We start from the raw sequence: 133,260 nt of genomic DNA, 5'->3' as shown, positions 1-133,260 counted from the left end.
AATTCTTTTGGATCCCTTGGCGGGGCGTTACATCTGGTATCAAAGCCCAAGTTTCTACATTGGGAGCTCTGGGTATATTGGAACGCCACTAGTGTTAACTAGTTGAATAAAAATGCAAACCTTAAACTAAAACTTGAAACTAGTTGAACTGAAACAGTATATAAACTATTAGTTACCTATTTTATTCATACTTCAACACTCAAAACTTCAAAACTGAAATTATACTTAAACTGAAATTATAGGTAAACTGAAAACTGAAAATATCTTGTTTGCAAAACATGTGTCTTTTATCTATGTATTTCAGTAGTATGTTTCATGGTTATTTTAGCATCTTGTGTCTTGGATATTATTGTACGATGGTATCTGGGATGAGATCTTCCGTTAGGGGCCGTAGCCTTGGCCGTGGCAGAGGCCGTGGACGAGGCAGAGATGTTAGTGTTCATGAGTCTATCCACGAGAGCCCCATTCAGGAAGAGAATAGGGAAGAGCATGTCAGTGAGCATCAGGAAGAGAACCACGAAGAGGGACATGTCGACTCTGAGGAGGTTGATCTGAGGCAAATGATGCGAACCCTTATTGATCGCTTACCTCCTGTTCTTGAGCAGGATAGAGCACACCAGGTTGGACATGAGCATAGACACAGATCTAGGAGTCCTCAGAGGGATCGACATAGATTCATAGTATCTTCTCAGATGAAGGATCTTCAGAGGTCCAAGATCAAGCCCTTTAATGGGCAAGGTTCTGGGTATGTAGCTGAGCAGTGGCTTATTGCCCTTGACAGGATTTTTGCTATGCAGGACTTTGACAGTAATGTCAAAGCGAGGTTTGCCATTACCAATCTAGAGTTATTTGGAGCCACCTGGTGGACTATTGAGGAGAAGAAGTTGGGCATTGACATGGGTAGTGTCACTTGGGAGATTTTCCTGGAGAGTTTTCATGAGCGATTCCTACCAGAGGAATGGAAGCAGCATAGAGCAGATGAGTTCCATAACCTGAGACAGTTCACTATGACCGTTGTAGAGTATGAGCGCAAGTTCTATGAGCTCATGCTTTTTTCGGGATTTAGTGACAACCCAGCACAGTTGGCACAACATTTCATCCGAGGCTTGAACAACCGTTTTATTGGGGGTGTTAAGGTATTTGAGCCTAAGACCCTCAAGGATGCGGTACATCGAGCTATCCTGGTAGAGCAGAGTGTCAACTTTGGGCAAGGAGGATTTGTGGGAGCGCCTACTATAGCAGGATCTAAGGGCAACCACAATTCCGGTGGAATTAGGAAGCCTCCCTTCCATAGGAGGAATCAGTATTCTCAGCAGCAACCTCAGCAGCATAAGGGATTTTACCCTCAGGCACAGAGTGGTGGTGGTGGATCCAACTCTAGGATCAATCGCAATGCTCAATGTAATAGACAGAATCAACAATCTCGGCCTGCACAGAGCAACCAGTCTTTTGCTAGCAGGGGTAGCCACCAGCGGTCGAATGCACCACCTATAGGGAGAGGATCTGGTAGAGGCACGGGATTTTATTCGTGTGGATAGATTGGTCATATTGCAGCATACTGCCCACAACGAGCATCTCAGTATTCAGGGCCCAGGCCAGCAGCATCTGAGCCTACAGTCGGAAATGCAGGTGGTTCTCATAGAGTATTTGCAGCGGTGGATCACCGTCAGGCAGACCATCAGGGGACAGTAGTTGAGACTACAAGAGCTATCCGAGGTACACCTCTCTCTGTATTATTTGATTCAGGTGCTACAGATTCTTTCATTTCTCCATCTCTAGTTGATAAGTGTAATTTGGAGTCGGTTAAGCAAGATCATGGTTGGCAAGTGGAACTAGCCTCAGGCGCTAAAGTTTCCACAGATTCTGTAGTTCATGAGTGTGGACTTAGCATAGGAGGGTTTGAGACTTTAGTCGATTTTCGAGTTATTCCTCTTGGCTCCTACGATGTGGTCTTAGGTATGGATTGGCTTGGCTCTCATAGGGCTAGTATTGACTGCAGGAAGAAGACCATTATGTGTCAGGATGACCAAGGGAAGGATGTTGAGATTGTGGGGATACCGAGGCCTATATCCCTACGGATGATCTCTGCTATGCAACTAAAGCGAAGCTTTCGTAAGGGATGTCAGGTATTTGCCGTTATGGTAAATGAGCTAGATGAGGAAGAATCTACGAGGAAGACCCTAGATCACCCTATTTTACAGGAGTATGCTGATCTCTTTCCGAGTGAGATTCCAGGCATGCCTCCGAAGAGAGACATTAATTTTAGCATCGAGCTCACTCTAGGAGCGGAACCTATCTCTAGAGCTCCTTACCGTATGACCACTCAAGAGCTAAGTGAGTTGCGTTTGCAGTTAGAGGAACTTTTGGCCAAGGGTAGTATTCGACCTAGTGTATCACCATGGGGAGCTCTAGTGCTCTTTGTGAAGAAGAAGGATGGTTCTTTGCGCCTTTGCATTGATTACAGACAGCTGAATAAGGTGACAATAAAGAACAGGTACCCTTTACCAAGGATTGATGATTTATTTGATCAGATCAAGGGGGCTACAGTGTTCTCTAAGATTGATCTTAAGTCAGGATACCATCAACTTCGCATCAAGGAGGCTGATATTCATAAGACCGCCTTTCAAACTCGCTACGGGCATTATGAGTTCACAGTGGTACCCTTTGGGCTGACGAACGCTCCATCAGTTTTCATGTGCTTAATGAATGGGGTGTTCCGTTCCTATCTTGATAGATTTGTTCTTGTGTTCCTCGATGATATTCTAATATATTCTAGGTCCCAAAAGGAACATGAGGAACATTTGAGTTTAGTTTTGCGGTGCTTGAGAGATAATCAACTGTATGCCAATGCGACAAAGTGTGATTTCTTTCAATCAGAGATACAGTATTTGGGACATGTTATTTCAGGCGAAGGTATCTCTGTAGACCCTGCAAAGATCCAGGCAATAGTAGATTGGCCTGCACCCACTACTGTGTCAGAGATTCGTAGTTTCATGGGTCTAGCTGGGTATTATCGCAGATTTGTTCAAAACTTCTCCAGAATAGCACACCCTATTACCTCCCTTTAGAGGAAAGGAAAGAAGTTTCTTTGGACAGAAAAGTGTGTAGAAGCATTTCAGAAACTCAAAGAGCTTCTGACCAGTGCACCGATCTTAGCAGTACCTGATCCAGAAGGTGATTTCATGGTGTGTACAGATGCTTCCCTTGAGGGTATTGGAGCAGTTCTAATGCAGAATGGTCGAGTGATTGCATATGAGTCACGCAAACTCAAGGATCATGAGTTGAATTATCCTACACATGACCTTGAGTTAGCAGCAGTAGTTCATGCCTTAGTGAGATGGAGACATTTCTTGTTGGGACACAGATTTGAACTACATAGCGATCATCGTAGTCTTCAGTACATATTCACGCAGCCTAATCTGAATGCTAGGCAAAGGCGTTGGATGGAGTTTTTGTGCGAGTATGACTTTGAGGTTAAGTATATCCAAGGGAAGGAGAATGTTGTAGCTGATGCTTTGAGTCGCAGGAAACATGTGATATCATCTATGACTCTTAGTGTCGATTTGAGGTGTCAGATACTTCAGGCACTCCCCACTGATTTGTGGTATCTAGAGGTGTGCAGTGAGATCAATTCAGGGAGACCCTTGGAGGGTAAGTTTTCAGGCTATGTCCTAGAGTCAGATGGCCTTTTGAGACATTCAGGAAGGATCTATGTGTCGCTACTGGATGAGTTTCGCATATTGATCCTATCAGAGGCCCATCGTGCACCTTACTCGGCACATCCAGGTGTCAAGAAGATGCATGCAGATTTGCGACGTTTATTCTATTGGTCCGGGATGAAGCGTGACATTGCTGATTTTATGGCTAGATGTCTTGAGTGTCAGAGAGTCAAGGCAGAACACCAGCATCTGGCTGGACTTTTGCAACCGAATCTCGTTCCTTCATGGAAGTGAGACATCATCTCTATGGATTTCATAGTAGGATTACCTATGACTCTTCGTCGCCATGATGCTATCATGGTCACCGTTGACCGGTTGACCAAGGTGGCACATTTTGCACCAATCAGGTCTTCCTACACTGTAGCTTCAGTAGCTAATGTCTTCATGCGTGACATTGTGAGACTACATGGTATTCCCCGAAAGATCATTTCTGATAGGGATCATGTTTTCACTTTCGCATTTTGGACATCACTACAGCATGATCTTGGAGTGTAGCTGAATTTCAGTTCAGCATATCACCCAGAGACAGATGGGCAGATGGAGAGAGTGAATCAGGTTCTTGAAGATATGTTAAGGATGTACGTGATGGATAGGCAGACTCATTGGGAGGACTATCTCTATCTAGTGGAGTTTGCTTACAACAATGGGTATCACAGTTCTATTGGCATGGTACCTTTCCAAGCCTTATATGGACGCCCTTGTCGTACACCTTTGAGTTGGGATAGCCTTGAGGATCGCATCCTGTTGGGCCCAGAGATGCTTCGTGACATGGAGCAACAGGTGGTGCGTATCCGAGAGCACTTGACAACGGCACAGGATAGGCAGAAGAAGTATGTTGATGCGCATAGGTCAGATAAGCAGTTTGCTGTGGGAGAGAAGGTTTTCTTGAGAGTGCGTCTGCAGAAGAGTTCGATCCGTTATGGAAAGGGCTCAAAGCTAGCACCTCGCTTTGTGGGACCATTCGATATTCTTGAGAGGATTGGTCCAGTTGCCTATCGTCTTGTTTTACCGCCCAGCCTTGCTCACATTCACGATGTTTTCCATGTTTCAGTACTTAGATAGTATATTCCTGATGTTGTACATATTCTTGATTGGAATGCATTGCAGGTAGAGGACGGGCAGCTGACTTTGGAGCCAATACGTATTCTGGAGCAGCGGGAGTTGACCCTCAGGGGTCAAACCATAGAGCAGGTAAGGGTCCAATGGGACCCTACTGATGACTCTTCAGCTACATGGGAGGATGCATCTAGATTACGAGATTTATATCCCTATTTGTTTATAGGCTTCCAGGAGTAAGCCTAAGTCTAGGGGGGGTGGATGTAGTGCCTGCCTCTAGTTTACATTTTCGAGCTACATTTATGATATGATTGCCAAACTCTTTTAGGCCAATTTATGTTTGATGATTAGTATTATTATTTTAGATATTATCAAATGATGTTTACACTCAGTTTATTATATGATGAGATTACTTGGTACTCTATCTTTCATGCATGTATGATGATTATTCAATGGTTTTAGTTATCGATGATAATTAGTTAGATGGTTTATTATTCCATGTGCTTCTTATGGATACTTACCCCATACTGCATGTGTATGGTGTGCGTGCTGTTTTATTTATGTATGGTGTTTCTGATATGGTTAAGGAAGGGAGTCGTAGTCACCTGCTAGTCAGGATCTACACGATGCACCACTTCCTGCCATTGTCTGTTTAGCTTAGAATATTGTGTTTGTACATGCGTGGATTTTATGCAGGTTGCAGGTACCGAGTATCGACTTCAGGATGAGCGTACCCTATCGCACTGTCTCAATATTAAGGGAGGGGAGATAAACTCTTAAATCCAAATCCTAAACCCTTTAGCCAATTGTCCTAATTGATAATTAGGACAAGTATCTGAGTTAAGTACCCTCCAAATACATCAAATGATGTAATTTCGTGATTATAACCCTTTTGTTTGATTTGGTATGTATTTTTCTATGATGGATGGTTAGATTTCATGATAGATGTTTTATCATTATGGATGTATGGATGTATCATGTATGGTGAATAGTTTCATATATTTTTACTGTACTTTGTATCATGGATTTAAGGATGTCGTATCTTGATCTTTACATATGTATATTCTTTTAAGCCTTTCATACCCTGTGACTTGTACAGTGTATGATTGAGCATTCCGAATTAATTTGCCGAGAGGCATTCGGAACAAATGTATATTATGGACATGGGACTTTCTGATTATTCTTTCATATGTATGTGATAGTTGTTAGACTTAGATTTAATTAAATTTAAATGTGACTCAACGTCTTGGGATCTTTAAGAAATGTAACTTGCAATGTATGTTTGTCGATGATTACATGTTATTGCTTCCGCTACTATGTGTTTGATGTGTATGTCATACTTTCTTACTTAAAAAAAAAAAAAATGTTTAGCAAACTTAGAGAAACTTTAGGTTAATTCTTTTGGATCCCTTGGCGGGGCGTTACATAAATATGTATATACATGTATATATATGTATATATGTATATACATGTATATATATGTATATATGTATATACATGTATATATACATATATATGTATATATGTATATATACATACATATATATATATATATACATATATACATATATATACATATATATATGTATATATATATGTATATGTATATGTATATATGTATATATGTATATATATATGTATATATGTATATATATATATATATACATACATATATATGTATGTATATATATATATATATACATACATATATATGTATGTATATATATATATATATACATATATACATATATATATACATATATATATACATATATATATATATATACATATATATATATATATATATATACATATATATATGTATATATATATATATATATGTATATATATATATATATATGTATATATATATGTATATATATATATATATATATATATATATAGTTAATTTTAATATTTAACCAACTTTCTAATTACATTTATAATTTTGGGCATTAAAAAATTAAGACACAAACCTTAACTATGATTATATTTATTGAATAATCTATTTTAGAATTTTCTTTTTATGCAAATTAGTATAGCATAATTGAATGGTGTGTAATCTGTAAATTTTTTTTTTTCAAAGTCATAATGTTGTTTAAGAATTTATTCACTAAAGTGGCATTGTCTCTTACTATAAGAATTGACAAAGTAGTGGTGATAGTGGATGTTGTTAAGTTTCAGGATTTGCACCATTTACTAAACTAGAAATGTTCAGTAACCCTTCCTTAACATGGGAGTCGTTTCACTATGTGAGATTGGATAATGAAATGAAACCTCTGGATTCTAGGCCGACTCCTATTGGATCTTTCAGTGATGATCTCTAAAACTCAATGAAATACTTGAGGGAAAAGGGGAAGAAATTACCAAAATCAACCTAAAACCTAAAGTTTAAACTAAGGAGGTGATACACCAAAAATGGTTATGAAAACATAACCCATGTGTAACAGAGAGGATTCTATAGCTTTATGAAATATACATAAAGCACAACTTCCTGTAAAGGCTTGCACAATTGATTTATAATAAGGTTTCCATACTGAAACTACAAAAAGGAGGATAAACTAATACCTCACTTTGACTAATTTCACCTAAAAACACATATCATAACCTACAAACAAACTTACTGTTCTACACAAAGGTGTTGGAATGAGACAGAAAGACAAGGAATAATGAAACATTCACAAGTTAATCTATCAAATCATTTAAAAATGCACACAGAATTTGCAGAAAGGAAAAGGCCTAACTGATAACTTCACAAAGCATGATCACGCTGCTATTTTTTATTAGGTAAAATAGGTTTTACAGGGATCCTGAAACCCAAAGTTTTACAGCAAAAAGAGCGAGATGAAACAGACTAAACAAACAAAAAACTACCTCAAAAGGTCGAAGACAAAAGAAGGCCCGAAGCAAAAGTACAAAGGCTAGAGACAGAAAAGAAAAGCCAAGTGAACAAGCTAGTGGTCGTCCATGTCCATGGCCTGCAGGGTTTCTGCAGCATCATTGTCCTTCTGACTGGCCACACCCTCCTGAATCCTAGTAGGAGTGTTCATCTAGTTCCCCTGATTCACTTGGTCATTGGCCTCTTTCTGAAATTCATCCCGATTGAATCCTTGCTCTGTGTTATACTCTACATCCCTTTCAAGGCTAGTTGTAGTCAGATAGTCCCCCAGATTGACAATATTCTCATTCAAGGTATGAAGGGTGTCCACTATCTATTTGGTGATTATCTGGTGGACAGAATCTAGCCTTTGGACCTCTTGCTTAAGCTGGGTGAGTCTGTCATCCTGATGGTCTCTGGAGACCTGGCCTCTGTCTTTCTCTTAGCTACCCACCTGGTCCTTACTTCCTCTAGCTTCCTGGTCCTTGTCAGTATCTTGGTTGTTGGGTTGGTTGCTCCTATCCTTCAGAGCCTCAATTTCCTGAAAAATCCACTTGATGAAACAACAGTTGTCAATCAGACTGTTCTTTGCATTGTTCAGGAAATTGAAGCCAGTTTCTTGCACATTGTCAGAAATAACCAAAAGAGCCAGGTCAATGAGCTTGTCGTAGTGGGTACTTCTGTCAAGGTCTTCTAGCACCTAGATTTTAGTAGGTTCTCTAACAATACCCAAACTGACCTTGTCGCCATAGAAGTTCCTCCAGGCCCTTCTCTTGTTCTTTCTTATTACCTCCCCCCTTTTTCAACCATGATTTCAATAATCTCCTCCAGGGGCAAAATGGGAACTTCCTGAGGCGAATTGGGCAGGGTGGGGTTGGAGGGCACATCAACAAGGTCACTGGGATGTTCCTGGGGCAGGGCCTGGTTCACTTTTCTTTTCTTGGGGTTAACCTTGGGGTCCATAGGGGTCACCACCTCCTCGTCATTTTCTCTCTCCTTATCTTCTTCCATCTCACTTTCCTTCCCTGTCTCCAAGTCCTCCTCCTCAGACTCTGTATCAAACTCCACATCATCATCACTAGCCTCTTTCACCTCCTTAGGATGAGGAGAGGGGGGGATAGGGGGAAGACATATGGGGCTCTTCCTGCTAGGGATGCGGGGATCACGAGTAACAGGGATAGCTTTGCTAGGGGTGTCAATTTTCTCTGATTTCACTACAAGCTCATCCCCAGAATCAGAACTAGCAGTGTCCTCCGAGGCACTACCCAAATTCCCAATGGTTTTACCTCTAGTTTGGGTTTTCAAGAACTCATAAATCAGAAGCAGGAGACCCTCATGGAGGGCGAGATTTTTGACAGGGCATTTCTTGAACCCCTCTATATTCTTGGCCATGGAGGTGAAAATGTAAAAAGGAAAAAAAATTTCACTTTGTGTCTAAAATGATTTAACAGAACAAAATGATGAGTCCTGATTCTATCAAACTTGGGGTCAAGAGTGACATATTCAATGATAATCCTAAGAACATACCTCCAGAACTTTTTGATGGAATCAATGTCATAGTAGGTGTCAATCTTGACCAATTTTCTTTTCTCCTTATCATCCTTGACAAAGTCATTGACAGTGTTGGCGGACATCTTCTTGTCCCTATAGAAGTTCAAGTCGTCCTGAGAAAAGCAAGTCACCTCCACAATAAGACCCTCAGTGATTTGGTGGGAAATACCATCAATTTTGACCCTACCATTTTGCCAGGAATCAACCATAGCTTTATTAACCCCCGCATCAAATCCATGAAGCTTCTCTATGAATTTGGTTATACCTCCCTTCTGGAGCTTTCTCTAGACCTTCCTCTTCTCTTTCCATCTCTCCGCTTCGCCCCATGGCTCTCTTCTAATCCTTTCTCCCACCATTGCAATTTTCGGCTCAACTAACCCTAAACCACTAGCAGTATTGTCGAGTTTAGAGTAGCATAAGGTGCTAAGAGCGAAAATAATTTTGCGCATGTTTATGGGTTTATTTTTGGCTTCCTTCTGCTCATGTCTTTCGTACACGTGATTATGGAGCGGAGGGGGTTTCGCATAAATCCAAATAATTCCCTTTTTGAAGTACAATTTTGCAAATCCTATCATCATTAAAAAGACGTTATGTTGGTGCCGTGGATTTGCTCCTTTTGGATTAGCTCAGTCGCCGCCATCGAAAAATCATTGTTGCTTCCCCACATCATCATCGAGTTGCTAGCAACCACTTCGTTGGCAAACCAGTCAATGACCGTGTTTGCTTTACGATAAACGTGGTTGACGTGGTAGTTTTTTAATTTCCTTAAGTCCAATTTTAGGTCCTCAATAATGCTTTCAATGGTCCAGGAGGGTTTAGTGACTCCTAAAATGCAATTTATTATATTTAAGGAGTCACCTTCAAGCCACAACTGCTCAATCCCTGAGGCCAGGGCCAACTTAACAGTGAACCTAGCAGCATTGGCTTTAGCTAGATGATTGGTTTGGTGGCCAATAGGGGAAGAGATAGCAGAAATGCCACCTCCTGAACTGTTTCTTATGATACCTCCGCATCTAGCTAGATCTGGATTCCCCTTGGCTACCCCATCGAAATTGGCTTTATGCCAGTTCTCAAGGGGAAAAGACAAAATAACCTCTTGTCTTCTTTTGATCCTATCTTCTTTCCTGGCTTTACTGTGCCCTCCAACCTTTATGTATCCTTCTCTGGTTATGGCATAGTTCTCTGTCATAAGGCTTTCGATTTTCTCAGCTATTATAACCTCAGGGGCTTATCTGTCTCTAAATATCCTGTTGTTGCGCTCCTTCCAGATTCCCCAGCAGAAGTGTGGGAAGATCCAAGAGCTCAATAACTAAGAATTCAAACCTTGGTGGTGGCTTCTCCACTGACTAAAGAAATCCTGGATGCAAGCTGGAGGGCACCAGTTGAAGTCCAGGTTAGTAGTCAGATGGCTCCACACCTTGGAGGAGAAGGGGCAGTGGATGAACATATGATTAACCATTTCCAGGCATCTTCTATTAGGTAAGATTTGGCCTCTCTTGGCTAAATTATCCTCGGTGAGGATTTTATCTTGTAGGAGGAGCCAGAAGAAAATGTTTATCTTAGGCATAAGCCCAAGGATCCAAGCTTTGGCCCAAATAGGTTTCTCCTCTTTACTCACAAGGGATAGATAGCTGGTGGCCACAAAGTAAAGGCCCCCTGAAGAATCTCCCCAAACTAAAGAGTCGCCATTCTGGTTGTTGAAGATGGCATTCAGAGAGGACATTAAAGGCTTGAGGTCCTGCGAAAGTTTAGCTTGATTGTGCCATTCATTACCATTTATGTAGTTCCTTACCATCAAACCGTATCTGCCAATACACTTATCAGCCCACCTACCAAATATGGGGTGATTAATGAGGGGTTCCTGACACAGCCAGCTATCCTGCCAAAAAAGGATTTTGTCTCTCATTCCAACTTTCCATTTAGCCTTGGATTTAGCAAGGGGGAGGGCCTTCAAGATCCCATTCCAAATATGGGATCTTGTCGGCAACTCAGCCCCTTGAAATATGGAGTTAAGAGACAATCTACCCAAATATTTCTCAGCCAAAATATCCCTCCAAACACCTGTGCTTTGGAAGATGCACCAAGAATGTTTAGCTAAAAGGGATTGATTGAGGTGAGAAATTTTTCTAATAGCAAGACCTCCCTAGCTTTTGGGCTGGCAGACTAGGTCCCAAGCAATCAGGTGGTATCTCTTGTGGTCATCAGTCCCTGTCCAGAGAAACTCCCTCTGAATCCTCTCCATTATTTTCACAAACTTAATCAGAATCCTAAAAAGATTGAGGGCATAGGTAGGGAGGTTCTGGAGAATAGAGTTAACCATAGAGCATTTGCCAACTTGACTGAGGATGGCCCCTTTCCAACCTGCAAGTTTCCTATTGAAATTGTTTATAATGCTGATCCAAAAGGAATCCAGAGGTTTCGTTCCAAGAGGTAGCCCAAGATAAGTCGCTGGCAGGGACCCAATGCCACATCCCAAGATGCAAGCGATTTTCCTCTGCCTCTCCAAAGGGGTATTGAGGAAGAAAATTGAACTCTTATCCAAATTGATAGCCTGTCCTGAGCCCCTGGAGTAGGAGTTCAGAATGCTTTTGAAAGTCCTGGCCTCCCAGACAGAGGCTTCACCCCCCAAGATAGTTTCATCCACAATTGCTAGTGGGTGAAAGTAGAGGGTCCCGAAAAAGGCCTTAGATCTTTCAAACTCCTATCCCGGATCTTCTTCTGGATGATTCTGCCTAGGCATTCCGCCAAGATGACAAAAAGGACAGGAGATATGGGGTCACCCTGCCTTAAACCCCTTGAGAGGGAGAAGACATGAGCTGAGAGATGAGCTTGCATACCTGAGCATCGAGACCAAAGGCCCGAAGGACAGCAAAGAGGAAATTCCAGTTGACGTTGTCGTAAGCTTTAGACAAGTCCAGTTTGAGAAGGAAACCTTCCTTATTGCTTGCCTCAAGAGAGTGGATGACTTCGTGAACCAAAACGATGGAATCAAGGATCTGCCTGCCAGGGACAAAGCCAATTTACAGGGGTGAGATGATCAAGGGAAAATGCTAAGGAGTCTGGAAGTGAGAACCTTGGAAACGATCTTGTAGAATGAATTATAGAGGCTAATGGGCCTAAATTTGTCCAAAGAGTCAGCTCCCAGAATCTTGGGGATGAGGACATGATCACACTGTTGTTACTTGTATTATATTTCCAAAAATGAATTACAGACTCTGCAAAATAAAGTCCAGGACTCAAAAAATAGTCACAAAACCTCTATGCATAAAATCAGAACCCCCATAAAATGAGCCTTCAACTCATACTTATGCACTTTCATCCAATTGCATGTTTTATGAGGTTCGATCATAGGCTCATGACACTCACAAATGACTTTTACCTATTTCAGCATTTCATTTCATTGTCACTGCTAATTTTCTTTTATGATGAAATGCACCGACAGATAGAATATATGTAGTTGTAGAGATAGGTGGTCATTGCTTAGATCCTTTAGGATCTAACACCAATTTTTTTTCCCTCTTTTTGTAGTTGCTGGAGAGCATGGAGCTTGAAGTTGGACAAGTGCACCAGGGAAAGAGTCCATAACCAGTCAAAACAACATGCACTGACTGGTTATCTCTGTTCCTATTTCTTTCATGCATATGTTTCTCTATTTATGCATTTCGTTATGAAAGCAACTTAGCTAGTTATACTCATGGCTTGTGTGAGATCTTCTCTATTCAGCATATTAATTCATTTCATACTTTGTAAAAATGAAAATTGTACATATCAGTTGATGATCTATACAATGACATTGTATCTCTTTTGCTCATGATTTCATATATAATTTGCAAAAATGATGGAATATAAATGAATAGAAAATGTACGCTTTCCTTTTGCAATGTTACTTGAAGTAAAATTCAGCATGTGTAAAATTTTGGTAACATTTTTTTGGCGACTTTTACTGTTTGTCTGCCTGCTTGACACTTGACCAGTTGTTGTTATTCATCGGGCATAGAGTCTGATTATGCATTCCTAGCACCTAGACCCGACACAAGGCGACTTCTAAAGTTGTTGGTTCAGTTTTGAATGCATGCACGTGAGTTTAGTAAGACCTGAAACTCTTGTTAAATTAATGAATATGCAGGGTCAGAACTCAAGTATCAACTTTAGGAGTCAAAACCATCATAGTCGACCATTTGGTTTGTGTATGGGTGAATGTATGAGTTTGAACGAATGCATGTATGTAGCGTACACATGGGTATGCAGATATGTATGGCTGGCAGCCAGACATTTTATTTGCAGTGATATGTATGTGTGTATGTGTGCGTATGTTGGATATGTGTATGCATTTTAGCACACATATTTATGCATGCATGAATGAAATGAGCGGATATGACAATTCAACAACACAAACCAACAACTTAACCAATCTAAACTACAAAACAAAATGGGAAGCTAACCTAGAACAGAAACAAAACAAAACTAAATGCAGACGCACTTATTGAAAACAAGGGAAACTAACCTAGTATGTACAAAGTAGGACTGAAACTCATACCTCAAAGCATGGTTTGAGGTGGATCCTGTTCACAGGGATCAGCAAGACGTCTCCTTCCATGGTAGCCAGTTGGTAAGCATTATGCTGTTTACATTCAGCAATCTAAAATGGCCCAGCTGACATATGATCAAACTTACTGGGCTGGTCGGGCCTGCTCTTGAGAATATCCCACTTTAGTACCATGTCACCAACATGGAATTCTCGAGCTCGAGCTCTTTTCTCAAAGCTCCTCTTTATCTACATTTGCTGATACTCCATGGTTTCCATGGCCTTTTTCCTAGTTTCTTCTAGCTCCATCAATTGGGTACACCACACTAGCATAGGGTCACCTTCCTCAAATAGAACTAGCTGTGTAGCAAGATCAAGCGCTGGTAATTCTGTCTCAATTAACAACCTGGCCTCTTTCCCATATACAAGCCTATAAGGCAAATTCCCAATAACTTGCTTTGGAGTAATCCTGTCAACTCATAAGGTAGCTTTCAATTTTGAATGCCAATCTCTCTGATTCTCTTACAAATTGCGCTTGATGATTCTTATAAGGTTCTTGTTGGAAGACTCTTCTAACCCATTAGCTTGTGGGTAATAATTAGAGCTCGTGCTAAGATATATTCCATGATTAAAGGCCCAATTAGTGACTTTCATTCCAATGAAAGCAAGTGCATTATCAGAGATAATGGAATCTGGTACTCCAAATCTGTTCACAATGTCATCATAAAAACTTAGGATTGTTGTTTCATTTGCGTCTTTTAATGCTATTGCCTCAGTCTAACGTGTGAAATAATCAGTGGCTGTAATGATCCACTTGTGACCCACACTTGATGGAGGGCTAATGGTCCCTATAAAATCAACACCCCATTTTTGAAAGGGTTGTTCTGTCTTAATTGGTTGCAAAGGCAAAGCTAGCAGCCTCTCTTTTCCTGCAGACATGGCACACTTAGTGCATTTTCTGATGTGTACATGACAGTCTTTAAACAAATCAAGCCAATAATAGCCGGCCCGAAGAATCTTATAGGCTATTGTTCTAGGAGAAAAATGTCCTCCTGAATGCCCATCATGAAATTCATGCAATACTTGAGCAACCTAATCTGAATCTATGCATTTTAAAAGGACTCCATTGTAGTCTTTTCAGTATAAAATGTCATTTATTAGCACAAAAGGGGCTAATTGCAAGCGATAATATCTTCACTTTGCTCAATCTAAGGTGGCTGGACATTGACTGGTTTTCAAAAAATGTATCATATCCTGTAACCAGCTTGTTGTTCCATCATTGTTTCCAGCAACACCGATCAGTAAAATAACATTTCCTTGCTCCTCAAGCTCTAAAATATCCTTATTTTGTGATTTGCTCGCACAATCCCTTTCCTCTAACTAGCTTGGTTATATGGATATCTACATCATACTCCATGACGCGTGTGATCCAACCAGTGTGCTTCTCATTTAAATCCTTACTCAGGAGGAACTCCTTGACACTTGGATGCATTACACGTAAAATGACCTTGTTATGTGTCAACAAGTGCCTAAAATTTTTAAGGCTTTTTACAACAGCAAGGACATGTTTCTTAATGAAACTGTACCTTTGCTCATACTCTTCTAGTCCTTTGCTAAAGAATTTGATTGGCTGTTCCAATCCCTCTGCATTTTTCTGTACTAGCATGGCTGAAATCACATCATAACCACCATATGCATAAAGAATGAAATCCTTACCAAAATTAGGATTGATTAGAACGGGTACTGCTGCTAATGCATCTTTAATGGCCTGAAAATTCTCTTTAGCTTCCTTTGTCCATGCAAAAACTACATTCTTTTTAAGCATGGTTGTTAATGGCTTGAGAAGAGCTGCGATGTCAAGCAGAAATCTCCATACAAAATTAATGCGGCCAAATGAAACTTTGAAGGCCTTTCTTGTGTTGTGGTAGAGGTAGCTCCAGAATTGTTGCAACTCATTTAGGGTCTACCGTGATGCCTGACTTAGATACAATGTATCCAAGCAATTTCCCCTCATGCACAGAAAATATACTCTTTTGGGGTTTAATGAGATGCCAAACTTTCTACAGCGCTCAAAAATCTGTCTTAGGTGATCAATATGATCTGTTGTTTTCTATGAATAAACAGTGACATCATCTAAATAATTTTGTAAATCAGTTTTTGGATTGGATTGTGTGACGATTTTTACCATCAACATTTCGAATCACACTACGTGATCCATCATTAGGATGAGAGAGCAAGAGATGTCAAACAAAATAATTTGACTTATTTTGTTTGACATCTCTTGCTCTCTCATCCTGATGATGGATCACGTAGTGTGATTCGAAACGTTGATGGTAAAAATCGTCACACAATCCAATCCAGAAACTGATTTACAAAACTATGATGGATTGTGGAAATTTGATCACATTAATCATCTAAATAAACCAAGATGAACCTATACATTAGATTACAAAAAGCCATTTCCATGGCTTTCTGAAAGGTTGCTCCAGCATTGGACAATCCAAATGGCATTCTTTTGTATGCCATTGTTCCCCACTTTGTTGTAAATGTTGTTTTGAATTGATCTTCTTCCTTTACCAGGATTTGATTATAACTTGAATAGACATCTAGCAAAGAGAACCTTTCAACCCCTGACACACATTGTAATATATGTTCCATGGATGGAAGCGGGTGTCTATCCTTCAACGAGACTGAATTTAAGTCTCTAAAATCCACACATAGCTGTAATTCTCCATTCTTCTTCCTTACCGGGACCAAGTTAGCAACCCAACTTATGTGTTTGATCAGAAAAATTATCTTACTCTCAATCAACCTGAACACTTCCTTTTGCATCAAAGGTTCCAGTTTAGGATTGATTGGCCTTTGCTTTTGCTGAACTGGCTTAGCCGCTGGTTCTAGCTCTATTGTATGTTGTGCAAGTCCTAGATTGAATCCTTTTAAACCACTGTATTGCCAAGCGAAGACATCATTGAATTCTTGGAACAAATGAAGAAAAGCTTCTTTTTCTTTAGCTAAATTTACTTTTCCAAATTTTAGGCATTTACCCAGAGCAATATCCAAATCTGCATACTGGTTTTCTTTGACCAACAAGGTGGCCTTTCCTGGTCTAAGTTGATCATCAGAATTAAAGACACTTTCTAGTGTTACTAAACCCTTTGGAAACTTGTTGTTTTTCAACTATATCACCTGATCACCATATTGGTCCTTATATCTTTGCTAGTTAGAATTGGCAAAAACTTCTTCCTCCAGCACAAATTGCAGAATTTGTTCATCGCTATAAAAAACTTGCCAACTAACATCATTATCAGGAACCGAAGGCCTGGTAATGATTTGATATAATGCTAATCAGTATGTGCGGACACACTGTTAACAATATCATATTGAGCTCCTATAACTACCAGTCTATAAACATGTTGGTTTTCTTTTCTAGGAACAACCAGTATATTAAATGCATCAAAAATTTCAAGTAAATCTCAAAGATGATGTCTATAAGACTTTAAAATGTCATTTTTTGCAGCATTCAGACATCTGATTTGATTTACGACCAATTCACTATCACCATACACCCTCAAGCACTTAATACCACGTTTTCTTGCCCACTCTAATCCCTGAATTAACCCTTCGCACTCTATTGTATTATTGGTACAAGAAAAATTGAATCTGAAAGCGGCATAGTACCTATCATCATCGGGTGAAACTAACATGACGCCTCCACCAACACCTTGTCTACCCTTCGAACCATCAAAAAACATGCTCCATAGCTGATCTTGGGACTCTCACAATTGATTTACGAGTTTGACCAGATTGGGAATAACTTCATTTTGCTCATGTATAATATAGGTCCCTAAGTTAGCACTCGTCATATGATAAAACTAGTTTTCATAAGTTTGACTTGATGCCCATTCATCAAGAAGAATATCTGGGACATTGTCTAGCTGGGTTCGATTTTTAGTAGTTGTATGATATTCTGCTTTGTCAAATGCAAATAGCTTTGCATTGACAGAACTGGGAACATAAGTCTCTATGTGGTTTTTTGCAAGTAACTTAGATTTAATCGTTACTTTTGTGCCATATCTAGTCCTAAAAAGCATGTGGGACCAATCAGATGACAAATAACCACCAATCTTTGCTGTGAAATCCCTAGACAAACAGATGGCAAAGTACGGAGGTAAATTTATAACATAAATATCCTATTGAATGGCAAAATTAGGATAGGAATGAAGGGTGACACTTGCATCTCTAATCACGCCTATAGTACCTACAGATGTCTCATCAAGTTGAACAACACCTCTTTCAATGGGTTGGTATTTTAGTCCTAACTGGTCAGCTATCTTTTTTGGCATGATTGAGCTTGTAGCTCCACTATCTACCATACTGTTATGGACTAGTTTATCACCAATGATCAAGGAAACATAGAAAGGAGGCAGTTTTATTACCTTATTTGGCTCCTTGGCAATTTTATCGCTATCCTCCTCCTTTTCATCAGCACCGGTTAACAACACTCTTGTCGGTTCATCCATCACCCTTGCAGGATTTGCTTCATCCAAGAGAGCCTTTTGTAGAATATCCACCTGACCAGGAATAGCCAAAGTTTCCCACATTGACATAGACATGTTCATCTTCTTCATATTCTCCACGATATTAAATGGCGCAACAAAGTGTGATTTCTGATGTGCTTTAACAGCACCATGCTCCGCTGGCTTGTGAATGGTTTCCTTGGTGACAAGGACGTGAGTGTCTCCCACCATGTTTGTAGCACTTGATGATGGCTCAACTGTATTTGGTGGTTTATCCTTATTTGTTGTTTGCTCTGCTTCAAGGGCTCTTTTCTTAGCTTGGGTATTTGCTGATACTCGTGAGTCATTATTGACTGCACAAAACTCATCTTTCTGCCAGTTGAGGAAAGCGATTTCAGGTGTAGGTGCATCATGTTGCTGTTCAGATGCATCATTAGTGACATTTTTTTGTCCCACGACTGTATTTTGCACCATTAATGCCTGATTTATAACTCCATTTGTGCATGTGGCCTAATTATGTGGTTCACTATAGGGGTAACACCACTCAAAATCTGCTACAAGGTTGTTTTGCATGGGGACTATGTCTCTTACTAGATTTGCAACATTAAGAGGGATTGGGTTATAAGGTCGGAAAGGCCTTTGATTGATATTCTGCCTATAACACATTGTGTTAGCTTGAAACATTTATCTATTTCCTTGGGCCTGACCTTGATTTTGCTGTTGGTAAGGCAGGTTTACAACTGGATTCTGTTGTTGGTAAGGTGGCCTAGGCTGGAACTGCTGCATTTTAAGATTAACTAGCTCATTACTAAAATTTTGCATCATATTTTCAATCTTGAGCTGACTGTTTTTTATCTCCTACAGCTCTTGTGAAGGGCCTGCAATACCTGAAGGGCCTACCACAGTAATTTCGTGGCTGGGAACAACAGGTAACTGGTTAAATGGTGGAATTGTCAATGGTACATTTGGGTGAATGTCTGGAAAAATGGGCATTGGAGGCCTAGGGGCTATTTTACCAGCCTGGATAAGACTATTTTAAGCTCTAATGGCGATATCATAAGCTTGAGGCAGCAAAACACCTCCCATAGATTGAATCATTACTGAGATATCGCTATTTAAGCTTCTCAAATAATAAAGAAAAGCATGATTAGCTGAAGGCCTTACCGTAATGGGTATTCTAGTCCAAGTCCTTTGAAACTAGTTGTTAAAATCCATCATTTGTTCTTGTGGTGCCCACTTTATGGTTGTGAGTTGTTCTACTAGCGACAAGAAGTCAGACTTATCCTCAAAATGTCTTGTTAGAGTGTCACCCAAAGCATCGCATGAGCCTATGGAACCAACAATTAGACTTCTGAACCACTGTAGTGCTTTCCCTTTTAAAGATGCTGCCAGTAATTTAGTAGCAACATCTTCCTCTGTAACATGATGTACGTTGCATAAAGTAGCAACATTCCTTATGTGCTCATAAGCTGTAGTCTAGTTTTCTCTAGTAAAATCTGGCAAACTCTTCAATGCAACAAGTGGTATGTCATGATGTTGAGCAAAGTTCAAGGCACTCCCTTGATTAAAAGGCACAAAAGCATATGCCCTTGCCATTGGTGAAAGTTGATGTACAGGCTGCTGCACTGGTTGTTGTTGTATAGGTTGCTATTGTACAAGAACACTCTGCTGAAAGCTCGTATTTGTTGTATTAACCAGTATAAAACCAGTGCTCGCTGAATTTTTAGCTGAGTCAGCAGGTATGTCAAATGATTCAGCCCTTACTGATGGACTTGTTGAATGTCTGACTTTCCTTTGATGTGTTCTGATATACACACGAAGACCAGGGGTTGATAGTTGCCTTCTTGATGCTGGCTTCATTCTAGCAATACTCCTTCCATGTCTTTTAGGAGTTTCTAGCTGCAGATATTCAAAAGAATCAGAAATCCATGTTTGTATCTTTCTCATAAATTCATCATCCCTTGCGGGCTGGTTGAAAAATGACTTTCAGCTATACTAGCACAGTTGAAAAAAATGTGTTTGTGTCCCACCGGGCATGCCAAAACTGTTAAGTTTCAGGATTTGCATCTTTTACTAAACTGGAAATGTTCAGTAACCCTTACTTAACATGTGGGTCATTTCGCTATGTGAGACTAGATAATGAAATGAAACCTCTGAATTCTAGGCCGGCTCCTATTGGATCTTTCAGTGATGATCTCTAAAACTCAATGAAATACTTGAGGGAAAAGGGGAAGAAATTACCAAAATCAAACCTAAAATCTAAAGTTTAAACTAAGGAGGCGATACTCCAAAAATGGTTATGAAAACGTAACCCACATGTAACAAAGAGGATTCTATAGCTCTATGAAATATACATAAAGCACAACTTCCTGTAAAAGCTTGCACAATTGATTTATAATAAAGTTTCCATATTGAAACTACAAAAAGGAGGATAAACTAATACCTCACTTTGACTAATTTCACCTAAAAACACATATCATAACCTACAAACAAACTTACTGTTCTACACAAAGGTGTTGGAATGAGACAGTAGACAAGGAATAATGAAACATTCACAAGTTAATCTATCAAATCATTTAAAAATGCACACAAAATTTGCAGATAGGAAAAGGCCTAACTGATAACTTCACAAAGCGTGATCACACTACTGTTACCTGTATTATATTTCCAAAAATAAATTACAGACTCTGCAGAATAAAGTCCAGGACTCAGAAAATAGTCACAAAACCTCTATGCATAAAATCAGAACCCCCATAAAATGAACCTTCAACTCGTACTTATGCACTTTCATCCAACTGCATGTTTTATGAGGTTCAAGCATAGGCTCGTGACACTCACAAATGACTTTTATCTATTTCAGCATTTCATTTCACTGTCACTGCTAATTTTCTTTTATGATGAAATGCATCAACAAATAGAATATATGTAGTTGTAGAGATAGGCAGTCCTTGCTTAGATCCTTTAGGATCTAACATCAGTTTTTTTCCCTCTTTTTGCAACTGCTGGAGAGTGTGGAGCTTGAAGTTGGACAAGTGTGCTAGGGAAAGAGTCCATAACCAGTCAAAGCAACAAACAATGACTGGTTATCTCTGTTCCTATTTCTTTCATGCATATGTTTCCTCTGTTTATGCATTTCCTTATGAAAGCAACTTAGCTAGTTATACTCACGGCTTGTGTGAGATCTTCTCTATTCAACATATTAATTCATTTCATACTTTGTAAAAATGAAAATTATACATATCAGTTGATGATCTATACAATGAACATTGTATCTCTTTTGCTCATGATTTCATATATAATTTGCAAAAATGATGGAATATAAATGAATAGAAAATGTACATTTTCCTTTTGCAATGTTACTTTCTATGATGTTACTTTAAGTAAAATTCAGCATGTGTAAAATTTTGGTAACAGATGCAGCAAGACATAAGGTCTAATAAAAAAAGCAAATATGGAGGACAATGATATTAAGGTGAAAGCTAATGGAACTGCCATAATTTTCTTTTCAATGATTTCAATCACCATCCTCTCCATTTTAAAATCAATTCATCTATTATGTTTAACTATCTCTATGTGTTTAAAATCATCATCAAAATAATGTCATTGAAACTTATGAACTATACTCGATTGGTTACAATCTTAGTGTTGATTTTAGTGGTAGTAAGAACTGCAAACTTGATTAGTTAAAGCTTCTATTTTGTTTTCATATATATGGTAAGAATATATAATGTGTCAAATAAAAGGATAGATGTTATTAAAGAACTTAAAGTGCAAATACAATTTTTCTATTGAATATTTATGATTATCTACAGTTGTCAAGCATAGCTTATTCTTGACACTTTTTTTTTAGCATGCATTTAGTAGTAGCAGCTAGATTTCATATTTAATTTAAATGTAGCATTTTGGCAAGTTTTCCCTAACCTAATTTTGTTTATTGAGATATTTATAATACGTTTGGTGCTCAAATCATATATAGGAATACATGAGAATGAAAAAAGAAAAAGTTTACAAGATAAAATATTTATCTAAATAACATATGTATCTTAAATATTCAATTACAAAAAATAAAAAATCAATCACATATTCTAATTCTTTTGTTTACTTAATTTAATTATGTATTGGCTATTTTTACTTTTTAATTAACCTTAAAATTGTCTATTTAACAGTTGCAATCTTAATTACTTTCATGTCCATCTAGAATAAATTTATAAGTTTAAAGATATTTTTGTTGGAAGTATAATAAAATACTTAAATAAATATAAAATAGTGGAAATTACTTACTTTTACAAGTTGACGCTTTAAACAATTAGAGTGTTAACTTTGTTTACTTTTGTGTAAATGTTTGTTTTTTATATTGTCATAATAATATAAATATGTATTGAATATAAAGTTATTAATTGTAGAAAACGTGGAGTAGAAAAAATATTGTGTTAAATCAATGAACATTGAAAATGGAGTCTAGAACTCATATTTCATCCATATAATGCTCTACCCAGAGATCCTTGGAACACAAGGATAAAGCATGCACTAAATAACTTTTTTCTTAAGATAAATTACTTAACAAAAACACAAAGTAACCAAGTGCAAGAATGAAACATCTCATTTGGATAGTAGAATAGGTAACACAACTAAACTCACATGTTCATTCACACAAGTGGAAGTCTTAAAAACACTTCCAAAGATCTCCATGCACTAAACCATAACTTAAAATCCAAAGATCACATGAATCATGAGAATATACCAAGAAGATGTTCTTTTTAAACCCAAAGTAAAATTTTGTAGCATGGTTAAACATACAAGCCCATTTCTAACTAAACATATCATGAACAAGAATTACAACCAGAGACCTTTAAACGGTCATGCACAAGACAAAGGCTTAAGGGTACAACCACTCATCTATTGGGCCCCAAGCTGAAAGACAAATGTTGAATCCTGAATTTGGCTTTAGTCTAAATTCCTGAAGCCCTGAGATTTTCTAGAATCTTCATCTTGACTCTTAGAGGTCTAGAACCTATGTCAAATGAATTGTTGCATATATATAAAAATATATCGCAAGTATAAGAAAAAATAAGGAAGAAGAAGAAGAAGGAAGAAGAGAATGCCACCTCATAATATATTTTATATATAAGAAGCAAGAACCCCCAAAAGGGTGCCCAAATCACATGAAGAAGTTGTGTGATGCTTCACACAACTACCACGCGATACTTCTCATTACTATGGTGGGATACTTCACCATTATCATATGATATTTCATAAAATTATGATGCGATACTTCACTAGTATTGTACAATACTTCCAATAACTAAGGGTGATACTATACCTGTATCATACGAGATGTTGTCCTAGTTTCTCCCATGAATAACACCAAGGTTAAAAGGCTTAACTAGGATGCAAATAAGGTTAGAACCTCCACACCGGAGAGTATTGGAACTATAACTTGAGGAACGAACACTCAAGAGCATAAAAAACACTAAGAAGATCTAGATAACTCACATAATCAACATGCTACACTAAACCATGATAAATGACATTATAATGAACTAAAACAACATCCACACAAAATACACGAACATAAGCATCATGATCTCAAGAAGGAAAGTACAAGCATAAGATGAAAACAAATCAAATTAGTCGTGTTCCTTTCCTCCCTGCCATAATGACATCATGAGACCTTAATGGCCCTAACTATACCCCCGAGCATGAATCTCAAATTTCCAAAATGATAATTGGAGTTGTCTTATAAGACCGTTCTTACCAATAAACCATCAATTAACATCATAAGAACAAGTACAACCAACATGGTAATCTACCAATATTATCACTAATCGAAAGCAGTGGTAAGAAACATCATCTAGTAATACGATACCCCATCAGAATAAAGGAATGCATCAAGTGACATACTAAACATCATCTAAGCATGATATCAATGCATCCAAGATAACACATAAATCAAAAGGAAATATACTCCAGATACACTAAAGTACCAAGTGAATATCTAGCATTGGCCTTAGATTGAAAGTAAACCATCTTTGTACACTAGTCCTTAGTAGTGGTTTAGGTAGCTATGCCTCCCAACCACGTGGTACCCATAGGACCACACTAGTTGTGCTCGTGGAGATAATGACTTGATCGTAATCACATAAGACAATCACTCATGACTAACACACACACACACATGATACCAACCTCTATATGATCATGAAGACAATGCAATACATCAGGTCACTTAGATCCACTATAAGATAACAATGTAGGGACTCTAGTGGAGTGTAGGTCACTTGGGATCAGAAAAGCCCAAGCTAAATGTGTTGCAGAATCATCTCCCTCGAGAGGCTAGTTAACCGTGCCCTTGCAACAACTTCTGCAAATCGTACAAACACCACACACCCTCACATCGACACATTAGAGAAAGTTCAGGTGCACCCTTATCTTAATTAAGTCTTATTACCCATTAGTTAATTTGGTTATCACTTATTTAAACCTCTTTACGATACCTTGTTGGCCCTTGTTTGGGGTATCGAGAGAAGCCACTCCACATGTCTACCCTACATACCCATACTCATCACCCATTAGTTAATTTGGTTATCACTTATTTAAACCTATTTATGATACCTTGTCGGCCCTAGTCTGGGGTATTGAGAGAAGCCCCTCCACATATCTACCCTACATACCCATTCTGATCACACAATGAGTACCCAAAGGCAATGGAAGTTCCCAACCCAACCCTCAAATGAACAAATCCTCAATCGACCTATATTCGAGAGTTCAGGTATTGCAAGATCTTGTTATATACACACGCATGTGCTCATGTGTGGCCACAACCAACTTCACGAATGTAAGTACATAAAACCAATGCAAAGGTTGGATATGAGAAATGCAACAAATGAAATAAGAATAACAATCACACTCAATCGACTTATATCTAGGAGTACGGATTCAATACAAATCTCAACAAACAATAAATCACCAAGCATCATGAACTCACTCAACCAACCTAAATCTAAGAGTGCAGATTCTACACAAATCTCAATGTCCATGGGATAAAAGCATAACATACAAGGAAACCTACTAATATATATGACAATTTCCCAATATATTCATAAAGATTCTAATTATTATTGTTATATTTTACATGAAATTTCAACGTCGACCTAAATATAGGAATTGGGTAGCCGAAAAGATAGCTTTCCCGGCGAAAAGCCATAAGAGTCCTACGTGCTGAATGGATTGCCTTCCCCTTCAATAAATAAAGAAAAAAACACTGAAAATGGAAATGCAAGAGAAATCCCTCTTCTGTGAGCAGCCAACATGACGTGTCAGGATTGAATTTCGGACAAAGTGTTATATCAATTAATAATTAATTAAGCGGAGATACCACAAGCTACCAGGATTCATGTTTTAAATGTTGAAATACGTAGCGCCACGCAAAACATGCTAGGAATAGTAAATCTCAATATCTCTGGAAAGCGCGCAGAAGCTTGAAGGTTTTTGCTCAGATCTATTTAGTGGTATTTCTGGTTTCGTAGTACTTCATCTCAGGAGCAGCTTTAATAGGTGAGAATGTTGACCTTTTTCTTGTGTAATTTTTGCATGTTGGTCAAAAATTATCTGTCATAGGCTGTTAATTTGCGTAATCTAGTCTTGAATTTGTTATCTAGGGTTTCAATAAATTTGATAGGGAAGTGCGGAATCTTAATGTCCTTACAGGCGGAATAAATTTAATGGGTATTGCTATTCTTTTCTCTTTTCAAAGCATCAATTTTTGGAAAATTTGAGTATTACAGGCAGTGAAATATATTACTGTATAGTGCAGAATTATATGCTAGGAGCTGATATTATTTTTTATAAATCTTTGAAATTATTTTTTCGTTTTCTAAGAGGGAATTTATTTTATGGTATTGTGAATTGGGAGGATCTCGTGGTAAATCAGTAGTTTTTTATTAGCGAAGTTCAAGAAAAGTACTGCATTCAATTATGGGCGCTGCAAAGCTCAACTGACGAGGGTACGCCCAAGTCTTGGGCGAACTTAAGGAATAGATCCTTCTCAGTCGTTCCATCTAAGATAAGGCATGCTTTCCACCTTGGCTAATTGAGGCAATTTAATTAACAGATAGCCAGGATTATTCAAAATACAAGCGAAGACTTGGGAATCCCTTACGTGTAAGCAAACAAGTACACCAAACAAGTACACCGATATTGTAATAATGAGCCCTGCAACGCTATCTCCCACAATCCTACAGCAGACAATGAACAATTGTCATCCAGTTTATTATGTGAGAAGCATGCGTGATAGAGTCCAAAGGGGACATTATATTAGCCTACAGAAGGAACTTTCCTCAATCTCAAACTGCATAGCAACCTAGCCCATTGCGTGCTTCTATATGAGATTCATATAGTTGAGAAGTTAGGTCCACTTTTTTCACTTGATAATTTCCTCTTCATTAACTTCATCCACAGAGAAAGTTGCATGTCTACAATCCCTTTAGCTGCTACATTTGTTGAGGGTGATGCTACAAATCATGTCGAGAGCTGATGCAGTCATGTTCAGATGATCCAGTGAAGAGTTATCCAGTCATACAGCTAATTAAGTTAAATTAAATACACAACCCAGCTTAGTGGAACAACTAAATACAATATGTTCTTTATTCATTCTCAGTCACAGAATTACAAAATCCACCACCATGATTTGTTTGTGGAAAAAATACAGAAACCATGATTTTTTGTTGAAAAATAAATCAGAAAAACTACCGCCATGGTTTTTAGGACAAAATCATGCAAAACTCTCATACTGGAGAAAACAGGTCAGAACCGTGGTAAATAAAACTACCCATCATAGAAACCTTCAGGCAGCAAAACATCTGACTTCGCATGGTAGAATACCCCAATAAATGATCAAACTTTGTCATGTGGTAAAACAAGAAAACACTTTGCATGGAAAACAGTACATTCAGGCAACATGCAACTGACAAGAAACACATGCAAGCAACATGCAACTCACAAAGTTTGCAACTTTTGCTAAAACCAAGAAATCCGTGAGCAAAACCCACAACCAAGTTTGTAATTTTCAGAAAAATGTAATGTCCCTTATCAGGATCTTTCATAATTTAATTGAAATTATTCAATTGAGCTTTTGCAGGTCCAATTTGATACATCTTATTTTCTCTTCTATGTGTTTTTGGGTGATTAATACTCTTAGTATACCTTGATTTGTGAAAAGATGTGTCTTTTCATTATATTATTTTTTAATATTAATTTATTATTATGTTGTTTTTTTTTTTTGATTGGTAAGAGGCTGAAGCCAAGATCAATTATTACGTGTTGTTATTAATTATTATTATTATTTATTAATTTGCGAGTAGATTTGAACCCAAGACCTCTTCGATAAGAGGCTCACAATTTACCTTTGTCTTGTAGGCTCTTGCCTATTGTTACTTATTAATATTAATATTAATACAATTCACTTTATATTATGATTATTAATGTTTTCTCATTTTATGTAATAATATTAAATTTTCATTTAATATTAATAAACTATGCTATACTGATTAATATTATATTATTATTTATCTATATTTTAATTTCATTTTGACTGGATATCAGAGTCCTCCCTTCTCAATTTTTTTTGTCCTCAAGCAACATCATAAATTTCCTTGTAGAGCCAATATACAAAGCATATAATTGGATGTATGAAAACATGAAGCATACACAGAGGAAATATGTAGTGCATGAAAACATGAAGTAGACACGATGCAGACATATAATACATGCATTCTTGATTAATGCCTTACAATTTGCAATAAACTAGGGTTAAGAAAAAGATTTACAAAATTTACTTCTTCAATAGAATCTTGCAACCACAATTAACCATTAGTATAGGTGTATATATAAGTTTCAAATAAAATGTCAGTCATGATAAATTACTCTATAACGCCCTGCTCGGGATCCCAGAAGAAATAAACCTAATATGATGTATGGATTATACATTATCTCTCCTGCATGGTGGGAGTGGGAGCTTGATTAGGTGACCACGCGGTCAGGAGGTAGTGACTTCTTATCATTGGGTTCCCCCCACAAATTGACAGTTATCAGATGTTCATGGATACAATTGTACCTTTATCATTCTTGTTGTTGTCTTAGGGACTTCTATTCATTTGATGTATCTACGTATCATGTATCTTGTATTTTGAGATTCTACTAGATGTATTGTATATTGATTTACTTGTATTTATTATTGCATACCCTGCGACATGTGTAGTGGATGATGTTATTTGAATGTACTTTATCATATTAGTTGGCTTTTATGTATGTGTATATCAGATTATGTACGTGTTTATTCATTTTATGATTATAGACATTGTAATTGAGACTTAAACTTATTAATAAACCTTTCTTAAATGTGACTCAACGTGAAGAGACCCTTCAGGAATGAAATCTGTATTGTAATTGCATTTGTGTAAATTTTGTGTTTTTGTATATTGCTTCCGCATTTTTACTTTGATGTTGCTTAAACTTAAAAAAAAAGGTTCAGAATACTTTGTAACATATTAGGTTTATTTCTTTTGGGTCCCCGAGCGGGGCGTTACATACTCCAACTTGATCCCATACTATGCCCAAGAGTGGAACTTTGGCCCCCTTGGCCTTAGTGGCGGTGTTTACGCATTCACACGAGGTGGCCTACTTAGCGGGATGCTTGTTTTGTTTTGCTCTTATTATCATTCTTAGTCAAGAAGAACACTTAGGATGTAAACAAATTGCTTAGGCACCAAACTCGATGGTCTCCCTCAAAGTTTTTGTGGATCCAAGCTCTTAAGCTCATCTTGGACATGTCCTCAAGGCATTCTTGGGGACGCTGATCCTTACCCATCTCGGAATAACTTGTTGGCTCGATTTAAATTAGACTCTCCTTGAATACACGCTGTTCTCTCTCCCGAGGTTACCCTTATAGGCAAGTTGGCAATAAACTATACATGAATTGAAAATTCCATGCTATTTTCGTAATGACTCTGGTCTAGAAGGAATGCTAAGATGCAATAGGTCGTGTTTATGTTAATTAAACTTATGATCAGACTGTAATAGCAATGGTTATTTGTAGATTTAGGGAATACTAATCTATATTTATCTTGCAGGTGATAATCAAAACAAAATGGATATGAATTAAATCAATACTGAAATTTTTGAGTTAAGTCTGAAAGCAATTCAATCACTGGGCCTGATGTCCCAATCTGAAGAGATAGAATCATTTATCAATTTCGATGTCTTTCCTCTTACAATCAGTTAATATAAATATGGTACTCAAAGGGGTTTAATCACAAACATACATGACAGTTCGGTGAAGAGTCTCTTTGAAGAGACACGATGTCTAAACTTAACTAATTCAAATGATCCGATTATGATTGAGTGTGATCATACATCAAGTGAACTGGTAAGCTCTATGATTGTCGAGCATGGTAATGTGCAAGAAGATAATCATTTAGCCCCCCTGATCTGATGAGTAAATAGGATCATTTGCTGAATCCATATAAATGCATCCAAGATCGAAATTTATCAAGAATTGGCAACCTGATTTTAAGAGAAAGATAATAAAATATTAATACTTGGTTCGAACAGATTAATTTCAAGGAAAAATCTCAAAGAGTTTTATAAGAGTAGGTCATATCAATGTGTATGTGTGTGAATGTATATCCGTTTGCATGGTGAATTGATATACATGCACACACATACACATATATTTTGCTAATTGATATTTCTTTGAGTTTTGACCGACACTATAGTTTCTCAGCACTCCCGCTTAGCTAGGGAAGATAACAAGGTGTGAATATGTCTAGATATCACCTAATACGTGATATCAAGCACTATACAAAATATCAAGTCAGCATGATATTTGTATAGCTTAGTTAGGTATGTGCACTAACATCACATCGCATGATGTCTACCATAACTTGTCATGGCATGTCCATTGACATTACGTCACATAATGTCCACCACAATTATCTCATTAAGACCATATTGATCTACAACATATATCAAGTCAGCATGATATTGATCAATTAGTCCAAGAGATATTAACTACCAAGACATTTCCATGAATATCAAGACATCATAATATTCGTCATGATAGTGAACATTGTAAAGTTGTCACCTTACAATGTTGAATACAAGTGTATATTATCAGAAAGATCGTCACCTTTTAGTAATGTACATAGGGGGGCCATAAAGTCATGGAGTCACTCACATGACATCAAAAGTTTGCATGAAGCCAGCCCATATTCTCTCACATGGTGTTTCATTGCGTCACATACATGACATCCACCTTGACCCATATTAGAGGGTGCAATAAGGATTGTCGCCTCAAGCTTCTTTCTCACAGAGAAGAGTGTATTGCAAGAGCTGATACCTCAACTTTCTCTCATAGAAGAAGCCATTAAGGTATATCTCAAGAAATCACTGATGTTCTTCCTCAGAAAGGACTTCATTTTCCACAACTCGAAGCTTGTCTCAAAGAAGTGCACAAACTTCACTTTGGCTTGATGAGAATATCGTCGTCCGTTTTTCAGTCTTAATGAATAGTATTCCAGGTGTTCATCTATGGTTTATGCATTCACATTCCCTTAAAGGCCTTTCACTTCATATCATGAATCATAGTCCTTTGACTGCTACCCATTTCTTGATCACACAAGAATCTATCTCTTCAAGGTCTACTCCTTCTGGACCAATGTCCTTGAAGTCAGGTCCTCTAGCTGCTCCCTCTGAAGCAAAATGTCAACGATCCTGTGATGTCAATTGAAGTAGATCCTTTAGTTACTCAATCTGTCACAGAAGCTTACTCTACTTACATGATCTCAATCATCGGAGATTATTGATCCAAGAATGCAATTACTGTTCCTTTTAATAAGGGTAAAATACCTTGTGAAAATTACACCTCCATCTCTTGATTCTGACCTTATATAAAAAATGCATCAGATAAATTTGATCTCTTTCTGGATGCCTTCAGAAGTAATTCATTCCACAACAAGCTACTGCTTGTAGTCCTTCAAATAACTTGCAACTTCACCTTTGACGTGATGTTCTCATAGTATCCATGGTGAACAGTTCTACGCAGTTTGTCCTGTGCATTCATTGTGGAGTCAACTGAGATCTACCCACTGTAGATTCATCGTGCCTGACATGCTTCTACAGCACTTCAATGTGGAAGGTTATCCACGGTGTTCAGCCTCTTCCAAACTCCAACATAGAGTCATCGCTTATTATTCGGAAGTTTTATTTGAGGCACAAACAACACAGGTTGTGATCTCCAACATAACATTGCAATGCAGACCTCTAAATACAATCAATGTTCATTCCCAAATATTGAATGTGCTTCAACTCTTGTGATGGCTTATAAGGTATCTCTGCAGATATAAATATATAGGTCTACTACCATGCGAGCATAACCAGCTATTTCATCTATGAGATTTAAGGTTTCTTCCAGCATCGTTTTGTACTACAGCTCGCTGTGTCAAGGTTTGAAATTTATGACTGCAACACTATATTGCACTGCTATGAGGTTCGAGCATAGTGATTCTAACTTGGCTTTAAAGCACTCTTGTGTGAGCTCAACATGATCCGTAGAAATAGTTGTTTGTAGAGGAGTCTTCTTTGCAATGTCAACAATGTTTGCAATACTCTTTTGTTGTTGTTTGTGCCTCTATCAAATCTGGCAATTCATGTTGACTTAACTGGTGGCAGTTTTTCAGTCATTACTTCTCATTGATGTCATTTCTTATGCATTCCTTATTATCGGATTTGACAAGACTTTTAATCATCATGGAGATATCAATAATAAGTCAACCTCTTCGAGCAGATAATATTCATGATGGAATGTATTGCCAATGACAGGCATGGAATGATCAAACTTGCCAGACCATACCCAAATAGAGTCTTTTACGAAAAATCATTTAAACATCAGGGATCTGCTTAGCCTATCATCAAACTGAGTTAGCAAGAGATGAACTCCCCGTCATGCAAAAGTGGCAAGCATTGATATGCGTACCAGTGATGGGATTCAACTCAACCTCACAATCAAATGTATGGACACAACAACTTTATGTTTAGTATGGATCTTATGATCTAAGCAACAATAAAGATTGCAAATACCCAATTTTAAGATAATCTGATTACAACTATAGTCTTCTGAGTAAGAGAGCCTTCAAGTATGAGCTCCCCAAACTGCCAGTACAAATATCGTTATTTCCTTCATCCTTTGTGACGAGGTTCCGTATAACAGCATCATCATCTTCATCCTCCATGTCCATGCTTTGCACTTCATGCCCACCACAATAACCTCACTGGCAAGCTGTCTATTTCATCAACCCATTTTGACAAATAAAGACAGCTTTTATTTAAGCAGTGGTACCCAAAAGCTTTCAAAGCTAATGGATGTAATGTCAGAGCAAAATATCCACTTTCATCTATTAGAAATATTTGCACATTTTAAGGAAAGATGCCTCTCCTCTGCCTTCAACGTCATTTTCAGCAGGATGTTGGGGCCTCTTTGACCTTTTCAGTCCCAGGGATGCGAGTGCATGACTCTGAGTTAAACTTCAAATTCTGTAATAGAATATCTTTACTGGGAGTGATCAAAAGATGCAGCTCCTTGCTGACAAGAAATTATATGTTTTCCAGTCATGCCAATCAAGGATACAGTTGTTGGCACTTTTGTGCAGACTAAACAATAGTCACTGTAAGAAAGACCACTATTTCTTCTCCCAAGTAATAGTCAGTAGAGGAGTCCGAAGAAAATAACACAGTACGATAGGAACAGTTATATGACCATTCATGAAAGCCCGATCTCTGCAATCTGATGACCATTCACAAAAGCCCAATCTCTGCAATCTTCAATGTATATTATAACGTCTGTACTGTGAATATCTCTGCAATATATTTTATAATCTGGAATCTTAATATATCTTCTACAATATAGGATATATAATCTGTGGTCTCAATTTTTATCCTCTCTGGCTCATTTGAGTTCTCCATAGTTATATCAGATGAAATGTTAGCATACAATAGCCTGATATCTCAAATTTAATTTGGATCTTTTACCAAGGCTCTGATACCATGTTTATGTTAATTAAACTAATGATCAGACTGTAATGGCAATGGTTATTTGCAGATTTAGGGAATACTAATCTATATTTATCTTGTAGGTGATAATCAGAACAGAATGGATATAAATCAAATCAATACTGAAATCTGTGAGTTAAGTCTGAATGCAATTCGATCACTGGTCTTGATGTCCTGATTTGAAGAGATAGAATCATTTATCAATTTCAATGTCTTTCCTCGTACAATCGGTCAATATATATATATATATATATATATATATATATATATATATATATATATAATACTCAAGGGGCTTAATCAAGAACAGCCATGACAGTTCAGTGAAGTTTCTCATTGAAAGACACGATGTCTAAACTTAACTAATTCAAATGACCCGATTATGATCATACATTAAGTGAACTTGTAAGCCCTATGATTATCTAGCATGTTAATGTGCAATAAGATAATCATTTAACCCCCCGCCCCTGATCTGATGAGCAAATTGGATCATTTGCTTGATCCATATAAATGCATCCAAGATCAAAATAATCAGGAATTGGCAACCTGATTTTAAGAGAAAGATAATCAGATATTCATACTTGGTTCTATCAGATTAATTTCAAGGAAAAATCTCAAAGAGTTTCATAATAGAGTAGATCATATCAATATGTATGTGTGTGAATGTATATCAGTTCACATGGTGAACTGATATACATGCACACACATACACATATATTCTGCTAATTGATATTTCTTAGAATTCTGACTGATGCTATCGTTTCTCAATTGGCTGCTTTGACACCAAACTAAACGGTCTCCCTCAAGGTTTCTTTATACATACACATATATTCTGCCAGTGAATGATGAATGTGATGCCTCAAGGTTTCTTTATATATATATATATATATTTCATTTCTTTTCCTTGCCAGTGAATGATGAATGTGATGCCTCAAGGTTTCTTTATATATATATATTTCATTTCTTTTCCTTGCCAGTGAATGATGAATGCGATGTATATGTAACTGTCGTCTCAGACAAATCTCTATATCTTATATATATTTATAACTTAGCTGAGATTTGAGTTGATTAATTTCGTTCACATCTTCTCTTTTCACTGATGATGAGTAAGGAAGCATAATGTTTGTGCTGCTCTTTGATTGGGCTGTATATATGTCTATTTGTTGACTGTACGTGTTTGTAGACGCTGATTGGATACTCCCCTCAAGCACAAATGAAGTATGTATATTACCAACTTCTTGTTCATTCCATAGCTATAATAATGAGTCATGATGATTGTTCTCTTGTTATTAAATAGTTTGCACTTCATCATAGCATACTCAACAATGAGATAATTGTTCTTCTTTCTAGATTGTCACCAATGTCTTAGCACTGCTCTGACATGAATAATGTTACAATGTTGTAATTTTCAATTTTCATTATGGAGTCGCTTTTTACTAGGCCTGGTACAAAATTAGTTACTCGGTGTTACTGGGTAAGTTAAAACACAGTCAATGCTACCTGTAATCTGAGTCTGAATTTTTAGCAGAACTCTTACTCTTGACATTTTAAATAGGCACCATCATGTGGTTTAGAGGATAACTACTGAGTGGATTGGTCAGCTTTCATGAATTGATATTATTCAATATCGGGTGCTTGATATCAATATTTATCTTGTAATGTTGCCCCAATGAAGTCTAGAATCTCATTATAGCATATATATGTTGCAGCATATAATATATTTTGCTAACTGTCTGATCCTAACTGTCTGTAATGTTCCTCGATAACTTATGGACAAATTTTGACCAATTTCCTATACTTCAATGAAAGATCCCAAAAGGATCCTTTCACTAAACTTCTGTAAATTTTAATTAAAATAATAGATTTTCCTGTGCTTTCCTTGTGGTCTTAGAGAATTAGACAGAAGTTGTAGAAAGATTATTATTTTTTTTCTGTATTTTTCAGATAAGTAAAACAATGATTAAAAACAGCAGAAAATAATATAATATTCAGTCAACCAGAATAGCCACAAATCGTACCAAGTAAGATATGTAATCAGTATGCCAGCAAATGTGTTTACGAACAAAGAATGATGATGCCAGCTGCAAGAATGGACCAGCCACGCACCAAAAGGGCAGAGATGGCTGACGTAATCCAACCAACAAACCACGTGCCAGTTGAAAGGCAGCTGTACAGCTGCTATAGTCACACCAAGGTAGCAAGAAGATCCCAATGTGCCAAACAAGACCCCCAATGTGCAATGCACAAGCACCCTTAACGCTGAACTTAACAATCTTTGTCAACTGCTGAAACAATACTGTAGAATGCTGCTGAAACCACCTATTGGGATTTGCGTCCCACTAGCCAGACTCTAGGGTTTGCGTCCCAGACCTCTAGAATCACTCCTCAGAGCAAAATCGCAAATACCAAGAATGAAGATGTAAAAGAGAATGAAATAATGAGCCAACATCTCCTTTTATCTCCCTCTCTAAGCCAATTGAACCTCAAAGGGAGAATATGCCTTTCCCTTTATTATAAAATGACATCTTCTCAATTAAAAGGTCTTTATGTATAGGAAAACACTCCTTTCATCAAATAACGTAACTCTAGGTGCCCGAAGGTCTCCGAATGATGAAAATGAGTTATAATAATTCAAGACCTTTCCAACGAGCTCTAACACATAAGTCTACTTGACTAGATGAAGCCAAAATCCCCTTATTACTCCAATTACCTATCTAAATAGCTTTATTTTAATTTATTTAAACTCAAACTTTGGAAATATTAAAAATATTTCCTTTTATTCAACTGGAAAGCCAAAACAACCAAATTATCAATGAACGGGTTTGTCACCTGCTTGTGACTGATGCTGGGCAATTTGGGCCAACTGGCAGTCCCATCCCTAAGAACTAGGGATGCTCCAAGAAGCTAGGGAATATACCCTGTCACCCTGAAACTGAAACCGTATACTAGTCCCGAGGAGCCTCAAATCTGATCATTGCCACAACCTCCCAAATTTTAGGAAAACCCCTAAAATTAAGGAATTGCCTCGACCGGCTCTCAAACTAACTGTAGAACCAACTCTGGTCACTGAGTATCCAGTATGAGTCTCTATCCACCATTGCTATCCTACAAGACTTTAATAATAGGCCAACTTTCATGATTTTGCTAGTCAAACTAGAGAGGGGACATGACATTCAATACAATTTACGAAAATAATAAACAGTATTCGTAGACCAAACAAAGGTGTGCTTGGCGTTAGAAAGCTTCAATAAAGATGACAATTGATTTTGATCAATTTGCTACCAATGATGTATAGAGGTTGATGTTTTCCATTACACAATCAAGCCTTTTCAAGGACTTCAAATGTTTTAAGGTCATGTGGAAATTGCTCACAAAATTTGTTCAGCTAAGTAATAGAATTCTTCAGTGTAGGGCAAAAATGCTAGCCAAAATCTCCATTAGTAGTTCTATTACCAATACAACAGCAAGAGCAGGGGCAATAATTTCCCTTGGCGCACGCCAATCAAGTATGAAGTAAGACTGGGAAAACATCTTCATTTGAATTTGTTGAGCTTTCTATTACCGTGCAAGTTGAGTCCAATGTGATCAAAGTCCCGCAATTTCCTATTCCGCTAGAGCTATTAGAGTGCCCCCAGAATCTTTAAGACGACAAGAGTCAAAATTGATTGTAGGGCCATTACATAGCTTGATGGTTTTACCAAGTGTTATCATACGTTAAAGATAATTCATGTGAATCGTCCTAACTCCATTCGTGTTACCAATTTTAGCACTCATATACTTGTCATCTATTCATTTAAAAATACTATCAAAGTTTACGATGCCCATTGCTCATTATTATCACTTGCTATCATCCTGATGTAGTGATATGTATAATATTATTTGATACCTATTTGTGAGGTTTGATTTCTTAGTGATTGTCAGTTTCTTATTTGAAAATTTGTAAATATCTCCCAGTTGCTGATGTTTTCTCTAGTGAATCCTCTCCGTGCCTATTTCTTCCTTTGTGCTAGGCCTACTATTACATTCCTTTCTATGTCTTCTTCTATCAACTGGTTTCCTTCCGGATAATGGCTAACTGTAGAGTAGACTCTTGATTCCATGCTCTTCTTATTTCTCACCATTTATCCTTAGTTGTTCTGTGCCTAATGTGGATTCATATATATATTTATATCGAGTCTCAATTCTGTTTAGTAAAATTTCATTTCTGAATACTTCTTATTATTGCTTTCAGGTTGGCACGATCATGCTTTGATACCAATTTGTAAGGTCCCTTATTGGGACCTTTCATAATTTAATTGAAATTATTCAATTGAGCTTTTGCAGATCCAATTTGATGTATCTAATTTTCTCTTCTATATGTTTTTGGGTGATTGCTATTCTTAATATACCTTGATTTGTAAGAAGATGTATCTTTTCATTATATTATTTGTTAATATTAATTTATTATTATGTTGTTATTTATTAATAATTTTATTAATATTAATATTAATACATTTCACTTTATGATATGATTATCAGTGTTTTATCATTTTATATAATAATATTAAGTTCTCATTTAATATTAATATATTTTGCAATACTAATCAATATTATATTATTATTATTTTATTTATTTATTATTTATCTATATTTTATTTTTATTTTTATGGGGATATCACAAAAAAACGTGCAATCCGCCAATGAATTTGCAAAATCATTTTCTCATAAAAAATGATTAATATTTTATAGAATAAATTATAGGACAAAAAGTGCTACATATATTTTTTGATGAATAGTCCCTTCTCTATTAATAAAATATTAAAGTTACATATTTACGAAAAATGGTTGGGGGATACAAGATCATCTCGCGAGAGTTCAAACCACAAAGCTGGAAACATTAACAACTATTCATAAAAAAAAATAAGAACAACCCTCAGGCGGCTAAAGCAGTGCCAGCCGAGGGAGGTGTATCCTGCTGATCATGAAACCCCCAAGCATCAGCGGGGTTGGAGGGTGGCTCAAGAGGAACCCACCTGTCATCAACAACAACAGTTTGTTCTTTTTCCTCTCCCTCCGCCCTGGACGGTGAAATTGCCAGGTCCAGGTAGGGGAATGACCATTTGGGGTCAGGAGCAAGCGCAGGGGCAGGCCAACCAGGAACAATAGGAGCAACAGGAGGAGCATTCGGCGACCATCCTGAGCCATTTCACAGAGAGGTAGAGCAGCGAGTGGCTTGGGAATGCGACGTTTGGGAGCATTGGGCCGAGGAGCTATGCCCCTGGCACCGACCATGAGGTGAAGTTTGATCCGTCGAAGCGGAATCCAATGACATCGGGGCAACCGTCCACGACGCATCCTTAATGATTGAGAAGCTCTTGTAGGTGGGCCACCTCGAGAGCCACATTGTTGGCTTGTACTTTAATCTGTAGCATTACATTATTACATTTGCAAGCCTTAGTATACATAGCAACATTTATATCTAGAAAATTGCATGTAAAAAGCACAACATTTCCATCTTTCTAAAGGGTGAAAAGAATTTCCATCCTGAAAGCATACCAAATCTTGGAGAATTTAAACGGGATTTTGGTAGAGACCTCAAGCAAAACCATATGCCAAGAAAATGGTTCTGTCCTAAAAGGCATGAAAAAATCATGTATCTGGAATCAATACTGTTGAGCTCTGCGACAACCAAAGATGTGCAAGAAAGTCTCAGGTTGCCCACAAAAAGGACAACGTGGGTCAAGAATACCCAAATGCTTGAGCCGAGGACCCAGAGGCAAACCCTAGAAGAGATCACACCAAGCAAAGTGTGCAATCTTCGGCTCTAATGGCTTTTTAGATACTGTTAAACTTGTATCTCCAATTTTATTGTGTGAACTGGAGGTGCTATCGCCGATTGAGAGGCTCAGCCATAGGCAAATGAGGCACCAACCACAGGTATCCCATTTTTGGTTTTTAATTGACAAGAGTACATGGATACCACTTCTAGTCCTTCCACCAAGGTTTGGTGGGTTGAATTTGTTGACTTGGTGAACACCTCCTTCAGGGTTCGCGACATGGCTTAACCGCCTCTCATGGATCTGGGTAAGTCTGGTGTTTGTGACGTTCATTGATAGCTCGAGCTTTTGGCGCAACAACAAACATACCAACAATTGGTATTAGAGCCTTGGGTCATGAGTTCGAATCTCGAGAGGTCTCCTTCATTCCGTCGGTGTGAAACCCTCAGTTGGTGTTGAGTGAAGATTGTTGACTTGGTGGTCAACATCTCCTTCGGGGTTCGCGACATGGCTTAACCGCCTCTTGTGGATCTGGGTAACTCTGGTGTTTGTGACGTTTGTTGATAGCTCGAGCTTTTGGCGCAATGACAAACATACCGATAGAATGCCTAGCTTGTGAAGCAAGTGAGGAGGTAGAGCGGAGATCAAGATGTCAAAAGTCTGTTGATATGGGGATATTGGGCCTATATATCCTCCCAAGACCATTCACAGAGACTTTGGAAAATAGATCTTTGGGTGTCTTGGTGCTGCGTTTGAAAAAACACAGTGCATTGGTACCTTCAATCTTGGCAAATGGCACACCTTAAGTTGAAAACAAGGGTGACCACCACAAATTGTGTTGATTCATGGAAATCCCATATCTCAAAAAATTACCAACCCATCAAAGCCATGGCTTAACAGCCTCCCATGCTCTCTAAATGCTCTTAAACACAAAAGAGCTTGGATTTGCATAGGTTTTGAGGTGATGAGAAGGGTTTGAAACTCCGATCTCCTTCTATGCTGGATTGTTGATTGGAAAGCCAGAGGAGATGCAGAGCCTGAGAAGAATCTTCCAAGCCTCATCCTGAGAATGAGCTCTAATAACCCACTTGGCACACAAGGCAATACCTTGCTTGCGAGTGGAAATAAGGCCAAGGCCACCAGATTCCTTGGGCAAGCAACAATACTCCCAAGCGACTCTGTGAAAGCCATGATGCTCATAATCCGAAACCCAGAGGAAATCTGTGAGAAGCTTCTCCAGTTTGGAATAAGGGGCTTTATATGGAGCCCAATAGGAGGAATAATACACATGGGTAGCAACCAAGACCTTGGAGCAAATTTGGAATTTACCAACCAAACAGAGGCTTGGTAATCCAATAGTCCAACTTTATCGAGATTTTGTCAAGCACGACATTCCAAAGGTCCATTGTAGAAGCTTGAAAAGCAAAGGGGATACCCAAAAAATGAAAGATTGCACCATGTTGGATCCATTTCCACTAGTATTAAGCGAGCTAAGGTGGAGCAGGAAGGAAAGACTGTTTATAGCAGAGTGTTTTGTGCCACTAGATGGCTGACTCGGAAGCCAAACAAAAAATATCCAGGCATTGGAGCGCATTGGAGAAATTGTCCTCGTCCTCAATGAGGGTGAGGAAGGAATCATTAGCAAAGTTTCCATTAACAAGTTGAGTGGAGGACTCAAGAAGAGAAATACCTCGAACACGACTACAAGAGATGGAGTGGGCTAGAAGGTAACCAAACCCTTCAGCGGCTAGGATGTACAAAGCAGGAGCCAGAGGACAACCCTAGTGAATGGATCTGTAAAGGCTGAAGGCCTCAAATTGTTTGCCATTAATGGTGATGCAAGTAGAAGCATCACCAAAAAGCATCTCCACGAACTGAAGAAAGACAGGTTCAAATTCTAAAGCTTTTAACATAGCAAGAATGAAGAGCCATTCAATGCAATTGTAACTTAGGCAAAATCAATTTTGAGAAAGAGAGCTTGTTGCTTAGTCCTACGGGCCCATTTGATGGCTTCCCATACAACAATTATGTTGTCCAGGATATAGTGAGATTTGATAAAGCATGTCTGTTCTAGAGGGATAACTAGGGGTAAGAGATGCTAGATTTTAAGCACTAGGGCTTTGGCTATGATCTTATAGGAGACATTGAACAAAGTGATAGGCCTCCAATTGCAAATATTCTTGGGATCGCTAGCCTTAGGTATGAACTTGATATTGCTTTTGTTGATAAGGTTACCTAAAGATTTAGAGTGAAAAGCTTCCAGGTAGACCTTGTGAAGATTAGGCCCAATGGAATCCCAATGGCATTGTAAAATTCATAGGGGAAACTATCGCACCTAGGAGCTTTGTCATCCGCCATGGAAAAGATAGCCTCCTGAGGTCACTGAGAGTGAGCAATTGCTCACAAAAAGCATGCTGCTTAACCGCAAGGCGGTGAGGAATTATAGCAATGCATTCCTTCAAAGCCTGAACTCGCTCCGATGATTGATCCTAGGTGGTGAACACCTTTTCATGATGGCGAACAAAGGCTTGATGAATGTCAGGAAGGGTAGAAAGAATCTGCTACCCTAAATTTTTTAAATCCCAACCGAAGTATGCCGAGCTCTGAGAGCTTGAAAGAATTCCTTCGAGGTTTGGTTGCCAACCTCAAGCCAGTGGAGATAGGCTTTGATCTGGGCCTCCCTGGTGGCATAATTGTCAGCAACTTACTTTTGATGGCGGAGATTTGCAAGCAAAAGTTGCAGGTTTGGATCAAATGGATTCAAGGCCAGAGCCTTCGAAGCCGCACATAGAGCTTTGGTGTTGGTGTCATAGGACTGCCTGCGGTACAGTGCAAGTTGCCTACCGTAGATCAGAAAAAGTCTTGCCGTACGGGTGATGGCATCATTCCACCATTGAATCCACCCAAAATGGGCGTGGGGCTGAAGCTCTAAATTCCAAACACGCAATATGTGAGCAATATTGGATTCATGACTCAGCAATGATGTGTTGAGAAAAAAATGAGTTTTGGAAGGACGCCTCTGAGCTCTTTGCTAGGTGACAGTAAAGAGAATGGGGAAATGATCTGACAAGGTCACATCCGGCAGAGGAATGACAAGCAATTCTCTTTCTTCAAAAAAAGAGAAAAAAGATTGTGCAGATATCATTGCACGATCAAGTCTTTTAAAAACCATATCAGAGCCAACTTTGAAATTAGAGCAAGTACGCACCAATTCCCGCCAAAATGATGACGATGGGCATTAGGATAAAAAAGGCCTAATTTATTTCGCATGTAGTAGCAAGCTTCTCTCTCTCTGCAGTTGTCCACCAGAATGGTAGAATATCTTCTTTATCAGAGGTCAACTCAATCATATTAAGTACCCACAAACGACCCAAGTGGCAGGTGCCAAAGAATCCACCATCCACCGCCACAATTGGGATCGCTCAACATCATTGGGAGTATAAACATTAACTATCCCAAAAGAATGATTATGGAAGGATAACAAAGTCCACACAATCCTATGCATGAGGTCAAAACAATGAGAAATAATAGAAGATAAATGAGGTGAAAGGAGAGTGACTACACCACCTTAACCAGCTTCATGCTGGGAAGAAAAAACTGCGCTGCAACATTGAGCAAAAGTTGTGAAATCTTAACTTCCTATAGACAAAGGATGTCCAGGATACCAAGTCGATGTCTAGTATCTCGCACATAATATTTGTGAGGGAGGTCTGTGAGATCCCGCACATTTCATGAGAGAAAATTCATAGAAACAATTCCTGCATGTCATCCTTGTCCCCAAGAGAGGAGAAACTGCTATGCAAAAACGAACCAGAGGTGAAAGTAGGAGAAGAGTCTCCACCAGAGATGATTCTTCTCTTCTTTGAACCGCCTCAGGGTTTTCTCCACGACCATCTGGTCTATGAGAGAGTCACAAGGGTTGAGACCCAAGTGGGACCACCATAGACACTGCCTGGGGTGTGCGGACCCACACGAGTCGAGAAGCACTTGCAAATGAAGCCATCCCTTGGTGGACAGGGTTTGAAACGGGTGGCGAAACCACCAGTGTGATTGGTGCCGCAACAGAAGTAATAGGAACAATCTCCAGCGAAGGCTGAGCAGAGGAGGACACTTGTTGCAGTGTGATTGGTGCTGCAATAGAAGTAACAAGAACAATCTCCAGCGAAGGCTAGGCAGAGGAGGACCCTTGTTGTTTGGACGACAAGGAAGTCTTACCCTTGCGCACTACAGTTGTCCATTCATCTTTCTTGGCATTTTCAAAAGGCTTGACATGGGTCTCTTTGATATGAGCTGGTTTGCAAGGCATGGCCAAAGGGCAGTTCTTGATCTTGTGTTCAGTTGATTGACACCGATAACAAGTGTTCGGCCGGTTCAAATATAGCATCTTCTAAGTGAAGGTGTGTGCCCGACCTGAATGCCAATGGTTTCTTTGAGTTATCGGGAGAGGTCCACTTCAACACAAACCCTCCTTTGAGGACATGCATCGAAGAACTTCTCTGGTTCCATGCAAATCGCTTTGCTGAGGGTTTGAGCAATAGCGTGGATAAACTTCCAGCAAGGTAAGGGATACCTGGAATCTTGACCCACACAGGGACTTTTAGTTTCTTGTCATCTGAGATAGAGAAATCTTGAGACCATCGCTGGAAAACCAGCAGTGAAGACCTAACTATTAAGTAACATGGGTCTTTTCTACAAATGTAATAATATGGCCATTGTAATTGATATGTTCCAAATGCAGATCCCAATCTCTTATAAATATAAGATTAGGAGACCTGTCTCATGAAGAGAGATGTCTCTATGATTAATCATTATTAGTAAATATATATTAACAATATAAATCACAATATAACATATGTATTATATATAATATATATGTATAATATATTATATATATAATATAATATATATTTATAATATTGTATATATATATATATATATATATATATATATATATATATATATATATCAACATTGTATCTTACGATTAAATCAATCCGACTATAGCTCTAATTTTAACACTCCCTCTTATCTAGGGAGGATTTGTTATGGAACATAATATGCTCTTAAGCATATGGAGATATATCATCCAAATGTGATATTTCTGGAATGGCATATTTACAAATATTAACATAAATGTAATGTCCCCATTTTAGCAGTTGACCAAGTGTGTGTGCGTTAGCCTTGTTCTACATGGTCCCGAGGGCTAACGAAGGGTTTAATGGGATCGTGGAGTGTTTTGGCCTAGTCATTTCCAGTTTGGGCCAAAACGAAGTTGATTTACTCAGTTTCAAGCATACTTACTATTTTTAGTAAGTCGGCAGGACACAGTGCAGGTCAATTTTGGTGATTGGATTCGATACTCCTCGGTGAGAGCTTTCCGATGAGCTATCACTCGCATTATTCGGAGTCTGATTGCTAATACATTTTAATGCCTGAAGTTTTATTAAAGTAACGTCTAATTTAATTGTAAAATATTAAAGTGTTACTTTAATATTTATTTTATGGTGATGTGTACCCAAGGGAGACATAAGGGGTATTTTAATATATGTTTTATATTACACATCTTTATCCCACATTGCCCATATGAGTTGAACGGACCCGTGGGAATAGAATAAAAGGAAGCATTTGTAGCTTCATTAGACAGGTTGAATATGAGAAGAAATTGGTGTGTGAGTTTTAGCTTTGTTCTTGGCATTTGAGGACGTCTATCCTCTCTTGTAACATTCTAGACGTCATTCCCTTGGGGTTTGGCCTTTGGAATTCTTTCTTATTGGCTTCATTATCAGGCAGTTTAGTTGCATTTCCGGCTACAGGCAGATTTGATATTTTGCTCATATCTTCTTCACTACTTGTTCGACGCTTATGCCGCTTGGAGGGAATGGTATTATGAAGATAGTGGACTGATTGGAGGACAAAGTATTGTAGCAGCAAGTTCGTAAGCATGGGCTGGAGTATTATGACAATATTGCTGAAGTAATTAGCGAGTTGATAAATCTGCCATGTATTTGGTTTTATGAATTCTGAAAATAACATTTTATTAGCAGCAGTTCATTTCCACTTTGCATATTGTTGTAGTTTCTTTCTTGTTTATGTTGTATGATACCAATTCCATGCACGAAACACAACAAACAAATAAACGTTTGATTTCCAGAGTTATAAGGGGTTTTAAGAAGTTGAATGCAAACTGTTTGACATAATTCCTTTCAGCAATTTGGTTTAGTTTTTGGGACATTCAGGGGTGCCCATTACAGTGGTATCAGAGCTATAAGTCCTGCCATCCTGTGGAGGTCTTATAGGGAATTTGGAACAGCCGGATAGAGGGAAAAAGTAAGTAAAAAACACAGGCTAAGCATTTATGTTTGAGCATGCGACAGGGGTCTTATAATTTCCGCGATACCAGAGCAAGACAAAATAGGATTTCAGACTTGCAAAGCAAACAGTCTAGTACATCCGTGCAGGGGGACATTGAATTCAACCATACAGACACAGAGGAGATATTCTGTGATCAGGACAATAATATGGGTGATCGAGATGACAGGAATACAGGATTAGGCGGAGGCAGAAATGCTGGTCCAGATCAAGGGGAGGTACTGTTCCGACAGTTACTGGATACATTAGAGCAGGGGCAGCGTATGCAGCAGGAGCAGAATAGGCGAATGGACATGATGTTGCAGCTCATGGCTAGACAGATGGGTGTCAATATTAATCCAGATGATGCCAACAATAGAAACAATAACAACGAGAGAAACAATAACAACGGGGGAAACAATAACCATGAAGGCCAAGGCAACAACAATGGTCCTGAGAATAACATTAATGGTAATAATGGACACGGCAACAATGGGAATGAGGCTGATAACTTTAGACACGTTGCACGCCCAGCACGGACTACGAGCTCAAGACCTCTTCTACCCACATTTCCACCCAGAGATCCGGTTCAACCAGTAAACGAACCGCAGATTACCGAGTTACAGGATCAGTTCAGGAGGGACTGGGAGGCTAGTGGACCAGAGTTTCAGGCGGATATTTCTCTTAGAGATTATATGGACTTGAGGATGAGACACATGACTAAAGCAGGAGGGAGGAATCAAAACTTTGAGCTGAGGAAGAAAGTTGGAAAACTTTCTTTACCTTATTATGATGCTTCAGGGAAGATGACTGCACGAGCTTGGGTGCAGAAGGTAGATACATACTTGCAGCTAAATCCTATGCCTGAGGAGGAGGCTATCAAGTATGCGGCTATGCACTTGGATGGCGTTGCACATGAATGGTGGCATCATGGCATGGTGACTTTGGGGCATAATCAGATTACATCCTATGAGGAATTCACCGAAACATTGATTGGGAGATTTGACACTAAGGATCCCGAGTTACATTTCAAGGAGCTAGCACAGTTAAAACAGTCAGGTTCTGTGGATGCTTACATTGCCGAGTTTCAGCGCTTGTCTGTACTTGTTACTGATATCTCTCCTAGGAGATTGGTGGTGTTATTTTGTGATGGTCTTGCTGATCCATTACGAGGTTGGGTGAAGGGACATGATCCACTCACGTTAGCTGAAGCAACTAAAAAGGCACGAGATTTAGCCCCTTCGGTATACAAAGGAAAAAACCATTCAACAGATTCTTCCTACCGCAAGGACAAAGACAAGAAATCATTTCAGAAAGAGTATAGCAAACCCAAAGAAGGATCAAAAGGACTAGACAATGAAACCTTGAATGAACTTCGAAAGAAGAAGCTGTGCTTCCATTGTAGAGAGCCTTGGGACTTATCTCATAAATGTTCTCTCAAGGCTAAGGCAAATCAAATGGAGTATTTTTCAGCAGAAGAGTCAGAGTTAGAAGGGGAGGATCAGCACTCCGATTCAGATGAGGGTAACACTATAGAGGAGAGCAATATTCCAAAGGATGATAGATCGTTGGCACGCTTGACAGGGGCCCAAAAGGCAATCACATTTAAGGTCAGGGGTACTATCCAGGGGCAGAAAGTGATATCTCTTATTGACACTGGGGCTACACATAACTTCATAGATGCACAGTTGGTAGCCAGGAGAGGGTTACAGACAGAGGAGCATGATGGGTTTAGAGTCATGGTGGCTAACGGTGATAAGTTATTATGCACTCGGAAGATATCTAATCTTCGCATCAGGTTTGGAGATGGCTACGAGTTGGAGGATGAGTTCTATGTTGTGGACATGGGAGATTATGATGTCATCCTCGGCATGACATGGATGGCTTCACTAGTTGAGTTCACACTCAATCTAGCGAAATTGGAGATGAGATTCCAGCATGAGGGCAGAACTGTGGTACTTAGAGGGCTTTCAGATGGAGGTTGCAGAGTAGTGTCCTTGAGGAGAATGCAGAGACTTTTTCGTCATGATGACATAGAGTGGGCGGCAGAGTGCCACATTATGCCAACTTCACCAGAGCCACAAGAAAAGAGTCATCCACTAGATGTCCAGAAGATACTTGATAGACACGCTAAAGTATTTAGCGATATTCCTCATGGGGTTCCTCCTGACAGAGGGATGGAACATGTTATTGAGCTCGAGGAGGGAGCCAATCCAGTTATGATTACTCCCTATCGTCATCCTAAGAAACACAAGGATGAGATAGAGAAGGCGATTAAGGATTTGTTGGAGATGGGGCATATCAGGCCCAGTAAGAGCCCTTTTGCTTCAGCAGTAGTATTGGTAAAGAAGAAGGATGGGACGATGCGCATGTGCATCGATTACAGGGCACTGAATAAGAAAACAATTAAAAACAGGTATCCCATTCCTAGGATTGATGAGCTGATTGATGAGTTGCATGGGGCATGCTTCTTCACCAAAATTGATTTGCGATCCGGATACCATCAGATCAGGATGAGAGCAAAGGACATTGAGAAAACAGCCTTCCGATGTCACTATGGCCACTTTGAGTTCATGGTTATGCCATTTGGTCTAACCAATGCACCTGCTACATTTCAAAGTAGTATGAACCAGGTATTCAGGAAGCAGCTGAGGAGATTTGTCTTGATCTTCTTTGATGATATCTTGGTCTTCAGTAAGACCTGGGAGGAGCACTTACATCATCTAGAGGAGGTGTTATCTATTCTGGAGAGAGAGTCATTGTATGCCAAGGAATCTAAATGTGAGTTTGGCATGATTGAGCTCCTTTACTTGGGGCATATCATTAGTGCAGATGGCGTTCGGGTTGATCCCGAAAAGATTAGAGCTATTGTAGAATGGCCTACTCCCACAAACCTTACACAGCTTAAGGGATTCTTTGGTTTATGTGGTTTTTATAGGAGGTTTGTTAAGGGATTCTCACAGATTGCTACACCCTTGACAGATCTTACCAGGAAAGGAGCCTTCGTGTGGACAGGGGCAGCACAGAGGTGTTTTGAGCATTTCAAGCAGGTAATGTCTTCATGTCCAGTTCTAGCTCTACCGGATTTCACGAAGCCTTTTGAGCTTCATTGTGATGCATCAGGTGATGGGATTGGAACAGTATTGATGCAGAAGAAGCATCCCATTGCATTCGAGAGTAGGAAGCTCCGAGGAGTTGAGAAAAGTTATTCTGTCTATGACCGGGAGATGTTGGCCATAATGCATGCATTGGCCAAATTTCGATCATATTTGGTAGGTGGACGTTTTGTGATCAAGACTGATCACAACAGTATTAAATACTTAATGAGCCAGCGTGATCTTAATGATCGGCAACAAAAATGGGTGACTAAATTGCAGGCTTATGACTTTGACATAGAGTTTGTCAAAGGTAAGAAAAATGTGGTGGCTGATGCCTTATCTTGGAGACCTCACTTATGTGCTCTGGCAGAGATTTCAGGAGATTGGAGAGATCGGATTATAGAAGAGTATGTCGGAGATGCTTGGGCTTCTGGATTGATTTCAGGTACCATACAGGATGATCGCTATGAGGTGATAGATGGATTGATCAGAGTTCAGGACAGGGTTTATTTGATTCCGTCATCACATTTGAGAGAGGCGATACTAAAGGCATTTCATGATGCACCCACAGCTGGACATCCGGGGGTCTTCAAGACCTACAGGCAGATTCGAGAGCGGTTTTCATGGAAAGGGCTCAAGGATGATGTTCAGAGGTATGTCAGGGAGTGTGTGGTTTGTCAACAGAATAAGGGAGAACACACATTTCCTGCAGGTTTATTACAGCCCTTGCCCATTCCTGATAGGAAATGGGAAAGTATTTCGATGGACTTCATCACTGGTTTACCACGAGTGCAGGGAAGGGATTGCATCTATGTGGTGGTGGACCGCTTGACGAAGTTTGCTCACTTCATTGCTATTCCATCCACTTACACAGCAGCACAGGTGGCAGATCTTTTCTTTAAAGAGATATTCAGGTTACATGGGTTGCCCAGATTCATTGTCAGCGACCGGGATAGTAAGTTTGTGAGTGTTTTTTGGCAAGAGTTGTTTAGGTTGTGTGGTACAGATCTTACACCTAGCACTAGTTATCATCTGCAAACAGATGGGCAAACAGAGATTGTGAATAAATGGGTGGAAGGATATTTGAGAAACTATGTAACTACACAACAAAAGGCTTGGATCAGATGGTTGCATATGGGAGAGTATTGTTATAACACCATTTATCATATGTCCATCAAGATGACTCCTTTCATGGCACTCTATGGTTATGAAGCACCTAGCTTCATGGATTTAGTTTTGGGGGACAGTAGAGTGCCCAAAGCCAAAAACTTATTGCAGGATAGTCAGGACATCCTGAAAGTGCTCAAAGAGAATATACAACAGGCCCAGAGTCAACAGAAATTGTATGCTGATCAGCACCGAATAGAGCGCAGTTTCGAGGTAGGGGATATGGTTTACTTGAGGCTACAACCATATAGACAGTCATCGCTCAAGAAGAGCGGAGCTGAAAAGTTGAAACCTAGATTTTATGGTCCCTACAGGGTGATTCGCAAAGTGGGCAAAGTCGCCTATGAGCTTGAGCTTCCAGAGGGCAATCGAGTGCACAATGTGTTTCATGTGTCTAGGCTTAAGAAAGCCATTGGTCAGAGTGTAGTGCCTTCTGCAGTTTTACCCCCTTTGGATGAGGAGGGGAAGCTTGTGTTAGTACCTGAGGCTATTCTGGATACCAGAGAGAGGAAGCTTAGAAATAGGATAGTGAAGGAGTATTTGGTCAGATGGAAAGATCTGCCGGAGGAAGATTCTACATGGGAGAGTGAGCAGGTTATTCAGCAGGCTGGACTAAGATTGCTTGAGGACAAGCAATTTCAAGGGGGGCGGACTGTAATGTCCCCATTTTAGCAGTTGACCAAGTGTGTGTGCGTTAGCCTTGTTCTACATGGTCTCGAGGGCTAACGAAGGGTTTAATGGGATCTTGGAGTGTTTTGGCCTAGTCATTTCCAGTTTGGGCCAAAACGAAGTTGATTTACTCAGTTTCAAGCATACTTACTATTTTTAGTAAGTCGGCAGGACATAGTGCAGGTCAATTTTGGTGATTGGATTCGATACTCCTCGGTGAGAGCTTTCCGATGAGCTATCACTCGCATTATTCGGAGTCTGATTGCTAATACATTTTAATGCCTGAAGTTTTATTAAAGTAACGTCTAATTTAATTGTAAACTATTAAAGTGTTACTTTAATATTTATTTTATGGTGATGTGTACCCAAGGGAGACATAAGGGGTATTTTAATATATGTTTTATATTACACATCTTTATCCCACATTGCCCATATGAGTTGAACGGACCCGTGGGAATAGAATAAAAGGAAGCATTTGTAGCTTCATTAGACAGGTTGAATATGAGAAGAAATTGGTGTGTGAGTTGCAGCTTTGTTCTTGGCATTTGAGGACGTCTATCCTCTCTTGTAACATTCTAGACGTCATTCCCTTGGGGTTTGGCCTTTGGAATTCTTTCTTATTGGCTTCATTATCAGACAGTTTAGTTGCATTTTCGGCTACAAGCAGATTTGATATTTTGCTCATATCTTCTTCACTACTTGTCCGACGCTTATGCCGCTTGGAGGGAATGGTATTATGAAGATAGTGGACTGATTGGAGGACAAAGTATTGTAGCAGCAAGTTCGTAAGCATGGGCTGGAGTATTATGACAATATTGCTGAAGTAATTAGCGAGTTGATAAATCTGCCATGTATTTGGTTTTATGAATTCTGAAAATAACATTTTATTAGCAGCAGTTCATTTCCACTTTGCATATTGTTGTAGTTTCTTTCTTGTTTATGTTGTATGATACCAATTCCATGCACGAAACACAACAAACAAATAAACGTTTGATTTCCAGAGTTATAAGGGGTTTTAAGAAGTTGAATGCAAACTGTTTGACATAATTCCTTTCAGCAATTTGGTTTAGTTTTTGGGACATTCAGGGGTGCCCATTACAATAAATCCATCAACACACACACATGTATATATATTAACATATATTACATATGGAATTTTCTTTAATTCTCTATGAGGTTATATTTCTCAACGCTCCCTCTTTAGCAAAGAGAGAATTAAAGCAATTATAATACAAGATTTGAACACCACCTTAAGTGTGGTCAATGATAGATTTAAGTTATGGTGTTCGACAAGATTCGACCCAAAGAACCATAACAAATTGATTTTCATGGTGTCTGGCAAAATCCAGCTCGAAGAACTATGATGAGTTGATTATCAAGGTGTCTGGCAAAATCCGGCCCAAGGAACCATGATAACACTTGCTCCAACACGTTTTGGTGTTAGGAGATAGATCAACTATTGATAAAGTCGTCACCTTACAATAGTTACCTTCTGGTTGATATGTTCGTTATCATGACCTCCAACACTTTGGGACAACAACTTAATGAAGTTTGTCATTATAACAGGTCTACCATTTATAAGATCGTTACCTTACAATGGTTACCTTCTGTTTATATATGTTAATGAAAGATTATTACCTTTCATTACATATCATATGTGAAATAGTAACCCCCATGAACCAAGTCAGAGGGTGGTACAAAGGCTTTCACCTCAATTCTATCTTGTAGAGAATAATACATTACAATAAATTTTACTTAGAACTTCCCCTCATAGAGAAGATATCATTTACAAAGGGTTGCACCTCAAAATTCTTCCTCTAAACATCAATCCTGGGAAGTCAGGTCCTCTAGTTACTTCTTCAGAAACTCTCTTCGCGCAAGGATGCCTGTCGAACTCACTCTGGATCTGATATCAATCTTTTGATTTTCTAGTGACAAGTCATTACTTTCTCATGATGTATGCAGGGATAGGTCCATCAAAATCATGCAGTCATACACAATGTATTTCTAGATTCCCTCTAAGTATTAATCTTCTAAGCTCCCGCATTGCCTTAGAAGAAGTGTCATACTCCCTCTTAATGTAGAAGAATCTTATAATCTAAATCATCAAAGATTTTTCAAGGGCCTCACTTTATCCATCTTGATCATTAGGGTCTTTGGAGCTGCTGTCATGAGATTGAGTCTGCATGATATTTGGTAGCATATGTGAAGTACCAACCTTTTTTTCCTGTAAGAATATCCTCAAACACAAAGTTAAAGATCAAGGCAAATAGCCCTTATAGTATGTATAGAATTGCAAATTGAAATAAGAGAGAGATTAAAAAGAGTAGATAAATGTAAAATATAAGAATACTTATCTGTACATGAAGAGTCAGAAATTTTCTTCTTAGAATATTTTAGAATGGAACTATCTTGCCTCTAAATAAGGTTCAAGTGGGAATGGAACATTGACTATTATCCCTCCATAATGTAAAATTTCCACTCATTCTTTTATATATATATATTTTAAATTTATTTTTTTATTTTTTATTTTTTTGAAAATGACAGCTCCTCTCTAAGTTCCAACTTGCTCTTTTCATCCATTGAAGGTCCAAACATTCATTTAGTTTAACAGTAGAAGCGAACTTGTCCTTCCATTTTTCTCAAACTCTTCCACAATACGCCAATATCTTGATTGAGTATGATTGTGCCTCATGTATGAATCTTTATTGGAGCGCTGATACCTCATCTAGTTTGTGGGTAGATCAATATAGTACTGTTGACATACGTTGGGAACACTTGTGTTACATTCGTTACCTTAGAGTTATGTGGTAGGCAAGGGTAGGCAGGGTAGGCAATTTCATATTGCTTCCACATATCCAAAGTTCTACTTCAAAGTCTCGCCATCTTATGATTCTAATATGTTGATCATGAGAGCTAATTAATGATATGATTCATCATTCACGAAGGGTATGTGACAATTATGAGTAGAAATTATTAAAATTTTAGACAAAATATATCTCCCCATTTTATGGCCTGCTTTTACAGATTTTGTATGATGATCATTCCCTCTCTCTATTATTTCCCAATGACATGTTTCTGCAAGTAGATTTTACTGAGTAGAATATATTTGTCATTGCCATCTTATAGGGACGTTTTTCTATCGAGCCCCATTCTGTATATGGGTAGGCATTTTAATTCCAAAATTTAGCAGTGACATAATAGTTGATGTGAATACTTATCTATGATATCATGCACTTAATATCTTCTCTACAAATCATCCATATCTCTGCAATTAAACCTTTACAGATATCCCTCTTAGTTGTTCTTGTACATTGCTCAGCTGTAGCGATTTACTTTGATACAATCATGCTTTCTCCTGAAGTTAAAATCAGTATTAACAATCTCAACATCTTGATGAATTCTTCATAGCCGTCCGCTTAATATCTTATATATAGTGCTGACTGGATCTTTAGGTCCATGCTTTGTGCGTTGATGTCTCCAGGATACTTCTCGTCCCGTTTGTATTTCTTCTGATTGGGAACATGGGTTTGACTGATGAATAAGATGAGCAGCCAATATCTCTTTTTCTTCCCATTTGAATATTTTTGCCTGCTTTATTGGATAATTGTGAATTCGATAATCATTATCAATGGCTAATTTGTCAAAAATTCTTTCATTATTTGTCTATGAACATTTTGTCAAACCTTTATTATCGTAACTGATATTTGTGTTTTGGTTTGCTAACTTTGTATGTCTCCCTTTCTGACAAAGACGCTTCCTTTATCCTCTCCCATAATCCTGTTCTCGTCAGTCAAATTTGATTGTTGTCTCAGACTTAGCACTTCATTGTTGGAATAAAACTATTGCTTTGAATTACCCACAGCAATACATTATTTTAACAAGAGGATGTTATATCTCAGATTATGAATGTGAGCTTCCTTATATATAGTATATCTTATTTTGGCATCATCACACGATAATATGCATTGTAGAGGTCACCAATATTGGTATCTTTTAATATATATTTCATTCGATGATAATCCGCATTACTTTGTCATTATTTGGTTCCATGTATCTTGCCAAATACTATTGGGTCTTTGAATGTATTTGTTTGTCCTTTGTCGGTTGTTCATGATTGAGGATAAATATATTTGATTAATGTAAAGAGATAACTATTGTTCAAAGGACTAAATATGTGTAAGGAGCAGAATACGAAGGAGATGACCAACGGCGGGTGGAAGATCTTTGTCATATACTATGGTTGGGAATATCAAACCATAAACAAGATATTTCAATTATTTCAGAACTTGCCTTCAATCAAATCACAAAATATACTTTATCGTTTGTGAATAAAGTAGTTTGGGGGAGTTCATGAGAACCTAGCAGAGAATGCATTGAATATTTTCACCTTACCATGCTGTAATCATTGTGTTATTGGGTGGATGCATAAACAACGGGTTTGATACAGTGCAATTGTTTGCAAAACTTTGCGTACTGAATTTGTGTAAACAGGCAGCCTAAATGCTTTATAGTCCCTAAATCCTTTCACCGTCGTTATTGCATGCATTCTGCAATTACTAATGCTTGTCTATTGCTAACCAATTCACAACTAGTATTGATGATTATTCATCTTAAATTGTCGCCATATTATATTTGCTGCAGTCCATGTGTTTGATGGTTTATTATAAAGATTATATAGGCATGATATCTTCTGAGCCACACCTTATATATCTCGGAAAGAATTTCATTCAGTAGTTGTCAGTATTTTCAATTTGTATGTTCAGATCATGATGAATAATACCTCAAAGCAAATGTTTCTGCATTTTAGCTGCTACCATGATCCTTACATACTCTAGTCACCATAGTAATGACAAGTATGGCTTAATCTATTCCTCAAGCATATGAGTTGATTAATGTGGCTTAGAATTGTTGTAGTTGGTCCTTCAATCACTAAAGTCACATTGTATGTTGATAATAAACCAATTGAATGATGGGATTTCTCACGGTAATCATGTGCAGTATGAACTGAATTTGTATCTGAATTATAGATTTCACTCGACTAAGGACTAAGGAAGGAGTATGTTGATTAGATTTCTTTGTTGATACATATGTAACTATACATCTTTTCTCTTTTCCTCACTACTGATTGCTTCTTCTCAGTTAAAACTCTTTCGATATTCAATATAATAATAAGTTGTATTCCCCTTATATCGTTCTATTTCCTTGCTCACTTTATTTTCTTCTTGATTATGATGAAATCTTTTTACATTTGCAACTGGGCTCTGATACCATGCTAAGTAACATGGATCTTTTCTACAAATGTAATAATATGGCCATTGTAATTGATATGTTCCAAATGCAGATCCCAATCTCTTATGAATATAAGAGTAGGAGACATGTCTCATGAAGAGACATGTCTCATGAAGAGACATGTCTCTATAATTAATTATTATTAATTAATAAATATTTATAATATTATATATATGTAGTATAATTATAATATTATATATATGAGATATATATATCAACAGTGTATCTTACGAATAAATCAATTTGACTATAGCTATAATCTTAACACTAACTGACTATGGCTTGCGGTTGAAGACCGCGTCGGCTTGGGAAGGTTAGCAAACGAAAATAAAAAAGCCCTTAGTAAGGCTTTGAATGCTCTTGAGTCGAACTACATGAGGAGTCCAGTTCTTGGCAATCCATTCTTTGAGCATGCTTTCAGGAGGAGACCGACCCACAAAGTAACCTATCAAGGTATGCTTCTCTAGCCAACTACATGCATCATCAAACTCTTGAATGTTAAGAACAATATTAGGGGAGGGCTTACCTTGTGAAACACTTTCAGAACAAATTTTTGTGGCTGTTTGTTCAGAGGAGGCACCATGAGCATCCGTTGCAGCAACTCTAGCACCTGTATCAACTATTGGGCTAAAGTTGGCTGGAGCTATAATAAAATCCCCTAATGCTCCCGCAATTAATGCGATATGATAGGTGCAAAACTAGAGATGAATTCAGAAAAAAAAAAAGCCGTACTGCATGCAAAACCCTAGCAGAAAGATTTTGCATTCTTCGAGCTACATATTTTTCTTTTTATAAGTTTGCCAAATCTTAAAGGAGCTCATCAACTCGTTCCAATACTATGTTACGATGTTTCATTGTTCATAATTGCATGATCACAAATGGAGACATTGTCTCCTAATGTAGAGAATAACTAAGAAGAAATAAAAACTTTTTAAAAGGGTAACATGAAGCTTCTATCTTATCTAAAAACTAACTAATAAACTAAATATGCCAAAATAATGATAGAGAACAATAAAGAAAAGAAGAACAAAAATAGGCACATAAAGATACTATTAGAGTTAAATTTCTTTATTTTTGTTTCTCTCTTTAGTAGATTTACTTCTATATCTAATGCTGACTCCTCTCCTATGCTTCCATATTCTCTCTCTGTTCAATATTGACAATTACTCTCTTTCTCTCACCAGAATGTTTCTATTTCTCTTTTGTTCATTATAGAAACATTCTTCTGTATACTTTTATATATAGATCATTTACGATCTCTATTTAATAACACATTCATTATTCTACCATAATATGGTATCAAAGCTATTTTTTTCAAAAAATGATAATTTCATTATTGAAATTTTATGAGTTTTTGCAAAATAGGTTTTGAAAATCTTTAATTTCTTCATGAAGTTTTAGACTCAAGATTTTCAACATCCTTTGCTTCGGTGTGTTCAAAAATTTGTTTGTAGGGGTATTTTCTAAAATTCGTCAAGGGTTTCTATATATTTTTTCTCTTGCTCTCTCTCCCGCATTTCATGCGTCATCTGTCTTTCCCCTATTTGCGTGACCAATTTCCTATGAAATTTGATTGGCTTTTTAGCTTTTTTGGGCCTGCATTTAACGCTTTTTTTGTGAGCTTATTTTTCTACAATTTTGTGGCCTTCTTTTTAGCATTTTCAACCTGTCTTTTTCTGAACATCTTTTGCAAAGGGTGACGTCTACGGTGTTTTATACTCCCTGTTTTTGATATTCGTTCAACAATTTGGGTTTTCCACCATTTTTTATAGACAAATCTACCATATTTTTTTGATTTTTTAAAAATGACTAGGGTTTCCTTTGAAACTCTATTCTTCCTTGCTAATTTCAAATTTCTTTTCCATTACTTGGTGGGTTTTTGCAAATTTCATCTAGGTCAATCTCCGTTTTTTGTGGGTGCATCATTTTCTGTGCCTCAATTTTTGAGCCAGTGGATTCATAATATAATTTCAGATTCTCTTGGATTTTTTTGCTCTCTTCTGGGTGCCTTTTCATTTTTTCTAGGTCTTCTGTCAATCTACCTCAAAGTTCGTGCCTTTTCAGGTATTTGCTTTTTTTTGTATAAAAAATGTGTCATGGCATCTCTCACCAATTTTCTCTTGAAAGACAGTCAACAATTCAGTAAAAAATGTGTCATGTCATCTTTCACCATTCTATACTTGTATATATATATCATTTATGATCTCTATTTAATAACACATTGATTATTTTACCATTATAGATACAACAGGTTTGTCCTCGGAAAATCCTCCCACTTGAAAAAAAAACCCTGCCACACCCGAAAAATATCGCTTTTATCAATACTAGAAGTTCAAGAACAATGCTTTCAATTTGATGTTGTACATCACACAAGGCAATCCTATATATATATATATATATATATATATATATATATATATATATATATAGAAAGAGAGAGAGAGAGAGAGAGAGAGAGAGAGAGAGAGAGAGAGAGACCCTTCATATATCACAATTGAAGGTCTCTTCAATTTCCAAATTCAAGACTTCATATTTCCAAATGCATGACTCTTTGTATGACACATGCCTTTATCATGTTATATATCTCAAATATTATCATAAATATCTTCTTCAGCCATTGACATAATACAAAGGAATTTATTTCTATTATAGATAAATATCTCTATTGCAGCTACAATTTTCAACACTCCCTTTTAGCAAGAGAGATATATTTAGTATGGTAGGCACACATAGCTGCAACCAAAGATGTCAATAATAAATTCTCATGAAATTGTAATCTCAACATAACATTATTCATAAGAGCATAAACCTAAAGTTATGGAGTCACACACGATTTCTACCATGCCTACGCGGAGAGAGTGGTACACCATACCTACTCACAAATGGTTAAACAAGGGCTTTCACCTCAATCTTATCACAGAAGTTGGTCCACCATACCTATTCGCAAAGGGTGGAACGAGGGCTTTCACTACAGACTTCTCCTAGAGAAGAATGCATTTCCGCCATGTCTACTCGCAGAGGGTAGATCCACCATACATACTCGTAGAGGGTGGAACAAGGGATTTCATTGTGAACTTCTCTTGCAGAGAAGAACTCATTAACAAGGAATTTCACCTCAAACTTCTCCTTCACAAAGAAAGAATCATTAAGAAAGGATTTCACCTCGAACTTCTTCTTTATAGAGAAGAACTCATTAACAACATCTATAAGAATGGCTGAGATTCTCTCAACAGACATGCCCTCTCAACTGGGACAACTTTGATCATCACAATAAGATAGCTGATTCCATTTTGACTAAACATGGAGCTTTAGCAGTTACACTGCCACATAAGTTTGCAAAGAATTAGATCTCTCCCTCTATCATGTCACCTCCCTCTAAAGCTGAAAAGCCTCCCTTTGAATATCATTTCTTGTATCTGATCTTCCTCTTTTAATGAAGATATGCAACATCAATTCGGTCCAAGACTGCAAGTAGCGTCCCCATACAATCTTCCTGACTTTGTACATAATCTCTCATCATCCCATTGATCTATCTTGCAACCAAGAGAGATTAATAATAATTCCTATCATAAAGAGATATATAGAGATCAATGCAAGTCATTGCTAAAGCTCCATGTGTTAGAAATAGGCAATACTAAGATGCGGGGGGGTGTGTGAATCAATATTCTACAAAGTTTTGTTACCAACTGGATATTATTTATTATTTTGAACCATACAGAAGAAAGTAAACAAGTAATGCTGAACAGTAAAAGTAACCATGTACAAAGAGAACTCATAATACCATATTTTTTAAACTAGGGAAACCCTGGCCAAGGGAAAACCCCAATTGGGATGAAACCCACTAGATGATGTACTAATATAAATGTTCCTTGTTAGACGATGGACCCTGTTAGGAGTCTATAAACGCATTTAGTACATGTGAGTCCTTGTTAGGAGACTTTGAATCCCTGTTATGAGATTCCAACCTTGTTAGGAGTTGATAGTACAAATGTATGCAAGAAGAGCTCATTGCCCAAACATGCACTTTTAATTACAAGAACTCATTGCCCAAACAAGTAATCGAACTTTAAGTTCGTCAAATACAAAAGTATAGATGCTGTCACTTCTTTTTGGCTAATATCTGACCTCAGCTCGATCTCGGATCACAAAAACAGGTTCTCAAAAACTTTGCATATATCGCTTTACAAGAAGTTCGCATATCACTTTCAATACAAAAATGCACATAAAAAAATACACTTAATCTCGCAAGATGTCCTTTGCATAAATACCATGCCTTTTCATAAACTGCTGCTAGGTCGGCTAAGACCAAAATAAACTTTTCCAACTTAGAGTAAACATCTAGGATGTTGGCTCCAATTGGTCAAGTAATTGTTTTGAAAACAAAATAATTTCTTTGCCTTTCATTCCGCTGTTCTGTACAGAGATATACTGATAGATCTTACATATCTATCTTCCGTATTGTTCGTACTGATTTCCGAGGTTATAGAAGTCATCATGAACTTGTATACTATCTCAATCAAACTTCGCTAGTCATAATATGACGTCAGAAACATTTTACATATAAAACAATACACTGCTGTAAACCATTTTCATACTTAGACAATTTTTTGAGTACCAAAAGTTAAGTATCTTTATTTCTGAGGTTTTCTACAACATGTACATCATGTGTTTCCATTAATGACAACAATTATATCACTACCATTAGCCAATTGTCAACAATCTACCCCTTTGGCATTGATGGTAACAAAGTAAGGAAAATTTGCTAAGTAACAAAAACTTTATTGAAACTTACAATACCTATCATCTATTACATATACTTCATATTACATATTCTCCCCCTTCGATATGATTACTACATACATAACTTACTACAATTATCTTTACAACTTTCTTCTACAACTTCTCCCCCGTTGACATCAATGACAAAGGTTAGAATGTCCAAAAACTGTCAAAAAGTGGTCTGTTTGATGTCAAAAACTTTCAAAACTGTCAAAAATTTCTGTCTTGCTGCCTCAAGCTGATATGATCTTCATACAATCATCAAAATTTGCTTTCAGGCTGTCCATACCTTTCTCCCATGTGTCCTTTGCTGCTCTGGCAGAAGTGAGCATTGCACATAAGGCATATGATGCAATCTCAACTGCATTAAGGTCGGAGTATGTAAAATTTGAATAGAAATCCTTTGCCTTGACACATTCATCCAATTTTCTCTCAATAACTGATGTCTTCAGAGCAATAGACCCTCTGAATTTTGATAGTCTTCTCAAAACTTGCTCCTTTTTAAGTTGCAGTTTCTTGATGTCTGTGTGAACACCAACAACTTGTCCTTCAAACTCATCAATTGTGCAAGAGGGTTGTTGTATCTGACTAGTTAGAGCTTCCAACTCACTTAGCTTCCCTTGAATCTTATTGTCTAGCTTTTTAGTCAACTTATGAGATAAAGTACATTTGATGTACAATACCTTGCCAACTTGTTGACACCTTCAGAGTTCCTTGATACAAGTATCAAGACTCAGCAAATCATTCCAAACGTTTTGACAAATGGTGCTAAAAAGATTAGCATCATGTGAAATTTGAGCCTTAGACTCAACAACATTCAACAAATTTGTAAACTCATCATCAAATGATTTTACAACTGCTTGGGCTCTCTGCTTGGGGTTTGCTTCTGTATATTTGGCTGTGAGGGTGCTGTGCAATCTGTCAGTCACCTCCATTAATGCTTGTTGTAGACTCTTTACTTTCTTGTTTTTCTCAATCAATTTTGTTAAAGATGAGATCAAGTCAGATTGATCATCATCATCACCTGTAAGGTTTGCAAGAGATATTGGAGTGGATGAGCTAGATGGTTTAGTCTCATCTTCCTTAAATTTTTTCTCTGCTGCTTAACTTAATTTTCTCTCTTTTGCTTCCCTCTCCTCTTTTTCTTTCCTTTCTTGTTCTTTCTTTTCTTCTTTTTCCTTCCTTTCCTGTTCTTTCTTTTGTTCTTCTAGCTTCTTTTTTTCTTCTCTCTTCATTTCTTCTTTCTGCTTCTTCTCTTCCTCGAGCAATTTTAGTTTGGCTTCTTCTATCTTTTTCTATTCCTTTTCTATCTGTCTTTTCTCTTCATCAATCAGTCTCAGTTGATCCTGAATATCTTTGGAATTGGTCTCAGGCTGATCAGAAAGAGGGTTTTCATCAATGTTAATTGTGACACTGGTTTGATCAATTTGCATAGTATCACCACTTATTGATACTTCCGAAGTTTTCTCTATAGGGGTAGGTGCTGCCTCGACCTCAATCATCATTTTATTGATAGCTGCAACAGTTTCACCTTTTATTAAATTCTTGTCACCACCCATAAAAAGAATTGACATCATTTTGTTTCATAGACAGGGTGCCAATTTACTCATCAACTTCTTTATTTCTTCCTCATCTTCAGTCTTGCACATAGTTCTTATCATTGATTTCCGAAGTTCCATATCTTCTTCGCGGATTGCTACCTTCTTAGCTATAAGTCTGCCATAGACTTTCTGATTTACAAATCCTTTACTTTATTTGAATTTTAAATTTTTAATAATCATATATCTCAGAATAGAGATATCAATCTGCTCTTTCTCCATGTCATTATATAAATCATAAAACTTATTCATCTGTACAAAGTTTCCTTCATTAACAATGGCTATGTTGATCTTTTCTATTTTTGATTTTCGTGGTTGCCTTGTTTTACCTGCTGGCTGCTTGGAAACAACAACTTTCTTTGGCTTTTTATCTTCTTGTTCCTCTTCTTACTCTTCATCAATGGAATCCTTAATTGTCAACAATGTCTTCTTTCTCTTTTTTGGTTCAGTAGCTTGCTGCTTAACTCTTTGATTGCCTTTTGGATCCACTTGGTTGCTCAGCTAATACAACAACATATGAAATGCTTTGTTTTGTCGGAGTTTCTGCAATAGATACACCAGACATCACAGCTTGTTCTCCAATTTGTTTCAGTTCAGAGATTGATTGCCTTACTGCGTGTGACTCACTTTTTGTCATAAGTTCCAACTCTGTAAGATGCTTGATCTATTTCAGATTTCAACATTAAATCAATGTAACCAATAGCTACATCATTACTTAACTCATAACCTAAGGGCTCAAGAAATGTTTCCCTTGGTTCTACAACTTCAATATAAGTTTGATCTGTATTAACCATAAAACATATATCATTCTTAAATTTGTCAACAATTGCAGGTGCAATTCTGAATCTTTGTTTCATCTCATTCTGAAATGTCCTCATGATCAGATTACCACTATCCAAGATTTTCTCTACAGGCTGCCTTTTGCATACCTCAGTTATCTTATCCATAGTGCATCTTTCATTGTTCATGATCTCAGTAACTGATAGAAATGGAAATCTTTTAAGTACATGAAAGAAAATATGATTAATTATTGACTGAAATCTAAATACACCATTCTTAGTCCTTTTGATCCTCTCCAAATTCTCAAGAAGTTGTACTCTCAAAATTCCACTCAAATTCACTTGTTCCTTCTCAATGCAGATCTTGTAAGCTGCATAGATAAAGCCTGCTGACAGCTCATCAATTTTTAGAACTTGCACAAATGAAATGTGCAATGATTTTGCTCAAGAATCTTACATCATGTTGTCTAATGGTGCTGATCACCGTAGCCTTGCCATTATAACCTACTTTAGTGTTAAGTTCATCTTTCTTCTTGACTAGTTTCTCACCAATGTGAACAGTGCCTTGCAATTTGAATTTCTGACTGGTTCCAAGAATACCAACGGTTAAAGATTGTTATCTTTTCAAATCCTCTTCATCAATCATTCTCCCCCATTGATATACCTTAATGTGCTCTGTATCAAACTATTTTTCATGTCATATCTCTCCCCCATTGACATTAATGTCAAAGGTTTCAGCAACCATCTATCATTGCATCCTGTCAATCTCTACAACAACTTTCTCTGACTTGCTCAAGTGTCCAAAGACACTGTTCAAAACATCTATCAAGAGTCTTAGATGACTCTGCTCATCACAGATACTCCCCATACAGGAAGCATCAACATTCAGTCCAGACAAACAATAGTGCTCTATACCTCTGGATTGATGCACTCTTGCATCATCTACTCTGATGTAGGTAGGGGCATAACCTTTAACATACCTCTTAAATACTCAAAAGTCTCTCTAGGAAGAGGCTTAGTAAAAATATCTGCAATCTGCTCTTTGATGCTTACATACTCCAATCTAATTTCCTTTTCTGCAACTTTTTCTCTCAACATGTGATACTTAATAGAAATGTGTTTAGTCTTAGAATGCAACACTGGATTCTTAACATATTCATTGTGCTGGTGTTGTCACAATGTATGACAACAGGTTCACTGAATTCTATCCTTATATCCTTCAGCTTTCGTTTCATCGAAACAACTTGATTACAATTGTTTGTTGCTGCAACATATCCTGCCTCTGCTGTACTCTGCGAGATACAATCCTGCTTCTTGCTTAACCACAATCCTACTTCTTGCTTAACCAAGAAACTAATCTTCCTCCAAGAAAGAATGCTCCACCACTGGTGCTCGTTCTGTCATCCATACTGCCTGCTTGCCCAAATTAACATCAATATAAGCATATAAAGTGAAATCATTAGATCTGTCATACCATAACTTGAACTCTGGTGTTCCTTTCAGATAGCTAAGTATCCTTTTGACTGCAGCATAATGTGCTTCTCTGGGGTCAGCTTGAAATCTTGCAACAATTCCAACTACATTTGCTATATCTGGCCTTGTGTGAGTCAGATTTTGCAATCCTTCAATCATAGATCTGCACTTCTTCTGCTCAACAATAGGTCTCTCATCCTTTGTAGATAACTTATGTCCAGTTATCATAGGTGTTCCAATTGGTGTGCCTGTCTTCTCAATGTTGTAGCAAGACAATTCCTAACATACTTATCTCTTTGTAGTTTGGATGGACAAAATCTGAAAACTACTCCTAGGCTTAATCAATTGTTAACTCTTAATAATCAATAGAAGTATGCCATTATCCTAACCTTGAATGTTTTTTGCCTCTGCATTTCCATAAAAGGATTCCAAGTATTCTAGTCCTTAAACAATTTCGCCTTCTTATGTTCTTCATTGTTAGTGGTAACTACCTTCAACGTTTACATTGTTTTGATCAATTTCCATTCTCTTACCGGATATACACCTAATTACTTTCCCAACCACAACATCACGCTCCACGACATAATTCTTTAGAGCAACAACTTTCTTAGGCCAAGCTGTGGTGCCTTGGGCAGCCAGATCAGATTCTAAAAGGGCGTTTTCGATGCCATAAAAAATGGGCTCAAAGTACTTCTCTTCCATAGGGACGTTAGAGTTTTCTCATTGAATGCTCCATCCTTGCTGGCTATAAAATCTTTTGCTTCAATTTTCCCATGGTGAACATTTAGAATCATTCTTCAATAGTAAGAACACGCTCATGGTCCCATCAGATTTGTTTAGAATCACATTCTCCTCTAGGACAGGAATATTTACAGGAAATGACTCTCCTTTAAAGCTTGATTCTTTATTGTAGAATTGTTGAAAACAAATATCTTTCCGTAGCTCTATAAAATGTCCAATGCACCTCACAACAGAGCTCAATCCAAGGGTTTTTCTGTAGTTGATCGATAGTATTGCAGAAAGATCAAAGAAATCTCTTCTGTACATGCAATCCGATGCGAATTAGAACAAGAATATGATTATGCGTCTGATATGGAATATTTCCATTCAAATTTATTAAGGCTTAGTCTTATCGATGACATTGTAAGCAAAGCTTCATTCTTTTGTAGAAACTGTAGAATTATGAGAACCCTTGGTTGTAATCTTTCAGTTGTAGCATATACAATCAATAACCAAAATTAGAAACTTCCCTAGCATGAAATAACAGTCAAATACAAAAAAAATACATGAACCACTACAAAAGATATAATAAAAATGACATTCATGAATAACCAACATGATAAAAAAACGACCATTCCCCTAGCAATGATTAAAGTTTTGATGACTTGTTGTTAATCAAGAAATAAATTGGTGGAAGAAGAGACACAATAGATGCTTAGGTGAACATATAAAAATGATAAATCATCTCTCAACTTCCACAAGACAAAATGAAATAACCATGAACAAATGAAGTACTCAACCACAAACCAATAAAGAACTCGAACAAAAAAGAACACAAATAGAATAATAAGAAGCCATCATAAATTGAGTATCTCAAACATAAATAAGAAATACTGAGAAGAAAGATAGATGCCATAGATGGATAAAACAAAGAGAAGCTTATCTAGTAGAAGATCCTTTTAGAAGTACACCACATTATAGGTAACTTGTCTGAATTAGGATCAACAATAAAACAAATATAGGTAAACTGATTTCTCTTGCTGCTACAACATATCGTGAACAAAGATAACGCAATCTGCATTGTTTAGAAATAATGATAGACAACAATAAAGAACAACAATAGGCACATAAAGACCCAACACATTTATCCTTGGAAAACCCTCCAACTTGAGGGAAAAACTTGGTCACACCAAAAAAAAATCTCTTTTATTAATAATCGAAGTTCAAGAACAATGCTTTCAATTTGATGTTGTGCACCTTCACACAAGGCAATCATGTGTGTGTGTTTATATATATATATATATATATAAAATTGAAAGACCCTTCATATCACAACCAAAGGTCTCTTCAATTTCCAAATACAAGACTTTATATTTCCAAATGCATAGTTCTTCCTATGACACGTCTTTTTCCTATAATATTATCTCAAATATTATCATAAATATCTTCTCCAGCTGTTGATACAATATTAACGTATTATCTCTATTAGAGATAAAGATCTCTATTGCAGCTACAATCTTCAACAAATATAACATTAAATACTTTATTATTGATTAGCAATATGTCTTCCCTCAATTTTTGCAATGTTCTCCCCTAGTCTTATGGAAAATTAAAATATCATCTAGGTAAGCAATTGCAAGCTTGGCCATAAATTTCTTTAGGACATCATTTATCAATCTCATATATTTACTCAGTGTCGTAGTTGATCCAAAGGCCATAAGCGGCCATTTATAAAATTCCTTGAGCTATAGGATGGTATAATTGTTTGCCCTTTGCACACCTCTTGTTATTGGTGCCTTCTCTTAGGATCCCCCTTGGTTCATTTAGAGTGGGATTGCATCATCTTTGGGTTGAGACCAACCACCAGTTGGATGTGACAAAATTTGTCAGCTTTATACCCTTAGCGAGGTGGATTCGGAAGAGCACTTTATGTTCAGTGCTCTAATTACTATGAGATTATGGGTAGTGTCTATTGTCTTTTCGGAGAGGCTCGGTCCCTCTCCACCTTCTTCAGATTTATGAACCATAGATGCATTGTAGTCTATTTACAGGAGGCCATTTGACTTTGGGATCACTCTCTTCAATGTCCCTTGTGCCCCTTGTCTGATCAACTCATTACCTCCTTTGGGATGGCTCGTGGCACCAAAAGACATCTGGCCTCTCTTTGTCAGTCTAGGTCTATGAGACCCTGCAAAAATAAGCCCTTCCCAGTCAAGTGTGTAATTTTTAGAGGTAATGGCATCGACATCACCCCACTACTATTACGGCTTATCCTTTGGTCTTGGGGTTCTTTGTTTCCTTGTACCCTAGTTTTGTTTGGGTGGCTTGGAGTTTTCATCTCGCCCCTTCCACCGGGCCTTTGAAGCTCTTGTTTTTCTCTTTTTTGTGTTGCTCTTTGTTCTTTGGTCCCTGTTTGGTATTCCTACTGTGGGCTTACGCCTTGTTGTACTCCTTAGGCCCATCGATCTGTTTATGGTCATTTGTGGAATATTAATAAATTCATTTTATTTTATTTGTCTTAACTGCAACTTTCCCTTTCCTAATTTTGATCTAATGATAGCCACATTTTAAATTAAATTTCGGGAAATATTTTGCTCCACTTAAACAATCCACTGTGTCATCCATCCTTGGTAATGGGAATCAGTAGTTTATAATGATCTTGTTTATTGCTCTAGAATCTCTACACATCCTCTACTCATTATACTCCACGGGTCCTACTATTGAGAGTACCACACATGGGCTTAAATTCTATGATTACCCCTTTTTGCAACAACTCTTGCATTTGCTAGTTCAACTCCTCATTTCTTATTGGTCTCATATTATGTGTTACCTTGATTGGCAAACTTGCCCTTGGGATAAGATCCTTGTGGTGTTTGATACTCCTTACCAGTAGTAATCCACTTGGCATGTTATTTGATCTGGTGTCCCTATACTCTTATAACAGTTTTGAAACTTAATTTTGCAGTAGATCCCTTGTATTCCTGGTGGTAATTGTTTTGCTTGTGGTGACACATACCTTAGTAGTCAATGAAAAAGACGTGTTTTCATGCCACAAACTTCCGAAGAATTTTTTCCACCAAACAAATTTTGGTGCTACTGCAGACTTTTATAACTTTTGGTGGAATCAATCTATGTCTCTTACGATTCATTGTAAGGTTGCAGTTATTCTCTTTTCAATCATTTGTATCCAAGGTTACTGGGAGATGTGGGTACATGGAGACTTTGAAGACAGTTACTGTGTTCCAGTACGACAAGTATTAAAAATAAGAGATGTGCATACTTGGAAATAGCAATTTTTATTATTATATTTTAATAATTAAAGGAAAATCAATAATATCCGACCTTTTTCACAGTTTATCAATTATGAAACAACATACAACAGCGCTCATCAATATGTGAAAATCTGCAATTCTGAAATGTCATGTTTCTCCTAACCACTGAAAATCTGCAGTTCTGAAGTTATTTCACGTGCATGATAAAGAGAATAGTGAAACACTTGAACAAAATTAGTTAAAAATATAATGATATGTTTTGGACAGCAGACACAACTACATATTAAGTGTATTCTATATTTTAAATTGAGTGACAATCTCATGTGATGCACATGTAACTATAAATATAAATTTAAATACAATAACATATTATCTTAATTTAAAAAAAATGAAATTAAGACAATCAATTAAGAATAAATAACTTTTATATAATTAATTCAAGACAGATCTCTATTATTATTTTCTTTTAAATACAAAAAATTTATACTTATTTAATATGATATCGAGAAGTATTGATGGTGCTCTGCTATTTAGCTTACTAAGTGAAAATGATGTTTGGTAGCAAATGTTATACTTCAAAGGAACCCAAAAATTTGTCTATTGGCAATTGGATTTTTCAAAGGCATTTTTATTTTTATTTTTATAAAAGCAAATCAAATGATGATGTTATGAGAGTAAAATAAATCCAAGTTGTATTATATATTAAGAACATTAAGAGCAAGAAGTGACAATTACAAAACGTGTAGAGTTGAGAAGGGTTGAAAGAAATTGAGAAGCCTTGAAAAGTTGAAGCACAAACTTGCCAAGAATGACATAAGATGTGCAACTGCACCCAAATTGCACATCAACCATGTTGTCAATGATGTTAAATTTACTGCAGGAGAACTCAGAAGTCATTGGGAGACATAGGCCCCTACACCCTGTGCACCAAGTGTGGCCCTGTCTCAGAAGCTGGAGATGCAACCTAGTTTGAGGGATGCATCCTAGGGGATTCTCATATCTTAGATCTAACATCAAAACTGTAATGTTGGAATGAAATTAGAACATAACATCCAAAAAAAGTTTCAACACATAACACAAATGATTTGGTTACCCAGAAACACTTCAATGTGAATGTAAAACTGGGGTGGGGATGAAACTCGCAAATCTTCACTGTTGCAACAATAAAGTTAACCTGTTAGGGTTACAATGTTGGTCATAATAGATGATCTACCCGGTGAAGGGTTTGCTTTGTTAAAAGCTTAAAGATTGTTAGGTCCAATGAGCATCACCCCTGTGAGCATCACCTAGATCCAATGAGTGCTAAGTGTTCCATTTATTCTCATGAGAGATGGATGCATGTTGAATCACTACTCATGAAACATTGGTCAATGAGTTTGACTCAAAAATCACACAGTTAAATCTTGATAGCAATATCACAATTTGACTTGTTGTGGAAATTATCTCCTACTTATCAATTGATGAGCTTAAGGGTCTTTCTAATGAATGGTTCATAAGGCACAACACTCGGTGAAGGTTTTGCAAATGGGATTGCAAGCTTTATTGTGCTTCACCCCTGTGAGCATCACCTAGATCCAATGAGTGCTAAGTGTTCCATTTATTCTCATGAGAGATGGATTCATGTTGAATCACTACTCATGAAACATGGGTCAATGAGTTTGACTCAAAAATCACACAGTTAAATCTTGATAGCAATATCACAATTTGACTTGCTGTGGAAATTATCTCCTACTTATCAGGTCTTACCTTGTTAAAGGATTTTACACTTACAATCAAGTAAGGACTTTGTTAGGAGATTCTAAATAGATCTGTTAGGATCACTCTAATAAGATATTTGCCTCGACTTATTTTGTTAAAACTGATTTAGTACCTAGCCCTTAGTTTGCTCTGAAAGCTGATTTTGGATCTCCTCTGTTCAATGTCTCAATTTGATCTCTTAATCTGATATCTCTGTTCCGGTCCTTCACTACTTAGATCGCTCTGTTTGATCTTCTTTCAGACTTAGCCTTTCTTGCTCTATTCTATCCTTGTTTGCTCCTTCACTTGCACATTCGCCTATTCATTTCTGATCGCTTGTTCTCCATTCTTTCACACACTACGTATCCTAGGGTTAGAACCCTCGTTAAATAGATAATATTCAAAAGTTCTGGATCATAATCAATGGTTCACAATTCATCTCTTTTGTTGTTTCCCTTCTGGTTTTCTGATTGGTTGATCTGCTTTCCTTGGGATCAATACCTTCTGTAAAGACGCACAAACTCCATCTTAACTGTCTCTACAATCATTAAATGTTGTGTAGAAGTCGGCCAAAAACGATTTACATAGGTGTCTGTGCGATTACAAACTTATGTGACAAAACTGGTTTGCACGACATTTGAATGTTCTGACGCTCGGTCATAACTAACATTCATGCTGGCACTTGGCTTATACACACGGTCTATTCTATTCACTTGGCAAAAACTGTCTTACAATTTACTTGGTCTCAACTGTGTAAGCTCGGCTTATATATGCGCTCGGTCTCAACTGGGGGTGCTAGGCAATCTCTGATTTGTTCGGCAAAATAAACAAGTCCTTATGTACTCGACCTTTACTAGATGACTTGGTGGTAGTGATGACCGTCCAACCTTGCCTAGTAAATGACTAAGTGTTTGGACACTAATAGGCAACTTAGGTGTGGAGATCAATAACAACAAATACATGCATTAATATAATATCACTCAAACTTAATCATGGCATGTACATATCTTGAATTTGATCCAGCATAGATCTCTCAGCTTTGCCTTAATTTCTTTTTTTAACCAAGTGGTCCTTTATGGCTTAGGACTTATAACCTTATCAGTTTTAGCTATCAACCATCTCTTTAGACACTAAGTTATATGTATTGCCAGTATTCATGGCAACTTTACAACATTTACCTCTTGATAGGCATATTGTTCTAAACAAATTTGTCTTTATGTTATTATTCATAGTCATGTTTTGTTAGTTTTCTTCTTGTATCAAGCAGTTCACATCTTTCCCGTTTATCCCTAGAGCTATAAGATCCATCATGATTTTCAAGTTTACCTCTTGATTTTTACATTGTTCTAAACAAATTCATTCTTTGTATTGGTTTTTCTTCATAATTGTGTTCAATTGGGGCTCTCCTTTTAGCAATCGATTCTTCTCTTTCCAGTTTATCCCTAGAGCTATAAGATTCTTTACTCTCCTCATCAACATATGCAACTGTTGGTCTCACATTTGGCTTCTTTCTAGGACTTATTTGACCTTGGTGAAAAACATCTGTTTTCATTCCTCAAACCTTCTAAGATATTTTTTTTTCCAGCAAACTGTGACATGCCAAACTATCTCATAATATCAATCACAAATTACAACATGGATTGATAAAATAAAACTTAAGCTTTTCATTTCATTGTAAACTGAAATAGAATTGAGTTTTCTTTCACATGAACATGGTTTTCACCCAATAACAGATTTACCAATGTTGACATGAATATGAATAACAACCAAACAACAGATTTAACTATTTTCACATGAGCTCGAATGATAACCAAATAACAGATTTACCTTTGGTATCACTAAGTGTAGTCATAACTGGGGTCCAATGAACGATTATCCAACTGCGTAACTCATTGAATAAATATGCAGCCCAACTTAGTGGTTCAATTAAACAAGAAGAGTTTTTTTAATTCATTCATAGTCAGAATATATTTACAATTTGTCACAATGGGCTTCCAACATGTTGGCTTAGGGCTGTTTGATTACAAAGTTGCATGGACATGAATGCAAATACAAATTCGGATACGGCTATGGCCATTTTATAAGACCCCCAATATGGATACGGTTAGATACAACATTATTAAAACCATATATACATGTATTTAAACAATTTTATAAGTTATTAGAGAATGTTTTCATTAATTTAAAAACTATATAGACACATAATTGCTACATGGTAATTATAAGTTGATTAAACAGTTTACAAAATGCAAAAATAGTAGAGTTGCATTGGAGGATAACCTCCAAAAATGGGTAGTTGGAATAGAAAAACATATCATTTGTCTTTCCTATTTGGTGTAGTTTTTGTTTAAAACAATTTTTTTTTTTTTTTGCATGGATGAAGTTTTTCCAAATTAAATTTAGGAAGATTTACATCAAATAAAAAGAAAAACCAAATTGCATAGCATCTGGCATGGTTGGGGAATCAAAAGTTTTTTTTTGCTTTCAATATTCGATGTCTATCCAGGGCCCAGGCTGTATTGGATACATATCTGTTTTGAATACGGGGATATGCATGCCAGAGGCCAAACCAATATCTAGGTATTCTTATTACAAATGAGCAGTTACAAAAGCTCAAAATATATTGCAATAAAATGCCACGCAAAGCTATCTTTAAATCTTCATTGACTTCCATTGATCTTCTAGAGTATTTATATTATTATATATCAAAATCTAAACATGAAAGTGATCTTAGTCAACCACAGTTATGCACAAAGCTTAATGCCTTGTGAAATGTGTAATTGATCAAATGTGCAATAAATCTATATGAATTAATGTGGTGATGAAGGATCTTGATACGGTTCATGTTGTAAGATCTCTTGGGCTCTATGTACTTGGCAATGTTTTATGTTTTCCTTTGTTGCTGCAAGCCAATACAGAGAATTCAGTGTTAATTGGTCATGGCTTCTTGTAGGTTAGGCACCTAATTATCTATATTTGGTGATCCAAATTTCATGTGGACTGAATGCAACATTCTAGGATTAGTGTAGAGTGAGCTGAGATGTTTATTGGTGGTGAAATGTGGTATGCTATTCAGTGACTGGAAATAATTGAAATACCAAATGAAAGGCTTGCAAACAAATAAACAAGGTAATTTTGTTTTGGGTGATGCAAGATTACTCTTACTCCTTGGGATGCTTCTGCATTAGGAGCCATATTACGTGGAGGAAATTCTAATCACCATTTCTATTATTAGAGTAATGACGAATAAAACCACAATGCACTAAATGAAACATCAAAGTATAAGCACTAATGCACTGTACCCAATCTCTGATAGCCACTAGGTGATCAAGCAGCCACAAGAGGTTGCAAGAAGTCATTTGTATAATAATGTATAAATGTCATTAGAGATGAATATTCAAGATGAATGAATGCTTAATAAAATGACCTATGAGCATTTAATTTCACTAATAGCTATAAGCTTGTGTAAATGTCATTGGAGATAAATATTCAAGATGGTCCATGGGGTTTTAAATTTCATTTCTTCTTCTACCCAAGGTGATATGCTCAAGCAGTAAATGCTAATTAACGTGAAAATCAATTGGGCTAAGTTCTTAATATCAAGGAGGGATTTGTAAAAAATAATAACTTGCCACATAGGGACTAGAGTGTCAAAGATAGATGCTTATGTGGTCAGAAAAAGGAAGAGTTGCTTCCTGGACAATTGTCATTCGTTTATAACCAACATCTCTGATTTGTCCTTAGCAAAAATGGTGAGATATTAGAGTCCTCAAATTTTGTTTGACTCAAGTAAGATTCCCCGTTGCTCAGTGCATTGGCAGGCTTTGGCGTTAATATCGCAACGAGACTTGACTTGAAGCAAATTCAACGTTGTTGTCATCCTCGTTCTTGCTGAGTTCCAGCACTGCGAACTCTTTTCTAGAAAATTCCTGAGATCTTGCTTTAGTTGGTGAGGCATTAGAATTCATCTTACAATTTCTTTCTTTGTATACACATACAGGGATGAATAATCATATAAATTAATCAACAGAGAACATAAGAAAAACAATTGGTGCAGACTAGTAGAACAAAATCAATATATGAATGAAAGCAGAACTGTGGAACACATGAATGACAGTAATAACAAGGTCAGCCGTTTCATCTCCCAAGGCTACCACACTATATGCATCGAAAGACCAAAATAACATCATCTGACAAAACTGAATCACACACTTCTCCTTGTATTTTCACATGTTGATAAAGAGAGAGAATATTAACTTTCGAAGAAAAGATGAACTGATGAGGTACGATGGGCGTTACAAAGGCACAACAACGAATATCGTAAAGGTCCAAAATGGTAATTGGTAAAAAAAGCTGGAATCATCATCAGCAATCAATGCTACATACGACTGTAAAAATGACTAGGAGTCAATTAAAAAAAAATTTGATGCCAAGAGAAAAGCTACAAATATGAAATTAGCCCGACACCTCGATAAATGAATTTCATAGGAACAATGATTCTATAATGTCCCCATTTTAGCAGTTGACCAAGTGTGTGTGCGTTAGCCTTGTTCTACATGGTCCCGAGGGCTAATGAAGGGTTTAATGGGATCTTGGAGTGTTTTGGCCTAGTCATTTCCAGTTTGGGCCAAAACGAAGTTGATTTACTCAGTTTCAGGCATACTTACTATCTTTAGTAAGTCGGCAGGACACAGTGCATGTCAATTTTGGTGATTGGATTCGATACTCCTCGGTGAGAGCTTTCCGATGAGCTATCACTCGCATTATTCGGAGTCCGATTGCTAATACATTTTAATGCCTGAAGTTTTATTAAAGTAACGTCTAATTTAATTGTAAAATATTAAAGTGTTACTTTAATATTTATTTTATGGTGATGTGTACCCAAGGGAGACATAAGGGGTATTTTAATATATGTTTTATATTACACATCTTTTATCCCACATTGCCCATATGAGTTGAGCGGACCCGTGGGAATAGAATAAAAGGAAGCATTTGTGGCTTCATTAGACAGGTTGAATATGAGAAGAAATTGGTGTGTGAGTTGCAGCTTTGTTCTTGGCATTTGAGGACGTCTATCCTCTCTTGTAACATTCTAGACGTCATTCCCTTGGGGTTTGGCCTTTGGAATTCTTTCTTATTGGCTTCATTATCAGGCAGTTTAGTTGCATTTCCGGCTACAGGCAGATTTGATATTTTGCTCATATCTTCTTCACTACTTGTCCGACGCTTATGCCGCTTGGAGGGAATGGTATTATGAAGGTAGTGGACTGATTGGAGGACAAAGTATTGTAGCAGCAAGTTCGTAAGCATGGGCTGGAGTATTATGACAATATTGCTGAAGTAATTAGTGAGTTGATAAATCTGCCATGTATTTGGTTTTATGAATTCTGAAAATAACATTTTATTAACAGCAGTTCATTTCCACTTTGCATATTATTGTAGTTTCTTTCTTGTTTATGTTGTATGATACCAATTCCATGCACGAAACACAACAAACAAATAAACGTTTGATTTCCGGAGTTATAAGGGGTTTTTGAATGCAAACTGTTTGACATAATTCCTTTCAACAATTTGGTTTAGTTTTTTGGGACATCCAGGGGTGCCCATTACAGATTCCATGACAGCCATTTAATAACCATAACACATGCTGAACCAGTAGAAATAGAAAGAAGAAGAAACTCCTGATCAAATGCAAAATTCTTATACAGTGAGTATAGAAGCAGAATGACTGGACCATAATATACACTCTAAAAATAAAGACCTTCCTTAATTGCTCTTACCCAACCCAGCTCTGATACTAGTTTAAGATTTGCCTAGAAATAATAATAAACAATAGTAAACAAAAGTGGAATAAAAAAGACACAACAACTTGCCCTGAGAACTCCCTAAAATTTGAAGAGAAAAACCCAGCCATCCTAGAAAAATATCTCTTTTATTAATATAATAAATGTTAAAGTACAATGCTTTCCACTTGATATAGTCTATTATCGCACAAAGAAATCTCATATATATACTGAATTGAGAGACTTTTCATATTACAATTGAAGGTCTTCTCAATTTCCAGAAGCAAGTCTCTTCATATTTCCAAATACATGACTCTTTGCATGACAAATATCTCTTCATATAATAAAATGTTAAATATTTAGAGTGTGACACCTAGCACATGTTGAATGCCACATAGTGCTCAATTGATTATAGAAATATCATCATAAATATCTTCTCTAGCTGTTGATGCAATACAAAGCTATTATCTCAATTTCAACATCTAGCAATATTAGAGATAAAGATCCCTATCACAGATACAACTGTCAACAGAAATTGCAAACAAAAATGCGAAAATTCTTAGGAAAATAAACTCACAACCCTATAGAAATCTCCGCCAAATTCTACTAGACACCTAGAATCCGCAAATAGACAAAAAATGAGTTGATAAACCCTCGCCGTAAACTCAAAATGAACATCAACCATTTGTTTCATAAAAAAAACTGTCAAAAATTTCTGGAAGAAATTCCAAGTAGGAAGCCATGATTTGAAAAAAAAAAAATTTGCCAAACCTTTAAAAACCATGATCTGCTCTGATACTATGCTATTGTAAATCAATATATACAATAGAACTCTATCTATAAGAGATTACAAGAGGATGTTTCTAAATGAAACACTCATTTATAGAATGCAAAAAAGGAAACTTTCTAAGTCAACTAAGATGGTCATTATGGAACGTCACAGTATTATTTTAATACTTATTGCAGTTAAAGGATTTGAGTTCACATCAGTCTCTTGTAACTGTTCACAGTTGCTATTTGGCCATTTGGTCATCTTAAAATACAAAGTAAAATATAATATTATTGATATCACAAAACCTGTAATTTGCTATTACTAAGACCTTTTTCATATTGATCACCACCCTCAAATTTACACAATGCAAATATATGATATCCTTGTCAAAATAAAATCCATGTGTATATAGATGACTAATAAATAAATAAAATAATAACAACATTATAGTTATAAATTATAATATTAATAATATTACTATAATCATTGCCTAATATATTAATATTAAATATGAGACTTAAAATTAAATGATAAAATATAATAATCAGATTAATAATCTAAATATATAAAGTAAATATATTATGCATTAAAGTAACAATTTTAATAGTAATATATTTGATACAATCTATATTATTAATATAATATATGTTATTAATATAATTATATTATCAACATAATATAATTATTACAATACAGTTATTATTTATGTAAAGACATGACTCTTAGAATGAAAGAGTATATATATACAATAAAGTACTTTGACAAATCATCATTCAAATATGAAGAAACATAAATCTTGGGTCTGTAAAAGCCTGAATGGTAAAATCTATAATAAATAATTTGATGTCCTGGCAGGGGACATTACGCAATACTAGACCATGCAACCAATTGTTGATATTGATATAGTCCATTTGTAGCTCAAATAAATAGTTTAAATTGAAAAGGAATTTGGAAGCAACTCTCATGTTTCTCATAATGTGATTGAGCACTTTTTGACAAGCATTTCCCTTTTTTCACTAAAAGATGAACATTATAAAAATAAATTCGAAAAATTACATATTTCAACTCTGCAGGTTTCCATCAGTAAAAGATTAAGAACATTATAAAAGTGAATTCCAAAAATTACATATTTCAACTTTTTATGTTTCCACACAGTTATCGTTATCATCATGAATATCCGAAGTTGAGAAAATGTAAGATCGTAATGTCCCCTGCTGGGGGTTACTTAAATATTTCTCTTAAGTCATTTGCAGACTTATTCCATATATATTCTCTATATGTCGATATGTGAATGATGATCTCTCAATGTTAAAACTTTCTATATATAGTTTTGTTATTAAAAGTCATGTCTTTTCACAAATATTATATTATATTAATAATCTAATTATATTTATTATACATATTATATTAATAACATAATATATATAATATTAATAATAATATAAATTATATTTCTTATTAATATATATTATTATTAATATTATTTTAATACTGTTGCATAATATATTTAGTTCTCATTTAATATTAATATTTTATGCAATGAATATAACAAATTTAACACTATTAATATATTATCATTATTTTATAAATTATTTATATAGATTTATTTTTATAGGGATATCACAGTCCTTTCCGCTCAGATTTTGCTTGTCCTCAAGCAAAAATGACTTTTTGTAGAATTGTCATACAATGCAAGAAAGTTTCTAGTACACATGAAAACACAAAGCATATATGAAGTAGACATATGGTGCATGAAAACACGAAGCACTCATGAAAACACAAAGAAGACACATGAATGCATGAAAACATGAAGAAGACACATGAATGCATGAAAACACGAAGAAGACACGATATAGACACATAATACATGCATTCTTGATTAACACCATACGGTTCACTAGAGTCGAGAAGATGATTCACAAAATTTACTTCTTCGATAGAATCCTGCAACCAAAAGTGATCATTAGTACATGTGTATATATATGATTCAAAGAAAATGTGAGCCAAGATAATTTATTCCAAGCCAAATTTCATACTTCCACATGAGGTGGCTTGCTTAGAGGGATGTTTTGTTTTGTTTTGCACTTATTATCATTCTTTAATCAAGAAGAACACTTAGGATGTAAACAAATTGCGTAGGCACCAAACTCAACAGCCTTCCACAAGGTTCTATGGATCCAAGCCCACAATCCCCTCTTGGAATGACCTCAAGGCAACTTCATCCCATCTTGGTCAAGCCTCAAGGAAACTATAGGGATGCTGATCCTACCCATCTCGGAATAATCGAACGATTGGTTGGACTAGCCTGAATACACCTTTGTTATGCTATTCTGAATTTCTGATTATAACTCTGGTCTAGAAGGAATGCTAAGATGCAATAGGTTTCTTTGATACCAAGCTCAACAGTCTTTCTCAAGGTTTCTGTGGATCCAAGTCCATGATCCCATCTTGGAATGACCTCAAGGCAACAATAGGGACGCTGATCCTTACCTATCTTGGAATAACCTGTTGGCTGGAATTACACAGCCCTTTCCTGTATTGCATCCCTATTCTTTTCTTCTAGCTTGGATTTTACAATGGGACTGGGTATGAATATTATATAAATGAATTAACTCTAATCGTTATAATAGATATTATACTTACCTCAGAGCTGCACAAGTCTTGTTTAATTAACATAATATCTTTTCTTGGGTGTTGGCGTTATAGATATATCAATATCTGATTTTATCTTGTGTAGGTGACTGAATTTACTTATTTATACTTTGATAGCTCTGTATGCTGTTGTCAGTTATCAGTTGTATAAGCCGCTTGTACCACTGCATTTATAAATCTCTGTTTACATTTCAATGTTGAGAAAGCTCCTCCAAGATTCTATGAATGATAGAGTAATCATCGTAATATAGGGGTGTAAGTGATTGAGACAAAAATGCTATTGCCTTCTCTTAATCACAAGGAATATGGATTTGCTAATATAGTCGACCTGGAATGATGAGGTCCCAATATATTTAATGTTGTTAAATGTACGTAGGAATGATTCCAGAAATAATTGTACATAGTAGTGCTGAGTTGGAGCCTCCCCTCTTGTATGTTCTCACCTGTATAACTTCTGAATAAACTATTTCCTCTAATTCATTTGTTGGTTTGCAATATCAATGCTTAAAAATGTAGAATGTAATATCGTTATGCTGAATAAAATCCTTCTGTGTTACACACAGATTATTTTATGGTAATACTACTCCAGTAATATTGTTCAACTTCTGTAGTATTCTCCAGAAAATAGCAGCTTCTCGCTGCAAAACTCACGTTAAAATATAAATTGGCTCGATAACATTGTACTTAATATACTTCTTCCATAATAATGCTCTGCCACTTTTGTATTCAAAAGCCAAAATAAATAGTCTTCGCAATCAATGGCCAGCAAACACAATTATTTAGCTTTTGAAAGGGTATCACTGTTTTTCTGCACTCTGTAATAGTTAGCTTTAACTGGCACCAATTATTCATCTCTCTAATAGCAGAGTTGACAAGTACCTGATAAACCGTTTATTATGATGGCTTGAGTAATTTCATCAATGCTAATAGTCAATTGTAGATACTATGATACTCCAATTCTTACCCCAATACCTGGTGCTCCTTTTGGCATAAGAACTGAGCTATCAAACTATTTTGCTAGATAACAGTGATTCCAGAATTGGTTGTGATTGTTTAGATCTCAGTCAATGTTGAGACGATGCTCTCTTAAGTATATAGAGCTCAACCATTTATCAGTTACGGGTGTTCAAATATTTGTTGAATCTCCACATAACTTATCATAGCTGTTCTGCTTCATGCGTTACCATGATGAACATACTGCTATGAGTTTCCTGTTCACGGTAGACATGATCCTGACTCCGCTATATTTTATTCAAGGCAAATCTGAATGAGAAAATTTAACTTCAATATTTGGTAGCTCTGTAGTGTCGATCATGAACCATAGACTTCAATTTAACGCTGTCCACCCCTATCAATTAATTATCCAAAACTGTCAGTGCTCTGTGTTGTGTGCGATCAAGTGCATCTTGTCTACCAAAAAATACCAAACTATGAAATGCTTCTCTAGTAGCCCCTTTTGTTTTCTCGAGAAATCTCATACACACATTGCTCTGAGCTTCCAATGCCCCCATTTAATGAATTCAGCAATATCGAGTACACAACATTTCTCCGCAGGGCATATAATAATCTTGACATGAATATAATAAAGCTTCCAATATACAGTCATATAGTGCTACAACTAAGTTGCCCGATAAACATCAATGATAAATATTTAAATTCAATATTCATACTTCACCTTTAATTCTGAGTGCAATATTCAAATATAAAATTTCAGTCAAAAAACCATAATAAATTGTTTAGTTAGATTTCTGAATTAATCCAGTTCCATACAATTTTTACAAATTTTTCTATTGATGAAACATTATCAAACTTGCAGATTGTGAACATCACAGGCTGGCAGGTTCGATGCTCTGATACCATTTGTAATGTCCCTTGCTGGGACTTACTTAAATATTTCTCTCTTAAGTCATTTGCAGACTTATTCCATATATATTCTCTTTTTCTCCATTTGTGAATGATGATCTCTCAATGTTAAAGCTTTCTATATATAGTTTTTATTATTAAGAGTCATGTCTTTTCACAAATATTATATTATATTAACAATTTAATTATATCAATTATAGTTATTATACATATTATATTAATAACATAAGATATACTATATTAATAATAATATAAATTATATTTCTTATTAATATATATTACTATTAATATTAATAATATTATTTTAATACTATTGCATAATATATTTACTTTATATATTATAATATATTATAAATAAGAATATTTAGTTCTCATTTTTAATATTAATATTTTATGCAATGAATATAGCAAATTAACATTATTAATAAATCATTATTATTTTATGTATTAATTATATGGATTTATTTTGATAGGGATATCACAAAGATGGCTTGCAAAAATGAGAAAACACTATGCTGCTACTGTGGTAGGATAATTGTAAAACATAGGAATGCAATTGAGCTAATGCCAACTGCCCATTTCATCAAAATAAATATTTAGAAATCTCAACTAAGATGTCCGTCACCCTTAGAATTTTGTCTAATTAATTCTGTAAAATTAGGATAAAAGTAGGTGTCTTAGTGAAGTTGTAATATTGTACCCAATGTCAAATATAATCTCAGCTGTTTGTTAAAATATTTTGCAACTTTGTCTTTCCCAATTCTCTGTGTTCAAGAAAAGCCTTGTTGGAGTATGAGTTGAAGACTCCACACCATATATGAGTCGAATAATATCATCACTGGCTCCAGAAATCCTTCTATTGCCTGCCTGACCAGGATCTGATGTTTTTGTTCCATTGAAACACAATTCAATCTCTATCATTTTAGGGGTCATCCAATTGGTGGAGTATGAACCTTATCACGGCTAACGTCTTTGTTAGGGGGTTTATTTTAATTCTTGAACATTACCATGGCCAACCTCTTTGTTAGGGGCTTTATTTTAATTTTATTTAACTGAGATAGCTATACATGTCAAGTTTCTTATTGGTCTGTGATGTGTACAATTATTTTGATATATTTACTACCATTAGTAATTTGTTCAGCAGTTTTGGAATGCTTTGTTTGGAAACTTTTAGTCATGTCTTTATGACTTCACTGTCAACTTTACTGTTTCATGTGTTATCATGTGCAATCCTATTTGTGATGGTTTCAACATTCACATTTGTTCCGAAACATGTTTTGAAAAATAATCATACGTAACTTTCTTTTTTCAGGAAACTCAAATCAATAACATTGATTTTTGATATCTAAACACTAAAACGGATTGATAGCATACTGATTCAACTTTTATATGGAGTTCACTTGATGGGAAATCTTTATATTGATTGGTTCCTAAAGCACACACTAAGTTTCTTCTCCACGAAGTATGTTTGCTATATCTTATGTCGAAGTTGTGACTTTTTGGCTTAACAACTTACTGTTGCATCATATTTGATTTTTCATTATGGTTTCTTACAACAGTTTTGCAAGCCAAAATTCGTCAAGTTGATGTTGCACTGGAGTTTTATTCCGAATGGGTAATAAGGATTCGAGGGATTTAAATTCTAAGCCTGCAAATCCAGGACCATCAGAGCCTGGAATTGACACTCTGAATATAGGTCCTCATCATAAGCGGCCACAGAATTTCCTGTATATAACAGATCAGTACAGAACCCTTGATCAGGTATTGTGATTCAATTATACTGTCATGCTGTAGCCATTAGATGATATGTTGTTATAATTTCAGAAATAAGCATTATGGATAATGCAATAGTGAGTAATGACATGTTTCAAGTTTTTGGTTGTAACATAGATGGAAATAAATAGTCATATGAGAATTTCCAGATTAAAATGTCGGTTTTTGGGAGTGTGAAGTAAAAGATCATTTTGTATGCAAAAACAGTAACTATAACTACTGAAACTAAAAGTTTATTTTAAAATAATAGATGACAAAGCAGTGTTAATACATCCAGCATTATGAGCAGCAAGATTGGTGTTAGGCCTACTTTCTGGTTCAAAATGGATTATCAGCAGCAAGATGGGTTAGGCCCACTGTTTCACTTGAAATGGATTACGACCAGAAAGATTTGAGATTAGGTCCACTTTCTGGCTTGAGATGGATTACAAGAAGAAAGATGGGGTTAGCCCCACTTCTTGGCTCGAATCAGATTATGAGCAGAAGGTTGGGGTTAAGCCCATTTTTGGCTTGAAATGGATTACATGCAACTAAGTTTGGAGCTAGACTCACTTTCTAGCTTGAAATAGATTATGAGCAGCAAGATTGGGGTTAGGCCCACTTTCTGGCTCAGAATAAGATCTAACGATATGAATATTTGTGTATACTCTGTCTACTTATATTCATGTGTATACCTTGTTTTTTTATTTGTAGGCTTTGTGACTGCATGTATACTACATATTGTAATGTGCATATTTGTTCCAAGTATGAGAATAACTAGTAGATTTTTTAAGGTCATAGATGCGTGCCATGCTTCTAATCCTCTTCTCAATATATTGGTAGTTTGCCCTTGTTAGCTTGTGATTGCTTGAGGAGGAGCAGTCTTAGACAAGGCGGACTGAAATGTGCACTTGTTCAAATAAGATTCGTTAATAAATAATAATAAATTAAAATATAAAAGAATGAAAATAAAAGTTAAAACAATTAAGTTTAGTTAAGTTTAATTAATGGTTTAAAGGCATGAAATGGAATGTTGTGATGTCCTCAAACATGCAATATATTAGGGAGAGGAGAGAACTACATTTGGGAGGAGAGACATGGAGGAAGGAAGAAAGAAGGGAACAAAAGAAACCATAAAAGCGTTGATGGAAGAAGAAAGGAATGGTGAGAAGCAAGAAGAGAGGAATATGAAGAAGCTAAGGACGCGACTTTTTTAAAGGGGCAGCACTGATGAAGTATTGTGATCCCTTAAAAGGGTGGTAATTATAAAGAGGTGTGACTCTCCCTCACATTGGAGGAGGAGATTCAAAGGAGTTCAATTCGGGGAATAATATATTGTTCTCAAAGGTAGCAATGAAAAGTGGTGACTCAATCCTTAACGAAAGGTGGTGATCCTTCCACCAATAAAGGAGGATTCATTCCAAGCATTGAAGCGGACTTATCAATCGTCAATCACCCATACCTCAAGGCAACCTATCAAGGGAGATCAAACCATTAAGCAATAACATTGTTCCAAGAGAGCAGTGCCAGCAACCAAAGAGAGAAAGTCAGCAGACTTGATATTTACAAGTAGCTTAGGCAAGATCTAGTGAAATCACAAAAATGGGGACTTTACATGGCCACCTTTTACCAAAAGATGTGGATCAGCAATATATTGTTTCAGCAGCCCTATAAGCATCTGGTTAGCTGTGATTTTCTTTCAGCATATATTAACTTCAATCCACCCATAAAATGTGATGGAGCCTTATCAATTCAATAACTGGCTGCCTGTTGTCAGAAATTCTTTTCCCAAAGACATGCAGCAATCTGAAAAGAAAACAATGGGGATCCCCATTTGCAGCCTTATACTAGCCATTGCCTTTCAAGAAATGCACCAGAGGTTTCTAAAGGCTGTGGACCCCACACGATTACCAATTCTTATGATCGTTCCTTTTTATCAGTAGCTATTTTGGAGTCAGCCATTTGTATATTAATATTTCTCAAGTAAGTCTTTGGCTAGAAACAAGCAAAGAAAAAGAGGGTTTGGATCTATATATAAATAATATAAAGAAGACTACCATAAGATGGTATGGCCTACTATGGCTTGCAAAATAAATTACTTATTCCTGGGCTTTAGCCAAATAAAAAGTTGCCTTCATCAATGCAATAAAATATTCTAAAATCGCAAAGCTCTTTAACAACCAAATCTAAAATAACCGAACAAGAATCAACTTATGCAGAAGTTTTTCAATCCTCAATTTGCTTCTGAAACAATCTTTCAGCACAAATGCATTTTTTTTGATGGAATTGCCTGTGTTGGATGAGAGGGTTTTCACCCCTTAATCCAATCTGGAAACCAAGACAGTTCTTCCCAAATCCAATCTGGAAACTTAAAGAGTGTTTTTGTTCTCTGGCCAAAAGGTGATCTTTAGGTGCCCAATCTTCAAGAAAGAGGTTTCTGGCAACAAACAATGAAAGATTTTCCTCAAGCGTAGCTCCTTATATAAGCATTTATATATTATTAATTATAGTCCTCCTTGAGAAGCATCTATAAATGTAATGATTTGCAGATTCTTATAACAAGATCTGAGAATAAGATCAAAGTTAGGTGAGACTCAAAGTCAACCCTGATTCAAACTTATATTCAGGTCTGGATATGCTGAATATTAATCTGACTGTAATTCTGAATTAATTGCAAACTGGAGTGTTGAAATTATTGTAAGGAACCCGATTAGTAAAGTATGCTTGTAGACCAGACTGTAGATTGCTGTGTGTTCTACAAATGGTATTCAATACCTGTCTTTATATCCTCATTAGAGATTATGTCTCTTAAGGGACATAACCCTTGACATACACCTATTAGTTTAATATCTCTAAGTCAGCAACTAGGAATTAGTCACAATTCTTAACTAAAGTTTAGTTAACTGTCAAACTAACCAATCTCATCCTGATCGCCGGCACCTGTAGAGAGATTATAAATAATACAAATGTCATTCATTAGAGGATATAAGACAAGAAGAATAAGGCACGATTTGTACCTATCGACCTGTAGGTTATTTAGGTTATTTTCTTAACACTCCCTCTTAACCTGATAATCCTACAAAGAGATTATATTGAGCAACATCAATACATATGTTAGGCAAGAATTAATACTCTATATCTATCTATCTATTCTTAATACATAGTATCATAAAACACGACACAAGGTCATTTTACTAAACCTGTAATATGACAAATCATTGCTACTAGTGATAAGACACACGTTGTGACTTATAGAAACTGGTATTTCTAAATCATAGCTAGATCCTAAATTTAAGATCTACTAGAATACAAGATAAAATTGAAGAATTTTTAGAATTCTTTCTTTAGGGCCCGTTTGGTTGCTAGAATACAACCGGAATAGGAATAGGAAATTAGAATATGATTTGTATTCTTTGTTTGGTGCGTGGAATAGGAATAGGGAATAGGAATACGTATTCTCATTTTAGCCCCAAAATGAGCTTTTGTCCATTCCAACAAATACCTGTAATTGGAATTGCTATTCTTGCATTCATTTTCGCTTTCTCAAATTTGATTAAATTTTCAAATCCGCTTTGACCTGGGGTGAGCGTGGGAACTTTGTTTTCAATATTTTCAAATATTTCAGCGATTTTCCAATGGCGCCGATTGCATCTTCAAAATATTTTCAAACGGCACCGGTTGCAAGTTAACCGTATTCCAATTTAAGCTTGCATAACCAAACAAGGGATAAACAAGATTGGATTGCATTTTTCCATTTCTATTCTTCATTTTCCATTCTCATTCAAATTTTCTATTCTAATTCTCAATTCCTACGCTTGCAACCAAACGGGCCCTTATCCAATTTGTGACCCATGAACATGTCAATGCCACAAGACGATCTAAAATTCACCTGGATCTTACAGTAAAATCTACTGTTAGGACATTAACTAAGAGATCGTCACCTCTAAAATAATGATTACATATGGTGGAGCCCATAACAGTCAATAGCCTAACAAAATAAAACTTATCATTTTATTAATAATCAAATAGTACAAAAATGAATTACAACTCAACCATACCAAGTCTCTTTCTGAAATGTTCTATCTTTACTCTAGATAGAGGTTTGGTGAGTATATCTGCTGTCTGATCTACAGTACAAATGTATTCCAATTTCATAGAATTCCTGTCTACCATATCTCTTACATAATGGTAAGGAATTTCAATATGCTTTGATCTATCATGGAAAATTGGATTCACTGAGAGTTTGATGGAACTTTGATTATCACAATGAATGATCGTAGGATTCATGGCTTGCCCAAATAATCCCACAAGCATCTTCCTCGACCATACTGCTTCTCGAGAGGGCATTGCTGCAGCAATGTATTTAGCTTTTGTGGAGCTCTGAGCTATTGAAGACTGTTTTCTGGATATCCATGAAATCATAGCTGATCCTAAACTGAAACAACATCTTGAAGTACTTTTCCTGTCTTTAACACTTCCACCCCAATCTGAATCAGTGAATCCATGCAAATCTAAAGCAACTCTCTCATACTTGAGTCCATAATTAAGAGTACCTTGTAGGTATCTCATAATGTGTTTAACAACAACTAGGTGAATCTCCTTAGGTTCACACATAAACTAACTTAAAGCATGAACCGCATAGCAAATATCATGTTTTGTATTTACTAGATACATTAGAGACCCAATTATCTACCTGTAGAGAGTAGAATCTATTGGAGGTAATTCTGTAGCTGCTTCTTTAAGTTTATGCAAATTGGTCTCCAAGGGAGAGGACATGGACTTGTAGTTCCACATTCCAAATTTCTTCAAGATATCTGAAGTGTACTTCCTTTGATTCAGTATGATACTATCAGCATTCTGTTGCACTTCCAATCCTATGAAGTAATGGAGAAGATCCAAGTCTTTCATCTCGAATTCTCTGATAAGATCTTTCTTGCACTGATCTATAAGATGATCATCACCTGTGATTAATAAATCATCAACATACAATATCAATATTACCATACCATCTTTATCTTTTTTATAATACAAGTTTGGATCGGCTTCATTCTTAGAGAATCCTAAGCTAGTGAGATATTTATCAATCCTTTCATACTAGGCTCTGGGACCCTGTTTAAGCCCATAAAGAGCTTTCTTGAGTCGACAAAGAAAGACATTTGGATTATGGGTTTCAAATCCTTCTAGTTGCTCTATATAGACTTATTCTGAAATCTTTCCATTGAGAAATGCTGTCTTTACATCCATCTGATGTACCTTCCATCCCTTAGATGCTACAATTGATAAGATAGCTCTCATGGTAGTATATTTGGCGACAGGAGCAAAGGTTTCTTCATAATCAATTCCTTCTTTCTGAGAAAAACCTCTGGCTACAAATCTGGCTTTATATCTCTCAATACTTCCATCAGCAGCATGCTTTATTTTCAATATCCATTTTGAAGAAACAATGGATTTTCCTTTTGGCCTTGGAACTATTTCCCAAACATCATTTTTCATAATTGATTGATATTCTTCTGTCATAGCTTCTTTCCAGGTGGGATGTTTAATAGCATCGGAAGGATTGGTTGGCTTTGTTTTGGAAAAATTAATAATATTTGCTGTATAACCAGAGAATTTTTTAGGTCTTTTACTTTCTCTGACTGATCTTGAAGGTGCAGCAAAATCTTGAGTTGCTTCAACTGTTTTTATGGTCCAAAGTGGCCTTTTTTTTGAACTTTCTTCAAGGTTTACTTCATCTTCGACCTCTTCTAAGTTCTCCCTCTGAGATTCAAACTCACTTATGCTTTCAGAATTAGATAAAGGAGAGGGTTGATGAGAATTTATTGTCTTTTTAAATGCAAGATGTTCCTCAAAGACTACATCCCTGCTAAGTTCAATAGTTTTCTGTCCAAGTATGAAAATTCTATATGCTTTAGAAGTTTCACTATACCCTACAAAGATACCCTTCCTTCTAGATGGTTCCAATTTGGTTCTCTTTTCTTTTGGCACATGAATGTATATAGGACATCCAAATATTCTGAGATGACTTATATTAGGTTTTATTTTAGTAATACTTCTTCAAGTTATTTTCTTAACAATAAATTCTTTCTTTTTAAGCTTTAATTTAATATGTCAATTAGTCGCCTTGTCCTAGCAATTCTTTTTGACATCATTTTAAGCCTTTTTTAAGTACATGTACAATTACTTTTAGGTATTTAATATTTTAAAATAGAACATAAATTACCCTTTAATAGAATCAAAGTCACCTTTTGGGCAAGTTAAGTTTAATTTTAAATTGTTTCTTTTGCTCATAAAGGGGACATTATAGAAGCATAAACAATATTAGCTACTGAATAACTAAGTCATAGCTCCGTATTTTCTTAATATTCTTATCAAAATGATACGAATAGCTTAAGACAGCTTTTGGAGACATTGACCCACAGAAGCTATTCGACAGCTATACGTTTAAATCCATTTTAAATACAAATTACCTACATTCAAAAGATTCCATTTTAAGCATAACTTGGAGAACATTATAAAATAAAGCAAGGAATGAACAATGATACTCTTAATAGTACTTTAATCAGTGCTACTATACCAATCAACTCTCAATATAAACTTATAATTTGAATTCCAACAGAAAACCAATTTATTTGATGTATTCCTTAAAATTCTATTCATAACATATCTACTGCGCAAAAGTAGAAATAGTACAAGAATTTATTCCAGTTCTCCATCTAGTTGATATCTCAGTTACCGATGCGTAGCATCCTGCCCCGGAGGTGGAGGTGGATGTGTTCTGGTGCGGAAGCATAGCAGGATGCCCTGTGAATGCGCACATGAAGCGCATCCAGGGCATCCAGATGCGCTGCAGTGCTCAGTTGAGCTTCTGGAATGCATCCGGATGCCCTGGATGCCTGCCTTCCTGTGTGCATCCACAGGGCATTCGAAGGCTGTATGGAAAAGGTCCAGTTTGACATTTTCTTGACCAAAAACCAAAATTAAAGCACATTAAAACATGTGTAATATATCAAATTTTAACATTTTTGACTGCGTAATTGTGATGATTTTTTGATTTGCATTGGAATCGTGAACATAGACATATATGACATGGCTTATTAGTTATTTCAAGTTGAATACTTGTGAACTACTAAATATCTTGACTAATGATGAAGTATACTGTCAAATGATTTAATTTTGTGTATCTCTGACATTTCATATATATATATAAACGCATCCAAAATGACCCTCCCTCGGCCAATTTTGTTTTTTGTGCATCAGCACACCTAACTCTTGCATCCACATCCGCTTCTGAAACCGCATCTGAATCGGCAACTTAGGTTGATAGTCCTATGTATCTATTTCATTATGTAGTTACGTAGACAATAAACAAGATATTGGTATGTGACTTCTGGTCTTTATGTCACGATGATAACATAGTATTTATCCTTAAAGAAATAATATTAGTTTGTTGTGATATTTATTCCCTTCAACAAGTTTTTATGAAACCACATGAACATTTTGTATTAGACGATTCTTACCAATGGGTTCTTGACCTAGCTCAAAGTCCTTTACTAGGCACAAGATAACAAGCGAGTGATTGGCAGACTTGACATGGACAAGAAAACCTGAAAAATCTTTTATAACCAGTGCTGTAGCTAGTTTCCAGTTAGCCATTTCTTATTGCATACTGTGAACTTAATAATAGTGATGTTGAGTCAGAGTAGCACGAATCAGTATATTGCTGATAGAATGAATAACAGAAGTACACCTTAAATTGGATAATTTGTCCGGTGGAAGTGATTACAATGCTGGTATGGAGAATCTGGACATAAAACTTAGAATTGAAATGATGTAAAATGCAAATTATAGCAGACAGCTGATCATGTATTGAAAATATGTATAATTGAAGATGAAAGTACTTATGTATGGCCTGTGGATGTTATGCAGCAATGATGGATCTGCCTCTGTACCTCTGTAGTGACTGTAAATGATGTCTAACCCTCTAAAACCCAGCACAATTCCCCCAGATGGGATTTCTCAGCAGAACATTGGTATAATTGAGGGCTGAGGCCAATAAGCAGAATAGTTGCCCAAAATTGATGTGATCTACAGTAATTTGTCCAATACTGGCTGCCCTTATGTTGGAATGATCGAATCAGCAATCAGTGATCAGAAATGGGGCTGAAACAGGCATTTATGATTCTACATTGAGTGGAATAGCTACCAGAATTGTACAGAAGCCTTCTGCAAGTATGGTGCCCCAAAGTAGTTGCAAATCCTGCAGTAAAGCTGGTGCCGCCCAAAATGGTACCCATATGACTTTTGATTTTTTTTCATGGAAGGTGTCAATTTTTCTTGGATGAACGTGTTGACCCCTCCTTTAATGGTTCTTAGAAATCAGTTCCAACACTTTGAAAATGGTGACTGATGATTTGTTTTCAAATATCAATTTACCAAAACTTCAAAGTATGCATGAAAACTTTATGTTGGCACTGCATGCAATTCCTGCACGGAATTGCCAATATTAGTAGTTGAGGTTCGAACACTTTGAAAATGGTGACTGATGATTTGTTTTCAAATATCAATTTACCAAAACTTCAAAGTATGCATGAAAACTTTATGTTGGCACTGCACACAATTCTTGCACGGAATTGCCAACATTAGTAGTTGAGGGTTTTTGTCATCATCTCCAAAAATAGGAATCCAAGAGGGTTTTTTGTAGCAAGCATCAAAACATAGCCATAGGATTTTTTCCTTGGATGCAAATTGAGCACAAAATTCCAAAGTGAAAATGCCAAAATGCATTTGTGATGATGAAATGAAGGTAGGTGCCTCGTTGTTGTACCTTTGCAAATTGGCCCCTTGGATTTTAATCTTTCCAAATATTTAAGGATACTTTTTATTTTAATATCAATGTTCAAAAATACCTTTTATTCTAAGACTAATTATAATAATATCATTAATGTGACAAATGGATTTTCATATCTAAATCAAAGACGGTTTAAACTAAAAACTCCTACCATTTACAAATAGATAACTAAATCCTTTTCACATGACATTAACTGCTTCTAACAATTAACGGAAAATAACTGTTATCATATTCAATTGAAATAACTAGATCAATGATTATCATATTCAATTGAAATAACTAGATCAATGATTAACATGATCAGCTGAAATAAACAGATTAACGACTAAGTATCATAATTGTATTCATGATCAATTGATTAACAAATAACAAAAGATAACTGTAATCATATTCAATTGAAGTAACTAGATCAACGTTTAACTATTCATAACTGTAATCATGTTCAACTGAAATAACTAGACTAACTACCTATTTCACATGATCATGAAAGAATAATTCATGAAATCCAATGGTTGTGAACAAGTTTAAAATTAGGTCAAAAATTTGGGATGTAATATACCCTCCCCTTAGATTTTTCATCGTCCCCGATGATCATCACAACAAAACTTAAACAATACTTAATTAGTTTAATTTAAGAAAAGAAAAGAAATGTTCAGTTTCCAACCCTAGAGAAAAGAGGAGGGTATTTTTGGAAAATTTCATGATAATCCTCCCAAGTGGCATTATCCTCTTCATACTGATCCTACTGGACCTTACATCGTGTCACCTCCCGATTTCGTAAGTGTAGCTTACACACCTCGAGTATTCTGAGTGGTCATATTTCTACCACCCTTGGTTCTCGCACCTGTAATAGTTTCCAATCAATTATATGATCATGATGGGTAATGTATTTTTTAAGATATGACACATGGAAGACATCATGCATCTTGGCAAGGGCTTGTGGTAAAACAGTTTTGTAAGCTACTGGGTTCACAACGTCCAATATTTCAAAGGGTCCCACATACCTTGGGACTAACTTGGCATTCTTACCAAATTTGATAGTACTCTTTTGAGGTTTTACCCTTAATAGTACCTTTTCTCCCACTGAGAATTCTCTAGGTGTTCTTTTTGTATTTGCATAACTTTTTTGCCTATCATTAGCTTCCTTCAATCTTTGACAAATCTAGATTATTTGTTCTTCCATTCCAACAATGATTCTATCCTCTAAGTGATTCCAACTGATAGGAGTTCTATATTTGCGGCCATATAGAGCCTCCAGGGGAGCCATTTTAATGGTGGATTGATAGGAATTGTTATATGCAAACTCCACCAAAGGTAAATATGTTTCCCATTGGTATTGCTGATCCATACAGTATACTCTCAAAAGATCTTTTAATACCTGGATTACTCTTTCTGTTTGACCATCTGTCTCAGGATGATAAGTTGAATTGATGTTTAGTTTAGTACCCAATGCTGAAAATAATGTTTGCCAAAATCTAGAAAGTTGTCCTAGCATCCCTGTCTGAAATAATTTTCTCTAGAATTCCATGTAATCTGAAAATTTCTTTTATAAATTTATGAGCAATTTCTAGTGCTCCATTAGTTAGATTCCCTGGTATAAAAGAGCAACTTTTTTCAATCTATCAACTACTACTAGAATGGTATTGTATTGATTCCGTGTCATAGGTAACCCTTGTACACAGTGCATGGAAATTATCTGCCATTTCCACTTTGGTACCTCATTAGGGTGCAAAAGGCCTGCTGGGTATTGATGTTTGGCTTTACTCACTGGCATTCTAAACAACTTGCGACAAATTTTGTTATCTCCTTTTTCATTCCTTTCCAAAAATATAGAGGTTTTATATCAGACAACATTTTGGTTACCTCGGGGTGTCCTGAATATGGAACTGAATGAGATTCTTCTAGAATCATTTTTCGGAGTTCAGGGTTGTTGGGTATATAGATCCTGTTATAATATCTTAGCAATCCATCCTCTTCTAAACTAAATTTCGAATATTTAGAATCCTGTGGGTCCTTGATAAGAGCTAGACTGATTTTTGCATAAAACTCATCATGTTCTAGGTGTTGTAAAATCTGGGCCTTTAATTTGAAGTTTATAGTAGCCATTGCAAAAATGTGTCTTCTCCTACTGAGGGCATCTGCCACTTTGTTTTCCTTGCCTTTAATATAACTTATGTCGAATTCATAGTCTGCTAAAAATTCCAACCATCTTCTTTGTCTAGCATTTAGATTTTGGTTGGGTGAAGATATATTTTAGACTGTGATAATCGGATCAAAGTTCAAAAGGTTTTCCAATCAAATAATGTCTCCACATCTAAAGAGCATGCACAATAGCTGCTAATTCTAGATCATGAGGTGCATAATTCTGTTCGTCATTTTTCAATTTCCTAGATTCATATGCAATTACCTGATCATCGTGCATTAGCACACCTGCTAAACCTTCTCCTGATCATCTGTTATAACTACGAATTGCTTTTGTGGATCAGGTACCTTTAATATGGGTGCTGTAGTTAGCTTTTTTTTCAAATATTCAAAGGCTGATTGACATTTTTCTGTCTAGACAAATTTCTTTCCTTTTCTCTGAAGTGATGTGATTGGATATGCTATCTTAGAGAATTTCCTGACAAATTTTCTATAAAATCTTGCTAATCCCATAAAACTTCTAACTTGTGACACATTTTTAGGTATAGGCCATTCCTTTATTGCTTTAATTTTGGACGGATCTATGGCTATGCCTTGAGCCGATATAATGTGTCCTAAATACTGAATTTCCTTTTGATAGAAAGCGCATTTAGACAATTTTCCATATGATTTATGTTCTCTTAACCTTTGCAAAATTGTTTCCAAATGTTCTTGATGTTCTTCTTTGTTCTTTAAATAGATTAGAATGCCATCTATAAAGACCAACACAAACTTATCTAGGCAATTTTGAAATATGCTATTCATTAAGTTCATAAAAGCCGCTGGGGCATTAGTTAGCCCGAATGGCAGCATTGTAAATTTATAATGTCCATACCTAGTTCTGAATGCAGTTTTGTGAATATCTTCATCCTTGATACAAAGCTGGTGATATCCTCACCTCAAATCAATTTTTGAAAACACTATCGCGCCCTTCATTTGATTAAAAAAGATCATCTATTCTAGGAAGTGGATACTTGTTCTTGATGGTAACCTTATTGAGCATTTTGTAATTTATGCATAATCTCATGGTTCCGTCCTTCTTCCTGACAAACAACCTTGGGGTTCCCCATGGTGAAACACTGGGCCGGATCAGTTTCTTGTCTAACATGTCTTGTATCTGCAACTCCAATTCTGTGGTAGTCATTCGCTATGGTGCCGGAGAAATGGGTTTTGCTCCTGGTATCAAATCTATGGTGAAATCAAAGGCTTGGGAAGGTGGTAGACCGGGGAGTTCTTCAAGAAACACATTTTGATAATTCTTTAGATAGGGGTATTATTCTTCGAAAGATTCCTTTAACTTTTCTCTGATTTACCCATTTTCATAAATGTAGTCATCTCCATATGTAGTGTTTTTAGGTTCTCTCATGTCCTCAACTCTGACCGCGAAGATCTCACAGACTTTTCTTCCATATTTCTTAGGTTGCATGGCACATATTTGTTTTGATTTAATTTCATGTTTAATCCCTATAATGCTTGTTGGCCTACCTCGATCATCCAAACAATTTACAGTTTTGGAAAGACAATCCACCTTGGCCTTATGCTCACTGAGCCAATTAATGCCTATGATAATGTCGTAAGACCCAAGAGGTGCTACATACAAGTTCAATTCCGTTTAGAAATTTGGAAAGTCAACCTGAGCCTCGAACAAACACTGCTCTACCTTAGCCCTTGACTGGTTCGCATATTCGACTGTCCATGGTTTTGCCATAAAAGTAGATCTCTTTGGAAATCTACTTAATAATCTAGGCGATATAAAACATTCAGAAGCTCTAGTATCCATTAAAATTGAGACAGGGTTCTCGTAGATCTTACCTGGAGTTTCAATCGGGCCTATTTGTTGTTTTGCTTGCCTATTGTCTAGGGCTGCATGGATCCTTTGCTGATAAACTTGCTGTTGCTGTGGAAGAGGTGGTCGTTGCAGCTGACTGGTGTTGGGTTTGTTGATGGGGCATTTATTAGCATAATGATCTCCTCCACAAGTGAAGCATCCTGAAGGTGGCCCCTTTCTTTCATTACTCTTATTATTCTTATTTGTACCAAAATTACTTTTAACATCCTTGACTCCGTTTCCTTTTGATTCTGGCTTGCTGTATTTGAAATCTTTAAACTGTCTTTTCTGAGATCCATAATCAACACCCTCCGTATTCCAATTTGTTTTGATTTTGTATTCTTGCTGGACAACCTTCTCTAGACCTTCCTCCATAGTTAGAGGAGTGAGAATAGTAACAACTCCTATTCTGTTTATTCAAACCCATAATGAACTTCCTCACCTTCAAATTTATATCTTGCTGATATAGTGGTACATACTTCAACAATCGGGTAAATTTCTCCCAGTACTTATGTATAGTCATATCTCCTTGCTTCAAGTTCTTGAACTCTAGAATTTTCTGATCATAAAAGGTTTGGGGCAGCCAACGATTTCTAAAAATGGTTACAAACTTTTCTCAAGTAATCTTAGTGGTTTTAATGTTTTGCTCGACTTTGGTGTTCCCCCACCAGGTTTCAGCTTCTCTAGTAAAGTGGTATATTCACCAAATTGCTTTTGAGGTTTTAGAAAAGTTTCTAATTTCAAAATATTGTTCTATTTCAGTTAGCCAAGCTTCTGCTTCCTCCTCAGACTCAGAACCGACAAACTTGGGTGGTTTGATTTTCTTAATATTTGCTGACAAATCAGCCACTATTTCTTGTTTATTTTGTTTTTCAATTTGATTGAGTGAAGAGGTTCTCTTATTATATCCAAAGACTTTCATCTTTGTTCTAAGAGGAGGTGATGATTGTGTTTCCTCATGGTTATGTCCCATTTGGACTGTCATCTCATTCATTCTCCTTTCCATGTTATCCAACTTCAGTTGTGTTTCTTGCAAAATCTGAAGTAACAAGTCATTGGAAGATTGAGTGTTTTCACGAACTATGCCATGATCTACAACGTTATCGTTGCTGTTCATTTTATTTTGTTTATTGGTTTCACCTATTAATTTACAAAATTTGTGTCAATTTATTGAATTCATACATATTTAAGTATTTCCACAACATAAAGAGCTTGCGAATGCATGAAACACGTGAATTTAATAAACTTATTTGATTAACTTAATACTTTGTTGCTGCACTTATAGCTGCCTTATTTACAAAAATTTCCTCTATTGAGGATGTTTACATCAGAATATTAAATCTTGCTTTTCAGCATTTAGTTTTGGCTTAGATTGGTACATATCCCGCACCATCTAGGATTTGTGGAAATGCAAAAGAGAGTTGCCCTATTGAACATTCTAGTTATAAATTAACTTGTTCCTATATGCTGCTTTACTAGTAGGGGTCCACTTGACTCTTTCTTTCTTACATTCGTTGCAATGCCTGGTTCAAAGTTTCATTATCTTGGGGCATGGAGCAGCAAGTATAGTTGTATTTGAGCATGTTTTTAATTAATAGGAGAAGATAGGATGTTGAGCATTCTTTTGGGGTGTTTTATGTACTTGCATCCTATACAATCATCTAAGAATTTTTTAGGTTTACATGGAAGGTAGTTTGCCCTAGGTTCAGTGTTGAACTCAACGCTCTGATACCATATGTGACAAACGGATTTTCATATCTAAATCAAAGACGGTTTAAACTAAAAACTCCTAGCATTTACAAATAGATAACTGAATCCTTTTCACATGACATTGACTGCTTCTAACAATTAACGGAAAATAATTGTTATCATATTCAATTGAAATAACTAGATCAACAATTAACATGATCAGCTGAAATAAACAGATTAATGACTAACTATCATAACTGTATTTATGATCAACCGATTAACAAATAACATAAGAGAACTATAATCATATTCAATTGAAGTAACTAGATCAACGTTTAACTATTAATAACTGTAACCATGTTCAGCTGAAATAACTAGACTAACTACCTATTTCACATGATCATGAAAGAATAATTCGTTAAATCCAACGGTTATGAACAGTTTTAGAACTAGGCTAAAAATTTGGGATGTAATAATTAAGCTATCCAAAAAGTTAAAAATTATTAGGTTCAATTCTAATTTATATTATTAATTACTTTAGTTCAGAAAATGGGACATTGCAAGAAATGGCAGAAACAAAATTTAATTTCTTGAGTTTTTATAATTTTTTCTAAATTGCATGTTGTGCCTTTTAGATAAGTTGCCGGTTTGGATTATGGTACAGATGCAGGTTCAAGATTTGTCCAGTTTTTTTGGGTTGGTTTGGACTCATTTTGGGTTATATATATATATATGCACAGCAGCAAATAATATCGTACACCACTATGTTAATATTTAAGCAACTTCTCAAAAATAGACAACCACATATATTAACGTTGTAGTCCAAATGACGTAACAAGATGGCAAAATACACCACCAAATACACCACCATATCAATGTATTGTTTCAAAAACAATATTGGCAACATTAACAATCAGCCATCACTGATCAAATATCATAAAAAACCATCAAACAAATAATTATTATTCTGCTCTTGCAAATTAAAAGCACAAAAAGTGCCACTAGCATTGGTACTAGCAATGTCAGGTTCATCCTTAGGATCAACCTCAACATCTTTAGGTAGCTCATGATCATCATCATCAATTACAAGTGCATCAAAGTGGGTAATCAAATCTTCCTATTGCAGACACTTCGATTCAACATCCCAGTGCATCGCCTCTCCTATTTTGTAAGCATTGTCTTTGTGTGTTGTGAGCCTCAAGTTTGAATGCACACAAACCAAGTTATCTTCTTTCTTGGAACTTAGTTTATTGTGTTTTATTGAGTGGATGAAATGTCTCAAACTTGGATACTCTCAAATCTGATTTCTATATTTGAATCTCGACATAGTTTGCTTTATTTCTTTGCAAAATAACAACTTGCAAACAAACAGACTAAACATGCAAGGAAACGATATAGATTTCCAAAGAAATAATCGAATTTCAAACACAAATTTATTGATAATGATTCTTAAATAAAACATGCATGGCTGTTGTTAATTTTATATGAGGTAACTCTGATATTATACTGATATGAAGCTGCAGATCGTACAGATCTGGTAAAGCATGAAGATCCTTTGAGTGGATTGGCCTCTTAAACACCTTAAATTATTAACCTGATCGGTGCCTTCCTTGGGAGCATTTAATAATGTTTTATTGCATGGTTATAGTTAGTGTAATTACTAACTAATTACAAATCCTTAGAGATGCTGATCTTGGCAAAATACTTATTAGTTTATATATAGGGCCGACTTGGAAAGAGTCATGTTCTTTTTAAGGACATGCCTCTTGGGTGCTATATACATAAGAAGTAAGAATGTGGATAAAGGATACACAACATAGAAGTCTGCTCCTTTAGCATTTATGTACCTTTGGTGATTTATAGCAGGGATATAAAACAATTCTCAGAGTAAAATACTATTCTCCAAAGCAATTAATATTCTATCCTGAATATTCTAAGAACCATTCGTAGCTAGTTAGGAGGTATTTCATCAGTATTATCTTATCAGAATTTGCAGAAAACTTACATGGTATGAGAGCTCTGGTAGTCAAACTTAGACTCTGCAAATTGACACTCAGATTTAAAATATTTAGCAACATCCTTCTACCTTCAATGGCTAGCATAATCAGACCCGAAGACAGATTTGATGGAAAAGAACACTTAGTTGCTTGGAAATTCAGAATTATGATGACTCTTGAAGACAATGATGTAATACCGTTTGTTGATAAGGAATCCAAGTAACCTAATGCTGATCCTCATAAAACTATCTGGATTAAAGGAAACAGGAAAGCCATGCAAATCATATTAGATGGAGTTAAAAATGAAATAGTACCTATGCCAATGAAATATCAGACAACATTTAATATGATGAGTGCATTATTAAATGCATATGAGGTTAACAATGCAACTAGAACCCTTGCACTAAAAAGGCAACTATATCATATAAAGATAAGGGAGGGAGAATCAATGAATTTATACTTACTAACGGTGGCTAGTCTAAGAGATAAACTTGCAAGTATAGGGACCGTAATTGAAGACAAAGAACTATCACTTATGGCTATAGATGGGTTACCGGATTCATGGGAAACATTCTCACAAGGAGTAAGTGCTAGAGACAAACTTCTAGACTTCAATAGACTTAAAGGAGATTACCTTCAAGAAGAATCTAGGCAACTCAAGAAAGGAGGGAAATAAAAAACTGAACATGAAGAACTTCATGTCCTCAACACAAATTCCTATAAAGGTAAGAAGAAGCACTTCAAGAAGAAGAAGGGTAATCAAAGAAATGACAAATCTAAGAGAGATTTATCCAAAACAAAATGCTTCAAATGTGAAAAATTTGGACACTATAAATCTAATTGCCCAAAGAATACAAAGCAGTAAGTAAACTGTAATAACCACCCCCTTTTTTTGAGGAGACTTGTAGATTACTAAGTATTATCAATTAGAGTGTTATTTTCAACATGGCATTTTGACAAACACTAAGAAAACATACATCAATAAATATGCAAAGTCTAGAACCTCCTTATTTGCTGATAAAATATTAATTTTGCAATAGAATGTTTATATACAATTGCCTTATAGGCTGCAACAAATATTCAGAATGATATTTAACAATTACAATGCCTAAAATGAATAGTATGATGGAAGAAACTTGGAAGTAGTAATCTGCAGATGAAATGACAGCATCCCAACTTTTTAACCAGCAAGAGTGGGCAGGAAAACTCAATGCATCACTGTTCACGCACTGTAGTAGCACTATTCACAGCACTGTAGCAGTTTCACTATTCACACACTGTAGCAAAAACACTATTCACGCGCACTGTAGTAAAATCACTATTCACGGGCATTGTAGCAAAAACATTATTCACGTGCACTGTAGCAAAATCACTACTCACGGGAACTGTAGCAAAAACACTATTCACGTGCACTGTAGCAAAACACTATTCACGGACATTGTAGCAAAAACACTATCCATAGTTGCATAACCTGAACTTTAGAGCTCTTAAATCATGTGTAAAATCACCAATAAATCCCACTATGTTTCCTGAATGAAAACACCCGATAATCCTCCTGACTGTGTCTTTCAACAATGAAGAGAATGCTAGCAAAGAGGGGTTTCATCCTCCAAGCTCAACAATTAGATTTCTTAGAAATCCAATAGCATAATAATATCATCCAAGCATGCCTCAACTAATTCTAGCCAAGAGAATATAAAGTCCTTAAGGAAGTTGGCTTCATTTACATAAGCAGTGTGGGATAAATGGGAAACACCTTTTTAAAACAACTTTATAATAAAGTCACTTAAATGATAAAGTCTTTTATTTAATTTAATTATCACTTTATAATAAAGTAAATTAACCTAGGCATTAAAATCGTATAAGAGTCGAACTTAGAATACCATGTATGATAGCTCGTCGGAAAGAGCTCAACCAAATCCATCAAGCCGAACATTGGAAATTTCCATATCACTTGACTCTCATTGACTTATTAAAAATAGTAACTCCTGAAGTATTGCCAAATGAGCTCCCTAATCACTTCATTAGCCTATGGAAGTTGCTATCATAGGCTAATCTACTGACCTTGATGGTCACATTAAGTAAGGGACATTACATAAATTGTACAAACATGACTAGGAAAGGGGAAACTATGATCTTGAGAAACGTGTATTGTATTCAGCGCTATCAAATGAAGTATCGAGCAAAGCACGGGCAATTGATAGTGCATCATCCCGACACATTACAGGGTACAAAGAAGTATTAGATTCAATATTATTAGAAGTTAATGAAAAATTACTGTAGGTGATAATTTTACTCATTTCGTTAAAGGAGTTGGGAACTGCACCTTGAAATTGAAGTCCGGTATTTCTCTTCATCTCAAAAGAGTACTCTATGTACCAAGAATCAAGAGGAATCTAATTTTGTTATAACACTTGAAGATGATGGACATAAGGTTGCATTCATGGATGGTAAAGTAATGACCTCGTTTAAGAACTCTTCATTTAAGAAATCAAAGTTGATTGGTCAAAGAAGATACTTGTATGAATTAAATATAGAACCTATTCAAGCCTTAATTCATGAAGCTGCTGATATAAACGTAATGTGGCATAGAAGGTTAGGACATCTAAACTTCAAAGCCTTATCGACTATGGAAAAGATGGTTACTGGTTTACCTAAGTTGAATAAAGATCATTCGAGCATATGCAAAGGATGCGCTCTAGGTAAGAACGCCAAAAGTCCATTTTAAGATAGCACTAGAAAAACTAACAATGTTTTAGAATTAGTCCACTCAGATTTATGTAGACCTATGTCTGTTCCTTCTCTTGGAGGATTCTGGTACTATATACTTTTTATAGATGATTTCTCTAGGAAAACATGGATTTACTTCTTAAAATGTAAAGAATCAGAAGAAATCCTTAAGAGATTTAAAGAATTCAAATCCCTAATTGAAAACCTATCAAGACACAAAATTAAAACTCTCAGGATTGATAATGGAGGGGAATATACTTCAGATTTGTTTAAAGATTTTTGTAAAAAAGTAGGAATTAAGAGGGAGTATATTGTTCCTTATAATCCACAACAAAACGAGGTACCAAAAAGGAAGAATGGAACAATTATAGAAGCAACAAGAGCTATGATATTTGATCAAAATCGAGAATATTATGTTTGGGCATAAGCCTCATGTACTGCCATCTATATTCAAAATAGAAGTCCTCACTCCCATCTTAGAGATAAAACTCTTGAAGAAGTCTTTTCTAAGGTTAAACCTAATATAAGTCATCTTAGGATATTTGTGTGCGCAATATACATACATGTTTCAAAAGAAAAGAGAACTAAGTTACAACCCTTCGGGAGGAAAGGTATTTTTGTCGGGTATAGTGAAACATCTAAAACATATAGTGTACATACCTGGTTAGAGAAATAGTGAACTTAGTAGGGATGTAATATTTGAAGAAGATTTAGCGTTCAAAAGAGTCTTAAGTTCTGAAGATCTTACACATATATCTAGTTCTGAAGAAAATAATGAATCTGAGTTTCAAAAGGAGAACATTGAAGAAATTGAAGGTGAAATTCAAAATCTTAATCTTGAGGAAACTCAAAAACCTAAGAAAAGACCACTTTGGGCTATTAAGACTGTAGAGGAAGCACAAGACTTTGCTGCACCTTTTGGAACCTTCAGAGAAAGCAAAAGACCAAATAAATTTTCTAGCTATGCAACAAACATGAGTGATTTATCTAAATCAGAACCAACCAATGTTTCAGATGTTATTAAACATACAACTTGGAAGGATGCTATGACAAAAGAATAACAATCCATTATTAAGAATGAAGTTTGAGAATTTGTTCCAAGGCTCGAGGGAAAATCTGTTGTTTCTTTTAAGTAGATATTTAAAATCAAGCATGCTGTTGATGGTAGCATTGAAAAATATAAAGCCAGAGTCATAGCTAGAGGATTCTCTCAGAAGGAGGGAATTGATTATGAAGAAACCTTTGCTCCAGTTGCCAGATTCACCTCTGTAAGAGTAGTCCTAGCTATTGCAGTATTGAAGGGATGAAAAGTACATTAGATGGATGTGAAATCAACATTTCTAAATGGAAAGATTACATAAGAGGTATATTTGGAACAGCCTGAAGGATATGAAACTCATGATCCTAAAATCTTTGTTTGTAGACTAAAGGAAGCTCTCTCTGGGCTTAAACAAGGTCCCAGGGCATGGTATGAAAGAATCGATATATATCTCACCAGCTTAGGTTTCTCTAAAAATGAAGCTGATCCAAATCTCTATTATAAAAAGGATGAAGATGATATGATAATATTGATACTATATGTTGATGATTTACTAATAATAGGTGATGAACATCTTATAGATCAATACAAGAAAGATCTAATCAAAGAATTTGATATGAAAGATTTAGGACTCCTCCATTACTTCTTAGGACTGGAAGTGTGGCAGAACTTTGACAACATCATACTTAATCAAGGAAGTATACATTAGGCATTTTGAAGAGATTTGGAATGTGGAACTACAACCTATGTCTTCTCCAATGGAGAATAATCTACACAGACTTAAGGAAGCAACAACAAAATCATCCTCCATAGATTCTACTCTTTATAGACAGATGATTGGGTTTTTTATGTACTTGGTAAATATAAGACATGATATTTGCTATGCTGTTAATGCTTTAAGTCAGTTTATGTGTGAGCCAAAGGAGATTCACTTAGTTGTTGTCAAACACATTATGAGATACATTCAAGGCACTCTTAACCTTGGGCTCAAGTATGAGAAAGTTGTCTTGGACTTACATGGGTTCACAAACTTAGATTGGGCTAGAACCATTACTAATAGGAAAAGCACTTCAAGATGCTGTTTTAGTTTAAGCTCAGTGATGATAATAAAGAAGACATCAGTAGCTTAGAGTTCCACAAAAACTAAATACATTGTAGTAGCAATGGCCTCTTGGGAAGCAATTTGGCTTAGAAAGTTACTTGTGGGATTATTTGGTCAATCCATGAATCCCACTATTATTCACTGTGATAATTAGAGTTCCATCAAGCTTTCTGTGAATTCAGTTGTTCATGACAGGTCCAAGCATATTGAAATTCCTTACCATTATGTAAGAGATATGGTAGACAAGAAAACTATCAAGTTAGAATACATTTGCACTACGGATCAAACATCAGATATTCTTACCAAACCTCTCGCTCGAGTGAAGTTAAGTCACCTTACAAAAAGACTTGGTATTGTTGAATTATAATACATTTATATTCTTTAATTATTAATGAAATAATTTTGTGTTAAAATTATTATTGTCAGGCTATTGATTGTTATGGGCATCACCATTTGTATTCATTATCTAAGAGATGACGATATCTGAGATAATGAACAATTGTATAAAAGACATTATGAGAGATGAGAATCTCTGAAATAATGTACTGAACAGTAGAGAACTACTGTCAGATTTGGATGAGTTCAAGATTACATTGTGATGTAGACATTTCTATGCCTATGAGTCACAACTTGGATAAAGGAAGAATTTAATCATTCTCCGGATTTTATCCTGTATACTTGTAGATCTTGACTTAGGATCATATTGTGGTATAACCTTGTTAGTACCTATGAGTCACAACTTAGATAAAAGAAGAATTTATCCTGTGTACTGGTAGATCTTAACTCAAGATCATATTGTGATTTGTCAGTACCTATGAGTCACAATTTGGATAAATGAAGAATTTAATCACTCTCTGGATTTTATCATGTATATTGCATTCTATGCAATACTGCTATCACAAGTATAAGTGATAAGTCATATCACAGGTATAGTAATATGATAGTATCATGTGTTCAATGATACCACTTGCTTAGAAGATTCAAATAGATATAGAGTGTCAATCTATGCTTATTCATCTTAATTGATGGTGCTAGATATGTTATCTCTCAGTATGATTATCAAGTTAAGAGGGAGTATTAATTTTATATGAGGTAACTCAGATATTTTACAGATCCGAATCTGCAGATCGTACATATCTGGTAAAGCATGAAGATCCTTTGAGTGGATTGGCCTCTTAAATACCTTAAGTTATTAACCTAATTGGCGACTTCCTTGGGAGCATTTAATAATGTTTTATTGCATGGTTATAGTTAGTGTAATTACTAACTAATTACAAATACTTAGAGACACTGATCTTGGCAAAATACTTATTAGTTTATATATAGGGCCGACCTGGAAAGAGTCATGTCCTTTCTACATGCCTCTTGGGTGCTATATACATAAGAGTTAAGAATGTGGATAAAGGATATACAACATAGAAGTCTGCTCCTTTAGCATTGTATCTACCTTTGGCGATTTATAGAAAGGATATAAAACAATTCTCAGAATAAAATACTATTCTCCAAAGCAATTAATATTCTGTCCTGAATATTCTAAGGACCATTCGCAGCTAGTTAGGATGTATTTCATCAGTATTATCTTATCAGAATTTGCAGAAAACTTACAGCTGTTACATCAAATACATACTGCTCTTGCAATGCTGTAAAATGCATAAACTTTCCTCTAAAACCTGTTTAAAACAATAAAAATCTGTCCAGTGACGAACCCGGAGTGAGTCCACCTCTCAAGTAGTGTTGGGCTTCCCTCTAACCTATGAGTGTCCAAGGCTTTCCATCCTCAAATATGGCTGCTACTGTCAAGCCAGCATAATAACTTATCAAATAACAACTTAGGCAAATAATAATGTTTGCCTCACATTTAATAATTCACTCCCATGGGCTAGGAAAGACTCAAGTCGTAGTTGAAGTTGGCCCCTTTTAGATAATTGCCAATGAATAATTAAATTCAAATTAGCAATAACTTTAGCCTTTTCCTCTTATTAATTAAACACTTAACCTCCTTAATCAACTTCATACTTTAGCATATGAGGACATTAGATAATAGGCCAGCACTAGTCTTTATTTATTTATTGGTGTGCTAGGCAGAAAGAGGACATTACAGTCCTCCCTTCCCAGAGATTGCTTGGCCTCAAGCAATCTGCACTTGTGTCTGAAGCCAAATGCATGGATCTCATCTGAACCTCATGGATATTGCTCCACCAATCCATTGTGCTACTTTGATAATAACATCATGCTCATAATAGTGATGCAACTTGTCACACATGCTTTTGTTGGTGGTGGATCGGTATCCCTTGCTAGATTCACGACATGGTTTAACAACCTCCCTGTCTTCTATAAGTCTAGTGGTAGTATCAGGCAATAAAAGGTCAATCTTTTGTTGCAACGAGAACTTTAACAGTTAACAAGTGGTATCAGAGCTTGGTCATATGTTTGAATCCTTGTATGCTGTGTTAACATTAGGAGGGGGATTGTTGGCAGTGGGCCAGCATCCCTCGTTGGATTTGCGAAATGGTTTAACAACCTTTTGTGTCTTCTATTGTCTAGGAGTTGTATCAGGCAATAACAGGCCGATCTTTTGGTGCAACGACAACCCTTGTAGTTAACAATTTTGAGTCCTTTCACATCTTCTATGCCATGATGCACAAAATCTACCCTCTTACTAGTTGCATCATCAAGTCATGTCTCATGACTATTTGCCCAAATGTGAATGCCAACATTAGGTGACTGCATAACATTGTCTTTTCTATAATTATGTTCTGCATTATCTTGAGGATGAAGATATATATCACTGCTGTTATAACAATCAATGCTGTGTCATGCATTTGGAGTGCGTCTTCAACATTCATAACCACCTCTTTATTGAAAATGTCATACTCTAAACTTGTAGACTCTTCTATATTGGTTATTCCATGTGTAAGTGCTCCAAAATCATAAGAATGAAGAAGCAAACTATTGCTGTCCCAAATACAATTTTGACCTCCTCTTTGCTTTCTTTGCAATCATCAATCATCACCAAATTTTTACTTGGCTCATTTTCTTCCCAAATAACTAAAAGTGGTAGAGTCTCAAATAAAAATTCACCAAACTTTAAAAAAACCCCATCAACTCGCTCTAATACCATGTAATTATAATTTGATATATACATTAGAGACGAAAGGTTCTATTTATAAGAGATTACGAGACAATATTTATAAATGAAACAATCATTAAAAAAATGCTAAAAAGAAAATAACTAAACCAAGATGACCATTATAGAAACATTACAATATTATTTTAATAATACATTTGGTTAGGTGCTTTAGATTGCATCTTCTCTGCCATTTCATCAACTTAGTTTTGCGCTCTAGATGCCATTCCCCCTATTGTGCTCTTGCTAGGAAGGGGAAGAGAACTTCATGGCAAATTTCTTGACTATGAAGTGCCCTAAATGCGTTGACTGCTTAAAAAAATACTGAAATTGTAAATTCACGGCCTACCTTCATTCTTCCATGAGTATCACTATTGATACTTGTAGACCAGCTAGTACCTTAGACATCTTCAGAATAGGCACAAAGCACTCACTTTTCTTGATAAAGATCATACATCTCCTTCCACTTATCATACTTAGGCACTGGCAAGGATATGGAAGCTACACTTTCCTTATATAAATTGTTATGTTTCATTGATCCTTTGCATCTTCTACCTTTGGCCATCACAATCCTCATAAATTGATCAAGGGAGACAATTTAAATAGTCAGAGCCTTAATTGTGCATCTGCAATATAAAAACCCAGATTGGTAATGAATCCTATGTGTATTTTTGGCTTAGATGTATGATTTACTTCCATTCCCCTTTTCTTATAGCATATCTTTGACAAAACCTAGTGCAACTTTTGACTCACAAGAAAAGTTGACCTTTAGTCTCATTGCTACACCCTTATTATTGGTGTATATAGGGTTATGAATAGTCAACTTGTGGCTATCTTAATCCTTAATTAAGTCATGTTATCATTATTATATTATTATTTAGGTAGGTAGATTGGCCTAGGTGTTATGTAGGGTTGTGTCTATTCAACCTAAGCATTATTAGTTATATATAGGAGGTTGTGAGTCTTATTTCAACATCATATTGTGAAGTGTGTTCTCATTGGAGATATTTGGAGGTTGCCCCCTCGAAGTGGCCTATTAATCTCAGTTATTATCAAGTATTTATATAATATTTCATATTATTTCTTCTAGTGTGCAAGTTATTTCATTACAATTGGTATCGAAGCATGATCTTGGCACCATAGAGGCAAGATTTTTCCTCGACATTGAGGTGATTTTGGGAAGAGCATAATTTTCAGATTTTAGAGAAATTTTCAAAGATTTTTAAAGGGTTTTTGAAGACCATATTAAAGAAGCTATAGTCCAAAATTTAGAGGAATTGGAGCAAATTTGAGAGAACTATTGCAGAATTACTATTTCTACACAATTTATTGAGATCTTCATATTTCTCACATCCTACCGAATTGGAGTATAACTTGTATTGGGTTCTTGAATATATAGTAGAGGAGCCTAAATTTCAAAGCTTGGAGAAATTGAAAAAAATAAAAAAGATATTGCAAAATTAGTAAAGTTCTTTCTCAAGGCAGCAAATTTGCTAATTTTTTTGGGATTTTTTCCGAGTAAGGGTATCTTGGCCCTAGTAAGTTACAGTTAAAAAAATTAAAAAAATTTGAGAATTTACATTTCATTTGTGTGAAATATTGGTTTCCATCATGACAGGGCCTTCAACAAGAGGCAAAAAGAATGCTACCACACCGGGGAAATCCTCAGATCAAGATTGGGAAGCAACAGAGGATAGTAATCCCAATGAGGAAATTAGTAAGTTCAAGGAAGAGATTAATAGGGATATGTGTGACCTACGAGGAGATATAACAGATATACAAAGCATGTTAAGCACCTATATGAATGAAACAAGGAAGAAGCTCTTAAGCAATCAAGGTGAAACCTTCAAGTCGACTAATAATGACACAAAATTTATTAATCCTATGGGATCTAGCAATTTTTTTTCCAAAGGTGGATATGCACAAATTTGATGGCAAGGGTCCTCTAACATGGATAAATCAAATGGAGAATTGTTTTGAAGTACATCAAATCCCATATGGACAAAAGGTCACGATGGCTTCCTTATATCTAGAATCAGATCAATTCATTTGATATTCTTGGCTTTGTACTCAGGAGGAAAAAGTGTCTCATTGTATCATGGTCAATTTTTACAGAAGAACTCCAAGCACAATATACTAATATAGCAATAGTGTGACAGAAAACTTCTTTAGCCAACTTGCTAAGCTTCAACAAATAGGATCAGTTAAGGATTATATTCAAAAATTCCAAAATCTATCCTTAAGAGTGGATACAATTACAGAGGAGAACTTGAATGATTTATTCTTGGGTGGTCTCAAGAATCACTTTCAACATGAGGTACGCATGTTTTGTCCCAGCTCAATAAATGAGTCTTTTATATTGGCACACAGGGTAGAGGAGAAGTTCTTGATTCCTAGCAAGCAAGGGGCTAATGTGACAAGAGAAAAAGGATATTTAACACCTTCTCTTCCTCAACCTACTAGGTTGACTCCACAACAAATTGAGAAGAAAAGAGAAAAAGGGTTGTGTTTCAATTGTGATAGCAAATATATTTGAGGACATAAATGTAGTGAAAAGAAATTGTTCTATATTGAAGGACCAAGTGAGAAAGAAGAGGATGAGCCCATATCAGAGGAGGATAGGGAGTCAGGTGAGGAATCAACATGATTCTCAACCAATCATTTCTTGTCATGCACTTTCAGGTTTCAATGCACCACAAACTCTCAAGGTAGTCGGCTTCTTAAAGAAGCAAAAAGTAACAATGTTGGTCGACTCGGGTAGTACTCATAATTTCATCAACAAAAAGTTGACAACTCTTCTAAATTGTCCATGGGAGATTATTGACTTGAGACCCCAATGTATGCGATATCCATGGGTGTAGCGGATATTGTTTTGGGAGTACAATGGCTTTCTACATTGGGAACAATTGAGATGAACTTCCAAGAACTATTCATGCGATTTCAATCAAAAGGAAAGGTAGTGGAGCTAAGGGGATTGAAGGGAAAATCCTTGTAGATGGTAAGCTTTCATCAAATGCAAAAGTTTCTTAAGAAAGGTGTGGATGGATTTGTGGCCTAGCTTTGTTCATTAGAAGTCTCTCAATGTAATGCTCTTACTCATCCAGATTTACTAGCAATAATTGATCGTCACTCAGTGATTCTTGGAGATATGCCTAAAGGACTTCCTCCTAAGAGGGATCATGACCATGCCATACAGCTAGTTCCAAGGAGCTAGCCACCAAACATCAGGCCTTATAGGTACCCACACATACAAAAAAGTGAGATAGAAAAAATTGTTTGCTAGAGGCAAGAATTATAAGGCATAGCCAAAGTGCTTACTCCTCACCTGTTGTGATGGTGCGTAAGAAGGATGAAACTTGGTGCATGTGTCCAGATTATAGTGTGCTCAACAAGTACATTATTAAAGATAAGTTTCCTATTCCAATCATCGATGATCTTCTAGATGAATAAAATGGAACTATGCATTTTACCAACTTAGATCTTAGATTAGGTTATCACCAAATTTAGATTAAGGAGGAAGATATTTGTAAGACAACATTTTGAACTCATGAGGATCATGAATTTTTGGTGATGCCATTCAGTCTTACCAATGCACCATCTACATTCCAAAGTTTGATGAATTCCATTTTAAAGTTCTTGAGAAAGTTTGTGTTAGTGTTTTTCGATGATATAGTAATTTATAGCAAGACTTGGGAAGAACATCTGTAGCATGTAGATCAAGCATTACAATTACTCAAAGATCATCAACTCTATGCTAAGCCATCCAAGTGTGTTTTTTGTCTTAAGGAGGTGGAGTATTTGGGACACATAGTTTCACATGGAGTAAAGGTGGACCCTAACAATATTAAGGCTGTCATGGAATGGCCTATTCCATAAACTATTAAGAAGCTGAGGGGTTTTTTGGGATTGACAGGATACTATAGAAGATTTGTGAAGAATTATGGTCGTATAGCAGCACCCCTTACTGCTCTATTGAAGAAGGATTCTTTTCATTGGAATGAATCTGCTAATGTATCATTTGAGCAATTGAAGAAGGCTATGCGTACAACTCCAGTGCTTGCCACTCCAGACTTCACCAAGGAATTCATTGTGGAATGTGATGCTTCTGGAAATGGGATAGGAGTAGTTCTCATGCAAGAAGGTTGACCAATTGCTTTTGAGAGTGGTCAACTAAAAGGTAAAAATCAACTCAAACCTATTTACGAGGAGGAAATGCTAGCAATCCTTCATGCAGTTAAAAAATGGAGGCCTTATTTAATGGGTCGTCACTTCAAGGTTAAGACAGATCATGATAGCTAAAAATATTCTTTGGAACAAAGACTATCATCAGAAGAGAAACACAAATGGGTCACCAAGATGTTGGGATATGACTTTGAAATTGTATACAAGAAAGGGAAGGAAAATATTGTGGCCAATGCACTTTCCAGGAAGGATAAAAAAGATGAAGCCTTATTGTGTGCCCTTTCAATTTTACAAGAAAATTGGGTGGTAGAAGCCAAAGAAGAGTGGCAAAATGATGTTGCAAGAAGTAATCTTATCCAACAAATAAAAAGTGACCCTAGTAGTTTAGATAAGTTTTGTTTAAAGGGGGATATTCTTTGGTATAAAGAGCACTTGTATCTCTGCAAGAATTCCACTCTTAAACACAAGATTGTCAAAGAACTACATGAGTCCCCAATTGGTGGTTATTTAGGATTTTTGAAGACATCATCAGGTCAAGCAAGATTTTTTTTTGGGAAGGGCTAAAAGGTGATGTTAAAAAAATTGTGGCTGAATGTTTGGTTTGTCAAAGAAATAAAGGGGAAACAATTAAGACACTAGGTCTCTTGCAGACTTTATCTATTCCTAGCCAACGTTGGGAAGACATATCCATGGACTTCATCACAGGGCTTCCCAAATCTAAAGGTGATAATGTTATCATGGTAGTAGTTGATTGCCTCACCAAATATGCACATTTCATTGCGTTATCACATCCTTTTATAACAAGTATAGTGGCAAAAGTTTCCTTGAAGAATATCGAAAAGCTACATGGTACACCTATGGTTATTGTTAGTGATCGTGATCCTATCTTTACTAGTCACTTGTGGATAGATTTATTCTCATGTTTGGGTACTCAATTGGCTCATAGTTCTTCATACCATCCTCAATCAAATGGGCAAACTGAGGTTGTTAATAAATGTTTGGAAGGATATCAACGTTGTTTCACTTAACAAAACAATCTCAATTGGTAGATTGGCCACCTCTTGCAGAATGGTGGTACAATACTTCTTTCATAGCTCATAAAAAATGTCTCAATTTTTGGGACTTTATGGATATCATTCTCCTTCCATCACATCATTATTAAAGGTGTCACCAAGAGTTCAGGTAGTAGAGGACCACTTGCTTCATCAATAACAAGTACTTTCAAGACTCAAGTAGAATTTAGCTATGGCACAAAATCAAATGAAACAACAAGTGGACCAATGTCGTAGTGAAAGAAATTTTGAAGTTGGGGAATGGGTCTTCTTGAGATTGCAGCCAAATAAACAAATCTCAATGAAGCAACAAAAAAAGAATAATAAGTTGTCTCCAAGATATTAAGGACAATATCAAATCATGCAAAAGACTGGTAGTGTTGCCTACAAGCTTGAGTTGCCACCAATAACAAAGATACATCAAGTTTTTCATGTTTCTTGTTTGAAGAAGGTAATTGTGCAGAATATTCCTACTCAAACAGTACTACTAGAATTTGATGGAGAAGGAAGAATAATTTTGGAAGCAGATTGCATTTTTCAAACATGCACGAAGAAGTTGAGGAACAGATTCCTGACTTAGTATCTCATCCAATGGAAGAACTTACTAGTTGAAGAGGTCATATGGGAGGATGAAGTGTTCATTCAAAAGAATCCACACTTGGTTAGCATTGAGGACAATGCTTCTTTCAAGAGAGGGGGCATGCTGTGCCCTTAATATTGGTGTATATAGGGTTATGAATAGTCAACGCATGGCTATCTTAATCCTTAATTAAGTCACGTTATCATTATTATATTATTATTTAGTTAGGTAGGTCAGCCTAGGTGTTATGTAGGGTTGTGTCTATTCAACCTAAGCATTATTAGGTATATATAGGAGGTTGTGAGTCTTATTTCAACATCATATTGTGAAGTGTGTTCTCATTGGAGATATTTGGAGATTGCCCCCTCGAAGTGGCCTATTAGTCTCAGTTATTATCAAGTATTTATATAATATTTCATATTATTTTTTCTAGTGTGCAAGCTATTTCATGATATTCATGTTGAAGACATGACCACATGCTTTTAGCTTCTTTCCCTTTGTTGAACTACACTTGCTCACCATCCCTTGGCAATGGGTTTAGCATCAATGTTCCTGCCAATCCTCTTTAATTGATGTTTCAGACATGCCTCATGCGAAGTGTAAAATTTCAGACATGCCTCATGGCAACAATTTCAGGTTCTTAAAAAATAGAATGACTTAACACACGCCTGCCAACATGATCATATCTAACAAACTCATGGTGCCTGAAAACATAGGTTTCTTTACAGATCAATACGAGAGCTTTGAGCTGACTGGTGCCCTTAATGATCAATACAAGAACTTTGAACTGACTATAGATGGTGTGCCTTTAAAGATCCATGCAAGTAGCAAGACCTTTGAACTGACTATAGAGGGCCATTATAGGTTCTTGAACAATTCCTTCATTAGCAAGATAATGTGCCACATAATCGAAGGTCACTTGCAATGTGAAAACCTGATAGAATCAAATTTCTCCCTAACCCAGATGCTTATTCTACATATTTACTGAGCATTCAATTCAAACTGTTCCTTTTATTAATTGCATTATCAACACCTTAGTTACCTTCAACTATTGGAATTCTCTGGTTTTGAGATTATGCTGAATCCTGCTAGCAATGCTTCCTATTTTACTTCATTGTTTGTACTTATACCAAAGAATAGCAACCTTCCATAAATCTCCTTCAGTTAGAGCATTTTTCTGAAGTCAGCAAAATGTTCAATTTTTAGTGTTTTCATTATGGGGAGGGCTGAAGTGAGTTTAACATAGAATGCAAATGTGATATGGGATTTATGTGTGCTACCTACAATGTTTGATATTTGATCATTTTGTTCCCTTTATATATTTGCATTCTCAAGGTAGATTTGGCAAAGTCATTGTGGTCTAGCAATTTTGACTTTTGAGTCCTACTAAACTTGTTATTGTTGAATATGACTAATAGGTGATAGCTGCCCTGAGAGAATTTGGGCTCGAGTCGTCAAACTTGATTCTTGGAATCGACTTCACCAAGAGTAATGAGTGGACTGGTATCAAAATCCTCTCACATAGAAAGTTTCAGATTTGTTTAGTTTAACTAAACTGGGCATTGAAATTCAATAGGTTTATATTTTTGATAAATGCAGGGAAGCACTCTTTTAATAGGCGAAGTTTGCATGAGATTGGGAGCATACCAAACCCATATGAGCAAGCGATTTCAATCATTGGTCGAACTCTCTCTCCATTTGATGAAGATAATATGATCCCTTGTTTTGGCTTTGGCGATGGTTTGTACTTATAATTTTTTTTTACATTAAATAATACAGCTTTGTGAAAATGCATTATACATAGATATAGGCTATCATGTGATGCACATGGTTGCCATTATCTTCTTTGGAATTATAGATGCTATCAGTTTTAAATACAATTTTGTGGATATTGCAGCATCTACACATGACCATTCAGTGTTCAGCTTCTTTCCAGATTTTCGACCTTGCCATGGGTTCGAAGAGGCTCTTACACGGTATAGGGAGATTGTTCCACATTTGAGACTGGCTGGTTTGAATCTTAAACAACCTCCTGTTTTTGCTTTCTTTTTCAGTATAGGTTAATCTAAGTTGGTTACCAGTTTTACAATGTTAGTAAAAGTTTGATCACCTCTTCTGGAAAAGTTACCAATTACATTCTTCGTTGAGTCATAGTCCAAGGGATATTGCATGAATTTGGTCATACTAAGTGCTCTGACATTAGAATTGGCATGCAATTTGAGAATAAATGACAGTGCATAGCAGTGTTAGTTGACTGAGCTGACAAATTTGTTTATAAGAGTCCTCAACCGGCATTCCCATTCAGTCTTGTCCATAGATATCCAGGAAACTAAAGCTTATTTTTTATGTATTTTTTTATAATTGTAAGAAATATCTAATGAAGTAAAATAACTGACAGTACTTCTCTTTGCAATTGTTACACTTTGAAGAAGTGATGTGAAGTCGTTGGTTGTATTCTGGTTTTGTCTAAGCAAGGTCTTGTAATATTATCATGCTAGTTAGTTTTTGATAAGATGCATGTGAAGGAGCCTTCAAACTGGTGTAGGAGCACACAGGCATGTTGGCAATTAGGACCACCAAAAACATATTTCCTTTTTGTTTTCTTAAATTTTGGGTTTGTTTTGGTTTTATTGTTGGCTTTTATCCTTCAGTTTTGCAGAGCTTGTTGGAACTAGCCTGGCCAATATGTATGCAAAATGTGGAAGCATAGACAATGCCCCTGAAAATTGTGGTCTCATGAAATTTTAAATGAAGAGTAACATGTAAGCAAATACAGTTGGCTTATGTAAAGCCAGTGTCTACATTCATCATAATTGAAAATGGATTAGTTGGCAGGCTTAAGAAGCTCTCAAACAAATGCAAATTTAAAATGGTTCTTTCTTTTTGAACTGTTAATCAGAGCATCAAGAAATGAAAGCCAGTTGCACCTCCACAGAACACAAAAAGAGAAGATAGGAAAGACCTTGGGTTAGACTCCTAAACACAGGCAACAACAGACGGGGGATATTGATAGGGCATCAACAGTGGGAAAAAAAACACCCCAGGTCAATTATCAAATCATCACCTGCAAAGAAAAGGTATGGAAAAAGGCATTGATAAAGAGGAAATGAGTTTGATGTTTTGAAAATGGAATAAGGCATCGATAAGGAGGAAATAAGTTTGATGTTTTGAAAATGGAAAGGCATTGATATGGTCAATTATCAATATCATCAAGAAATGAAAGCCAGTTACACCTCCACAGAACACGAAAAGACAAGATAGGAAAGACCTTGGGTTAGACTCCTAAACTCAGGCAGCAACAGACTGGGGATATTGATAGGGCACCAACGGTGGGAAACAAAACACCCCAGGTCAATTCTCAATATCATCAACTGCAAAGAAAAGGTATGGGAAAAGTCATCGATATGGAGGAAATAAGTTTGATTTTTTGAAAATGGGCGGGTACTACATTCTCATCAAACAACTGTGGCAGTGTCTTTCTAATTGAAGGGCCTTCCAGAATTGGCTGGGCTCTCCAATTGGTATACATATAATTACATCTATTCACATTATTCACATATATGTTATATGTGTATATATAAATTTACTCAAATATGTGAATAAATGTGTGTGTGTATATATATAGATACCATAGGGTACCTTTTGGAATAGGAGCTTCTGCTATAAGTGTTGAATTATTCATAGCTAAAATTATATATTAAAAAAAAAAGACACTCTTGAGTTGGACCTACACATTCCTAAAAGTGCGGAAATTGTTCCTAGTTAAAATTTTAAAAAAATGACACTCTTGAATTGGACCTATACATTTACTCTTATGGCTAATAGAATCAAGTTGGCAATAAAGTCCTTATTGCTAGGCGTGTTTACAATTCGTCTTGGTAGCTGCCTTCTAATGCCTGCAATAGTCAGTTGACTCAATTCATTTGTAACTTCCTTTGGGCAAAATGGAGAAATAAAGAATGCCTGCCCACTATATCATGGATCCACTGTATTTAACTAAAAGGTAAAGGAAGATTGGGAATCATTGATCCTTACACCCACGGTATTTTTCTGGCTACCAAATGGGTTGTTAGGGTCTTGGATGGTGATGCTTTATTGAAACATTCTGTTCGCCATCGTATTTAAACTATCTCAGTAAAATGGATAAGTTATTACTTGCTCCTTACTTACAAAACTCACAGTTCAACCCCCTTCAACTCCATTACATCTGAACAATTAGATAGTGTGATTATCACTGGGCCATGGTTTAAGTTTTGCCTCTTCTTCTATTTGGTAAAATTGTCTTGTTCAACTTGACAATGACCCACTTGCTTTGAACAATTTTTTAAAGGTTAACATCTCTTCAAAAGAGACATTCAAGTATTTTGGAACTTTTAGGTTAAGTTGGATTTAGTAGGAAAATGTGGCAAGAACTCAAGATCCTGTTTAAGTTATGCCCTGTAGAGAAACTTCCACTTATTCAAATTCAAAGACCTCTCTCACCTGAACTAATTAACTAATCTGCTGTCCAGTCCCTCCTGCCATGCTAACTTCTTTACAGACTGGAAATAGCCAAAGAACTGAAACTTGTGCTTCCCCTCTTACGGCAGTCTACAGACAAATCCTTCCGACCTATTTCCTGTCAGACCATCTGAATTCTAAATGACAATCCAAGCTTACTCGTTCTAGATGGAACTAATTAAGTGCTCTCGTCTGGAAGTCCAAAGGCAAGGCTTAAGCTCAATTCACAGCCTTGGAAATACTGCATACTAAGATTCCTATTGACGATCAGGTCTCCATCTTTCCTGCACCATCCTGTCCTTTATGTGCAAAAAGAGACTATCAAGCATGCTTTTTGGTTCTGCTCCCCTTGCTCAATGTTTGTGAGAGTACCCTCTTTACAACCAATCTGTCCAATTTTCTCTATGTTGGTCTCTCCTTGCATCTAAATATCATATCACAGATGTTCAGCCACATTATTCTGAAAAAGATTTGGAAATTTCATAGCCTCGTTGCTTTCACCCACACTTTCTATACCATTCAGTTGGAAACCTTGATCATTTTTGTGAACCTCTTCCTCAATTTCAGTCTTTTCCAATCTTCCCTCGTTTGTTATGTGGAGCCTAATCAGTCTCAGACTTTAATTTTTCCCACTTCCTTAGGTGCGGCCCTCCCCAGTTTGCTTCTATGGGGGTTTCATGATAGGGGTCAAGTGGCAACACCCAATTTGGGGTCTTGGGGTCGTGCCTTAGGTGTGCTCCCTGTCGTGATACATGGTGGGGTTGACTGGTAGCACCCCCGAAGACAATGAATTTACTATTGTAAAAGGTATTGGGAGTTCTATTGGATGACATATTTTAGCCCTAGTTTTGCAAGCGGCATAAGTTTTGTATAAAATGGCTTAGGGTTAGGGATTTATGATGTATGATGATTTAGTAGCTTCTTACAGCAGTATTGAGTTGCAAGGTATAACAGATTGCAATCAGGTTGAAACCACTGGATAATAATATTGGACTTTCTGTTTGGTGGACGTAAGGGATTGGGTGAACCACATTAAATCTTTGCGTCTTCTGTTTTCTCATGTGTGCTTTTATTTCTGTGTGATATTGGTTATATTTGCATGTAATTGTTATTTCTCTCTCTCTCTCTAATTCTAATACCCTCCAGTCTAACCCTGACCCTTCAAGCCGTGTTGGGAGAGACAAATTAAACACAGCACTTTTGAGGCCAAAATGACAGGTGCTGATTGCAAGAATAACGAGTACACTGTTCTTCCGACTGGAAATTATTCGCTATGAGTCTTATTTGGGATGCTGTGCCTTATGCTGGCTGATACGTCTTCCATTGTTATGGTGCAATGTGGTTTCTGTTTGTACAATCAGTCTTGCAAGATGAACTGCAAGACAAATTCCAAAGATTGAACTGAGCCTTGTTCATAATGCATACATGATGACAGACTATAAAGTGGAGATGATTATGTAATGGAATCAACGAGAAGCTAGAGCTTGAATGCCGAGGTCCTTGCCGAGTATCAAGGACCTCGGCAGTTAGAAGGTGGAGGAAAACTTTGAACGTTATGTGGGTTTTCAGCAGAAAGATGAATGCAGTAAAGTGAGATTTTACATGTTTATTTCATGTCAAAAGACTGATTTTGTGGCTGCTGTTAGAAGTTTTGATTCTGCAACACTCGTTTATTTTGCTGCTGTTACTGCTCGTTAATTTGTTTTTGTATCTGTTATCTTCTTATTCCAATAATTTTTCCTTTTCTATTTGGCACATGAGCGCTGTAAAGATTCCTTTTTTAATTTTGTATGGACTAAATTGGCTTAAGAGTGTGCCTTGTATATAAGAACCTGTAAAAGAATTTAGTTATATGGTTTTATTAAGATTTTTTTCCCTAATTCTTTGCATACCTCCATGATCTTGTTTTTCGCAGGACCAACATCCTTTGCTCCAATAGTTGATATTGCGATGGGAATAGTGGAGAAGAGTGGTGGGCAATATCATGTCCTCGTCATCATTGCTGACGGGCAGGTTGTAAGCTTATGCAGTTTTGAATTTCAAATTTTACTCTTTCGTTTAGGTAGAATTGATATATTTAAGAATACACTTAAGAATTGTGCTATTCTTTTTAAGCTTAATTTTCAAAGTAATTGTCTGCTTTTTGTTTTCCTGTATTCAAATATCACCTAAACTTCAGTTAGCAAACAATGTTCATCATAAAAAGAACATCCTTCTACAATACTTTTTCGCTGTCACCTTTACAGGTGACCAGGAGTAGTGATACACAAAGTGGGTCGTTCAGCCCACAAGAACAAAAAACAATCGATGCTATAGTGGCCGCAAGGTATATAACAAGAAAATAATGCAAAACTTTCAATAACAAGTGTGTCATATTAGCATTTCAATATGAGGTTCCATTTTCCATTTTTTGCAGTAAGTTTCCTTTATCAATAGTGTTGGTCGGAGTTGGAGATGGACCATGGGAAGCAATGCAGCAATTCGACGATAATATCCCCAGTCGAACATTTGACAATTTTCAGGTGATATTCATACGAAAAACATTTGTTTCTTCCGATGAGCACATAAAATAAATAAAGAGTCGTTAATCATTTTGTTTATCTTTATATCAGATTTAATTTGTTATAGCTTTCATTTCACAGTTTGTCAACTTCACAAATATTATGTTGAAAAATTTGCCTACATCTGAGAAAGAGGCAGCATTTGCACTGGCTGCACTTATGGAGATTCCATCTCAGTACAAGGCAACACAAGAGCTTCAGCTTTTGGGGTATGTATTAGTTCTGCATGTTATAGCTTTTCTTGGTTGAATGGAAGACTTCTCAAAATCATATATATCCTTTTTTACAGTCGTCCAGTGGGTAAGGCTCCAGAAGTATTTCCATTGCCGCCTCCATTACCAGTAATTCAACATGACACTGCCAGGCAAACCTATTCTCACTCCAGTAGTCTTCAGTTTCAAGCTCCTCAAGGCGCTCCGCGTGGACCATCTAATTTAGAAAGCCAGGATCAGGTAAGAGATTTGTTTGTTGGGCAGGGTTCCGTGATTCTATAATGGGATGCGAGACGTTACCTGATAAACTCTATTTTTAAGAAAAATATTAATATATTTTTATTTTGGATGAAATATCTAATAGTTGTATGTTTCAGACTTGCCCAATTTGCTTGACGAATCCCAGAGACATGGCTTTTGGTTGTGGACATACGGTATTCCTTGATTTCAGAATCATTTTTAAAGTTAATTCATGACATGCAATTAGGATTTTATAAGAGTGATCCTTCTCTTTGTATTTGATTCATGTGATATCTGCTTCTTTGACAGACATGTAGAAGTTGTAGTGAGAATCTGTCCACATGTCCTATATGTCGGACGCCAATAAGCACACGTTTGAGGCTTTATTCGGTTTAAAGTGACGTTTGGATCATTTCGGTAGCTATTTTGCGAAAGTGCCCTACGTTCAGTCATCCGCATAGGCCCAATCCTCCATTAACGGGTTGTGGCAATTACAAACTTTTGTGAAGCGATCGTTTCTTCAAACAACTTAAGCATGTGTGACACCTTGAATGCACCAAGCTCATCAAAGCACGACATTATTGTTCTATTTGGTATGTACATTGTGAAAAATGGTGAAAAATCGTTCACTTTCATCTTTATGTAGAGGATGTGTAAAACATGTACATTACAAGTTGTTTTCCTTGATTCATTTCTATTTAGTTTTGCCGTATTCCTCAAATTCCTCAAATTCTAATTTCTTTGAAAACCAGCTCAATTGGCTGAGGTTTTAAAACTATTTGGAACATATATATTTTTTCAACATAGTGACAACAGAATTTTGTTACAGTTATATTGTTTTAGGTTCCGTAGCATCTTCAGTGTTGTTCTTGAAGCACAAGACTTAATGCATCGTATAGCTTTTTCTTGGTCTATTTTATAATAATCTGTGTTTTGAAGATCCAATGCGTGAGAAGCTATGTTCACACCATAATTCTGGGATGGGGGGATGTCAGGATGTGGGAAGTTGTCTCTGGGGCAATTTTTTTAGGCAATTTTTGGGGATGGCAGCAACGGTAGAGGGGAGGACTACATTAAAAAATACATAATTTTTAAAAAAAATAGATTTTTTCTTAAATTAAAAATATTCATATGATATATTAATTTATTGCTAAGGCTTTCATCATATTGGTATATGCATGACTGTAAAATAAAACTAATATTTAATAACTATAAATCATTAAAAATACATAAAATTTTAAAAATATAGAAAACATTTAAATATTCATATGATTACATTAATATAATGCAAAGGCTTTCATCACATTGACATATACATGACTATATAACGAAATTAATATTTAATAACTTATATAATTCATTGTCAATGGAGAGAGAATATAAAATTTTAAAAATAGTAACATTTGATATAAAATTAAAAAAATAGTAATATACCTAAATGCCCAAAGGCTACAAGTTTGCCTGTGAATGTCAAAATGAGTCATTCAAATTTCACTAAAAAAACATGAGGTTGTCTCTAGTCAACATCTCCCAACATTGCATCAAAAATAAAGTAGTCCGAATTATTACTACTATGAGGGATTGCCTCATATGTGGAACCTCAATCCCTGTCGCTTCTCATCAATTTGGATGACCATGCTTAAGATCGTCTCATCATAAAGTTGGACAATGTTTGAGTTGCGAAGCATTTATGCAAGATCACCTACTTCTTGGCACACGTAGAGGAAGAGCGAATCTAAGTCACAAAGCATTAATGCAAAGATTGTCAACTTCTTTCCACATCTAGTGGTCACCCTATTCATCTTTGTACATTGATGAAGTTGTATGTGGACCAGTTCTTTTAAATCACAAAGTATTTGTGCAAGATTGCCAACTTCTTTCCATGTCTAGAGGTCACCCTATTCATCTTGATATAGTGAACGAAGTTGTATGTAGACCAATTCCTTTTTGCAGTAGAGAAATGAACGACTTGTGAAACAAGACAAATAGTGAGCACCCTCAACCCTAGTGTATCATTGCCATGCCATGCCCACTATCTAGAAGGATCATTTGAAATAATGCAATTATGTTTTTCATCCCTAGCTTACCAAATGTTAGACCATGAAGATTAGTAAAGGCAACCCATTGTTTGTAAAGCAAACTTGCAATTGAATTCCTTTTGAAGGGTCTTCATCAACTCTTTGTTCACCTTTTATTATCACAAAGAAGCAACCTACTAGTTTTTGGTGCATACCATTTGCGATATAGAACAAAGACTAACACATGAAGTCGGTTGTTATGCTACTACATCATAGTGGACTTAATGTGTTGCTCAAATTAGGATTCTTGTGATAGATTGTTTGCTGCATTTTTTAAAGTATGTTGTCAAATGTCTCGTATCAACATAGCTAATGATATTTACAACAGGGGTAACACAAATACAAATAAATCTACAAGCATAATTATGAGAGCAAGTGAGGAAATCAAAATCAATTAAAAAACAAAAAACAAAAAGAAACCAATGACCAAATTATAAATTTTACCAACAAATTGACAAGTTGATGAAATTAAAAAATTTCTTCTTGCCATAATAAGCCAATTTTTTTGTTTATCCATTTTTTTTCCTTCCATGTTGGATTAGAATTTGTAAACCATAGAGCCTCTTGCACCTTATGTAATCTCCTCATTTTTGGTATCAATAAAAAAATTAATTAATTAATTATATTGAGTTGTTTAAGTCTAATATTTTTCAAACTTGTATTTAATTAATTATATTTATAGATTGAATAATTTATTTTGATGAAGTGGTTTACCTTGAGAATTTAAAAGTGAGTTTATTAATTTTATTTGGGAAAATTCTAGGAAACAAGAGGTTTAGTATATAAGAATTCACTTTGGTTATTGTATTAACTAGGGATCAACATTGAGCAAGAGATTTTGAGTAGGGATGGAAACCTTTGTTTTACAATGAGTGCTATCCATTTAGGGATTGACTAGACTAAGTGTATGAAGATGTCATATGCAAAGACTTACTTTCTAAGTATGTAGATTATAATTTTCTTGAGATTTGTAAACACATAATAAATCTACAGCGGTTATAGATATTTTGAAATAACTTATCTAAGAAATTTGAATACATCTACAATGTTAAAAAAGAGGGAGCTTCTAACATTGAATCTTCAAGATACGATATTTTGGGTCAGGAGCTCTTAGATATCCTATTGAACCCTAAGTTATAACGATATGTTACCTCATTAGAGAAACAATCTAATTCAAACACTTGTTGGTAAGCTCAACTTTCAATATTGGGGTTTAGACATGTTGGAGGATTGCTATTTCAAAATTTTAGCACAAGTTGCGATATCGCTTTTCTAACAACAATATAATAATTTGATTTGTGGTAAATACCTCCTAGTTTCTAGAATAAAGTTGTGACATTATTCAAGATACCAAAACGACCTTGAGTTAAAAGCTAGGTTTGTCAATATGTAATTCATGAACATTGATGTGTCTTTTAAGTAACCTTTGTGCTCGTGTAGGGTGATTGAATCCTCCTCCTAGACTTGGTGGGAATAAGCTCATTATGTTGGGTTCAAATGAATATGTTTTAAATTAAAATCAATACCATAACAAGGGTGTTGACCCTTACACAATCACAACCCAAAGATGTCAGAAGAGATCGATTACAACATAAGGGAGGTGCTGACTACTACAAATTTAGGCCAAGAATGACACACTAACTCACCAACAATGTAGGGACGTGAATGAGAGGCTAAAAAAATATATTTTCTACAGTGATAGACAACTGTTTAGGCAATACTTTCTCTAAGATCCCCACCACAAGGGGAAAGTAGTGAAACCCCATTAGGTAGATTGTCAAGACAATGGACAAAGTGTTGAGAAAGGTTGCACATAACCAATCATTTTGTGTAGTCTTCACATCATTACCCCATAGAAAGTGGGCCCCCCCTCTTCTTGCCTTGTAGTAGGAGCAGTTGTTTTGTTTCCCTTAATTTTATGTGTTTCTTTTTTTAATAAATTCTCCAAGACAGAGACTAGTTTGAGCAACTTTTTCCCAGCTAAACCAATTCATCTCCTAAATATGAAATGCAATTCTTATTCAAGGAGCAAAGAGGGATTGAGTTGAGAGTAGAGAATTGGATTGAGTGAAGTGAGTCCAAATTGGAAACCAAGTCTTGCTAGCTAGTAGGAGGAAGGTTTCAAGTGGAAGTCAAGAAACAAACAATGGAAAGAAACTCTTGATCAGTAAATTGACACAATAAACACTATGTATATTGATAAATATGGATGAATGAAGATGATTCCCAAAGGAAAGTCAACTTGATGCAACTATGGAAAAATAAAGTTTTGAAAACTTTGACAATGAAGAAATGAGAAGGAGAAATTGACGAGGAAATGTAATTTGAAATAGTGAGTGGAAATGGGGATTCAAGTCCAAACCTTGGCAACTAGGAAGGAACAAGAAAGGGTCATATTTTGACCCCATCTTGTACAAGCTTGTACAAAGAGGGATCATAATTCAACTCCCTCTTGTCCACTCTTGGAAAAAACCTCAATATTTATGGACTTATATTTCTCCTTCTTCCTCCTTGCTTTTACTTCTCCTTCTTGTTCTTATCTTTATTGTTCCTGTTCTTGTCCTCCTCCTCCTCCCCCCTTCTTCTTTTTCTTCATCTTCCTCTTCCTCTTATATAACGTAGACACAGATGCTAGTCAAGAGTAGGAGGAATCTTTCAAAACTGAAGCTTTCATGTGTGTGCCCTTTCCCTACGTAGCCCTTACAATGTGGTGTCTTATGCCTGTCCATGGATATATGCCTTTGCCTTATGTAGCATTATAAATTTGTCGCCTTACTATTCACCAACGTATTGCACCCTTAGGGGGCTTTAGTCATATTGTATTAATTACTTCGAAGGGATGTCTAGCAAGATGATGCCCCTACCCAACTACATAAGCAAGGGGGTTATTCATCTACCAAGGTCTAGGTTTCTAATTCTTTCAAAGAGAGAAGAGCATACTCCCCTTACTTACTATCAAGAGACTTAAAGAGTTGTAAGAAGGCCTAATTAACTTTGTGCCTAGAATAATAGTAATGTAAAAAAAATGTTTGGTTGATCAATTAGGCAATCTTCAACCATGAATGTATTAGTAGTCTTTCTCTTTTTTCTTTAGCAAGAAAATCCTATAAGTTAACATTTAGATAAAGCTCTTTGGCATGTGGACCTACAAGTTAGACAATATAATCTAAAATGTAAAGCAATAAAACCTGCAAAACCCACTTGATTAGATGATAGAAAGCTGCTATGACAAACTAGAAAGCCAAAAACAGCAAGATAAGACCATTAATCTACTGTTAAGAACTAATTAATAACTTGCTAGAAAATAGAACAATGAAATAGGATTCACTAGGATATCGTACGATAGACTTCAAGAAGTAGTGCAAGAGAACTTGCAAAAATGACAGAAGCTTGTAAACAAAATGATGAAGGCCTACAAAGAAGATGATATTTTGAAAAAGAGTAGTACAATAGACTACAATGATAACCTATCGCCCACAAACTACCTAAAAGAGTTCGGTCATACAATAATTTGTATCTGAACACTAAAACAAAAAATGCAATGTGAAAATTAGAAAGATCTGAAAGTGTGAAGATGAAAAGCGGTTTCAACCCAATGATGGATGCCAAAATGTGATCGAAAAAGTGTGGCCACTTATATAAACCCTTATATTTGAGAAATCAATGAGAATCTCTAAATGTCAGCTTATAGCTTCCTAGTCATAGCATGCAAAGGTTCAATGATGATGAAGACGACTCTCAAATGGAGCAAGTAAGATCCCTACAAGGTGCACTATGAAATGAAAGATTCAAAGAGATTACATGCAACGAGGATGCAATAATCCAAATATCTCCATGGATGCATGCATGATAAAGAAAAGTAGTAAGTTAAAATGCACGAATGCAAAAATGCAAGGAAAATCTAAACTAAAACAAATGAAAGATTACTATGCCATTCTAATTAAGCTAGATTGTTTATGTTAGATGCAAGAAAAATTGGTAACAAGCTAAGGTAAATGATGATACAAGATACTCAAGAATTCAAATGACAAAGTGTAGACACCTAAATCTGATTACACCACTAGGTAATCTTATTTAGTCATCTCCTAGGACATTATTGATTAAATATTTTATATTTAATTAATTAACTATCATCCCCTAGTTAATTAATTAATTTAATTAACTATAGCCCAATTGATAAAATCAAATGATAACCCAAAATCAATTTATCAATTAAATCCCTATTCCTCTATTAAATTAAATAAATGTAAAAATCTAATTAATTTAATCCCACATCCCTATTTATTAAATAAAATATTTAATAAATCAATCCCAAAACCCTAAACCAACCCATTCACCCATACTAACCTCGCTTAGCCAACTAACTAATCCATCCCATCAATGCTAAGCCACTTACCTCCTCATGCCCTCCCTAAGCCAACCCTAATTCCCCTCAAACATTTGCACAACTTTAAGCATGGGTTAGGACTTTCTAACCCAAGCCAAAGTCAAAAGTCTTCCCTCACCCTCTTATATTCCTATCTAAGAGTATTAATGGCTCTTACATGTCATAATGCCCCTTAAATGCCTCTTACATCCCTCTTCTACACTCCTCCCTCATAACTCCCTCTGACCCTCCACTCTGACCATCCAATCCCGCTTGTGACACTTGTCACAAGGCTAGAGATTTGAAGAAGCACAATCTACATGCTCCCCTTCCTTACATCCTATCCCTCCCTCATCCTTCCTCCATCCTTACATCCTGACCCTCCACCTCACTACCCCTTAGCCTATAAATTGGAACCTTACCCTCTCACAAATCATTCAATTTCCATGCAAACTTATAATGTCGCTTTGGGGAACAAATCACTGAACCACACCCTTGCCATCCAGGCTTCCTCACTCAACGCATACACCATATTTCACTCATTTAAAGGCTCTTATCTATTCAAGGCTTGAAGCATGCTTGAGCACACATACATCCATATTCTTGGTTTGCCTGCCTTAACGATGTTTCCTTCATCTTAAAAAAAGTATTGCTAATTTACTTAGTTTGTGAATGTTATTTTAATTCTTAATGTTCTTTATGCACTAGTTTAATGACACTACATTTTGGCATGCCTGGTGGGACCCCACATTCGGATCATTTTTATCATTTATTATACTTGTGTTTACTAATCAAACCAACGACCATGATGTGTTCTTTGTTTTGCATGTTAGGGTTTTGACTTTATTTGCAGGTATATTACTCTCAATCCAAGCAACATGCTCCTAGTCACAATCCATTTTCTGACAATTGAACTTAATAAAACTTAAATTTCGTGAACCCACAACTGCGAGTTTGCAAGATTGCAAACTTGCGAACACGAGATCACGTTCATTATAACTCCTACCTAACACATGGCCATTAAAACTCTTCCCTCTCATTCCCGCTCTTTAATATACCTGCGAGAACGCTTGCTATTGCTAGTAGGTTTGTTGGCAACAACCTACTAGATTGATTGGCCAAAAAAGTCAACCCAGAAAGCCCGTTTCAAAACTTCACCTTCAAACCCGTGATTCTATTTATCAGTGGGAACACCTTTCATACTCGCAGGATCGCTCTATCGCGTGTTCGCACTGTAAGTTTATTTTCCATGGCCCGCTTTCCCTCCATTTTTCACCAGATTTTGTACCATGGTCCCATGCTTTTTGACTACATTCTTGCATTGCGAGATCTTAGGTTGACTCCAATAGGTTTGCTATTTTTTTATTACTAGTTTATGTTTTGATTCTGATAGGGGGATATCTTGTAGGCGCATTTTTGAGATTCTGACCTTCAATTATTTTTGTAGGTTTATTTAGTCTTAGTTGCCAAAAACCCAATGTTGAATGCCTTAAGGACAAAATCTATACATTTTTAATGGAATGAATGGCTGAGTAATTAAGAAATCTTGAATGTCTTAAGGACAAATTTACATGTTTCATTGGAATGAATGATTTAAGTAGTTAGAAAAAAAAATCTTGAATGCCAAGTGCTAAAGTGAATGAATGAGATTTTTTTTTTTTGATCATTACTATACATTGTGGATAAAACACTTCAAATTTTGGGGCTTAAAATGAAATTCATACAATCTTGAATGCCTTAAAGCCAAACCGTTCTTATTCCCATCTTTTTCAAAGCTTTCACTCAATCAATTTCTTATGTTTACTCAATTCATTATGTTGACCATCGTTGTAAGTTGGAAATGAACCTTTTATGTTAGTCACAAGTGTCTTCAAGTAGTCAATAGGATGGACAGACTAAAAGCTTCAAATATAGAATGAATCAAGTGCCTTGTGTGTTTTGAGATTGTGCATTTTAGCACATCTTTGACTTCTCTATTTTCTTGCAAACTAGGACCATTTAAATACATGATGCATGTACCAAAAGTTGTTAGTAGTCACAACAACCTAGGAGTGCTTCTAGCGAGTTCAACATCCTTTGAAAAGCGCATCCCCTTTAGATAGAAGCTCAAACCGGTAAATAATCTAGGTGAAATATAAATGAGAGGAAGGGTAAACCTTCTTGCTCCATGATGCAAGTTTGGGCAGTGTGTTTCTAGGGGTAGCCTGAGGGTGGGAAAACTTTTCCATGATTTCAGCATGTTTGGAATGGATTCTTAAGTGGATCACATATGTAACAACCAAGTGGTTGACTCCACAGACCTAATTACGAACCAATTTAGTAACTACCCTTTTATCCTTGGTGTATTACTCATGGTGTAAGAGAATATAAAGTTTCTTTGAAGTGACATGTGTATTTTCCCTGGTATAGGCATAAGGCTACTTGGGTTTCATCTCCAAGTCATTGTTCCCGTTGAAGGGGGGCTTCTATTTGTCATACCTTTAAGGATCATTAACGTGTAAGTTTGTCGATGAACTCTTGTATTGACTCACTTATTCGATTAGAGGGAAATATTGCACTAGATCTAGAAAACATCAAGATGGGCACCTCCCAATAGGCCTAATGAGTAATACATTGAAACCAAGTTGACATTAGGGATAAAAAGTGTGCTTGAATTGTCTTATATGTACAAAAGACCTTGTGAAAAAAAATTGTAGAACATACACATTTTTATGGTTACTATCAAATCCTTTTGCTAAAGAAATCATTTGTCTGCCTCTCTCAAAGTTGCTTTGTCCTTTGAGAGATTGTTTTCTCACAATACGTCGCATCCGGTATCGAAAGAGTGTTATCCTTGTTGTATCAAAATAGTTGTTAGCAAGTCTATTCGCAACAACTTTAGTCTAGTTGGTTTTACTTCACCTATTCCAAAAAAATGTCATTACGCCATCTGTTGATAAAAATCACTACGTATCCACTAACAAGCCATCCTTTATTAGACCAAATTTACCCTTACTATCTCAAGAAGATTGTTAGAAAGTCTATTCACCAAATCCTAGGTCTAGTTTGTTCTATTTTTACCCATTATAGTTAAAACTAAAGCCATTTTTCCCTTTGATAAACATCATTTTGTAGACCTTCTTGTTATCCAAAAGATCTATGTTTTCCAACCTAAAGTAAAAGGTATACTTAGTGTAGTCACTACCTTAATCCATGGTTGTGATAAACCTATTAGAGATAACTCATGTTAGACCAACCAAACCCCAAGTTCAAAAAGGTTAAGCTTCCACAAACAACATTTTATAGAGACATAGAAGTAGAACGCAAAAATTATACCCCTAATACAAGACTTTTCAAACTAGATCAAATTAAGAAAGGTATCGAAGTTGCTCTGCAAACCGAGTGGGATCACAAAATCCAAAACTTAACCTTAAGACATGGAGTCAACCCAAGCTTTATCGACTATACTAGCTATACCCACTTTGATTAGGTTCTTCATCCACACACAATTTGCATTTATCATATAATAGCTCTAGGTTTTCATATAGGTTCTCATCCTACTTATCCATTCTATAGATTGATCATCTTTAGGTCATGCGATTTAGAAATCCAACCCCATCCAAGTCGGAGTCATAGATCAACAAAATCCTCCATCATTTCCATCATACTTAAGCATTTGGTGTCACTTTGTTGAGAATTGTCTACCCTACATCCTACATCCATCACACTATCTCGGTTATCCCTCAAACTAAGCATTGTTTAGGGTAATCTATCTTTGTCATTTGTGTCCCTCATCACCTTAAGAAAAAGGTTTGGATCCATACTTGATCATCATTTGTCTTCCAAAATATCACAAGGCTACCTTAGGATTGGTATCACTACCATATCTCGAGCTTACACATAGGGAAAACATCCCCTCTTTTACTTTTTCATCATATCACCAATATTTAGGCTTCCTAAATATCATAACATTAGCACTAGAATCATTCCTGCTCATCTATCATACGTCTCTTCGCATCCTAGAAAATTCTTCCATCATAGTTGTATCCTTATAAAAATTTAGAAACATTATCCACTCACATATACTTGCACTCATTGTCCTAAGCATCTTGCATTTTATCATTAGGCACATCATCCTTTCATGCCACCTACCACACATCTTGCTAAACACAAAATGAAGAAGAAAGACATGGATCCTAATCTTAGCGGTAGTTCAGCTAGTGCACAACCATATCCTTTGGTATCTTCATTCACACATGATCCATCGCCACAAAATCTGGAAGATTCAAGTCCTTCACTAGATATAGATGCATTGATGAACCAACTAGGACATGCAACTATTGCCAACGCCATCATAGATCGGAATAGAGAAACCATTATAGAAAATTTCCTAAGGGACAATGTTGGTGTCTTTGGTTTTGGGATACCACCACCTCTAGATATATCTGATCCTGCTCATCCCTTATTTGGTAGATTTCCACCACCCATTGGTCCGTCTGATCCAAATGATCCCTTTTTCATCCCACAAGGGGGACATCAAATGACACAACTAGAACCTATGGACTCCAATATCCTATCAACCCAACTCTGTGCTCCTATCCCGCCAAACAATCAACCCATCATCACTCAATCACTAGTCCATACAACACCTCAGCAACCCACCCCTTCCAACACTACTGTTGTCACTTCTTCACAATTTGCATCCATTCCTTTCAATATTGCAAGATCTTCCACCTCCCAAAGTGTTACTTCCACTTCACACATACCCACTAGTAGTGCATTTGGCACATTTCAACCAAATGTCCAATTAACATCACAATCCACTATGGGAATATCATCAGTCAACTTACCAATGCACCTTTCATTTCCTCTAATCCTTTTGCATCTATGCCAAATACCACCACTACATTCCCACTTGGTCCTTGGGGTTTTGGACAAACAGAAGGGTCTACCACAAGCTTCCCATTTAGTACTTCATTCGTGCCAACTTTCCAAGCACATCAACCACCACCACCATCAATCAATCCATTACCACCCATTACCAACTACTTTTCTATGTCACCCTTAGGAAGTAGCCAAACAATCCCACAACAACTACTACTAGTGATAGGGATGATTCCCTCCACCAACAATTTGGCACCCATCAACGCTCAGTTGCCTTTTCAAGCATGAGCACAACCAACACATGTTGGGAAAATGTGCAAAACATAGCTCCAATATTTCCACCACCACCTCTCTAGCAACACCCAATACAACAACATGTCCAAGCACCAACGCAAAATTATTTATTTGGGCAGCAATCCTACATCTATCCACCTTGGCAATAGCTCATCCAACCACCCCAACAACAATCCACCCAACACATGCAAAAATATGTCCAACCACCACATCACCAAACAATAAATTCCATCCGAACTGCATCCAATCCATATTTCATCCACCACAACACACTCAACAAAACTATCCATATTCACCCGCCCAATCTGAATGCACCTTGCATTGGGGGCACGGGGTTTGGGGGCATCAAGATCAACACTTGTCAACTCTGAGTGGGAAGAGATGAAGAATTCTCTAAAGGCACTCAAACATGGAACCAAATCTAAGACTTTCAAATTTGAAACAGTTTGACTATATCCATTTGATAGAGAAATAACAATGACCCCATTTCCCAAACATTTCAAGGTCCCTAAGTTTGATAAATTTAGGGGAAAAGGAGACCCAATCACATGTCGAGGAATTTTTCATGCACTGCCAAGAAGTGAGTTACAATAATGTGTTTCTCATGTGCCTCTTTCTTAAAAGCTTAGGATGACTTTCTCTTGAATGGTTATGTCGGATCCCTCATGGCACCATTAAATTTTTTCCTGAACTGTCAAAAGCCTTTGTAGCCCAATACGCTAGCCTTGTTGAGACTAAATTATCTATAATTGATTTAGTTCATGCCAAAAAAAGGGAGGAGAAAGCCTTGCTAATTACTTGCAAAGATGAAAAAATGTCACAACATGGATCTCTTGTACTATCTTAGAGTGTCACCTCGTTAAGATGTTCATGAACAATGCTCATCCTAGTCTCGCAACCACATGGTCATGAATTGTCTACAAACATACAAAG

General features: G+C 36.3%; 1 protein-coding gene across 4 annotated transcripts; it reads left to right on the top strand.

The window, feature by feature from the left end:
* Nucleotides 1-25,619: 25,619 nt before the first annotated feature.
* Nucleotides 25,620-121,554, top strand: LOC149576019 (E3 ubiquitin-protein ligase RGLG3-like). 4 transcript variants are annotated; one of them, XM_089816133.1, is made up of 13 exons: nucleotides 25,620-25,800; nucleotides 82,419-82,568; nucleotides 82,666-82,867; nucleotides 114,632-114,716; nucleotides 114,813-114,953; nucleotides 115,111-115,224; nucleotides 119,629-119,726; nucleotides 119,960-120,039; nucleotides 120,130-120,235; nucleotides 120,356-120,483; nucleotides 120,564-120,726; nucleotides 120,864-120,920; nucleotides 121,036-121,554. In XM_089816133.1, the coding sequence occupies exons 3-13, from the start codon at nucleotides 82,718-82,720 to the stop codon at nucleotides 121,120-121,122; spliced, it is 1,209 nt and encodes a 402-aa protein (XP_089672259.1). In that variant the 5' UTR covers nucleotides 25,620-25,800; nucleotides 82,419-82,568; nucleotides 82,666-82,717; the 3' UTR covers nucleotides 121,123-121,554. The 4 variants fall into 4 exon arrangements, with proteins under 4 accessions (XP_089672259.1, XP_089672260.1, XP_089672257.1 ...); XM_089816134.1 differs by lacking the exon at nucleotides 82,419-82,568 and adding an exon at nucleotides 34,532-34,566; XM_089816131.1 differs by lacking the exon at nucleotides 82,419-82,568.
* Nucleotides 121,555-133,260: the final 11,706 nt, after the last annotated feature.

Source organism: Cupressus sempervirens, chromosome 1 (genome assembly GCF_028749045.1).
Source record: "Cupressus sempervirens isolate cs-2001-9-10 chromosome 1, ASM2874904v1, whole genome shotgun sequence".
Lineage (NCBI taxonomy): Eukaryota > Viridiplantae > Streptophyta > Pinopsida > Cupressales > Cupressaceae > Cupressus > Cupressus sempervirens.
Note: the sequence above shows the minus strand (reverse complement) of the source record. Positions and strands in the feature narration are given on the sequence as shown.

What these genes read in the sequence shown, in the direction of transcription:
- LOC149576019 (XM_089816131.1), top strand. Translation starts at nt 82,718, where the DNA reads ATGGGTAATAAGGATTCGAGGGATTTAAATTCTAAGCCTGCAAATCCA. An exon ending in CAAGAGTAATGAGTGGACTG is followed by an intron (nt 114,717 to 114,812) that starts GTATCAAAATCC and finishes TGATAAATGCAG; the next exon opens with GGAAGCACTCTTTTAATAGG. An exon ending in TTGTTTTGGCTTTGGCGATG is followed by an intron (nt 114,954 to 115,110) that starts GTTTGTACTTAT and finishes TGGATATTGCAG; the next exon opens with CATCTACACATGACCATTCA.